General features: G+C 29.3%; 1 protein-coding gene across 1 annotated transcript; it reads left to right on the top strand.

Moving 5' to 3' along the window:
* Positions 1 to 4,389: 4,389 nt before the first annotated feature.
* Positions 4,390 to 114,385, top strand: LOC123290867 (protein still life, isoforms C/SIF type 2-like). The gene is made up of 3 exons (XM_044871215.1): positions 4,390 to 4,829; positions 4,890 to 5,433; positions 114,233 to 114,385. Exons 1-3 carry the CDS (start codon positions 4,390 to 4,392, stop codon positions 114,383 to 114,385), a joined length of 1,137 nt encoding a protein of 378 aa, XP_044727150.1.
* The last annotated feature ends 29,794 nt before the right edge of the window (positions 114,386 to 144,179 follow it).

The raw sequence follows: 144,179 nt of genomic DNA on the forward strand, positions 1-144,179 counted from the left end.
TTTTCGTATCAAAATTATTTTTTCGTGTTATTGTTTCTGCAAAATTTCGGCACTCTTCGAAAAAAGTTTTCCAATAAGTCTAATAAAAGAGATTTGCTTTTTTATATTAAGACCATTTTTGTTCAAATTGAATGAACAAACGCACAAAAAGCTGGATTTTTGTTATTAATTAATGTAAACTATTCGGTTTACAAAAAAAAAAATGTTCCATATTTATAAACAACAACTTTCTAATTTAAAGTGTTCATCTAATGTTTGTCAGTTATGAATCAGAGTGAGGTAATAATTGAACCTGAAAACTTTGACCAGATTCAATGCCGGTATAAGATAACCAACAATTTGAAACAAACATTTTTTGTTGGAAGTTCTCCTCGATTAAATCTTTTTCTTCTCGATTAAATCTATTTATCGAGTTTTAAGGATATGCTGACTTAAAAAGGACACCCTGTATATGGTTTTTTAACTCTACTGATAATTTTCTTCTTCAAGTAATTGTAATTACAATTTTTTGATAAGATTATCTCGGTGAAATTTATATTACGTTTTAATTAATAAATAATTGTGTTTTTATATCATCTATGTTTATTGCTCGCAGATATAATATTTCATTGAACTTAAAAAACGCGTATCGTGTATTTTATGAAATATACCACAAATATATTAAATACACAGCTTTATTTCCGCGATTAGCAGTAATTAATTAGTAAAAGCTTACGCGACCAAAATCTAGCTTATATTTTACAGCTAATAAAAGCGAAAGAAAACTTTATTTAAAATTTCCATATCAATAACAATTTTTTAATTTGTATAATGGTTTTCATTTAAAGAAAATAATATATTTTCGTTTAATTTTGATTTCATTAATTTTATATATACCGAATGTATGCAAACAAACAGCAATTTGTGTGGCTTTTTTTTTTGTAAAGTTTACCCATTTCTTCCTGTTTATTAAAATACAAGCTTTTGTTGAAAACCGTATCGTCAAATAGGACTTTTCATTTACAAAATGATTATTTTTGGTTGCGGACAGATTTCAATCAAAAAATATCACATATCTTCTATCCTATCCAAAAAGCGTTGTTTGATAAAGATAAAATATATAAGATTTTCTTAGATTGAAAAGTTTTTGGACAACTGTCCGAAACAAAAGCAAATCGATGCAAAGGCCTATTAAAAATTTTGATGGAAATCGAATATAAAACTCGTTCGATTTCTACGGAAACTACTGAAAGCTAGTAGTTTTTCACACGCTTTTATTAGCTTGGCATGTATTTATGTAACGGAAATTTTGATTGGTTTTTTTTGCCCGCTTAAAAATGTTGAGCTGAACATTTTTAACAAGACCCGATGCCAATACAATAATTTAATAATTTTGTCCGATTATACTAATCATGATCTTCAGAATAAACGATTAACTAAAAAAATTTTCATGGTGGAAGCGCAGATAATCTTATTAATAAATAATAATTTAAAAAAATAAAAACAACGTTTTTGTAGCTTTCGAACATTTAAAGCCCATTCAAGATTTATAAAAACGGGAATAGACTTCGAGTAATAGACAAACCAGTAAAATCTAAAACAACTCAAATTTTAAAAATTTTCGATATAAAAATTTTATAAAAGATCTTAGAAAATTTTATAAAGAATTATAGAAGTAGAATATAACTATTTGTAAAACATCTAGGTTTGCAGTAATAGATCAATATATTGGCTTATGTCACAAATGTGACTTTTGGTCTGGATACCAATTCAGGAAGCTTTAGAGCCAATAACGAAAATAAGGACACACAAATTAACAAAATGTAATTATTCCTCAATAACACGTAAATAGTACGTGAATTACGTATTAAATTTCTTTAAAAGCTGTTATTTTTACCACAAAGACCGTTTGTTGTGACGATTATCATAAAAATAATTAGCTTTTGCCACTTATCCGTGTAGGCACTGTGTAAACAAATTAACAGGATGACCCAAGACGTTGTCAGAAAAGAATATTTTGTGTTTTCATTGAAAAAATATTATTACTAGATCAGAATTATTGTTATCTGAAGAATGGCTTTATTTTTTAAAAAGACGCCTAATTGAATATCCATCTGTTCTGTAACCTTATTATAGAAAACTTGGTAGACGCATTCGGTTTTGGCTTATAAAAAAATATTTTGAATAAAATATATTTCTTTTTATGACTTTTGCATGAATCGATAACAAAAATGTGAATTTAATTGGAAATTTTGAAGTTGATCTTCATAGGACTCTACAAAATTTATTCCAAAATCATACTAAATAGATTTTTGTAATGAATGAAACTTATTTTTGAAAAAATGTCTTTCTGAAAAAATTTTGGACCGTGTCGTAACTTTTTTACACCCGATATTTGTGTATGTGTATATATGTGTAAATGTAATCAAATATTGCTCATCCCTAGAGGCGCATTTATACCACATCAAATAAAGTTTTTTTTTTTCACAATTCTAGTAAAATATTATTATGAAAGCACTATAATTTTACAGCACGAGATATCCAATAAACTTAACATCATTATTGTATACAAAATGCAAAATATTTTTTTAAAAACAATTTCCGTGTAATAAATACACATGACTTGGTAGTTTGTTGTTGAAGCTTTTCCATTTAATACTATTCACATGAATATTAATTAAAAACTAATTTCAAGTGATAATCATTTATGGCATTTATGGTATAGCCCGTTTTTATAAGTTTCATGTGCCAACACTAACAATAATACATTATTATTATTGCTAACAACAACACAAGAAAATTATTTGTGAAGTATAAAACTAGGAATCCGATCTTTATGGCAATCAATAGTGCTTTACTTAGATTGTTTACTGTTCGATAGATCTGAAACTAAAGTCGACAACCAATAACATACAGATAAAAATTTATGGAAATATGGGCACAAGAGTTAAGCCATTTGATACATTATATAGTGACATGTTTCAGTATAGCGACCTGTTTCGGTAGTACAAACGCCCAGGCAATTTTAGATTTAGAGTGAAAATTATTTGTACCTTATTTTAAACATTGATGACGAATTTTGTTATAACTTTATGAAAGTAAACGAAAAATAAGAATAAAATTTTTCGATATCTGCCTTGGTTTTCGAAATACCGAAAGCTAAATAATTTAACAAAGTTTCCAATTTTCGATATTTTGAAAATTACATCAGATATCGAGAAATTTTATTCTTACTTTTTGTCTTATATTGTCAAGTTATAAAATAATTCTCCATCAAAATTGAAAATATTTATTTTTTTGTGTTACATATTTTTTTAAGGATGATGTGCTCATACATTCTTAAATGGTTTTTTTTTTCTTTTGAATAATTTATTAAGGCTTTAACTTTATTTAAATAGTTTATTTTTTTTAATTCCTACTGACTATCCATCTACCGTTTTCCCATAAGAGTAGTGTTAAATATGCCTAATTTTGAAGTCAGTTATTTATTTAAATAGTCGGACAAACCCCCCCCCCCCTAAAGTCTTTAGAATTTAGACGTAGCCTAGCTTCATACAAAAAAAATGAAGCTTTTTATCCAAAATTGTCCTAGCGCTCGTACATCCTTAATAGGTTAAATTACGTGATTATTGAAAGTAAACTGATTGTCACAGCGATGATTTGCTATAGGCAAAGATATTTTTAATTATTCGCTTTCATTACAATCAACAAAATTATCATCTTATACTTGGTGTTAAATATTCGATATATTTTCGTGAATGACAGAGCGAAAACGATAAGATTTTCATTTTCGTCACTCCAATTTCGCAGATCTCCAAGTCTAAAAATATATTTATAGGTACGAAATATATTCTGCTGAAAGTTTCAGAAAGTAAACTTTTATCATAAGATGATTTTAGTGTTTATTTTGATTTTATTAAAATTGCCATTTAAATTCTATTATTTAGGAAATTACACTAGCTTACGAATAACAATTATATTTCTAAAATATTTTAAAACATATTTGCAGTTAATTTTAAAGAATAATTTTTTAAGAACGATTATAAAAATTATAGTGAGTCAAAAATACTGTGATATTGTGTTGCTTATATCGAAAAAATAAAAATAATAATTGAAAAAAAATTAAAAGAATTTAAAAAATTGAAGAATAAAATTGTGCCTTTTAAAATCATTCAAAAATCATTTAATTTTCAAAAGAAATTTTTTTACAAAACAATTGGTGTAAATATAAAACAAAAATATTTTAAGGAAATCATGTTATTTGCTTCTTTGTAAATACGTTAAACAAAAAAAATTTTGCTTCAAAAATTAAAAAAAAAATATATATATATTTTAAATAAATTTTATTAAAATTAAAAAAAAAATCGAATAATCTAAATGCTGTACCATCAATGTTCAAATATTAAAAAAATGGTGGAATCAAATACAAATTCAGCATCGACATTATCAAAATGTTCACAAAGCGAGCAAAAAGGACAATCACATACAACATTTCCTTCCGTATCTGATAATGTAGCTATAACAGAACAACCCCATTGTAGTAAAAAACAATTAAAATATGTATATCCATTAACATCCTCCTTAAAAGCACCATCTACATCGACTGCTGGAAGTAGTAATTCGTGTACAAAAAGTATAATCGCTTCAACATCTGCTACATCTACATGCCCATGTCCATTTCGTGATATGTTAAACACATCGTTAAAATCAAGTGAACCACCCTTACCGAGTGGGGGAGGTGGTGCAATAAGTAAAGAAGTGATCAAAACATTACCGAAAACACCATCGTCATGTTCAATAAATCGTCGACGACGTCATAAAACTGTACATTTTGGTGATAATATTTTAATGCAAATATGTGCGAATGCAAATTTAAATTATAATCGTAATAATAATGGTAACGCGCAAAGTTCATCGTCACATCGACCCACAAAGAATATGCTCGATACACGTACAATACCGCAAACACGTAGTCGACATCATGATTCGTTAGGTGTACATCATGGTACTCACCATCATCGAAGTTATGGTAAATCATCCACTGCATCATCAAGCGTAACGCATCCACGTAGTAATAGTAAATCACGGATAAATACAAGTGATAATAATACATATACAACAGTGATACCAACAAAAGATCAACAAAATAATAATAAATATGAACCAAATGTTCAACAACTATTTAGTTTTATTGAACAAGTGCTAAGTGCATGGGTTGCTGAAGAAGGTTTAACATCACAAGGTGAATTAAGTGAAGTGGATGAGAAAACATTAGCAAAAAAACGTTTTCAATCAAAATGTCGTAAAGCTAAACGACATTTTAGTATTAAACAACTTGTTGCTGAAGTGAGTGTATTAAATGGTACAAGAGCTATGGGCTCGTTACGTTATCGACATTTTCATTGGCAGGATAATATTACATTTGATGAGTGTAATGAATACTTTTTACGTAAGGTAAATATCTATATATTATCTTTATACCTGCAACTTACATCACATACGGTAAGAGTAAAATACATTACCACATACTCAATAAATCAATTAAATTTTTATACCCTGAGTATATTAAATTAAAAATTAACAAGCTGTGGATAGAGTCTGGTGCCACCTTTGTGGTCCGAACGTAGAACTTCCCAGTATAATTAAATGTTACAAAAATTTTAAAAATTAAAACTCGGCCGACTCCAAGGGACTCGATCGAATGATATGCAATTTTTTTTCGGATCTTATTGCCTTTAATACGCATCGATCGACATCTCAACGAAGTCGACATCATTTTTTGTTCGCACGATATCAATCAGGATAAACTATAAGAAAAACCTCACCCTACCCGAAACAGCTCGATCGAATGTTATGAAATTCCCTTCGGATCGTATAGTCTTCAATGCCCATCGATCGACACCTCAACGAAGTCTATATCATTTTTTGTTCGCGCACCATCGACGAAGAGAAACATGTTTACGCATGTACGTACGTACATAGGTACACACACACTAACACACACACACACACACACACACACACATACTTCTTCTCCAAATTAGTGTTAATGCCTTATCCTAACCATGAAACGTTAAAGTATGTTGAAAATTTCGATTTCGAAAATCGGACCCATTACAATAATTTCCTAAAGTAAAAAAGCTAAGAAACCCTACTTTTTTAAACTGTGGACAGAAAATGATCTAAAAAAAATTTACTTCTCAATCCATACTTACAGTACACGAGACGGTGTGAGGTCGAGCTTTACCCAGCGGATATCCAGATAATCAGATAACCAGATAACCAGATGAGACCTTATACCATAGCCAATAAATTATAGTATAGATGGGAAGGTTGAACAGTTGTTACCATGTGAGCTCCAGAAACTTCTCACTCGATTCAAGAGATGTCACTAAAGTAGATTCAAGCTCTTAAGAATTGGGAAATTTTAACCCAGATACAGTCTCATATTTTTTATTATGTCAATGAAAAATTAAAATAGCGCGAATGCAGAACGGTGACGGATGCAATATGATGGACGCAATTTTCATTTTGCGTTTTCGATTAATAAAGTAATTTTATATATTTATTTATTTATGTTTTTTTGTTCACACTAGTTAGCTAACAATTTTAAAAGTCTAGCCTCTAGGTTATATAATTATGTTTATTTATGATACAATGGCGTAAACTTATAAAGACAAGGAAAAAAATACACTCTCTGTCTGGAAGCTCGTAGAGCCAAATTGGTAAGGTAATTGACATGCATCCAAGAGATCTGAGTTCGAGTCCTGGTGCGAGTGTATTTTCTTCAAATCTCTCACTAATTAATTTCTCACCATAGGTTAAGTTATTGTAATGGGTCTGACTTTAGAAATTGCAATTTTCAGCATATCTTTACGTTTCATGGTTAGGATAAGGCATTAACACTAATTTGGAGAAGAAGTATGTGTGTGTGTGTGTCTGGTACGTACATACGTACGGCCGTAGACACTTTTTTGTAGTCGATACCACGCGAACAAAGAATCATATTGATTTCGTTAAGGTGTCGATAAATGCGTTTTAAAGGCAATATGATCCGAAAAGAATTTGATAACATTCGATCGAGACGTTTCGAGTTGGTCGAGTTTTTATTTTTTTTAATTTTTATAACTTTTTATTATACTGGGAAGTTTTTTGGGTGGACCTCAAGGGTCGCACCAGACTCTTTCCACGGCTTGCTTTATATATTTTGGGCTCTTATGCTGCATTCTCAATAATAAATTCTTAATTGTATTTTCATAATAATAAAGTTGAAGCAATTTTTGCTGAAGGAATTTCGGTGGTGATGATTTCTACAGGTTGTTTTTTTAAACAATATTATTGATCATTCTGTAATTATTTTATCGGATAAATATATTAATATGCATACTTAATTTATCTGCATAGTATTTTCATAGAAATAAATCCAATTAAAAGCATACATACGAAAATTGTTTTAATAAATTTTGATTGACCTAATTATATTACAGTAATCAACAGTGATTGTAAGAACAACGCCATATCGGACGTTTTCAAATAGTATGCATGTAGTGATTGATATTATTATTATTTTAAAACAATTTTCGAGTGAAGTACGAATATATGTACAAAAATTATGTTTGTTACGATATAAATATGATCAATATTTCTGTTTTTTGAGATTAAATCTATTACGTTATAACTACAGACGCATACTCTAAGGAAATCCGATCCTTTTTCTGATTGTTTTTTTTTTAAACAAAGACTAATAGACCGGAATTGCCATTAAACGAAAATACTGGACAATCAACTTGCTATTCGTCGCACAGAAAATTTATAGAAAAATTTTGTGCAAATTAAATTCTCTACAACTTAGGCTGCGACTCAAGATTTGGTTGAGTTTCTGGTTTTGAATTCATGAGGAAGAATTGAGAATGAAGGCCGTCATTCTTGGTAGTTTATCCTCAAAGTAATTTCTGGGGAGACGTTGTTGAAGGTCCACCCAGAAAAAATTGTCAACAATATTGCAATATCGATCATTAAAATTTTGCTTATGGAAAGAGGAAAGAAAACTATATGTAACCATTCATAATATATGTAACCATTCATTCATAGTTTGCTTATGAGTCCCAGAGAATAGTATTAGTTTCGCAGCCCACACTAAAACCCTAATTAGATTAGATTAGAAAAACAGTTATAACGACCAAAAAAACTTCGGATTGAATTAAAAATTCGCGCACTAATCTATGGGGGTGTCGGTTATAAAACAATGATTTTGAATTTGCACTTTTATTAATTAATTTTAAGTTTGGTTTGAACCAATAAAATTACGGAAAAAATATCTGTACCAAATTTAGATTTCATGAATATTCCCTATTATCGAAGTTTAAAATCCGCTCTCTAATATAGCTCTCTCCATGAAATTAATATCTATCTAATAAATATGATCGTAGTGCCCCTATAACCTTAATGTACGATTAAACACAAGCAAGTATATAGATACACAGTATTTACATATACGATGCATGAACCTAGAAGCTTTCATAGGATAATTGTTGTGAGTATGTAATGTTAGGAATTTAATAATACTTCACAGTCATTAAAACTGGTGGAACAGAACACAGATATAGAAGAATCGCTTTGAAGGATAAAGTGTATAATTTAATAATTTTATGGCTACATAGTTTAAATTGTTAACAAAATTTAATGTCATTACGGGACGACTTAAACCTATTTTTTAAATTGTTTTAAAATAAATAACTCCACTGTTTTCATTTAAAACCAGTTTACAGAATAAACATTTATAAAAATCGGATTTCTAGTGCTGATAATTTGTCAAAACCACATTATAAAAATTAAGAATTCGATAGCCGACAGTTAAAACTTTAAAAATGAGAACGTGGTGACGCATTAACGATAGAATTCTTTGTTATTTCGAATGACGTTTTCTTTCTGAATGAATTGTTTGGTCTCATACATGCTCCCAAGAATTTTGGAATATTAAGTACTTCAACCAAATTTATGCTGTTATGCTGGGATTTCCAAGATTTTTTTAGCTAAATATTTGCATTATTCAGAAAATTTCAAATGTCTGGGCATTATATTAATGGACTGTGAAACAGCACGATTTTTTTAATGATGAATATTTACTTGAAACTTCATGAGTGACTTCCTTTTGAAGAGTTTACCAAACTTTTCTTTACGATTTTTTTCGAAAAGGCTGCGTTTTAAAATGAGCATGATGACCTCTTATTTGAGCTATCGTTTTGAAAAAACGGAGCAGGGAATTTGTCGGACACTATGGCCATTTGATAACATTAACTATTATTAAACAATTCAGCAAAAATGAACCATGTACGTAAAAAACACAAATATTAAAGTTTGCTATGTTCGAGGTGGTACACAAGCTAATCGGTGAAGTATTTTTGTCGGACAATAAAATCCGACAAATTCCCTGCTGTGTTGTTTCAAAAAGATAGCTCAAATATGACTTCATCATGCTCAATTGAAAACAATCTTTTCGAAACAAAAAATCGTAGAGGAAAGTTTGGTAGACTCGTTAAAAGAAAACCACTCACAAAGTATCAAGTTTGTATTTATCATTTAAAAAAACCTGTCCCACGGTCTATAAATATTGTAAAAATTTATTTTCTGGACGTTAAACGGGTTAGCAATAAAAAATTAGTACAAAAGGATTCTTAACGGAGAAAGCTTCTTTGACATATTCCCAATTATTACAATCCTCTAATTTCTTTTCCAAATCCATTTTTATAGAAAATATTAAAACCTGCAAATTGTTTTTCTTCGAAAGACATTCGATAATATTTTTTTAAAACAATTTAAAAAATAAAATAAATCTTTTTGATGGATGATATTCCGACTCTATTTGTAGAATTTAATTTTGCTATCTTTGTGACAATGTCAAGATTTCACATCGAACCAATCATCTTTCACTCACTATAGATAGATAGGTATATAATACGATACGATATCAAATGTTAAGATGTCAAGGTTACTTCAAATAATAATGAACTAAAGGGGTGTAATTTTACCAAAGAGAATTTCATCATTGAATTAGATAATAATAATGTATACTAGCTAACAGTAGAATATATACTACTAACTGTTTGATAGATAAATATTGTTTTTATCCCGAAAATCGAAATAAAATATTTCATAATTTCTAGTTTTTAATATATAAAGTACTCGAGTGGTACCCAACCGCTTCGCTGGGTTTAAAAGTAAAGATTGATAAAGAATGCTCTCGCTCATTCCCTTTCTATAACACTCGAAATAATGGTAAGGATTGCTTTACACAGGTAAAATATATTTATGGTTTTCTATTTTTTTAAATGTATAATAGTAATTATTCAGAAAGATGGCCTTGAAATATTTTATATTGAGTATTTTTACAGAAATCTGTAATTTATGGTAATGTCAAATGACTACTTTTACAGAAATCTGTAAAATATGGTAATGTCAAATGTCAAATTAAATTAATTTTTTTTATGTTTTTAAATTTACTGAATGAGAAATTTATTGGCTATGATTTCTGAAGCCCATATCCACCACTTATTGTATCTATATACTTTGATACCTATTTCTTACATATCCTCCACGTACATATAGGGTTGTGGATAATAATACATAGGGTAGGAATGTAAGACCTTATTATGGTAGGTATCTTAGTAACTTGAACGTAAGTTATATCGTTAGTGTAACGTTAATTCTATGAAATATAGTGAAACTTCAACATTATTAATTGTATGAAATATAGTAAAACATCATTTCAAATTATTAATTAATATTATTTGAGTAAAATCCACTTTATTTTAAGATTTTGTTAATCAAAATATTTTGTTTATGTACATCGACTTGTTAGTCATCTTCACAACAATAAAATTATAAACAAACAACTTACCTATATTTATAATAAAATTAAAATTATATAATTATCAGGTGATAAAGAAACCTGTAGAATTGTTAACAATATAAATAAAAACAATTTTATGATCCAAGATCGTTAAAATTATTTATTAAAAGAGATGAAAGCAGTTTTCAATTAATAAAAATTAGTTAAAATTACACAAAGTAGTTAAAAAATAGATAAAAATTTAAATTAAAAAAAATTAATTAATAAACATTATGATATGTGAATCATTTGTCAAAATATAATTAAATATAAATAAATGAAACTAACGGCAATTTGAAATAAAGTTGAAACAGAAAGAACCATTTGATCGTTTAAAACTAAGAAAACATCCCTGCCATGTTTATGGATTTCCAGAGCCTCTTGTAGATTCATTCTTGAACCCTTTTGTGCAAAATGAAAAATTTCCATTGTGTCTTTAGGTTTATGCTCAGAATCCACTAGGTGTTTTGCAAAGGTAAAATCATCAGTGTTGTTTCGATAATATTTTAAATGTTAATTTTTTTTAAATTCAAAATTTCTAATCTTCGCAGATTAACTTGTAAATATCTGATTTTTTCACTTTTGATTTGTTGTTTAACAAGAAATTAGACAACTTCACAGGCAGTTTAAAAGCTTTATTAGCTCCATGTAATTTTAAAATTTTACCAATTTTATAAGATATGTTGCCATAAGAGAAGATGGTTTTATAGCTTTGTTGAATTTTTATACCTGAATTATACAAAGTGCTTTTTGAAAAGTTTTTTAACTTCTTCTCGATGAGAGAATCTATAACATAATCGTCAAATCCATTTCTTGCAGCGATGTTTTTTATTGTAGTAAATTATTTTCCAAATTTTTATCACTTAATGCAATATTTAGAGCTCTATGGATTGATCATTGAATTAAATGAAGCTATTTTTTGGGCACGATGGTAGAGAGACTCATTGGAACGGTGGTATCTATGCACGTTGGTTTTCTATAAATAACTTAATAACTTAAATTTACATCATTTCAAAGTTTGTAAAATCTTATATTTGTATAAAACACGTGTCACGATGTTTGTTCACGATGAACTTCGAAACTTCTAAATCGATCTTAATGAAATTTTGCACACTTTATCACGGTAGTATTTGTTTTTAAAGTTAAATTTTCTCAACGAAGCAGTCAGGTAATCTAGGTTATGTTAGAGTGGTTGTCCTCGGGTGGGACACACTTAGATTATTGTCTATTGTGATACCAAAAGAGGTTTTGTACATCCCCGTCCACTACTCCATGAACCATTTGGTGCTGTTTAGGACTATCAGGAGTGCTTTGATGTCAATGAAATTCAGGTCGAAAAGGTCGTCAAAGAAAGGCTTAAATGAGTTCATCTCTTCATCGCAAGAGTTGTGACAGCTTCTACAATAATCATGATGCACACATACGTAGCGTGCCTGCTGCCTAGCCAGTGTCATATAATAGCCGCAACAATCTTGCTGATATAGGCCCTTCGAAAGGTAGAAGAACGCCTACTCAGACCGTATCTAAAACGTTCTGTCTTCTGTGACAGCAAGTGCCACATAAACCAGTTAGTAAAATTATAATTATTTGAATCACACTGTTCACTGGGAAAAGAAAATTACATTTACCAGAATTAGAATAATGAATACATAGTATTCATTATTAATTAATAGTATTTATTACACAAGGGAACACATTAGAAAGTTTTTTATACAGCTGCCAAAATGCTTGTTTTGGATTACAATTACCTGACATAACTAGAAACTGATACAGTGAGTCATAAAAAAATTGAAGAACAGAAAATTTATCTTTCTTCGCGTATCCGGAGGCACTGAGCAAAAAAGCAATCATACACATGATTGGAAGGCTGTCGCCACAACATAAGCACTGCAAAAGGCATTTTCTTTTGTTTACCTTTATACTAGAAATACAACACATTTTAGGTGTCCACGACTTTTCAAAATCTCCAATCTTAAACCCAAAATAAAAGCAGTAAGCTGCTTTTATCTCTTCCGTCATTTTTTTTTTATTTGTCACTACATAACAACCGCACACGTAAAAAAATTTATTTGGTGGATATCTACAACATCTTCTTTAATGACTAGTCATATTTTTATGTATAAAACGTCTTTATAACTTAACTTGATATAATATCACAATAGAAACTTGTGGATGTAATATTTTGAATAATCTTTTTTGAGAACTTATGTACAGTCGGACAATTCTAATGAAATGTGAAAGGTGAGGGTAGTGCAACAAAAATATTTGATTACTGTTTTGGTTGTCAAATTCTTGTTCCCATGGGGTATTAATTTTAAGAGTATATCGAACTTTATCAGTAAAATATAAACTCTAAATAAGTCGACTTATCTAAACGTATTTCATTATAAAGTTCGTTAAGGCAATAGAGGACTGGATGCAGCCTAAGAGCGGTAGAGTTTTGTAAAGACCTTTCAGAGTTGTTGAATCCTGTGTAAAGTGACATTCGATTATGCTAAGACTAAAGAAAAAAAATGGATAAACACAACAAATAAAAAACAAATAAAAATTTTATTACTTTAGCTCTAAAGCGAAATGTTCATAAAAGTCTATGACTTGAACATGTTTTCTATCGGTACAACTGATCCAAAATATGATGTCTTCAATAATATTGAAATTTTTTTTTATTAATCAAGTAAATGAAACCGAAAATAAGTTCTTTCCTAAAAATTTTCTTACTGATCCTAAATTTTATGAAACCCGTCACAAAATGTTCTTATGAGTGTATACAAACTCCAATTAGATTGGAAAATACATCAATATTTTGGTATATTTTAAACATTTTTTGACTCTTGATATATTTTACCTGAACTCGAAGTAAGATACTAACTATTTAGATACTAACTATGAATTCGATATGAAAAATGAAAACTATTTGTTTCTACCTTTTTACTTTTTTAGGCCCTTTTTGGTTCTTTATGTTTTTTTCCAAATATCTCGGTTTACAAGAATGTTCATGTGTTCACATACATTCAATACTTATACGTATATTATAATTAGAGGTTTTTCTTACGAAATATGACGTAAAGGCTTTGTTTATATTCAATTTTTACTTTTTTTAACACTTTTTCTTTGAGGAAAAAGCTCCTTGTTTTTATCTACAGTTTATAAAATATTTTAAGACAAACGTTAAAGACTTTTAATTATTACATTTCTTTAAACCACCTTCAAACTACCGCACCGGATGGGGTTTGTATGTTATTACAAAATTTTCACCTTGCCGAAATCTGCATACCTTCTTTAAAACGCAAAACCAAAATTTGAGGGATAGCATTTTTAATTTTGAATAAGAAGTTAAATCAACTTCTTGCGGTAAAAAATATTATTTGTTCATTTGCACACTATAACTCAAATTTAATGAGTTTTTAAATTTATTTAATAATTATTGATTTCATTATATTGATATTATTGATGTGAATGGTCTCCGTTATGATTATGGCATAGATGTATGATAATATTATTACAATTTAATGCAGAGCAGCAAAAAAAAAAATTATTATTAAAACTATTTAAAAATAAGTTTTAAATACATTTTAGGCATGTTTTCTATTAAATTTTGGGTAATAATTGCAATAAAAACCATAGAAATTAAGCCGCGGGATGAGTCTGGTGAGATCCTTGAGATCAACACGAATATCTTTCTCGTATAATAATAGTCAGTAGAATAAAGAGTTCTAAAAAAAAGTAAAAACTCGACCGCATCGAAACGACTCGAACGAATGTTATAAAATTCTTTTCGCTTCATATTTTCAATAATACGCCTTGATCAACACCTCAAGGAAATTGCTATCGTTTTTAGTTCGCGCGATATCCATCAGGAAAAAAAACTTCACCTTGATATTATTTTTTGTTGATATTAGTTTTTATTCGCGGGCGATCAAGGCTACACATATATTACACTTATACAGCCCGTAACTCGAAAAGTACTCGTTATTTTTCGGCCGTGAGAGCTTTTGATCAGAATGATCCAAAGAACATTGAAATGTAGGCTAGAACAAGTTTCACAGAAAGCCCTATTCCTATCTAATATTGTAACGTACTTTGGATTTCGAAAATCGGACCCATTACGATAGCTTCCTATACTGGGAAGATAAAAATCAAACGTATTCCAATTATCTAGCATATAATATGTTGTTTATGGATCCGTAATCACTAATTAAATGTGTTTATAGAGGTTCCACTATGTTTTAAAACAACGCTTCGTTATAGTTATAGTTATAGTTAAAGTTAAAACAAGGTCATGTAAAGGTTAATGGATATTGAAATGCAATTATAATGTTATAATTACTAAATTACCGGTGTTTAATGACCTAATAATGTATTATATGTAAATCCTAAAGGTATATGGTATTATACATATATACGTTTATCACGGATTTAGTAATATAAAACAGTTGATCTGCTTGCCTGTCTATCTGTCTGTCTACTTGTATGTGAAGTAAGCACAGCATATATGTAAATTTTATTGACAATAGTAAAGAGTGATGAGGTTTTACACAGAGCAAACAATTTTGTTATTATTTAATTTTGGTTTCATTTGTTTTAATTTATGATTAATGGGAATTGTACAGGAAACAATGTAGTTATTACAAAAGTGATGGAATAGAAAATTATTGGAATGATAATATTTTGACGTATAAAATCAAAACTTCCATATAAATATATCGTCACAATACAAAGTTACAAATAATTTATGAGTAATATAGAGTGTATATGCTATACAAAGTACAGACAAAATACAGGATTTTTTAGTTAAAAAGCCAAATTAAAAATATGCATTAAAGACTTAAAAAAAGCAGCAATTTCCTCTCGAAATTAGTTCCACAACGCATTGTTTAAAATATGTTAAAAAACAACAGTAGCTTTTTTTGAGGCCTTAAATAAGTGCCTAAGCTCTTCGTTCAAGAGACATCGATTTGCTAAACTATAGAATCGAGGAGAAAATAATAGCGAAATAATTTATATTTATTTTTTTTATTGCTTTGCTTTAGAATTAATTATTAACATTAATAATGAAAGTGAACACAAACAATTGACTGAGTTAATTGTTGAAATACATACTCCGCTATTAGAATTTTTTTGGATTTCTCGAAAATGTTTTACAAAAACGTTTTACAAAAACACTAGTCGAAGCTACCTGCAAACTGTCAACTTCTTGTCTTTTATAGTTTTGGAGAAAATAGACACCAAAATTTTGTGCTAATGTGCTCCCTCACGGGTAAACAGGAATTTTTACGAACAAATTTTTCAATAAAAGTTGTTAATTTTTTTAAAATGAAAATTTTTAATATGTAAACTTTTGGTCTATCTCTTACGGGCTGCAAGAAGGGTCCCACAGCCCAAGATCCAATTGACCTTTGTTGCTCATTTACTAACTTTTTACGTCCTGAGTACACTATAAAAATTTCAGCTTGATATCTCTTTTCATTTTGGAGTTAGTGTGCCTACAGACGGACAAACAGACAGACAACCGGAAAAAGATTTTTAGGTAATTTTATGAACATCAATATTAAAATTTTGTTCGAAGCATCAATAATTTTAAGCGTTACAAACTTGAGACTAAACTTAGTATACCTTGATATATATTACATATATACAGGGTATACAAATATTTAATAATTATTTTGGTTACTGTAAACTAAAAATCAATAAACTAGATAAGCCTACGTTAATTCATAATTATTTTCTGCAACAGAGTTATAACATAAAAAATCTTATTTTTTTAAAAGTTTGCGTTTTCTAGAAAACTTCCTGAAGATATTGCTACTAGTTTTGAGGTCTAGATAGATATTTGCAGTTGGGCAGTTTAACCCGTAAACAACCGATACTGTAATTGGTTTTACTTTACAAATCATAAAGCAGATTTGCGCATTTAATCGGTAAACATATTATTATTTCATAAAAATTTTAGATAACGATTACATGCTAGGCTCTCTTTTTATAAGTCATTATTAGCAGACTGAAATTTTGTATAAGACTTTGTTATGGCAAGCTTGAAAAATTGTTATTGTTGGAAATTTTGAAAAATTTTAATTGCACGACAAGATCAAATTTGATAAATATTCGATTTCTTATTTTTATAAAAATAATAGTTGCATGCAAAGTGAAAAAAGAAAGTCTGAAAATTCCGATTGATGTATTGGGAGGACACAAAAAAGTGCCTACTATATAGCATGGAATATGGTGGAAAAACTCATGAACATGAATTCTAAACTTTTCTATCATGCTATTAAGAAATTAAAAAAAAAGTATGAAACGTATAAGCTTAAAATATACAAAATACTTGTGTACACACTATATAATGGTCTAACCTTATTTGCGCCCTCATGGGTAAACAATGATCATTACGAAAAAACTGTTTCAAAAACTGTATATTTTTTATAAGGAATATTTTTCACATTTAAACTTTTGTTTTAACGGTTTTCCTAAAGGTTTACATTTAATAACATTTTTTACATTGAAAATGTTCTAATGATCCCTAACGGTTTACAATATAGGTCCTGACGGTCCAAGACCAAATGATCTATATTTATTTACGAAACCGACCTCACTTTTTGCCTAAATTCCAGCTTGCTACCTCTTTTCGTTTTTGAGTTATCGTTTTCACAGTCGGATACACAGATAGACAGACAACCTGAAATGGACTAATAGTCATGATTTTATGAACACCTATACCAAAATTTTGTTCGTTGCATCAATATTTTTGAGCTTTACAAACTCAGTATACCTTGATATATATATATTTTATATATACATGGTATAAAAAGATTATAGTTTTTTATACAGTCTTATAGTGGGACTTATGTAAGCGATTTATATGAATGAACTAGAAGAAGTCAGGATAATTAACACTTCTTGCTATTTTTAATTTTATTCGAAGAGTTTTTTATATCTCTGAAAATCAATATCTGTCCGTTTTTTAAATGATAATGCTAATTTACATTTAAAAGTTGAACAGTATGTTTTATTAATCACTATTTTATTAAAAATTACTAGAAAGTGACTATTACTACTTGTAGAGATAGAAAATGTTTTTAAGGATAACTACACTTACAATTTCAAGGTAGGGACATTTCTTAAATAAAGTTTGTATGTACTGAAGCTATACTTAACATACGGCCCAGTTTGATATTTTACTCTAACTTAAGGGTTTCGAGTAACTGGCGCCGATTAATACAGTATTCAACATCAAATAAAATACGGAGAAAATACATACATCACAGAAAATTCCGTCATTATTGAAAATCCAGCTAAGTTTATGCAAACCGGTATTTATGATTTTATTTTTTTATTTTATTTATTTTATGATGTTCTAATTCTAAGCTTCACAAAACGCTTGAAATTGTAGAAATTTCAGCATAAAAGGTATATAAATCCATCGAATATTATTTAATTTAAAAAAACTGGCTTATAATTATATCAAATATTTTCGATGTTATTTACATAAAATAACTTTTCACTTTGTTTATACTATATGTATGTCAATGTAGTATTAAATTATAATTGAGAAAAATTATTATACCATGTATATGAAATATACCAAGGTATACTAAGTTTAGTCCCAAGTTTGTAACGCTTAAAAATATTGACGCTATGAACAAAATTTTGGTATAGGTGTTCATAAAATCATTTAATTAGTCCATTTCCAGTTGTCTGTCTGTCGGTCTGTCGTCACGATTACTCAAGACGAAATCAAGCTCGAGATATCAAGCTAAAATTTATATAGCGTGCTTAGAACGTGAAAAGTGAAAAGTGAGGTCGAGTTTGTAAAAGAGCAACATAAGTCAATTGAGTCTTGGGCCCGTAGAACCCTTCCCCGTAGAATCTTGTAAGCCGTTAGAGATAGAACAAAAGTTTAAATGTAAAAAATGTTTCTTATAAAAAAAAAACAACTTCTGTTTGAAACATTTTTTCGATAACATTACTGTTTACCCGTGAGAGCGCCTATTATGCACAAATTGTAGTATTATATGGGTATATCAGTTATATGTGTGTGACATGTATGTATGTGTAATGTGACAGAGTAATAAAGACTGTCTATACATGGTATTTCAACAATTAACTCAGTCAACTGTTTGTTTTCACTAGTTGTCTTCATAAATTTAGTAAACAAATGGTGGAAACGCAAGAAACTTATATATTGTATCAATACGTATGATGTACTAGGTATTTATATGCACTTCCACCATATTTTAAACTGGATTGTTTGAGACATAAACTGTTGATATTTATTTATTAACCGACTTCAAATAGAAAAGGAGGGGGTTATCAATTCGACTGTATTTTTTTTTATGTGTGTTACCTCAGAACTTTCGACTGGGTGAACCGATTTTGATTATTATTTATCTATTTAAAAGCTGGTGCTTCCCGTGTGGTCCCATTTTACAGTTTTGACAATGGCATCCATGGAAAAACCAAAAAAGTCTTAAATTTGCATTAAGTATGCACGACAAGAGGACGAATAACTCAATATCAAGCCAACTGATGTTTCTTTTTTTAGTGACAAATTAGTACTTGAGATTCACTAAAAAGCACAAAATAAAAAAAAAACCGACTTCAAAAAGAAAAACTTTTCCAAAACAAATGCACTAAGAAGTAAAAAAATAACGATAATATAATGTAGTTAAAATTATTGTTATTTTTGGAGTCGGTGTCAGCCAAGCTAATGTAGCAAACTGTTCTGTCACAATTGTTTCCTTGGTTGACACCGACTCCAAAAATAAAAAATAATTTTAACTAAATTATATTATCGTTATTTTTTTACTTTTTAAAGTATTTTAAGCTGTTTTATTGTAAAATTTTCCGACTTTCTTGAGTGAAACAAAATTTTAATTTAGCTATAGCTTTGTCACTGATTGTGAAGACAAAAGTTAGTTAAATCGATTTAACTTACGGGTTAAATTAATGATGTTTTCTTGAAATCGTTATTTAAGAATTAATGTTTAACCGCTAGTTTAATATTAAGTTTCAATTTCAACTTAAGCTTTTAAGAAACTTCCCTTAGTAGGCAAAGAAATATTTATTACGATTAAGTGATTGTAAGTAGAGTCATGTTGAAGCCAACATTATTAATTTCCGTCGGAAAATTTGAGCTCCACAACTAATGAGCGTATTTTTCTCTAAAATGCATAGTTTTTGAGTATATTACATACAAATGTTGAAAAATGTGGATAATGGTTTTCTGAAATTACTCTTTTTGGCATATGTGGCAGTGCTGTTTTTCAGATTTCTTTGAGTTTCACCTAATTTGACTGGATTATTAAGTAATTTACTTACAAATCGCTAGACCTTTTTTCAGTTTAAAGGCATTCTCAATTTTTTAACAATATGCGATGGGTTACATAACACTGCAAACTTAGCTACAAATTTAAGATTAATTAACCATATGTCATCGGAAATTGATATTATATCATTTAAATGCATGAGCACAGATTATATGTGTGTTGTATATAATGGCTTGAGGTTCATTTATTAACTAATAATCATGTTTATGCTCTCCATTGATTTTAAAACACAGTCCTACGATATGGTGAACTAACACAATCCTAAAACACAATCTTACGATATGGAAAAATGTTTATGTGAAATTCCCGGTAAGTGACAGTAGGATAAATAATAGCAAACAGACATATAAGAAGTAAGCAAAGAAATTTATTAGAACGAAGAAATAAAATCTTGTGTGTTTTCATTAGATCTTGTGTGTTATCTTAAGAATGCATTAAATTTCGATAATTCTTTGTGATGAGAAAAAACTTAAAACGCTTAGACCAATAAAACAAGTTAAAGCCTCTTGCTCTCTTCGCTAGTGAATGCTCAATTTATAATCAAAATGGAAATAATCATAAATATAAAACTGCGCTAAGAACTACAATACAATACACAAAATTGAGAAAAGTTTAAAAAACAAACTCATTTATGTAGGTTTTTATACCATGCATATCTGAAATATACATAGTATATTAAATTTAGTCTCAAGTTTGTAACGCTTAAAAATATTGATGCTACGAAAAAAATTTTGGTATGGGTGCTGATAGAATCATCTAAGCAGTCCATTTTCGGTTGTCCGTCCGTCCGTCTGTGAACACGATAATTCAAAAACGAAGATATCAAGCTGAAATTTTTTCAGCGCACTCAGGATGAAACAAGTGAGGTCGATTTCGTAAATTAGCAACATAAGTCAATTGGGTCTTTTAAACCGTTAGAAATAGAACAAAAGTTTAAGTGTAGGAAATGTTCCTTATAAAAAAATAAACAACTTTTGCTTGAAACATTTTTTTGTAAACATCATTGTTTACTCACGACGGCACACATTAGAAGCAAATTTTTTAGTATATATTAATATGGCATTATCAGCTATGTATGTGTGACATGTATATGTGTAATGTGATAGACTAATCAACTCTTTCTATACATGGTATTTCAACAACTAACTCAGTCAGTTGTTTGTTTTCACTTGTTTATTCGCTATTTGATTGACTTTTCAAAAATTGTCAAACTTTTTTTTACAAGACTCCCTAATTGAAGCTACCTACAGAATTTAAACGCTATCTTTTATATTTTTGGAGAAAATAGACATCAAATTTTAGCTCTAATTTCCGCCCTAACGGGAAGACATTATTATTTACAAAAGAATATTTTGAAAATTGGTTTGTTCTTTATAAGGAATTTTAACAATTAATCTTTGGTTCTGTATCCTATTATTTACGAGATGAAGTCTATGACTCAATCGACCTAAGTTGCTCATTCATAAACACAAAGTCACTTTTTACGTTCTGAATACGCTACAACAATTTCAGCTCGATATTTATTTTCGTTTTTTAGTTATAATGTTGACAGACACCTATATCAAATTTTTTTGTACTATTAATATTTATCGAGTTTGATAGTTGTCCTTTTTCATCAAGATTAAAATCACCACAAAAAATGATTTTATTATATTCTGGTTTTATAATTTCAAGCAGCTGTATCATAAGATCCGTAAATACCAAAAAATTTCCTGCTAATGACCGGTAAATAGCAACAATGTTATATAGTCGAATATGTAAGCCGGGATGCATGGGAAAAGTGGAGAAAAAGCACCAATTTTAATGAACTTTTTGTAACGTGTTTATAGGACCTCAAGGAAGATTCAACCATCATGACCTACTCAGAGTAGTTCAAGTTTATTTGTAATGCTTATTTTGGCTTAAAAATGTAAGAATTTATCGTCTAAACTTTTATCTTGGAGGTTTTTTTGGTTGCTGATAACGAATCTGATGTCAATATGAACGAGTTTTGTCACGCGTTCCAAAAGTCGTGCTATTTTTTGCCAAAAATTTCACTTTTTTGATATAAAAACGTCAAACTAAGTATTTGTCGTCCAATTTTTACTCTACGAGATATTTTTGGGCGATGTTTACGAATTCGATGTTTGATTACACAGATTCTATGACGCTTGACTAGATTAAGTTGGCTGAATGTTCCATGGGATCCTATAAACACGTTAAAAAAAATTTCTTAAAATCAATGCTGTTTGCTCACTTTTCCACTTTTTCTCGGCTTTTTAATTGGACTAATACTTGATTTGAGATTATAATTTATCGAAATGTATAAAAAGTCATACAATTAAGTAAACGTACTCAAAAGATATTGCACGGCATCTTAAAAGTAATATGGCCGTTTTAATGTCTCTTGATAAAAGTATTAAATTAAATTTCAAGACTTTGGATACTCATCCTAGTTTTTATTACCTATTTATTATAAAATATAAACGAAATATACAGCTTACCAAATAGGTTATTGGTGCAAACTTGATTTATAGGCTTGTAGAAAATGTGACAGGTTTCTTACTTATATAAGACAACAACGCACTTACAACTAATCGAGGGTTTTTCCACATTTGTATACAGGTTGATATTTGTTTTTTTTTTAAACATCCAAAATAATGATTAATTCGGTCAATCAGCGTCGGTCAATTTTTCCTTCCATATCTTTAGAACCGATAACACGATTTTGGTCGATACAATTTGGTGTAGTGACGGTTTTTTGCCATTAAAAACAACTCATATCAACCATATAAGTTAAATCAATTCGTGGGCGCGAAGAGTGGGGTAGCGGAAAGATTGAGACAAAAATTAAGTATCGAAACTTTATTTATATATGATTCAATTATTTTTTTAGATAAAAATGAGACTTAAATAAACAACACTAATTACTCATATCGGCGCTTTCTTTAAGATTAAAAAAAACTTATTCAATGGATTTGAATCAGTAGAAAGTTGCTGCCAATTTACGGGGGCATTGCCACAAAAATTATTTAAAAAAAAGCGTTGATATGAATAATCAGTGTTGTTTAGATTTTATTTTTATCTAAAACATCATTACATAGTATAAAACCAAGTCGCTTTCTCTGTCCCTATGTCCATTTGTATGCTTAAATCTTTGAAACTACGCAACGGATTTTGATGCAGTTTTTTTTAATAGATAGAGTGATTCAAGAGGAAGGTCTATATGTATACATCTAAAATAATAACATAATAATATCCATTAAATAGTGGAGAAGTACTGCTATTTTTGAGGTTTCTAAAGTGATGTCGTAAATAATTACATTTTTTCCGCATACATTGCAAACGCAGGCTGAACCCTACGAGTTTTATCAAAATAATGTACTAAGTATTGTACACATTGAAAAGGTCTACAGAAAAGTTGCACCCGTGCGAAGCCGGGGCGGGTCGCTAGTATCTGAAATAAATGTAAACAATTTTTCGAAATTTTTGTCTCATTTTTCATCTTCATTCCATTGCGAATATAGGAGCTAGAATTCCAAAGAGAATAATGGACCTGTTTAAATAAGAGAAATAAACAAAGAGTATTCAAAATATTTTTCTATCTTGTGCTTCAAACGACTTCATACTGTGTAAAGCTTTTTTCGAACTATTCTGTTTATATTGTCAATATTACAAGTATTTATAATATTTAGTAATATATCATCATAATGACGTCAACAAGATTATCACATTTTTCTTTAAGCCGAAAATTCGTTATATCGTGCTATTTTGTGTGCTGTATTGAAAGCATAAAAAACGAATGTTATTTATAGTACCTATATATAAATATACTAGAGTGATACTCACCCGCTTCGCTGGGCTTAAAAGTAAAGATAAGTAAAGATGGTTCTCGCTTATCCCCTTTCTATAACACCCGGAATAATGGCAGGATTGCTTTACACAGGTAAAATATATGTATGGTTTTCTATTTTTTTAAATGTATAATAGTTGTAATTATTCTTTGAGTATATCAGAGAAGATGGCCGTGAAATATTTTATATTGACTAGTTTTACAGAAATCTGTAATTTATGGTAATGTGAAATGACTACTCTTACAGAAATCTGTAATTTATGGTAATGCCAAATTAAATTAATTTTTCTTTTTTTTTTTTATTAATATTTTTTTATACATTATAGTTCATGTGTTATTCTGATATATGTATAAGTTATATTGCTGTACAGTCTCATTAAAAACCATTCGCTAGTTTAAGCGTGAAAGCGAAACAAATACGCAAACATGCTTACTTTCGCATTTATAATATATAGAGATACGTATATGTTTATAAAATACAAATAGATTTAATAATAGCAGTGATGGCTTCAGTGAAGTCTTTTTTTAATTTAATATACAAAAAAATAAAGAAATTTGATTGTGAGTGTATTTTACGAACAAATTTGAATATTGATCCCGTACATTTTTCATTTTTATACAAAAGGTAAAACTCTTCTTTAAAATTTATTAATGACATTTTAAGTTTATATGAATTTATAGGGAATTGAGTTGTTCATAAATTTCGATATACATGTTTAAAAAATGTTTAGAAATTTAATTTATTGGATACAGATAAATTTGTATTTTAATACCGAAGAATTAGAAAACCTACGACTATGGTTATTTGCTGGATGCTTTACAGGATGCTTCGTTCACCAGATCACTTTTTAATTACGCGAAAAAAAGTACCGTTGACTCGTTTATTCTAAAAATGTTATCGTATTTCTTCGTTAATGGAGATGTTGTTTTTTGAACATAGAAATTCAAAACAAATTTTTACAAAGAACAGGTGTGCATATCAGATAAATACCTGATTGCTTCAGAGAAATTCTTAGATTTTACAAAAGTAAAGATATAAATTTCGCCTAACGGGGTTAAAAAGGGGTATAAAATTATTTTGAGGTTATTTGTATCGTCATTTTTGAAATAAATACTTAACCGATTTTAAAAATTATTTCACATGTAGAAAGTAACATTATCGACGAATATCATGGGCTAAATAATAATAAAAAACAAAATTCAGGTTCCGTTCCAAAAAATTTTTAAACAAAAGGGAGGATAAGTGACGCCAATCTACTAGTCACCATAGATAGGTGATTCACAAAAACAATCTGTGTGATGTCATAAAATTTTTGATTTGAAACAGTATTCGGTTGCATCGTTAATGAAACCTACTGTCTGCCAAACTGAAAATGCTTGTTACAGCTTCGGCTGGTGATGTATATCTGAGAACAACTTTCAAAGACACGGCCGCGTAAATCAATCCCAATGTCATTAGTGACATGGTCTATTTTTGAACAAATGTCGTTAAATCACACGATTTATATAAAAAGTTATCGTTATTGAAATGTTAGATAACAATGCCCTTGAATTTTGGTACTTTTCCTAATCTTGGGAACTGTTCTTGAGATCCATCGACTTGTGCATGTTACTTCTACTTTTATTTGAGGTAAATAATTTAGTAGGATAGAGAAATTCATTTGCACGCTTTGCTAAGGACTGTCGAATTATGAATCAATGTATATTTTCAAATGTATGTTAACTTCAATTTTTTAAGCTTCTTTCATGAAAACGATATTGGCAAATTTTAGCAAAGTTTCGATCATTGTTAGAGATCATAGTTTGATAGATATAAATGGGCTTAAAATAAAATATTTACCAAATAAAAAATAACTGATCTGAGAGGCTTTTTTGATTTTATAAAAACGCTGTCAAATAATTTAACATTACCATTGTGGAAATCTTTTCTGTGTGTTTTTTACTAACTAGTTTCGATATGTTGTATTCGAATAGCAAGTTTTGAATATATATTGATGTATTTTTATGCCATCAGTGGCATTTGACATACGGCTAAATAACAATTGAGGTTATTAAGCTAACATAGATACGATACGAAAACTCCTGATTGTGCAATTTTATAGGAAATATAAACTAGATAATTTAAGAGAAAATTGCAAAATTGTGTTCACATTTATTTCTAAATATAATTAAACTCATTTATTTAATATAATTATTTGTATTTGAAAAAATAAATTGTGTATAATTCATTTTGTTGACCTAAATTTACTTTGTATTTATTTATATTGTACATAAAGGTTCACATTTATATATACAGGTATATAAGGTAATCAAATTTATTTATGTGTTATAGTTGATGATTTATATCGAATCTTCTATCGATTCGTAAAGTATCTGAATATAGTTCTTTTCTTCAATATATAGTTCTTTTGATTTTAAAGATGATTGAACGCAAAGTAAGTTAATAATGTTCCATCTCTTATTGTTTTCAATTATAAATTCATTAATATTTAACCACCTAAAAAGAAACAAGTCCAGTAGATTACATAGCGACTTTAACAGTCTGAGCCCATTATTAGAAAGATTTGAATATATTTTTAATGGGCCCCTACTGTTAAAGTTGCTGTGTAAATATTGGACTTGATTTTTTATTTCGTTTCAGATTTTATTTAACGCAATCGGGTTTTCATACTAAAAATATTTCATTGCGTCATAGAATTTTTATCGAGAATTTCAATTTTGCAAATTGCATTCACTTTAAAATAATTACAAGCATATAAAATTTCAATTTCAATTGAATTACTCAAAAAAAATATTTAAATGACATTCAACACTACATGCGTTCATTGAATAAATACGGGAAAAAAATTAGAATTATTCTAATTTAAATCGTTATAATAGTATGTATATACGAAATATATCAAGGCATAGCTTCTTCTCTCGTCAATAATACTTTTGTTGGATCTTTTTTGATGCTTGTCTTCGATTTCCCAACATTCCAAATACATATCAACTGCATGGCAAATTGCGTCACAATTTTTAAATTTCGAAGAATCATTCATCTTATTTCACATAATTCATCCACTTGCTTACCCTCTAAAAACCAATTCCACTTCCCCGGTTAAATGTGCGGGGTCGTTTTATGTAATACCAGGTAAATTCGATACTGTCAAATAGTATAATGTGTCTGTTTTTAGGTATATTATTTACTCATAACGTCAAAATAATTTATTATCAGTTTTTAACTTCATACAAAAAACTTTTGCTTTGAATTTATTTTATATGAATATTATTAAACCATCTTCAACAGAATACAGGATGTTGCATTATTATTGATCTAACATCTGTGGTGCACTAAAATAATTAACTTTAAATAAACCTCTATCAACATTAAATTATACTTCACATTGAAAATGTCTAAGTTTAGACGAAACATGTATGTAATAATAATTTAAATTATTAATTTATAAATAAAACAGTGGACTAAGCAAAGAAAATTTGGAAGTTATTTCTTCAAAACCTATTATGGAGTTCCACAAAGTAAAGCTCTCTACAATCAATTCTCTATGTTTCATATTATTGGCAAAACAATCATGAATTGAGGAATATTTTGTTTTTGCAAGCTTATTTTTTTTGATAAGAACACTTTTTTTTTTAAAATTAATTCCTCTATTGATAAAAACAATAGCACAAGTACCCACCCAAAAATATGTTAAATCGTTCCCTTTTAAAATGCTTATTAACAGTACGTTTTTTAAAATTAATATTTGAATTTTTGTAATTATATTTCTACTTAATTTTTTTTCGTTTTGGGAAATGCATCTACCATTAGCCTACCTTCATTTATTTGAAAACTAACTGACCATGTCTCATAAAATTGCGATCCAAACCATAAGGGATGAATTATTTCCTACAGTTTTGTAATATTAAAATTTTCAGTTTTTTATTTTTAAAAGTAAAATAACTAGTTTTAATTTTTATGCCATAAACAATAAAATAAACTTTTTTTTCACTCTATCCCATTCAAATACGGATTCCTATTTGTTATGATTTATAACAATTCAATGATTTTTGTTTTGTTTTAGGTAAGCGTGTCAATTTTTTAGCTGCGTCGTATTTGTAAGTAATTCGATAATTTTTCATACCATAAAAGAATTAAGTAGTTGTTTGCACCTATAAAAAACTATACACCTATTCACGAAATTTTCAATTAACTCTACCAAATGCGTTAACCCATGTAACTTAATTTTGAAAAAACAACAGCATATAAATTTATGTAATTTCTCAACTAAATAAAAAATATTTTAAAAATTTACATAGACTTATACTTTGGTGTTAGGTTTAAAATGTATCAAACTCAACGAAAAACGCGTGAGGTGCTTTAAAGGTATTTTATCGATACTTTATAAATAAAATAATTAACTTTTACCAATATCTGCCAATAAAATATTAAAATACTTGAAATATTCTTCCCCACGCTTTTTTACAATAGAATGATTTTTAACTTCCCAGTAGGAAGTTATTGTAATGGGTCCGATTTTGCAAATTGAAAATTTTGACAAACAATTCCTTTTTGTTTTGTTTTAGTAAGGTCAATCTTTTAGTACTTATATCGCTTTGAAAAATCTCATCTTGTAGCAGATTCACTGATACTCTATGAAATATACTCTATTACTAAATGTAAGTTAAAGGACAGACAACATCATTTAGATCCATCATACAATATTAACAAACTATTATTAAATACAAAACTTACTCGCTCCTGCTTGTTAACATAAAGTTTAAAACGTCTTATGAACTTTTGTATTACTTATAATAATAGTTATTAATAACATCGAAGTTTTTTTTATATCAGCTGGTGTACCTAAAGAAATATATTTTTTAAGAGACAAGTTAAATCAGAAGCCATATTATTAGTGATTGAAAAAACCATTATCGGTCTGAAATCTTGAAAACTTTCACGCTTTTTTTTATTTCGACCGCACTAATTTTAAGGAGTGTCACAAATTGAAATTGAAAAGTAGGGGTTCAAAAATAAATACATAGATAACTAAATTAACAAGTGAAAACAAACAATAAACTGAAATAATTATTGAAATACCATGTATAGGCAGTGTTAATTACTCCACACTACACATATATGTCACACATACATAACTGATAATCTCATATTAATACATACTATGAAATTTGCATCTAATGTGTGCTTTCCCGGGTAAACAGTGATGCTTACAAAAAATGTTCCAAACAAAAGTTGTTTATTTTTTTTAGTATAACATTTTTTACATTTAAACTTTTGTTCTATCTCTAACGGTTTACATGATGGGTCCTACGGACCCAAGACCCAATTGACTTATGTTGCTCATTTACAAACTCGACCTCAATTTGTACGTCTCGAGTGCGCTGTAAAAATTTCAGCTTGATATCTCTTTTCGTTTTTGAGTTATCGTGTTCACAATGGAATGAATGCCTGTTGCTCGACATATTGTGAAAATATTGTAATTTGTTCTAAATATTTTTTCAGCTCGCCCTTGTTATTTCTCTGTCTGTTTAGCCTAACGGATATTTATCAATTTTAAGCTTGTGATGCAGTCATAATTTTTGCGTTCAAAGAAAGATGGTGTGACAATTTTTCAATTAAGAAATGTTTCAGAATCGTCAATGTAACGTCTCCCTTCCACCTAGAGTTAAGTTTTAATCCGCGAGCCCATAAAGCAATTTCCATAATTATTTTTATTTCGGAGCATGATCAAATGTAAATTAGAATACCATGAAAATTAAGGTTTTTAATGAGGCTCGAATTTTTATGGAAATAGGGTTTTCGAAGATTTTAATGTATTATTTATCATATAAGAAAATCTGTTACAATAAAAGATGTTAAAAAACATTTTTCGCTTAAACTGCCGGCAAAATAAATTGAAAAATACGGAAATAGGAAAATAATATTTCCATTAACGCTATACTAGAATAACGGATAAAACATACCGTAAGAAGTTCTTTAAAAGAGAAGTGAAAAGAATGACAATTTCCGCTTTATTATGCACTCACAGTCTATAAAACCATGAACATTCGATTAAAATTTTAGCAAACATTATTTTGTGCCATTATAATCCCCCAGAAAGCGTTTCTGAGGTTGTTTATCGATTTTTTGTAATCTCTATGTTTGTCCTTAATTTTTGTAGAATTGTATGTGACACACGAGAAAGCGGTAGATACTTTATTCTAACTATGTTTACAATAGTTGTTTTTCCGTGTTTTTAAAATATTTTTAAATATAATTCTCAATAAAGCTGCAAAGTCCCTCGGGTTATTTTGTGTTATAGTTAAACTATTTCAAGCTTTTATTATCTCGTTTTATAGCTTCTAATACTCTTATACTATCTTAATAGATATTTTTATGAATAATAAAGTTATTTATTAGTACTTTTATTAACGATACTCCCAAGTACCGTATTTTAACCCTTCTCCCCAGTGCGCGTAGTTCACATTCTCAAAAAGTTATACGCAGAAGTATATCTGCGTTATTTTACAGGAGTGCAAAATTTGTATGGAAATATCTGGCAGAATACATCTTTGGATGGACTATTCAAATAAAACATTACTTTTTTTAGTTTTTTGTAAGTCAATAACACGTCACAATGATTTATCAATTCATTTATTGTCTATTTCACACAGAATAATTTAAATAAATTCTACCTACATCCAACAATAAATCAATGATACTATCGATAAATCAATGTTAGAGTATGTTGAATTTTAAGAAAAATGATACAAAAAATTTTTGTATATGAATTCTGAATATTTATTAAGAAAAAAAAAACAGCAATAGGAAATGAGAAATAAATTCATTCTTGTAGAAAATTTTATCAAAATAGGAAGCTTGTATAAAGTATATATCATTGGTTATTCAACTTTTGACTCAAAATCAATCTAAAAATTATAATTCACGAAAAAAATTTCGGGTTAAATTCAAAGTATAGGTTACAGCTTTGCTCTCATGTGTGCTTGCTAATATCATAATATGTATACAAAATAACAAGTGAATAAAACAGAGTTAATTGTTTATTTTCTATAACTGCAGAACGGAGCTCGTGTCTGAGATCGTTAGTCCAGCGACTTACCATATGACTTTCAAAAGTACTATATTCAAAACATATTGTTATACAGCGTGTTGAAAAAGTGCGAGACCCTCTGAATTTTAGATAAAAACTAAATTATAAAATCAAGACAAAAGTTGTTAGGCTATAATCGTACAATCTAACGGTGACCTTGGATTCAGCATTTTCATTGACCGTATGGATCAATGTCAGATCAAGTAAACTTTTAAAATGGAAATCTTAAATTATTTTAAGATTAATAACAATCAGACGTTTTCTCGTCACTATTCACATTAATTTCATGCTAAATTCTGTGAGAACTCCAGGCAATCAAGAAGTTGATATACCATATCTCATTTAAAACAAGTGAAAACAAACGATTGGATGAATTAATGGTTGAAATATGTACAGACAGTGTTGATTACTCTATGACAATACACATATACCTATACATGTCACACATACAAAACTGAGGATCCCATATTAATACATACTATAAAATTTGCATCTAATGTGTGCCCTCGGAAGTAATCAGTGATGTTTAAAAAAAAATGTTTCAAACAAAAGTTGTTTATTTTTTTGATAAGGAACATTTTTTACATTCAAACTATTGTTCTATCTTTAACGGTTTACAAGATGGATCCTACGAACCCAAGACACAATTGCCCTATGTTGCTCATTTACCAACTCGACCTCACTTTTTACGTCTTGTGTGCGCTGTAAAAATTTCACCTTGATATCTTTTTTCGTTTCTGAGTTATCGTGTTGACAGGCGAACGGACGGACGGACGGAGACAACCGAAAATGGACTATTTAGGTGATTTTATATACACCTATACTAAAAATTTTTTCGTAGAATCAATATTTTTAAGCGTTACAAACTTGGGACAAAAGTTTTATATTTCATATATACATGGTATAAAAATCGACTTGACTTGCAAAACACTACAATTTTTGTCATAGTCTTTCTTCAGTCATTATTTTCTAAAATTCAGTTTGTGGGAGAGGAGTACTCAATCTTTGAGTACCCTGTTAAAAAACTATAACCGATAATCTGAGATAACTACAGTAAGGTTTTTCTGGGTCTTTTGGGTTCTTATCCAACAAATTATTTGAATATGCTGTATATAAACGTTTTAGCTGTGTATAATGTATCGCAAATAAATAACCGATGAGGAAAATCACAAATACAATAAAATAAACTATGCCAAAATAACCGAAGATAAAACTTACCAGGACATGATTAGCAATGTTAAAATTAATCGGTCACAAAAAAGACATTGGTGTCTAAATTTCCAATTATAATGATGTCCAAAATAAATATCAAATTATTGTTTTGCAAGTGAGTTGAGTAGGTACCCGAGATGTAATTGACCCAATACGTATACTGGAATTCAAGTGGTCGTGGATGTGCCATGATCGATAAGTTGCTACCTACCGGAATCTGTTTTAGAACATGGGACTGCTCAATGCAAATTAGTTGTTCCGACGCCAATTTTCCTAAATGAGATCTAGGTGGGAACTTATTGCGCTAAACAAAAGAAATATATATGATATAATATTAGGTTTTCCACTCTGGGATCGGGAATTTGTTAGGATGACCCATTACAAAATTTAATTAGCTCTACCAGTTTCTTTCAACTGGGATTTGATTGGGAACATTGTGGGATATTCCTGAATAAAGCGAACACAAACTCAAATATATATAATGCTATTTGAGATAACAAAACTGTTTAATTATTTAAGGGAGAACCTAGTCAGATCAACGAAGCATTACTGACATAGACTGCACCTTCGAACTGAGATTTCTGGTTCCATTAAAATCTAACTTAGATTCAAAACTGATTTAAAGTTGTTTAAAATGGTAACTTTTTTGTATTGGAAACATTTTTTTCGGAACTCAAAGGAATAAGACCGAAAACATCGAATATACCGTTGTGGAGATGTTGCTAAAACGATGCGTTTATAGTTAGGAAAATCATTTTCAATTGTAAAATAACATGAAAAAACAATTAAAAAATTTTTTTTTCCTTCTTTTTCTTCGAAATTTTTAGTAAACTTTAAAAAAAAATAAATAAATCTAAAAAATTTGCAACGTCTATATTAAAAAATATTACAAAAATTTCAGAAGATTTTAAACAAAATGACGCAATGTAGTAAATTCACCCTTTTTAACACGCTTTTATAAGCTTGGCATGTATATTTATGTAACGGAATTTTTGAACGTGATTTTCACCAATTTCAAAAAGTCGGAATGAATTGAAACTAAGCATACTTATAAAAGACCGATGACAATACAATAATTTTATAAATTTGTCCTATTATTCTGATCAGGATATTCAGGATTAATATAATATACTAAAAAATCTTTCATGGTGGAAGCGCAGACAACATTCCATAATATTAATAAATTATAGTTTAAAAAATATTAAAACACGAATCTACCTGAATTAAAAAGTAGAATTTAAATAATAGAGTTTAAAAAAACTAAAAAAATAAGCGTTTGTAACAAGCGAAATTACAAAGCGGAAAATATTTTTTATAAACTCAAAAAAAAAAAAAAAAATTGGCTGATTAAAAACAAACCGTTTTATCGTAAAAAAGCGTGTAGTTATTTCCAAGATATTTGATAATGACCTTACTTTTACTAATATTTGTCAATAAAATATTTACAATAATTGAAATACAGCACCCCATTCTTTTTTACGATAAAATGATTTTTGAACTTAAATTAATTTTTTCTTTTTGGTTTTTAGTTCAACTGGTTATAAAAGCGTCGTTTTTTAGTTTGTTAGTTTGTTTGAATTTTTTTAGCTATTATTTTAACTAACCATGTAGTCTTATGTAAGCGACTCCAAAGAAAACCTTGCATCGTATGAAAAAAGCGAAAAGTTCTCGATTTAATTAAAAAATTTCTTTGAAATATTTAAATTAAAGATATTGCCATTTTTATTGTAAATATTGGATGACGTCAAATAGAAAATAGCTTATAAACAATCTTAGTTCATTTGAACTCATTATTCATATATATATTCCCACAAATTTATCTGTCTCTGCTTTAGACAGAACAAACAAAGAATGAGTGGATGTATATTATTTATATAGTAAGAAAAAAAATTATTTAAACAAAATAAGAAAAGACAACAAAAATTATAATTTTCACGATGAAAAAAAATATAACAAAGAATTGGTTCTATTGTTTCGATGTGAGTTTTTGTATTCAAATATTTATTTTTGTTCGTATATTAGGGAAAAGTGTTTCGCCATGGAGATAATAGCCTTTGATCAACCTTCAGTTTCAAGAACGTTATTTCTATAGAGACAACAACTATATGATGCCAAAGCATATTTTATACAAGCTAATCAATTGAAGAAATCAAGAAATGTTGTAATAAAGTAATATAGAACTAACATTTTTTGGTGCAAAACGTAAAAATAATTAATTAACTCATTAACTCATTGTGATGTACCTTCGATCACTATCTGTGTCATCACTATTCAATTTTTCCGCGGGTTAGCACCTTTATTCAAATGGGCATGATATATTTAAGCTAACGGTCTGAAAAAACGTAGCAAGGAATTTGTCGAACACTATGACCACTTGATAACAATAATAATTATTTAACTTCATCAATCAAACATAAAAAATCTTTCATGTAAAAATTGAAGAGAGGGGACCCAAAAGTTTGTTACACTAAATTTTGTTACGTATTCATTCAATAGGGGCCAGTTTAGAGAACTTAAATCCGATTTTGTGTATTCGCGAAATTAATCCTTTTACCAACGTCTTGGAAAATGACATTTAATGCGTTTTGGTCCATATCTTGCGTTCTATTCAATAAAATTTGATGATTTTGGTGTCGTTGGACTTATCTGGGTTGTATATTTAAACTGATTTATGTCATAGGAGACGCTACGATTGATAGACAAAAGTTATTCGTATTCAAAGTCAAAAGTTTTCTTTCTTTTGTAGTAAAAATTTCTTTGTGTAGCGGTTTTTTGCAAATAGTTTTTTAAAGATGCAAAGAGACATATCAAGCAGAAAATTGAAGTTTAATTCGTAAATGAGCAAAATAGGTCATTTGGGTCTTGGGTATTATCTTGGAGGGGGAACAAAATTTCAATGTGAAAAATTTTTACTCGCGAGGGTGTAGATTATGTTAGAAACACAAACCGTTACAAAAGAAACTCACGATAAATTTTTTGACTTTGAACACAATAAACTTTTTTTATCAAGCGTTACGTTACTTTCACATGAATGGATTTGAAGATAAAAAGCAGACAAGTCCAACGATACCAAAATCATCAAATTTCGGTAACTAGAACAAAAATTATTATTTTTTAAAGGTTAATTTCGCGAATACACAAATTCGGATTTAAGGTCTCCAAACAACCCTCTATCGAATGAATGAATAAAAAATCTAGTTTCACAAACTTTTGGGTCAGTCCGTAACTGCATTGGATTACTATTAAAACACATAAATGTAAATTGTGATCTAAGGTACGTGACTCACCCCTATATATTTACGTGTATGGTATGTGTTGTGTACATGCTACCGAACGAACATAAAATGTCATCGTTTTATTTTTCACTTTTGTTGTTTTATCAGATTTCAGTTGTGTTTGTTTCATATTATTTATTGTGAGATTGGTATTATATATATATATATATATATATATATATATATATATATAACAAATAAAATATAAACAAACACAAATAAATAAATTCATATAAAAAATACAGGATTGAGTTTCAATTTGGGGGAAATTTTTTAACAATGTTACGTTACGTAAAATGATTCGATATTGAAAGCGATGAACCAATCGGTCACTTTGGTTTAAATTTGGCAAACCAACCTTTATGAAATTCAAAAATTTTAGAAAACTTAGGGGACTGACTGTATATCCTCCCTCTAAACGAAAATGACGAAAATTTTATGCTAAAAATGCAGCTTTGAAAATGTGCCAACATGCTTTTTTAAATTTTTTTACTAATAAGAATAATAGTAATAATGGGGTTGAACCTCCGTTCCTCAGACATACAAGTCTACAGAGGCTATCCACATTATTATTTTAAATTTTTATTTACTTAAAATTTATCCGAATACATACAATTAATTACTTTGTGCTTAGCCAAGCGCCGACCCCGCGATCCATTTACCGTTCCATTAATTATAACTTATCAGACTGCCGCTGCCAGGATTCGAGCCCGCAACCTCTCAGTTTAAGTAGTCAAACGGTAAAAGGGGATTGCGCCCTTAGTCGCTCGCTCACTTAGTCGATTCAAGTATAATATGATGTACACAGTACGGTTATATTATTTAAAGATAACCGCTCGGCCATTTATTCGGTTCTATTATTATTATTTCACTAATTGTCGGTTTTATTACGGAATTGTATTACTATTTTCACGGTGATGCGGCATTTTCTTCCATAAATTTTGGAAGTAATATGAAAAATGCGATTTTAAGCTCTCTTCTTTGATATTAATATTCATTTTATGATATTTTACCATTTTTCACTAAGGCTAAAAGATTTTGGGATGAAACTTTGAACATATGCGAATTAAACAAAATTTTCCGTTATAACCACATGCTTCTATCTTAACTATAAAAAAAAACTCGCATTCGTAATTATTTTCCATGCCATTTTATTCGTTACAAGCCACTAATTTATTTTTAAAGTACAAGCTATTTTAATGAACTAAAATGTGAAAATAGTATTTTTCACTACGTATTTTTGTTGTAAATTTTCCAGGAATTTAAAGTATAATGTTGTGTTGTGTTGTAACTTTCATATTCTCGGCGCTTCAAACTTTTACGTTCAATCATCAATCGACAGCGCAGGGTAAACATTTATTTTAATAAAATAAAATAAATATTAATATGACTACTAAAAGGTTGTAACATCAAGTTAGTTTTCGTACACATCTTCACTGAATCGTATCTATTGACCTAATCTTTACATGGCTCTATGATTTTAATCACGTTTTTTATTTATGTTATTTTTATTTCCTTTACCAGAAAATGCCTAAATATTTAAGCAAGAGATTGGAACCAGAAAGACAAAAAGGAAGGCATATGGACCAATTGAAATAACAAACTTCAAGGGTAAACGCCGTTCATGGTACCTGCTTTTACTGTACAAAACAGTAATAAAACCCTAATATTTTATATTTTTAAAAATATCGCCCTTTTCATAAAGGCTGAAGGCGCTCATGTTGAAAATGCTTAAATCAAAATTTCATTGTTCAAACAAATAATTTGCATTAAACTTTCATAGAGGTGAATCTGGTAAAAAATTGCATGCTAGTTTTGAATAAAACCAGCATGTATATTAAAATTTAATTTTTATCTAAATTTTTAATTCATACTAAACAGAAAGTTAGTTTTTCATTACTTCCACCATATATTTATTATGCTATGATAAAATGACATTTGCAAATTTAAATCGATTGCTTGAAACTTACTTTATTTATACCTTTGTTCCAAATTTGGACATGTATTTTTTGTTCTCATCTAGCATCTACTTCATAAGACCTATTTCTAGGCTTTTATCAAACCCTGTACTTGTACAAATATATTTATTTGTATTTGTTATATTTATTTATATAAAAAGGCTTTGTATAAATAAAAATTTATTGTATGGACAATTTTTTGTTCCCAATGTTTTGTTAGTATACGTTTTAATGCGATTAGACGTAAAAAAATAATAATATACTGTGGTTTTTTTTTACCATCAGTAAGCGGACTTCATATGGTTTATGTTTAAAGTCAGTGAGTTTAAATTCTATGTCTGATATTTATGGGTTGTCTCTTGATTAATTGTTGACGTTATGCTGAATTTAAATAAAATAAATTTTTACATTTTATTCGATTTATATTTTTTTATTATAGCATGGGATACAGCTACAATCGCTTGTATCCCACATTTCGTTATTCTCGAAGCAACATTAAGAACTTTGCTTCTAACATTTAGAAACTTTATTCCACGTCCATAGGAGTATAGCAGACAAAATAAATGTTGTTGTCAATTAACTAACCAGCAGTCTTTTAGGAATTTTAGTTACAAAATTGTTTTGCTCTATATATATACTGTTAGGCCCTGGACGGCGTTAACCGTAAAAACGTGGTTTCTAGCACACTAAGTCAATCAAAAATTAGTATTATTAAGTAATTATATTTCACTGAGTCGTTTCACGATAACAAATCGTGTGGCACTGTTAGAGAGAAAGAACTATGGAAATAGTCATATTTTTTAGCATGATGGTATTGTTTTTAAGATTGATCTTTTCTCAGAGCCTTAATTATAGTCGTCTATCTATTTGATTACCTGTTTATTATAAACTTAATTAAAAACCAATGACAAAAGTTCCATTAAAATTATTCATGTATATATTATCGTTTGAAAAAAGTTTACAAATAGTCATTCTAGTTGTTCCGATTGTTGTAATACAATTTTCTTGTTTTATTTTCTTTTTCGTGATAGATTATTTTATAAGGATAACCTTGTGGTGTGCTCAGACAATCGAGACAAATTATATAAAATATGCATTAAAACACAAATGACTTATATATTGGTTAGTTTATTTAAAACATTAGTTTTGTATTCCGTTACCAACGCGCTAGTTAACCCGTAACATGTGATTCTAAGAAGATAAGTTTAGAATCGTATAGTTTATTTCTTTTCTAACTATACGTATGTTATATAATCGTGGTGGTAAGATTTATTTAGTTAACTATGAGGCTGTCTATACAAAGAGAAAAAGGTTGTCTTATTTTATTTCAAACATCACCAATGATATCATTATGATGTTATCCTGGGCTTTCAGGATCATTGAAAGAAAACTTTTTATGTTTTAAAGTTTTGGAGTAAATGGACACTAAAGTTTTTTCATAATTTTGACACTCAAGGGTAAACCATGATGTATACGAAAAAATGTTTCAAACAAAAGTTTTTTTTTTTACATGAAAAATTTTTACATTTAAATTTTTGTCCTCTTCAATTGTTTACTACAACACCCAATTGACCTTGTGTCCTTTACGAACTCAAGATTACTTTTTACGCACGCTTACTTATTGCGCAAAATTTCAGCTTGATATCTCTTTTGTATTTTTAGCTGAGGGCAAACTACTGAGGTGATTTTAGGAACCCTATAGGAAATTTTACTCGTCAATATTTTTAGTTACAAACTTGGGACTAAAACTAGTATTCGTTGATATATATTTCATATATGCATGGTATAAAAAAACTTGTGGTCATATTGGCCACAAAAAAGAAAATAACAGGTAGGTATAACCGTTTATGTAAAGGATATACAAGCAGGGAAGAATAGGAGTTGGCAATTTCTTTATAATTCTTTATTAATAATGTTCAAAAATGAGGAAATTAGACAAAAAACAAGGTTAAAATTTTCAATGAAATGATATTCGACCGGTTCAAAGTTTTTAAATGAATAGTTTTTGAGATATTTGGAGTCAAAATTAGAATGCAGGCTGTAGTACACACCTACGACACGGTGGTATTATATTCTCCTCACGAATCAAATCACTGGAAGACATATTTGCTGTTTTTAGTGACCCAATTATGTGGTTTCATTAGATCTTTCACTCACCTACCTTGTGGAGTATTTTCCCGTAGGCGTGTAATTAAAACCTGTGCCTGTTGAACCTTTGAGACCATTGACTATTTTGATCAGTATATTAAGAGGGAATTTTGATCAAATTTTCATAAATAAATTTTTATTTAATTTGTACGGAGTTTTGCATAGAAATAATTTTTAAAATATATTTGTATAAAAAAGGAAAAATTTAATTCATTTTTAGCCAATACCACACTTCAAGCCTTGTTACCATAATCTACCTTCTTTGTCAACACGATAAAGTTACACATATCTTTTATTTTAGACACGGATTTGTAACGTAATATAATGTCGTAATCTGTTATATACTCCCTACATTTCTAACACTTATGCCTCTAGTAGATTGTCTATAGGTAGGATTTATAAGAACACCTTTTATTAGAATATATACTACCGATTTGTTAAGAAAATAGTTTATCAGCAAATAATAAATTTTAATACAAAGTACTTTTATTTATAAGTAAGAGAAAAAATTATTTGTTTATAAAAATAAATTAATATTTTAGTCCTCAACTAATAAATTGGCCGACGAATACATGAATTTTGGAATCTACATGCTCTGAGAAGATTTACATAAAAACTAAAAAAACATTTTTGCGTTCATCATACCCACGGTCGGTCCACAATTATTTTTTATCAAATTTCAATTTTCGTTCAAAAACTGCCTAAAGTAAAATAGATTAATACTATTTTCCAAGCGTCTTATGTTTTCTTTCGTTTTTAATATAAAATGATCTAGTCGTATCAATGAGTACGTAACAGAAGAAAATCTAGAAATTTTTTCTCTAGAAAACAATATTTTCAGTCCTGGAAATCCTTGAAATATCTTAAAATTTTATTGTCCGAATTCATTAGCACCTTGTGAAAGTCCTTCCCTAAAGATTATAATTATGCTGGCGGATTTTCGATGTTTTTTTTTTTTTTGTACCTGCGTTAGACACAGTACAAAAGTTAAACAGGGTGGATGCAGTTTACGATATTTGATTCAGAAAGCCAAGAAATTTGTACTTTCAGCAAATCTGAATATAAATTGTTACACAAGTTTTTATCAGGAAACTCGTTTTTTTCGTAGTACTTCTACGGAGATAGAAAATACGGCAAAATTTAGGCAAAGTCCCGACAGAAAGTTTGGTATGTAAAAAGTCGTTTCATTACATGCATATTTCAAAACAAATAGATTCATAAGTTTTGACCGAATAGTGTAAAATTTTTTCTCTGGAGAGAAAAATGTTATTTTGAAATTTATAGATTTTCGATATAAAATAAATAAAACATTAAAGTTATATTAGTAACATTAGTATTAGATATCAAGAATTGTTTTTGTTGGTCAGCGTTTTATACCTTCATTATCGATCGAGTTAATATGTAATAGGGATCAGTTAAACCACACAATAAGGTACTATCTACATTCTGCTTTTGATAGTCTTAGAAAAAATCTCTAGAAACATATAATTGAAAATAACACCCAACATTTCTTGGATTCCTTAATTCATCTTTCTTTCAAACACAAAACCGCAGACTTTAGATGGGAATGGAATAAAATTTTTATTTTTTAATTATTAGTACTCTATTTTTTGTTTTTGCAAACTATGAGAATGATGCATTGAAATTTGTTGAAGTTTTACTAATATTTTACATTAAAAGACTGGATAGAGCGGGCGCTGGTTGGGGTTGAGTGTGCAAAATATGAGTACCGCATTTTGTCAATTCATTCTTGAAAAGCTTATAGATTAATATTCTGAATCTTGTCAGAAACCCGATTGGTCCAATTTTTGCATACCCTCCCCTTACACAGAAACAGTGAAATGACATTTTTTTGAATCAAGTAAAAGTTACTTTAAGTTCTATGGGTCATTTAACGGTACGCTCTTTGTGATTTTGTCGTAAACTTCTTCCTTTTCGAGATATTACCTGTTTAATGTTTGGAAAAACTCCAAAAAAGCCATTTAAAAGCTGAAAAACGGGGCTCACAATTACATTTTTGAGCTTATCAAAATTTTAAAATAATGTTTGAACATCCTTTAATAAGTTCTGCACTAAGATACTAATTGGAAAATGTAAGTTGAGTTGGAGTTCATCATTGTGGCTATTGTTTTTTTTCCTTATAAGTCAGTTTTTTTTTTTTTTTTTTTCAGTTCATATTCATAATTAAAAGTTTCAATAAGTATTTTTAATAACTACATATTTATAATAATTTGTATATAGTTTATTGAAATGAAGCTAATATTTAAAACTGATATTACTAAATTAAATATTGCAAAATTTAAAAACTATTTTAATTAAAAAACAAAATTTTTGTACTATGAATTGAAGAAAGTTTTAAAGAGTCATCAAGGTTTGTTTTCAAGAATATTATATAATAATAAGCTGTTTTTTAAATACAGTAAGTAAAGAGTAAAAAACATTCATAGTAGATAAACGTTAATAATTCTGAATAACATCGTCATACCGAAAAGTTATAAAAAAATGCGGTTTTAAAGAACATTTTTTGTACCCTTTCCCCTAGAAACAAATATTTTGTAAAACATTTCATAAAAAACAAACAGGTAAATTCACTTGACGTCCATATTCACTCGTTTTTTTAAACATGTTAAAAAATCTGATTCCGATTTTTCTTAGTATACAGTGCCGCAAGAACTGATTTTTATATAAAGTAAAAATTATAAGATTACATAATATTCAATTGAAAAATACCGTAAACTCGTTTGTACTGCTAATTCTATAATTTCTAATGTGTTAATTCATTTGATTCTTAATTCGAGTCCTCCTCAAAACTTGTATATTTGTTACCAGTACTTTTACATTACTGCAGTAAATAAAGACCCGAAAATAAGTTTTACTTAAAAAAATACTTAATGGCTAAAATTTGGAGGGGATGTTTGGGGGCATACTCTGAGTCTACAACCGTTTTCGTTTTCGTGCTGGTGAGGCAAGATACAACAACATGTCAATACAGAAGTGAGTTGGTATAGAGGTTGTTTTCGTTTACTGATAAATACGGAATAACTGATATGTTTTTACGTTCATTTAGACTTCAAACCTATTGATAAGTTTGAAATATATTACAGACACTAAAACGTAGATCAATAAGGTCGATGATAATGGCCAGTCAAAGGTCAAATGATAGAGATAGTTTTGTTTATTGAAAAATACTGAATAACTGAGATAATCAAATAGCAACAAAGATGACTAATAAAAACTAACTCACCCCTGTATGGATTAATTAAAACAAAGTCACCCCTGTATTGACACGGAGTTGTATCTTCCCTCACCCCCAAAAATATGAAAACTTTGTTTTAGTCCAAGGGCATGCCCCCAATCACCCCCGAAAAATTTTGGCTGTTAAGTATTATTTAAGTAAAATATCTTCTTAGAAGCGATAAAACCTAACTATTGCGAAGGTTTTGTTAAGGATCCTAGGGCTGAATAATTTGAATGATGTAGCTTTTCAGCTAATTGAGATTAAGATTCACTCACGGTATTCGTTCAAATAATGAGAAGCAATAGAAGCAATGGATTAGGTAAAAATGGAAATATTTTGCTGTACATTGATTTAAATCATTAACTCAAGTTTTTGGTCTGTTTACTGCAATGTTATTAGTGGGTATGGAGGAAATTATTTATTGGAGTTAAAAAAACTTTTCAAATTATAAAAAACAATATTTTTTCTTACATAATTTCACATAAGTTTAAAGTATTATAAAATGGATAAAATATATTTTATTCTTTTGAACTATTTTCAAATAACATTGTCATATACAAAACAATTTTTAAACTTTTATGACATATTAAATATGTATTTATAAACTCCACAGTAGTCTGTATTATCGTCTATTCGCTTGTTTTTTTTTTACAATACCTCACAAACTCTTTGAAAACAAAATTTATTAATAAATATCGTTTGAATGTGATATAATGTCCGGTAAATTACGCTAGTAAAATCTTTCAAAATAAAACAACTAAAATCGTAAAATGGACTCCTTGAGGAGTGAGAAACTACGTTTTGCAAGCAAAAAAAGTTGCTACCTGCGTAATCCGTTCAAAACTGCAAAATTTTCGGACTTCTTTAAGTTTTTAAACGACTTCAAACCAAAAAAGTTTTTTTCACTCACCCTCGTGAGTTTTTTTTTTTTTTGTTTTTTTTTGAAAAATCAGTATTTCAACAAAACTTGAGAGTATATTATTACTCAAGTTGAGAGTATTAAATTATGCATAATTACGTTAACTACAATCTGCTAGTAGCAATTTTGTAAGATAATTTATGAGGAAATTTAGAATAGAAATATGATTATATATTTTTACATTGCTTTTATTTCTACCGTTCAACTTTTCTTTATATTTATTGATATTGGCCCCAATCTTTGAAGTTATCTAGTTGACAATATACGTGTTGATTCAAATTCCTTGAAATACAAGCAGTAAATTACTTTTGTAAAAAAATATCATCGTTTGCTTCAATAAGAAAAATTATTTCAACAGGTTCTTTTTATCTCTTGACAATTCTATATATTTTTTTTTCTTGATAAGGTAAGTACTTGATAAAAACTGTCAACCCTTGTCAAAGATTATAAGAAAAATTTATTTTTGTCTTAAATATTGATATACAAGACAATGAGGAATAAATATTTATATATAGAATGAATGAGCGTATATAGAGAGAAAATTATTATATATTTTGTAGTCAATAATTTGTTGATAGAAAATTACTTCGATTACGTCTTGTTTTATAAATTTTAATATATTTTCCAAAACATATAAAGAAGCTTTTATGGCTTACAAATTACATAAAATAATAGAAGGGACTAAATAATTATATACCTACTGCTTTGTTTGTTTGTATTTTAAAACGAAAAGTTAATTTAATTTAAAATTAGTTACTATATTTTTTTAAATCAATTCCAATATAATTCCACTTACGTATATACTCTGAATTCGTGAAATATATCAGGAGTATATTGGTTTTCAATAACTTAACTAATCCGTTTCCTTTTGTTCATCAGGTCTAATCAAAAAGGAAAAAAGATAGGTTTCTGCAATTTTTTTAGTGTGCTTTACACAAAGCGTGGTTTCTAAAAAGTAGTTTTGAGTTCGTGTATCAGCAAAATCGGAAACTTGGGGCATGGATACAAAAGAACTTTTGAAATGTAAAAGAAAAGCTTAAATATACAAAATTTTAATTAAAGTTTTTTTTTTAATCAAACATCTTTTGTTGGAAACGTTGTTTCATAAAATCAAAATATAAAGTTTGATAATTTGATGGCGACGTTGTAGGGGCTTAAACTTAGCCCTTGTATTGTATTTTAATTTTATTTAATAAACTAGTTTCTCAAAACCAATGATTGAAAAACTAGTTTGGAGGATATTTAGGTTACTTTATTCCTTACTAATTGACACACCTGCAAATTCATAAATATTTTCCCTTTCATCTCCTGTTTCAAGCTATACTCTGTTCTTCTACTTCCTTGTCCTAATAGAATATAAACTCTTATATAACTATCCTTCCTTGTCCTTCCGATTTGAAAAAAAGTCAGGCACTAATTACCCCGACTATACGTGTATGTTCATCTGTTCCCTCGTATCTTCTAAACTGCTTATCATAATTTGACAAATGAGGTATCATTAAAAGCGTCTTGATTGTCCGCTGGTTAAAGGCTAAGTGACGTCCCATTATATCAAATGAAAGAGTGTAATTACCACTTTTCAAATATATACATACTTATATTGTAATACTTCACTAAACTAAAACCCCAAAATAGTTTAAATAAAATAAAGTTCAAAGACTGAAACCCCGATGCTTACAAAATCGTGCTCTTAAAAGTAGGAAAACTAGAAAATTTTTCATATAAAATTTGTATGTACTTTTCCGTACTGTGGAAAACTGTTTAATCTTAGAGTTTCCCCGACTGTAATGACGGTGTTACTGATCATAACAATTTCAGATAAAAATAATTGCTTGTTTTCATACTTTTAAGATCACGATTTTGTAAGAGCGTCGGAGTTTTAGTGTTTGAACTTTTGTTTTCAATCCCCCATGAAATTAAAGTTTTGCACTAACTAAGGTTGTCTATTAATTTATAAACATAATTTCCGGACTGAAAATTTTTGTAAATGATGGGAACTAATTATATATAATAAAAGTTAAAAAAATACGAAAAATACAAAATAAAAATGAACCTTGTTGATAGTCCTTATATGAACCAAGTAGCTATTGTATTTTAGTGGTGAAATAGTAATGTTCAACTTGATTATGAAACTACATGCCATGCCATTAATTTATGACTCGAACGAGGCCGAGGGTTTACTATCTATTTGCTCATATAATTAACTTCATATAAACAAAATATTTCTTATGTCAACAAAATAAATTTAATATAAGCGAAACGAGCTGAAATAATTAGTAAAAAGATATAAGCAACCAACACCACCAAACACTAATAGCATCACAGTACAAAGTACCAGCGTAATGTGCTATTAAAAATATGCAGGACATTATTATCATACATAAAATGAAAATACTAAGCGCAGAAAATACAGAAAATATAATTTATAATAATAGACTAGGTAATGTTGACACTGTCATGAAGAACATTTTTTTTTCGTTATCATTTATTCAATAGATAAATCGGATTATGCAAATTCATTTTACTAGGCCACTTCCGTAGAATAGGTTAGAGGCTCATAATGCTTTGCTTTGTGTGCACTACTTTTCTGGATGATTATGTCAGCTCCTCAACTATTTTGTAAGGCTGAGTACATCTCCTTCATGTTTACTATTGGACACTACAGCAGCCCATGATACCTCCAATACCTCCTTAGAAATACCTTCATTGGTAGTTGGTAGGTTTTTTTTTTTTGGTGCAATTGAGCTACTAAAGTTAGGTATAGAAAGAATAATAGTTGGGGCAATAGTAGTTCAAACCTGGGAGAAGATGATTTAGAGCAATTTAGCGCATTGGAGTAAATTTGAACAACAAGGAAAACATTGCCTAGAATAAACTCCGCAATGATCAATTTTTCTATACAATCGGACGAGTCAATTTTCCCCGATAACGAGCTATTATTATTAGCATAAGTTTATTTTGTAATGGACCAAGAAATCCACAAATATTTGCTTTTGCAAGTCTACTTAACAACACGGCCACATTACCAATAGACATTACAGGCGAATAACCATTTAATATTTTGGATAGTTATTTCATGAGTAAAGTAACAAGTTTATTAGAATTAAGTGGAAACAAGTAAAAAAAAACCGTTGAGTTAATTGTTGAAACACCTTGTACAGAAAGTGTTAAAAATCAGTGCTGGTATTATTTTTTCATAAATAAGAAGAATTAAAAAAGCTAACACAATGAAGGCGGTCTTTCGGCCGCCATTTATTTGATTCAGTCGCCAAAATTTTTTCGGCCGCGTAAATAATCCAAAATATTTTGTAGAGTTATGTTTTGTTTAGCGAGAATATTTCTCAAAACCACTAGTTGCAGCTACCTGCAAATTTTCAACTGTCTATAATTTATAGCTTTAGAGAAAATGGACACCAAAATTTTGTCCTTATTTGTGTCCTCACGGATAAACAGTGATATTTACGAAAAAATGTTTCAAACAAAAGTTGTTTACTTTTGTATAGGGAATATTTTTTACCCCTAAACTTTTGTTCTATCTCTAACGATTTACAAGATGGGGGTAATACGGACTCAAGCACGCTATAAATATTTCAGCTTGATATTTTATTTTGTTTTCGAGTTATCATGTACACAAACAGACGGACAGATGGACGGACAACCGGAATAGGACTAATGAGGTGATTTTATGAACACCTGTACCAAATTTTTTTTCGTAGCTTCAACATTTTTAGTTGCTACTAACTTGGGACTAGACTTAGTATACCTTTATATATACAAAGTAGAAAAATTTGCGAAAAATTTGAGATACAACAAAATTTTTGGACTATTTTCGTATAGTCTTTTAGTAACTGTATGCGGTCAGTTTTTGTTAACTAAGTGACTCCATGTGCAAGGATTTTTGTTACCACAATTCTTTTCAGATTTCTATTCCGTGTGGAACTACAGATGTAGTTGAATTTATTACATACTTCCTGCTGTAAATTTTCTCTGAATTGCAAGCATTCTTAAGTAAATGACACAAAACGAATGTTAAAGTGTGTATATCTTAACAAATCGAAGGGTCCACAATTTTAAAGGGAGAGCCAATTCATATAAAAACGCTAGTTGTAGGTACAACATGCCAAAAACATTGTGTTAACCACGACTATTAAAAATTTCAATCGAAGCAAAAAAATTATTATTTCTCCAGAAATGGTGTATTTTTGTTACGATGGACTGACGTTATAAACGTTGAAGTCAATTTTGTACCAAAAACATTTACTTACTAATTCGTAAACCTTAAAAAATAAATAAAATTAGTCCTGCTATATCCACTAGTCTAAAAAAATGATAGAAATGATAGAAGAAGCAGTTTATAGGTTACACAAACATATGTAGTATAATAATAAATATTTAATGTAATTTTACTTAAAAACATGTTTTATCATACGCTGAAAAGTAAATTAAGTAATTAGTGAAGGATTAATTTTGAACATAGATATACAAGTTAGTCAACATTTTATTATTGTCAACGTTATCAACAGTCAAATGTTTTCATCATCAACGTTATCATCTTTATCTTTTATCTTTGTTTATTGGATTTATGTATTTATTATCCTTGTCTTTTCGCATTCTATTGTTCATTTTTAATGGAAAATGTCATGTTATTATATCTTCGCTTAATACGTAAAGTTAATTTTTTTAACCATTTCATAGCATTCAAGTAGTAAACGTTAGTAAATTCAGTATTAAAAGTATTACTTAAGGTATAACAAAAATTAAATAAAAAGTAAATTTTTTAGAGGGTAAATAAAAAGTCACATAAACAGAACACTAAAGTTCGAAAAATTTGTAAAGTAAGTCAGATTTTAATGCCGATTCGTTAGAGCACCAGAAAATTTTGTGAATTAAATTGGTTTATAAGCAATTAAAAATATGCAATTAGCATAAATTATATGCATTTTATAATTGCAATTTAAATAAACAATAAATATACTAAATTTACAATTCGGTTAATAATGTTTAAAATGATTCATTCCAAACTTGTAACTCGCGGATTTTTGAGGTCGATGTAACGAATATCGCATCAGAATTGGTCTAAAAAGTACCTTGTGCGAAGGATTTTCGAAAATTCGTCATATATAATCGATCCAAACTTGTTAACGGAAGTGGGGTCGTTAAACACAAATTTTGCGATAGAATCGGGTGTCAGGTACTTGGTACTAAGGTACCTCGGAGATAAACTCTTTCTGAAGTAAGGAGCTTGGACCGATTATATTATAACGAATTCCAGGAGACAACAGGGATGCTGTTTAAAGTGGCTATCAAGTTCCTTTGATACCAATTCTGGCGGCATATTCGTATTAAGCGATCCCTAAAACCTCCGAGTAAAAAATTTGGAATCATTTTTTCATCACTATTAATCGAATTATGAACTTAGTAACATTTTTTTAAATTTCTTATAAATGCAATGGGATCACAAGATTTCCTGACACTCAAACGAATCGAATGCCAAAAACCGCATTCAAATCCAACTTACTGTCCAAATTTTTCGAACTTCATTACTTCGTTTCTGCGACTAAAATTTGAGGTCGTAATATTACTGAAAGTTAATGTTCAAGCATACAAAGTTTAAACTGAATTGAATTTCCGAATTATTTTGAACGAACGAATAATTCCGATTTATTTCCAATTCATTTCGTAATTAACTTACAGATATAGAGACCTAATTTTGCAGTGAGCGAAATCATACCTTCTAGAGAATACGGTAAATTAGATGCAAGTAATGAATGATAATGTGGTGTTCATGCACACAGACGAATATGTTTTATTCAGTAACAAGTTTGGGGTCAGTAACAAGTTAGGACTCAGGAAGAAACATTATTTCATTGAAGGGCGCTGTATATTATACTCATACTTTCTATTGGATACCTTTTTCTGGAGGAATTTCCTTTATTTTTTTGTTAATATTTACTGGTTTATATATTTAACCATTTAAGATATTCTTAATTTGTATATACAAATCTGTAGATTTTTCTAATTCTACCTAATACTCTGATTTTGCTTAATCTGCTAATTTTTATTCACTATAATTCTATTAATTGTCTAACATGTTAAATTCCAGACACTTAAGATATAGAAAATTTCCATATAAACAAGGGAAAACAATCAATTTCTGAATTAATGGTTAAAATACCATGTTTAGGAAAGGTTGATTACGTAATCATTTGTTTTTTTTTTTACGTCATGTAAGTAAATAAAGGTAGTCACTCTTAGAGAGCCACATATACAGACATGTCTTACATACATAGCTGATATTCCCATATAATGCAGTCTATATAATGTATATAATGTTTGCTAATGTAAGCAAACTATTAAAACCTTTGCGTCAATTGAAATAGTTTAATATTGCTTATATTGTCACTGTGTCTCTTGAACTTTGTACTCTTATAAAATAATTTCTTCATTCGTGAATTGCTTTTATAATAACTTGACTGTACAAATTCTTAAAAGAAACAATTAGTTAACGTTGTATGAGCGATTTTAGACTTAGAGTTGAAATTATTTGTACTTTGAATTATGAATTTTGAACTTCATGAATGTAGACGAAAAATAAGAAGAAAATTTTACGATATCTGCCTTGGTTTTCGAAATATCGAAAGCTAAATAATTAAACAAAATTTTCAATTTTGTGTATTTTGAAAATTACTCTAGATATCGAAAAATTTTACTCATACTTTCCATATTATATTGTCAAGTTATTACATAATTCATTATCAAAATTGGAAAAATATATTTTTTATAAATTTGTGTTTCCACTACCGTGATCATTTATAAAACTTTTAACTATTATTAGAATAGTTTTATTTTTTAATTTTCATTGACTAGTTTTGGAGAAATTTATGAAAACATATCATTCATCTACCGCTTCACAAGACCAATATTTAATAAGCCCATTTTTGAAGTCATTTATTTATTTAAATAATCGGGCACCCCCCTCCCTCTAAAATATTCAGAATTGATTTAGACTTAGTCCAAATTCATTAACAAAAGTAAACCCTTTTATCCAAAATAGCCTTGGCACTCATACATCCTCAATTATATACTTTTTTCAATATACTTTGTTAAAGGCTCCCTCATGATGACATATATTCTGACCTTTCGATCGGTAATAACCATGTTAAGTATATTTTCATTTGTTGTGTAAGTATTGTTGATAAACAAAAGTGCTATTTCCCATATGTAGAAATGGACTTGATATAATCTAAACCTTTCATGAATGTTACAAAATAATATTAGCCTTTATTCTTGAAGTCATGTAATCATCATATTATACTACAAATATAACAATAATAATAATAATATTAATTACAAGACACATAGATAGACGAACGGACAGACAGATAGACAGACATACACACACAGTTATAATAGATAGATAGATTTAAAGCAAGCTTGTAATAATCTACACATATCGTAAATGTGATGTAGTTTTCATACTCTCCATATGTCATGTTTGTTACATACATACATGAATGTTGAATATAACATACAAAGTTCATGTTATCGTATTATATTACGACTATCTGCATTATGGATGTGGTATATAAATATACAATATGTACCAGGACATCAATGTCAAACAATATGTTATGTTGTTATGCGATATACATGTTGGTTACCTTGGTTAAACAGCTGTCTAACTCATACAACTAATAAGTTTGCATGAGTAGGTCCGACACACATTAAACATTGCAGCAAGATAATACGTCCTTAAGGTTTGTATGAGCACGGTTTTGGAAGCACAAATTTAAAAAAATTAAATTTTCAATTTTGATGATAAATTATAACTTGACTTTGGCTTTCGATATTTCGAAAACTAAGGCACATATCGAACAATTATATTCTTATTTTTCGTCTACATTCATGAAGTTATAACAAAATTCACTATCAAAGTTGAAAATAAGATAAAAATTATTTCAACCCTAAAAGCATCCTGCTCTTACATCCCTTATATGGACGGAGACACTTGGCTTTTTTTTCTATACAATTATATGTTTACCTTCTATTAAGAAGTTTTTTTTAAATTTGTTTTCATTCATTCCAAGTGAAAATTATCAAAAACTTTCGAAATATGTCGTTTTTGAGATTCTTCCATAAGAGCCAATGTATTTACATTAATTTTCAATGAATTTTTTCTTAAAAATTTGCATGCATACCTATGCTGAAATTTTAACCAAATATTTTTTGAGTAAAAGTCTGCGGATCAAAAACTTTGAGCTTTTAAATCAAACATTGCTCTCATGCTCATACATCCTTAACCCAACATGTCCGAAAAATGTAATGCTTTTTAACACACATACTAAATTTGAAAGATTTTTCCAATCTAGTAAAAAAGATATTCGCTATCAAAGTTAAAGCTTTTTGACTTAAATATACCAGTTGATTAAAAGTTGCACATTTTACTTCATAACCTTAAAATTCCTCTAATTTTTTTTTTTTTTAAATAATTTATTAACATGTGATAGTGTGCATATTTTGTATAGTGTGCATATTTTGAGTGGGTCATTTTAATCTAAATTGGCTAATAGCCCGTTCTTTAGTTAACATATCAAATCTTATAAATACCTATTCACAATACCTGGATAATAATAATAAATAATACCAAAATACTATTCAAATACCTGTTCACGAATCTATATTAATATGGTGGAAGCGCAAATAAATACATAGTAAATAGTAAAATGTAATATAGTGCCTCATTTAAATGCGTTTCCACCATTTATTTTATGGGTTTTAATTTTTTGGTGTAGAAACCTCAAAAACATTTTGTAGTGGACCTAATTGTGAATCTACGCCATTCTCAGACCCACATTAACACAAAAACACAAAATTTCATAAATTTCATATTGTTTACGAAAAATTTATAGTCAACTTTTCTTAATCAAAAATGGATTTTATCAATGATGTAGATTGAATGATTTCGTTATGGTACATGCAACTTAATCGATTTATAATTATTCATCAGTTTTAAAGCTGGTGAAATGAACTAAATCATTGCTATAAAAAGTGATAAAAGGTCTTTTATTTTCAATCGGTAAAAGGGAAATAATATCTATTAAATTGAAAAACTTTTTATTTTTTAATTCGCTTCTGTTTCATATTGTAATCTAATAATAAAATTTGATATTATACAAGAATTATAATTTCATATAATGTTTCTATTTTCAAACTATTTAGGAATATATGCAAAGATAAAAGAAGAGACATGGTTTCCTAGTAATAGTTGTACGATACACACAACAATGTTATGGAATTAATTGTTTTAACTTAATTAAAATTTTTCTTTGTTCAATATAAGTTTGAATATGAATTTTTGCGTTTTTTTAGAAACTAAAGTCTGTGTTTTCTGTAAAATTATGAGATAAATCCACAAAACTGAATATTTACCAATAATATACTTCGAGAGAAAAAGAATTAAGTTATTTATTACTTTTCCCTCAATGAATTACTTTATTTTAATCACATAAATCAATAATTTTAATTTGTAATATATATTTACCACTATATTTAATAAAATTTTCTTTTTGTTTTAGGTAAGTCTTCAATTTTTAATGTTGAATTGTGAAGCCAGCTACAAGCTACGTATTTGTAAGTAATACTTTATTTTTAAGACTACAAACCAGTTAAATGAAATATTTCCTTACTCCAACGAGGACTGTCTGTTAGGCAATATTAAATGACAGGCAACATTCAAAGGTTCCCCCCCCCCTCAATAAATTTTCAATTTTTACATACGGAATATGGCAATAAGATATTGTACTAAGGTTACAATGTATGTTAGTTCATTCCCTTATTTCTCGGCGCATATAGTTTTCTAAAAGCAATTACGCGAAAAAGTGTAAAAAAGGTGCTTTTGTTTTCAAGCAATGTGGAAATAAAATTTTTTAGTGTTTCAAAGTATAAAATATTGCTTTTACTATTCATTTATTAATGACTATTATATGTTTTAATCACATTCTACCTAAATCACTACCACATTAGTGATTTAGGTATCCGTTGGGATGAAAGTTTGAAAAGACCCTATTTTTTACTACACACAACCTATATTAAAAAAAAATTGTTAACACAAAATGTCCACCAACTATATCTTTGCGAAAAATCAATGAAACCACATTAGGTCGTTTGAAAACTTGTACTGTCTAGTTTTGGAATCTATTGCTCTAAAATTGCCGCTTCTCACGGAGGATTGAAGGAGTGAGAAATATTATCCCTAATTTTTATATGAAGTTTAGAACCGAGCTTTTTGGACCAAGATATTCACTTTCCCAGCAAAATTCACACTTCTGGATTTATAATCCTGTATCTTTTGAAATAAACATCGCACTATTGTTATTTTTTAAGTCGGTGTCAGTTCAGTTAATGTAGCTAAACTATTCTGTCACAGTTGTTTGTCCTTGGCTGACACCGACTCCAAAAATAACAATAATTGTAACTACATTTATTTTTTATTTTTTAGTGCATATTAATTTATTTTGGAATAGTTTTTTTTTTGAAGTTGGTATTTTTTAAATATGGCGTTATCATACTTGTTTTAAAGCGCAACACTTTCGAAAAAACGTCGTTGAGAAAAAGTTTGCTAGACTCTGTTTTGTATCATGTTCTAATTTCAAAGTTTTGTAAACCGTCCATTTTGAAAGTTATTGAAATTTCGTTTTGTTTGTTCATTTCATAACTTTTAGGGATCGATTAAGTTTACAAAAAATGAAATCTTCCCAATTATTCATCTGACATTGCACGGGAAATCGTACAGAAAGAAAGAAATAATCTGCATTCGTAAAAAAATAGTATGTGCAACTGTTTCCAAAAACCTACAAACAAACACACATTGATATTTATTATATTAGTATAAATAAGTATAGATAGTCTTCAACTTTTACTGGACATGAAATTACTCAATTTTCGAATGTACGAATACAATGTTCTTAGTTAGTATATCATTATAAAATAATGCTAGGAACCACATCAATCAAATTTAGTTGTTAAATTTGTCTGTATAATATAATTTTGGTGAATAACAAAAGGTTATTATTTATTTAAATAAATTCATCCATAAAGAAAATTAACTTTCCAGAGGAACAACAAAGATGGATATATATATTTTAAAATGATGATGGTGATGTCAGTATATGATCTGAACGAATGTATAAATAACAAAAGTGATTTCATGTTAAATTAGGGATGGTATATGAATATGAGATATTCTCAATTTAACAATCATCACTTTGTTAGAATTCAAACTACTTATTTGTCAGTTAAAGTCCTTGAGTTATGTTCAATTTTTCTTAAAGACGGCTTTTTTTCCCAATCAGTATATTTCTCATTAGCTTTTACCCGCGGCTCTTCCCGCGTTCTTGTCCGTAAATAACTGGCAAGATCTTTAAAAAGTAAATAAAATAATAGGGAATTTTTTTTATTGCCTTAAAGGTGATATAAAAATGGCCATAAATTGTATCTTTCCTGTTGTGTGAAATGTCAAATAATTTATAAGTTTTTTAAATGTAAAAATATGCCTGATGACCTTGATTGGCAGATGTCCATAAGTTGTCTCCTTTACCCTGATTTATGAAATGTCAAAAATATTAAATTTATTTTTTATATTTAAAAAAAATATCTGTATAAATTAAAACTCATGTTATTCTGATGTATGAGCTATATTACTGTACACTTTCATTCAAATCAATTCGCTAGTTTTGCGTGAAAGCGTGAACAAGCAAACAAACAAACAAACATCCTTACTGTCAAATTAGGCAGTTCTGATTTTTTGTATACTTGTTTATAAAATTTGTCTAATGAATAATACAAGTTCGTGTCCTTGAGTGCCAAACGCAACTTTATTAAAAATAGAAAAAAAAAAACCGAGAAAATTTCGAAATTTCTTTTGTTCAGATTTTGGGGATTATAACTATAAGGGTTAGTTTTTGATTATACCTTTTTACACGAATACGATGTTAAAAAAAATCCTCGAAGTACTTGGGGACCTGGGCATTCTAATTTCAAAAGCGGAACATTTTTAGAAAAAATTCAAATTCTTTTTATTTCAAAAGCTTCTAATCGTCTTGAAACGTAAAGATATTGAAAATTGAAAAGTAAGTGGTATTTTTACAAAAAAATTCAAAACTGTTTTTATTTCATAAAAAGCTTGTAATGATCATGAAACGTGAAGATATTAAAAAAATTGGAAAAAAATCATGTTCTTATTATTATTTACCAAGTTCAAAATATGTATAAAAAATGCATTTTTTAATGCACAAACATGTTCACAAAGTTCATAAATATCTTCTAGAACCTAATGCAAAAAACCGCAATTTGATCCATTTTACTTAAGAAATTTGCGCGGTAAAATGTCCCAGTGTAATTCTATTTTTTGCATGTTTGTTTCTCTCTTATTTATTAATAATAATATTTTAGTTAATAAAGTTTGTCTTAAAACCGAAAAACAAAGTACATTCATGGAGGTTTATAAAACGCAAACACTTGGAAAACGTTTAGAAAGTCGTAACAGTAATTTATTTATTAAATAAAATAAGAAAGAATCGATACATCACATATTATGTTGTTTGCATGTTTAATTTTCACTTATTTATATTCATAATATATTTTAGTTGATAAAGTTTGTCTTAGAACTTAAAAACAAAAGTATGACTTTATAAATATGTCAACATGTTCAATTACACTCATTACCTACTCTAGAACTAGTAGGTAAGTAGTTTAGATTCTCTAACAAGTTTGTCATGAATATATGAATATTTCTTGCTATTTATTACCTATACTTACTTGATGTATATGTTTTTGTTAATGTTAACAAATATGTGTAAATATGCAGTTAGATATTTTAATTAAATATTATAGATGTTATTACGTAAATATAAAAGATTATTATTACATTTTAATTAATATTTCAACAATGTCAATATTTATACAATTAAATAGCAACATATATAACATATTTTCACATATTATCTTAATAATAATAATTGTATAATCTTTAATTATATTCTAAAAAATATACCGTGATGAATCTAGTTAAAAGAAAGTAAGTAAGAATTGTTTTCGCTGATGGCAGATAACTATAGCTCCATACTGTCATACTGATCGGATCAAAAAAATTTAAAAAAGTTGAATAAAGATAATACTTTTAGCTGTCTAATGTACTCATTAGTAAAATTATTATATTGATTAGTTTTGTGAACAATTGACTCAAGCATGGAGCAACAACTTTTGAATTCTAATTTATAAATGAGAATAAATGTTGATCCTACAAAAAAATTTGTAAGGGTATATTTTGTAAGATATTTTACCAGCATTTCTTAAGCTGACACTAAAAATCAAAAAAAGCTAGTATTTTTTGCAAGACACATTTTTCATGTTTTTAAAACTTTGAATTTTTTTTTTTCTTTTTTTGTTTCCTACATGTGACTCAGGACTCAGAAATTCTTAGTGCAGTTAAATATTGTATTTTAAAAAGTTCTTATATCTAAGAGAGGTCGAACACACTTACATGTTATTTTAGATACTCGTCGAATTTTTAAAAACTATATGCTAGGATAGATTTGACCTTCCGAAACAAAATCCAATATGTTGCAGATTTCTGAGCTCTTTTACCAAATGCCATGAAAATCACAGTCGAATTTTACATTTATTACGTGCAAAAACAAAATAGCTCAATTGTTACATCGACTGTAAAAAGTTAACGACCAATGAAAAGGCTTAAATGATATAATTCTTTTCATAACAATCAATGACAGGTTTTGAAGAGTATATAATACAAATTATTTCAATTAAAAAAAAAAAAAGCGCAAGCATTGTAGCTTGTCACACTTACCTATACCTCGTGTGATTTGCAGTCTTAAATTTTTCAACGTAGGAGATGTGAACGTTGGTAGAAAATTTTACTTTAAAAGATGTCTCGTATATACGCAACCGATAATTACATCACTTTTCAAGCTTTAAGTATTCGCATTCATTTACAGAAAACTGTTAATACTTGTTTACGCCACTCATGTTCTACTCTAAAATCGCAAAACGCGATGTAAAGCTTCCTTTTTGGTATGATATTTGGACCCCTTAGATGATGGTGATTAATCTTCTTTTTTTTTTCTTTTTTTTTAAACAAAAATTTTTCATAATGCCTACTAGTTGAACCTACCTACACTAATTTTAATTTCTCTAACTTTTATATTTTTTAAATTTTAACTTTTGTTCTATATCGAACGGTTTAACATAAAATCTCAAAACACTAACATTTTTGAAAACCATGTAAATTTCTCAAGCAGCATATTTAAAAACGATAAGACGTGCGGAGCCTCGGGTTGGATAAAATTGCTTCAAATTTAATACACTCTCAACTAATGTAAAAGCTAAAAGTTTGTAAATAGAACTGCAAAAACTAAATATCCGTCCGATAATTGCAGTGTTTAATGAATTACGCAAGTAGAAACATTTTTTTGCTTGCAAAACGTAGTTTCAAACTCCTCTACGGGAATCTCCTCAATAACAAAAAAAAAAAAAAAAACATACCAAAAAAGCAGTTTAAGTTTTGTTTTGTTGCGATTTTAGTTTGTGTTTTTGTAAGATTTGACTGGCGATATACAAAATCACAGAATATAATATAGAATAAGATTATAAAAACTTGCATAGTTAATATAGTTAATCATTTCAATAACCGTTATATATTGAACACCTTTAAATAAATGCAAATATTTTCATTCAAAAGTACCTCTTTTTATAGTTGCGGTACTCATGAAAATATAGGAATACAGACAAGCCAAGTTTTCGAGATAAGTTTCAAAAGAATTTTTATTATCGATTTTTTGTGAATTGTTAGTTTAGATTTTTGTAAAAACCTCACATAAAATTTTTTGCAGTGTAGAAATATCTTAGATGTTAAGCGACGCCTTATTATGTAGACATATAAAAACTTTGTACCAAATTAGTAATACCTTAAAAAGTTCAATCTTAAAGACAAATGTATTACACAATAAATTACTTTTTACATTTTTCATAATAAACTTTACTTTTTTATGACGGTATTTATTAGTTTTATTTTACAAAATTTATATTTTCAATTTATTTTTTAATAAATTTTAAAATGTATATATATTTTTTTTTATTAATAATGAAGCTAATAAATTTTATACTTGTAAAACAATCATTAAAATAATTGCTGAACATATTTTTTTATCATAAAAACAAAGAAAAGCATGAATATGACTATCACATCGAAAGTTTTGGGTTATGTACAAAACACCATCGCTTTTCAATGTAAATTAGGAAATTTAGAAAATTAGAAATATTATTTTATTTTTTGATGAAACCTAAATGGTTAAATTTAAGACCTTAATTAAACGTTAAAGCATTTAAAGAGTTTTCATTATGAGTAATAGAATTTTCAACTCACATTAAACAACTTGTGAATAGGATATCACAAAAATAATTTTATTTGAAAGAGTATTTTATTAAAGAGTATTTTATTTCAAAGAGTATTTTATTTATCTTATGTCTGTATACTAGATGAGCTGGTTAAATTTATTTCACCTACAATTTTATTTGACTATAACTTTTGGTCAGCGATTAGTAACCTTAATTAACTTCAGCTACAATTCATTAATAGCAATCTGTGCTAAACACAAGCTTTACTCCTATCTCTCGGACGATTAGACCTATCTCTTGGACTTGGAGCTGGAGGAAACACAAAATACAACTATACTCAACTATACTATACTTAGCCTCGCTACACACAAAATTTAATTTCATTCCTTGGTCCATTTTGAGTCTTTGGCTACGAAACTCGCTGCGCTCGAAATTTAGTTTTTTCAGTCCCTAAACCTTCATAGCGTTAGCAAATTATGAATCTAACTCAAATGGCATAAATGTTTGAATTATCTCGAAAACATTTTTCAAAATTTCTCGAACCTATTTAGCCCCATTACGGGATTGTATTATATTTTTAGTCTCCAAGCCTTGAATCTATATAATTGCCTGCATAGTCTTAAATTAAAATTAAATTAACTTACTTCAAGATTATTTACTCCAAAACCATTCAACTTACAGAATTGGTTATGATATAAAAATGTAGCAAAAATGTTATTAAAAAATTTCAGTTTAATTGTTCGCTAGGCCGAACAATAAATGGAAACTAAAATAATTAATTAAATCAAAAACCCGACTGCGTTAAATATAATCTAAAAAGAGAGAAACCAGTAGTTTATATAGCGAGTTTAACAGTCGGGGTTCATTCTGGGGGATATTCTATTTGAGTAGGTCTTAATTTTAGCAGGCCTTGTTTCTTTCTTTTCAGATTTTTAGTAACGCAGTCGGGTTTTTGATTATTTTAATTATTTGTTTTATATTCGACTTTTTAGTTTCAGGCCAAAAACTCTCTTATTATACTATATTAAAACATTTAAAACTAATTTAATATTCCGTTTCAAATTTAAACATAGAACTTTTTGTAATCCCCTTTTAATTTCCTTTAGATTGATACCCTACTCGACTTGTTCGGTTAATTTGGTTTTATTAACGTATTAGTATTTAAACCACTAACTAGGGGCATTTGGGTTTTTAAGACTAATATAACGACACAATATACATACATATAAGATACGAGTGCAAAACGTAACCACTCCTTAACAGTCGGGTAAAAAGTGTTAGGATAATTGCAGTTAGAATAGATCTCTTGGAGTAGAAAATTAATATCTAGGTTTTTAAAGGTCGAGCCTAAATATTTACTGTAAAATTTTTTAAAATCATACGGAACCCTAACACTCAATGGAATTAAATATAACGCAATGTTATATATACCGTTCTCTTGAAACGATGTTCAATGCGTAATGCTTTTTGTAATGTTCCAATTACTATTGCAAAATGTATTACTGGTTTCTATTCGTCAATGTATGTATATTTATCCTTATATCAATTAAATAAATTAAATACAGAGTGATCCTTTATTTTTATACTTTTACACACCATATTACTAGTACTTTTTTACCCGACTGCGACTGTCAAGAAGTGGTTATAAGAAGTGGTGATAGGATCTTTGAAATAAATATAAACAAAATGGCGGATTGTTGAATTAACCAAACCTATCAAGTAGAATATAATAATAATTACATTAATAATAGGTGCTTATCATCCGTTTTTCAAATATATATCTATAACAGAGACCACCCACATCATTATTTTTTTAGTCCTTATTTAGAATATAAAAATAAAGGAAATTAACAAAAATGTATTTAAGTTAAATTTAATATTAATATATGTTTAAATTTAATTTAGCATAATAAATCGATTTAAAAAGTTTTATTTTAGTGCTGGGATACGCAAAAGTAACAAATAAAATAAATTAACAAAAAAATTAAAAACCAAACTGCATTAAATAAAATCAAAACAGACAGAAACAAATCCAGTCTAGACCGGCTCATATCTTCTCAATTAGGGGCCTCGACTGTTAAAGACGCTATTTATATATTACTGGACTTGTTTCTGCCTTTTCGAATTTTAGTTAACGCAGTCGTTTTTTTTAATTTTTTAAATGATTTATTTTATTACAACTTTGGTTCGTTTTCAAGATAAATGCGAGATGTGTCTCTTTAAGTTCTGTAAAAACTATAAAAGTGAATTTTATTGTAATCCGAGGTTAAGAAAAACTGGGTAAAATCTAGTAAAAATAAAAATTTTACATGTAAAAATAATTTAATAACCTGAAAATCCAAATAAGAAAATTTAGTTTTACACAAAAACATTTGGCATATAATTTATATCTCTGCATCTTATAAATTACAAATATTTAACACAAAACTAAAATAAAGTTTAATAAAATAAAACAGAAATATATAATCGTACATATCCAAAGCTCTGAGCATAATAAATGAATTTATAGATGGCAAATATACACCTCAGTTGTAATTAAATTACACAATATGGTTTCCAAAAGCTGAAGTGTATTTTCAACAACCTTATTTTACTACTATAGACCAAAGATACACTATAATATTATTCATTCAATGTTTTACTAAAGGCTGTACACTTCCGTATCGATTAATTTAGCTAATCGGATTACAAAAACAAACTGTAAGGCTCTTTATTTTTGATAGATATTAAAACTAGCATTAAAACATCGTATTCATTCGACTTTCAAGATGTTAATCTTTTATAGTGGGCTTAAAAACAAGTTTAGTCAAAAGAATATATTTAGGTATTTGTTATTTAGTTTACACTGTATATTATACTTTCAAATTAATAATAATATTATTTTTAAACATATTTATTTGCAAGTGGTTTTCCTATAGCACAAGCACTAGCCAAGCAGAAATAACTTTGTGCTCAAAAAGCTTAAAAACTTTTCCAAAATTTAAAAATTCTTCACAAATTTTTCTGGTACGTACCCTAAATTCGCACTTGAAACTTATATAAGAACACTAACCATTAAAAATTACCTTTTTCTTTAAACATTTTGAAGATCGTCGCCAATTTTTTTTGTTTTTTCGGGTACAGAAACCTAAATTTGAACTTGAAACATAGCTAAAAATACTCTCCGTTAAATTACCTTACAAACGAAACCAAAAAAGTTAAAATCGGTCTATTCGTTAGGCGCTACGATGCCACAGATAGACAGACGCACAGACAGACACACACATAAATCGGTCAAACTTATAACAACCCATTTTTTAAGTTCGGGGGTTAATTAAATGGTTATAGGTAATTAAAAGCATTTTTAGTCAAAGTAAGTGTTACTTAAGGCTTTTGAAAAGTGAAAATTAACAATATGAAGACTATGATTAATTTACAAAAAGTTAAATATAAAAGTTGCAGCTGGCAAAATTTCCCATATTTCATTTTTTATCGAATTTCTAGTACAAAATTTTGTGATATACATTCATTTGAACAGAGCGTTTCAGGCGTTTTCATGGTAACAATATTCTTTATTATTATAATTGTCTGGATGGACGAATAAGTTTGTGGTTTGTATATCCGGTTTACAATGAAAATTTAATACTTTTTTCTAAAAAAATTTAAGTTAATTAACATTTAAATTAAATAATTTATGCAATTTCGTCTCTTTTTATCTCAATTTCTAATGCAACATAGTTAATTGCTATTTTTCAATAATTTTAATTTAACATTTACTATTATTTACATGAAAACGAACGAAAATTACTCATAACAGCCTCCATTATCAACTGCAAGCGCTGGCGTCGATCTGATTTTTCCTATCATGGGACTTGGGACTAAACTCACTATACCTTGATATATTTCATATATACAAGGTACAAAAAGTATTTATACAAATAAATTAGTTCTTTTGTTTAGTATCTGCAATAAAAATTCTTTTTTACAAAACTGACTCCGATAATATTTGTTTTTACGTTTATTCGAGTAATTTGCATTTGACAAGTTCAATTTCTCAGAATATGTTGTACATTTTTTGAATAAAATTGTACATGAAGGAAAGACGAACGATGAACATATTGAATAAGAGATACAACTTTATTATTATTACACAATCATTTGAACGCATCGCAGCCGTGTAAATTTCATTTTCAGTTCAGTGATTAAATGATTTAAACTTTAAGAGGTATGTATTCATCCTTAATTATGTCTACATCCTTATGTCGTTTTATTAGAAATATAATAATTATTAAAGAAGTCATCCTCATCTTCAACATATTTGTATAATGGTTCTTCTGGTGGTAATAAATAGCTGCTTCTAGTTTTATATACGTTATCTTATCACAGATTATTCAAATGAACTTTATACTTGTACTTGCATAATATCTTTATTGTACATCAGATTGCATTCAGTTTATTTATTATCCTTTGTATTAATAATAGTGAAAGGATATTAATACTTCTGAAGGACCAACTTAATAGATCCACTTTCAAAAGTATTCACCCTCAGGGCCGGATTTAAATTTCTGCCGCCCTGGGGCACTTTAGAAAATGCCGCCCTATGACTGAAATTTTATTTTAATAGTTTTGATATCTTATTTAAAAAAAATTAGAATAACTAATTAATTGCAGAAAATTTATTTTGTATTACATATTATTACATATTACTGTTCTTTTAAATTAAAATTAATTAGTATTATTCGATAATTCTCCAATTTTAGGAAAATTCATTGATCAATTAAAGTTTCTGTTATCAAAAAGACATACATAATTTGAAAATATTTTTAATTCTTCAAAAAAACTATATTAATTTATCAATTCCAGAAAATAAAAATATCAAATTTTATTTTTGCAAACCTTTATGGAAATAAATTAATTAAACTATTTTAATAGTTTTCACTTAAATTTCCTATATTATAATAAACAAAATTTTGATTTGATACATAATGCATAAATTATATTTCTTGAAAAATAAAATGTTTATTTAAAAGAATTAGTTAATTATATATTGTATAGAAAATATTTTCTCACTTTCCAAATTTTGCCGCCCTAGAAAATTTGCCGCCCTGGGCACTAGCCCCGACTGCCCCTAGTGTAAATCCACCACTGTTCACCCTTAATAGCTCTTGGCATGGTGTGATTGTGGTTTTGAGTGAAAACATGTTGATTTAGATATTGACGGGATAGTTCAAAATTGGTCTCTAAAAAATTCTAAATTTCATACACCAGCCCCACCCACCCCAACTTTGAAATTTCAAATTGCACAACCTACTTTGTGATACCTCATTTGAAAGGGCATATAATTGTCTCTTCAACCTTAAAAAAAATTAAATCGATCAATTGGTACTGAAGATAGACTACCCAGAAGATGGATTTGTTACTTTCTATCTTCTGTGGAGTTTATCTCAAGAACCAAGCGATAGATTTTTTATTATGTTTAAACAGAGAATTGTATGGCCTTTTAAATGATGTATAACAAGACAGGGAGTGCCACTTGAAATTTCAAAGTCGGGGTAGGTGGATGTGAAAGGATGAAACCTAAAATTCTGTAGGTACCATTTTTTAACTTCTCTGTCGATATCTAAATCGACATGTTTCACTCGAAACAATAATCACATCAGGTCCAGAATCTCCAGAAGCTCTCCATATTTATTATCCAAAATCAACTTCAAATTATAATATAACCTTAATAAATATTAAAAATTTAGAATTTTATGACACTTTGCTCATAGCGAGACAACAGCCTTAATCATCTCTTTTTTCAAAATTTATCAAACTGCGTAAAATACAGAAGCATAAAAAATACGATGGTAGTAAATACAATCAATTAATGTTAGCATTTTTTTTCACTGGTAGTTACTGCTGCTTTTACATCGAGTAGCAATTATAAATAATTTTCACTTCATAAAAACAATTTTTACAACGTTTGAGAGAAATATCATTATGATTAAAAATCATACATGCAAACAAGAAAAATAAAAACCTATGTATTAAACTTTTATAATTAGGTTTATTATTATTTACATTGAATTTTTTATGATAATTACTAGCAAATACAAAAACGGCATACATTGAAACAACGTTTTAGCGCAGAATTTTATTGATTATATAAATGGGCATAAAATATCACTATGTATTGAATGGAATAAAATAATGGTCATAAAATTAATTAGTATAAAAAAAAAAGTAAATGATAAATTTGATCTAGGTTGCGTGGACGTTGTTATTTCAACGTGAATTCATATATAAGCATTTTAGGTAATCGCAAGTAAATAAAACTTTAGGATGTTGTTCAGGGATGTTTAATTAACATTTTCTCAAGTTTTCGACATCGAGGACTCTGTGCTAAAAGAGGAGGGGGTGGGAGAAAACTGCAAAATTTTTACCTTCTTCAAGTTTTTCCTCAACAATTTGTTTACTTAGGTCCTACGGTAAAAGCAACCTTTTTCTTTTTTGTAGAGCGTTAAATTTAAATATTTAAACATATGTGTATGTTGATTTGTTACCGAGAAATAGCACTTTGAAAAAAGTCCTCTTTTTAAAAATCGCTATAAAATGCCAAAGTAGTTCAGAAATCCACCTTATTGCTTCTTTTTTACCGAAATTATGATGAAATGTTATTGTAATTATGGTTTCTGGTTGCAATCATTCTGATTAAAATTGTTGGAAATTTAACGATCTACAAAAAAGGATAAGGAATGCTTTTGCCCTAGGACGTTAGGAAAAAGTTATTGAGGAAAAACCGGTGGAAAGTCCAAAATTTTGCAGTTTGTCCTCCCCTCCTCTTTTAGCACAGGGTCTTTGAGGTCAAAAACTTGAGAAAATGTTAATGCAACCTTAACATTTTTTTTATCTTCGATAATTTTCAATGAATCTCTTAACAACATATCCGAAAGTTTCATTTACTTTCGAATTATTTCCACCTGAAACTACCTATCGACTGGCCTATGAATTAAATCCACTGTTTCCATTTTAAAATTCTAGTTAAAAAATTGTATTTTAAAGCTATTTAAAATTAAAATTTTTTATAGCAAACCAGAAAAAAAAGTTTTTCTTCGAATTTTGTTTGAAAATTTTGTCCGATTCAAGACAAGAATAGTGTTGAATAAATTTCTTAAATTTAATGAAAAATCGTTTTGTGTGTTTCGTTTCTGATGAGACAATTATACCAAAAGTAAAAATCATTAATGTGCTCAACGTGTGACACCTGGAAATTTTCAATTTAGTGATAAGAATAATCATAAGACAAAAATTTCGTACATTCATTCCCACACTACTGACTCATAAAATAATGAACACCTCTAAATGTAATAATATGTTTTTGCCATTTTTAAACAAATTACCACGGAAAATGACTGGTATTGACTGGCTTGCTGCCTAAATTGCAATCGTGTGGCGAGAGATTTTCTTCTATTGGAAAATTAAAAATTTTTTTGAAATGTTTCTTTTTTTTTTTAAGAAGATATTCTCTCAATGCTTTATTGATCAAAATAATATCATCCATGTTTTGCAAATTTTCATGCAATATTAATATTTGGCAACTTGAACAGCGATAGTCAGTAATTGCTAAAAAACTGTTTTTCGCACCTTTTTGATGTTTTTTAAGCAACTTCCTATACACCGATATTTTCCCAAAGTATATTTTCTTAAACACGGCTATTTTTACCCTAATTACCCCGTTGAAAAACCGGACAGGATAAATATTTTAAAATTAATTTCCTTGCACTAAATAGGATATGAAGTAGAATTTTAAGGGTAATATTGACGCAAGGAAAAAGATGCACCCACACATCGCGGAGGGTATAAATATATCGGTAAAACATAAATAGACATGACTGTACCACGATAATTGTATCAGAGCTCGAGAACTACGGCACTTAATCAATACAGCTGAAGCAGCCCAGTCATTTAAACAGGAAGTATATTCTTTGAAAAACAAATATTAGTAAATAAACAAGGAACTGTTTCGTCACCATCTGGAAAACAAACGCCCTATCATATCGAAATATAGTAATTCTAAAGAGTGTGAAACAAACAACAGATATAAACGTCAAAATGATTATGAACTTTACACAAAGCTGTAGTTACTTTAATCCAAAGAGTTACAAACGTAAATTATTGGTTTCATGTTAATATGGACTATAGAAGTATCTACGACTTCAAATGGAACTTTAATGTATTCACCCTTAAAATATAGCGTAACCTAATTTCTTTTCCGAACGACCATAGCACCTAGTCTAATCTGCCATTCGTCCATAAATTACACATTCAAAAAAAGATAATAAAATTATTTTTATGGTAAGTACATGTCTGTCAGTCTGTATACACTTTTTTTTTGTATATGATAAAGAATATCATTCTTTTGTCGTATTAGTTCTATTTTAAATGTATAAAAAATAAATAAATAAAAAATATATATTTTTCAATTCATAAATTTTCTAATTTAGCGCTCTTACCGTCGCGTCGTTACTAAAAACCGTATAATAAATAATAATTGCACATAAACTTTTTTATATTTCATTGCTCATTTAGGGTAGTAAAGTAAAATTATACATAAAAATTCAGAAACTTTTGAACTCTGTTAAACAAATCATGAAAGTTGCTGGTTCTTATACAATAAATTTTTTTTTATCTCAATAAAACCTTCTAACAAATTTTTATATTCTTTACTCTCTTTAAAAAATACTGATTTTTTTGCAAGGAGTGTACTACGTTTTGAATAGTTCATTAATCTTATATATTGTGATCATTTCAAAAGTATCGAAACTTAATAACTCTTGATCTGATGTGATCATTGTTTTGAGTAAAACCAAGTCGAAAGGGAAGTTCAAAAATGGTACCTAGAGAATTTTTAGTTTCGTCCCTTCGTCCCTAGCCACTCCAACTTGGACTTTTTAATTAGCTCCACCTACTTTGTCATATATCATTTGAAATAGCATAATAATCTCTATTCGCTATGGTTAAAAAAAAATTAAATCGATCGATTGGTTCTCAAGATAGACTACACAGAGGATGGAAGGCCACCCTTAATAACTATTGATCTGATGTAATTATTTTTTTGAGTGAAAACATGTCGATAAATGTATCGTCAGAATAGTTAAAAAATTTTGGCTTTCATTCCATCACCCCCACCCACCCCAAATTTGATATTTCAAACAGCACTTCCTACTTTGTTATACATTATTTGAAAGGGCATAAAATTCTCTTTTTATGCACGATAATGAAATAAAGTTCAAAAACTAAAACCCCGACGCTCTTACAAAAATCGCACTCTTAAAAGTATGAAAACAAGAAAACATTTTCATAAGAAATTGTTAAGATAAGTTAAATCGTTATTACAATGGGGGGACCTCGAAGAGTAACCAGTTTTCCACAGAAACGAAAAGAGGTCCCCCGACTGTAATAACAATTTCACTTATCATAACAATTTCATATGAAAATGTTTTCATACTTTTAAGAGTTTGATTTTGTAAGAACGTCGGGGTTTTAGTTTTTGAACTTTATTTTATTTAAACTATTTTGGGGTTATAGTTTCGTGATAAAGTTTTACAATACATATATTTTTGAAAAGTGCTAACTACGCCCTATAATTTGATACCAAACACGCTTTCATTAAATCGATATTTGTTTTTCGATAATAATTTTATGTCGTCTAGAAAGCGCCAGATTCAATTAAATGTGACGGCACATAGCCTATAACCAGCGGGCGATCAAGACGCTTCTAACGTTATCTCATTTGTCAAATTATGATAAGCAGTTTAGAAGCTAGGTGGGAACAGACGAACATACATACATATGGACCAAGCATAGCCGTTGTATAATCGGGGTAAAAAAATGAAATCGATCGATTGGTTCATAAAATAGACTACCCAGAAGGTTGAATTCATACCATCCATCTTATGTGTAGTCTATCTTAAGAATTAATCGATTGATTTCAATTTTTTATAATCACAGCTAAAGAGAGAATTTTATGCCCTTTCTAATGAGTTATCACAAAGTAGGAAGTGCCCTTTAAAATTTCAAAGTTTGGTGGGTGGGATGAAGAAATAAAATCTAAAATTTTCTAGGTACGACTTTTGAACTTCCCCCACGATATATAAATCGACGTGTTTTCACTCAAATCAATAATCAAATCAGGTCAGGAGTTATTAAGGGTGAATACTTTTGAAAAGAACACACTGTATATTATTTATCTAGTCTGGCTTTCTGTCACATCTCACACCTTTATCAATTTCCTTGATTTAATCCTCACTTTAAAGCATATCGTGCCGGCTAATGACGAAAAATATACTCACGGTCTAAAAACCTACCGATTGGGAAAAAGCAGGCCAGAGAAATAATACTAAGATTGAATTTGGTTCGATGTTTAATTTGTACATCATATCTGTAATAAAATAGCCTATAGAGTAAATTACTGTTGATATTTATCACTTATATAGTATTTCTCTAGCTTATTTTTTTGCCACGGTTATCATATTGCAGAATTCCGCAGAAGCCGAGCTACTTTACACTTATCAATGCATTTCTTATACAAAATTTTAATTGTAGAAAACAATGTTCCCTAAGGTTTATATCCACACTGAAAAAACAATTCTTAATATCAATCTACATGAGGTTGTCTCAACATCATAGCGACATCAAATAGGGCGAATGGGGTCACGAATGTGATACAACTACCGTACGGGTTTGAGTGGTGAAGTTGACACAAACGCATGAGTTGTTTGTATGAAAGCAATATATTGTTTAATATAAATTTCAAATAGTGTTGTTTTGAAATATAACATATTTCAAATAGTTTTAAACGATTTTTTTTTTTGGTTCTACCACTTATATCAAATATTATAACAAAATACTGGTGTGATTATCACAACTACATGGGCAGGTAAAAAAAAAAATAAAAGGTTTATACCTGCTAATAGGATTCTTTACAAAAAATTAGATTTCTTCGAGCAGGAGCAACTATCGACCTGTTGTTTACTATTGATTTTAGTGTCTTAAGTCTACTGCTGTACAGTGTAAAAAGTGAGTTAGAATTCAAAAATGAGCCAATTATAGCTCAATTGAATCTTGTGAACGTATGCCCCATTTTGTAATCCGTTAGGGATAGAACAAAAGTTTAAATATAAAAAATTTTCCTTATAAAAACATTAACAACTTTGGTTGAAACACTTCGTCATAAACATCATTGTTTACCCGTGAGGGTGCAAATAAGGACAAAACTTTCGTGTACATTTAATTCAAAACTATAAAAGACAAATATTTGAAAATTTGCAGGTACCTCCAACTAGTGATCTTATGAAAAATGGGAAAAAATTCTAGAAAATTTTCGAAAAACAAAATCAATTGTGATTTTAAACCAGTTTAATAAATTTTCACCTTTCTTTACAGGGTATTCCAACAATTTACTCAGTCTATTATTTGCTTTCATTGGTTCTGTACTCTTTTCATTTTAAAAAGCATAAAATTTTTATAAAATATTTGAATTAATGGTTTTAATAGTTACGATAACAGTTTTCTTGCGTTTTAAAATTGTGCTGGCCCGCATCACAACTACGTTGACATCATCGTTGATAATATACAATACGGAAAACCGCACTGGGTAGCATGCTAACATGTATTTTGCAACAAAGTTATTATGTACTTCAACTTCAACTAATATTGTTGTGTGAAATGAGACTATTCCAATTATTTAAATATACGATAAAGTTTCTCCTTTTGTCCTCTCATACTATTAATAACGACAGGTGATGATAGGTTTGTTTCTCTCCATAAATACTTGTATTAGTCATTTGTTTAAAAGCATTACGCGCTTTTGTTTTGTAGAATATTATTACAATAGTAAATATTTTACTTCACTTGAATGTCAATAAAATAATACATTGTATACAATGGAGAAGAGAATCAATGTCATTAAAATGGAAATAGAACATTATTAATAGTCAGACTAGGCTGAGAAGTTATGACACGAAACACGCAATTATATTGTTATACCATGTATATATGAAATATACATAGTATATTAAGTTTAGTCCCAAGTTTGTAACGCTTAAAAATAATGATGCTAGGAAAAAAAATTTGTCATAGGTGTGCATAAAATCACCTAATTAGTCCATTTCTGGTTGTCCGTCCGCCCGTCCGTCCGTCTGTGGACATGATAACTCAAAAACGAAAAAAGATATCGAGCTGAAATTCTTACAGCGTACTCAGGACGTAAAAAGTGAGGTCAAGTTCGTAAATGAGCATCATAGGTCAATTGGGTCTTGGGTCCGTAGGACCCATCTTGTAAACCGTTAGAGATAGAACAAAAGTTCCTTATCAAAAATTAAACAACTTTTGTTTGAAACATTTTTTCGTAAACATCACTGTTTACACGTGAGGGCGCCAATTAGGCTCTAATTCCTGGAAACTTTTAGATAAAATATCTTGACAAAAAGAGTGAGAAGTGTCGTCAAATACATAGTAGGAACTATGTACCTTTCGCTATAAATTATGTAATTAAAGATTAACCAACACAATTAAGAATGGTATAAAAATATTTTTAAAAAAAATCAGTTGTGTATGGGTTGCAACCAGACGACCTTCTGTATGAGGAGCGACAACCTAACCACAAGAGCTCTTCCTTGTTGAGAATACTCAATACAATTTAATATAAAAAGTATAGATCTCAAATTCATACTTTTAGATATACCTTCCCACCCGCAAGTAAAATTTATAATGAATTCAAACCGCTAATACCGTTGTTTTTGAAATTAGCGCTCAAAAAGAAAAAATTTAGTTTAACGTTCTTTATAGCCACTTTTTGTGGATGGAAAAATATTGAAACCTTTTTCTCCAAATTGACACTTTTAAATGAAATATTTTTATCTTCGAGTCTTTAACAATGTATGACTTGATATGTAGTTTTGTACGGTGAAATGCACTTTTTTCAGTTTGACTCAATTTTTCCACTTTACCAGTTATCATTTCGAGCATATTTCCCAAACGTAAGGACCCTATTACATTCGTAAATTGCATCTTGAACAGAACATGAAAAACTCTTTCAATGATAAATTTTCAAGGTTGGGATCAGCAAATTTGATTTTTAAATTATTATAGTCTTTTTCATTTGTACTTCCTTTTCAAAAATTGACTAATCTACCGATTTACCGTCTACCGTCGTTATCAAGCACTCTAGCCTTATTTCTAATGGAGTTTAAATAAGTATGCTTCGAGACGCCTTACCTAGATATTTTTGAAATTTTAAGCTTAGCTAATTAAATTGTTTAATTAAAACAAACAATAATTTTACAAATAATGTCTCATAAATATCGGACCGACGGATTTTTTCAAAACATAGACCAGGAATTAAAAAAATTACCTCAACAAAAGTTTTTAGATTTGAAAATAAAACTTTATGATCAGCTTGAAAAAAAACTGATTTTTTTGTACTCCGACGGATTGCGAGATCGTGATATCTAATAATATGAGAATATTCAATAATTAAAGCAAATGTGGATTGTAAACAAAGACATTGAAATATAGTTGAAATACGAAAAACTGAGGTAATGTTGGCATGGGACATAGGTACCTGAACATAAAACTTTGCGCTTTTATCAAAGCCGTGGTAAAAAACTCATCAACAAAGTTTTACTCAAAATCTAATAACCTTTATGTACTTAAGTACATAAAGAGTGCAGATACTTGATGGCATCTGTAACTGAATTAAATTTGTCTTAATCAGAAAACTATCAATTTTGCCCCTAAAGCTTAAGTTTTAGTGCTATCTAGATAGTCGTTGAAATTCAAATATAATTAACGGAGAATTCCATGTAATTCGCTCCTGGTCTACTTTGAATAAATCCACAATACAAACTTATATAGGTATAATATATAATCAAATGAGATGAGTATAAATGCTTGGATAATTATATTTTAGGAAATTATTAGATATTGCGTATTTGTCTTCTTGTGGATTATTTAGAAAGTCAATTAGAACGTTTCTGTAATGAATCTCTCGGGGATATTTTGTTCTCAGAATGCAGATTATTGAAGTAAGTTGGCAGAACTATAGAGTGCGAATTGGTCTTAGAAACTTCTAATAATGATCGATAAAAAGACTTATCTTTGTCATTATAAAAAATGTACTTCAATTACATATGCAATGCTTCACACAGTAAGATCTAAATCATTTTTATCGCCTGTTGATGTTGAATTAGTTGTGTAACTTCATCGAAAATATTGTTCTAGAAAAATACATCTCTGAAATGAGTTGATTTTCCAGACTTTTTTTTGGAAAAACGCATGCATTTACTGGACTAGTCGAATTAAATCAGTCGTTCTTCACAGGCGCGGATCCAAACCTCCAAAATGTGATGAGCACGGTATGAACTCGCTTATGATCGATATTAATCATAATATGCTATAATATGATATAATGCATTCTTACACAGGAGACAGTTTACAAAATATGTGACACCCTAACAAAGTTTTGTACAGTGTATTTGCCCACGTCCTCAAAGCCGTGGCGCAAACACTATTAAATTAATAAATCTGCAAAATGTTAATTTGTTAGCTCATAAAAATTACAAAAGTAAATGCGTGTTTGTTTGCACATCACTGTAACGCATTATATTCTAAACTACAGAACGAATTTTAATGGAATTTTTTCAACTTCAAATGAAATTAAACGCTAGTATACATTTTATATTAAATAACTTTTTTGCTTACGTGCTTTCTTAAATTACAAATTTAAGCTTTCGTTTTTTTCACGAAAGCGTTGGTAATATCATCGATATCCAAATGGTTAGGAGAGCTAGCCAGAATAATATTTTTTGTCCCATTGATACATTCCACCAAGATTTTACCCCGGGAAGGGTAGAGTACGGTCTCTCTGCGGTAGCTACACTGGCTGGAAGAGTTGTCAGTATTTGTAAAAACATTTGTACAAATTTCAGGTCGCTTGCTTCAATGAGATGAGCTACCGACTCTGGTATGGCGGAATTGTTTTCACAATCTGTTTTTCGGTTTGCATCCAGAGTCGGTATTCATTTGTAATAGTTGGTTCTTTATCATCAATGAATCGCTGCTATATCTGAACCACTTTTTTCACTGCCTGGATATCGATCTTCAAGTCCTTGACACTCACATTGTGATTAGGTAGTAAAATTCTCAATTGAAATTGATCGAGTACCTTCGGAGACAATTTTTGCCCCAAAATCATTGATAAGGGAATCTAATAGGGGTATGCAAATTAATTTCCAAAAGTAATCTTCTATTTAATTTGCTAGGATTTTGTTCGATTTTTGTACATGCTTTGAAACGAATTTTTAAACAAAAAATATGTACCCCTCAAAAATTCTTAGAGTTTAGTATGAAATTAGGAACAATAAACTAACTATTTGAAACGATTCATCATTTCTTTTTAAATTTTATTAAATCATAAGTATAGTTAGGGCATTCCCATGATGCCCATATGGGTGGATCCGCCACTGATTCTTCAATCAAATTCAAATTTGAAGTGTACCAATGTAACATATGATTATTTACATGCATGATAAGCAATATGCATGCAAATGTGACTGGATACGTGTGGGTAGAGCTAGAGAAATTGTACTACATGAATAACTTTTATTATCTGACAAGAAATGTAGACAACAAAAATGCTATCCGTTTACTAATTACTTTTTTAGTTTATTCCTATGCGTTTGATCCTTTTTGAAAAAATAAATAAATAAATAAGTTTGTAGTCATTCCAATTGTTTGGAATGTTTTTTACTTAAAACATGTCGAAATTAATTACGTTAGTTCAAAAATTATTTTTGAAGAATAATATATTTTACGTTGAATATTTATGAGAACGTTATTATGTTATGACCCAACACAGGACAGCATGTTTTTTACTCTTATAGGTTTTGGTTTTTTCCCCTTTCTGCCTTAATATGCTTGAAGAAATTTAATTCATAAAAAGTAATTAAATCATGAAATTTTTTCTTCAAAATTCCATACTAGTTTTAATTCATTTTGGTCATAATAATTTTTATAACTTACTTAATGAACCAGGTCATGGACGGAGAGCCCGAGCAAAAAGGTAATGAAATACGACCTAATTCTTTGATAGTTGAGTGCAGTATGAAGGTACATTAACATAGTCTGGCAAGTAAATATATATCGTTAGGCCATGTGTCATTAGTGTGCTGGAAAACATGTCACATTCCTTGACTTTTAATTACTAATGCAGAAATGTGTACCCTGGTTTCTCTTCAGGGGGAATAAAAAGCACAAATGAGCTCTAAAACAAATTTTTTTAATGGTCAATCTATGACCTTAAAGCCTATGCTCAAATTCGGCTGCGTTGTATGGTGGACAAAAATGTCTCTGGCCGTATCCAGGACAATTTTGGACTACTCACTTAGAGTTGCTGTATACCTGTCACAAACTGAGTATTCCGTCAATTCCTTTGATGTGTGAAGTGGAGACAATGACTTCTGTCGACTTAGGAGTTATATAGGTAGCAAAAGGGAAAGACAAACTCAGGTCATATAAGTATAATGGAAACGTTGTAGATTGTGACCCCCACAAATGACACAAGATTCTACTATTCTGACCATTTCGATCTCAAATTTAGGATAATCGTTCATTCCCCTGAGGATGGGGATTGAAGTGTACCTAGCTTTTCGGACTGTATTTTTACAAGACTACGTCAAGGGCAGGAGATTTATCTGGTGAGGGGCTGTATGGATCAAGATTAAAGGAACCTATTGTTTTTACCTATTGAAATACGCGACGGTTTTTTACGCATTTTTACATTTTGCTCTAATGAGAGAAATCCATACCTGTAACACGAAAGGTTTCATTAGGGCCCTCGAAGCCTCAAGATTCCAATTATGGATAGCCCATAGATGCTTCGAGTTATTGAACTACCAGGCACTGAATAACACAGTCGGACTGATCTACGTATCGGGCTACTCGGGCGTTATAGGAAACGAAGAAATTGATTCGTTGCCACGAAAGAGACCGTGTAAAACGCCTCTTTCACATTAGCCTATATTTCCGATAATAAGATGATACGAAATTAACCGAATCAAGGATTTGCTACGACAATCCTATCTTGATTACTTGGATTTTGCGCAGTGTATGTAACAAGCCAAGATGTATGCAACAAGCCATATCATTTTACTACGTTAGCTTGAAACTCACTAGCATACGGTTGAGAATAGAGATGCGATATTTGACAGGGCACTGCCGATTGAACTACCACCTGCATATTTTGAAGATCTTGAACGATGAAACCTCTATTAATGTTGTTTGCACGTGCAGAAACGTGCTAACAATTCTATGCCTAACAAAAAGTAAGGTATAGAATTCTAAGGTGAAAACTTGGACGCATCAAGCCTGGAAAGGATCATCTTTCTAATTGAATCTGTACCTTTAATTCTTATCAGTTGTGAAAATTCTTTGTATTCAAAATATGTTTATTTCAAGTACAATTATTCGGGTAAGTACAATTCCGAGTTGGGTTTCATCATAAGTTTTTGTAATGAGAAAAATATATTTTTCACATAAATGTTCTATTTTTAAGGTGTGTTTGAAAATTGTCTTCCATATTTTTATATTTATATGCACATATAAAGAAAGTTATAGAAAATATCGAAACGTCAACTGCTTTAGCATTTCGTAAACTCATTTCACTTCCCAAAACACAATAAAAAACGTTTTCATATTAAAGTATTTTTTTCTACGAATAATGATGGAATGACAGAGAATAATGGAACTTTTAAATCATTTTTACCAAATTATTTTTCACACAAACACATTTTATTACTCTTGACAATAAACCGCCATGTTGACTTGTTTAGAATGTTACCAGGTTTGAAAAACAATATTTAAACAATAAAAACTTTTTATATTTGAAATGAACAGCTTTTCTTTCTATCCTTGGTTTGGGACAAGATGAGTAAATGAGTAATAAATTGACTGAATTTAAATAAAAATTAAACATTGATTATAAATGCATTTAACTCGCTTCAAAGTCAAGGTACAGAAATTTGGTGCCACATTATTCAAGTTAATTTTTTTTTCTGTGTATATACCTATATTGCGTAATTCAAAAATCATTAACCAGGAATTGTAAAATTTAGTATTTGGGACTGTTGTAATATCTAGTTCACTTCCATTTTTTGTACCTTTTCAGATTTAAATAGGTATATCAATTTTGTTTGCCTTTCTCCTCAATACATTTTGACGAAATTATGAACTCAGAAGGAGGTCGTATGGTGTAGATTTCATATTTTTCAGATTGATATTAACGGGGACATTCACGATTTATATGTTCCCACGTAAAACTTGAAATCAAATTAATCATTTTATATTAATGTTTTAAAACATAAATAGAATGTTTCGGTTATAATAAGCTTAATAGAAATATTTATTAAAGAAACGTTCTTTAAAAGTTATCAACCTGGTTCTGTACAAAAATTAACCTTTTCGTCGCCATCTTGGAAAATAACTTTTTGCGTTTTGGTCTGTATCTTGCGTTCTATTTATTAAAACTTAATGAGATTGAGCTGAAATTTTTATAGCTTGATTAGGACCTAAAAAGTAAGGTGGAGTTCGTAAATAAGCAGTATTGGTCAATTGGGTCTTGTGTCCGTAAGACTCATCTTTTAAACCGTTAGAAAAATAACAAAAGTCTAAATATAAAAAATGTTTCGTATAAAAAAAAAACTTTTTTTGAAACAATTTTTTGTAAACACCACTGCTTACCCGTGAGGGTAAAAATAAGGTTACAAGAAAAACAAAAACCGTTACAAAAAAAAAACTCACATTCTGAAAAAGTTTTTGACTTTGAACACGAATCACTTTTTTTCTATCAATCGTAGCGTGTACTACAAAAACAAAGTACAAGTCCAACGACGCCAAAAAACTTTTACAAAAACATCATTTTTTCTTAATGAAAATCGTAAAAAACCCTTTTTTTGATACTTTAACGCCACCTACATTTTGTAATTTAACTCGTATGACGTTGCTCCAATGATATAAAATGTAGCTGACAATGTCTTCTAAATTTTTTATTTGAAAAACTTTTCCCTTAAATCAATAGATTCCGAGAAAAACGCATTCCAAATTTTTTTCCCCCATTTTTTTGGATTTTCTCAAAAACAGCGGAACGAAAAATTCTCTTAATTTTTTTTAAAGTTATTTACATGCCCCCCTAACGATCTATAACCTCAGAGTCACTATTGTAATTTTTTCCAGGTCCGGCCTTTTTTTCGTCTATATTGACTGAATCATTACTCAATTTAATTATTCATCACATTTATTGACCTTGAGGCCAAATCAACCTTATTTTTTTACATTCCAACGCTATACCTGGGCATCAAACGAAGAAACATATTTATTTCTATATTGATTGGGATATCTTGTTACTGACATACATACTCATGTTTATATATACATACATATACAATGATGACAATTTTGTTTCAATTTAAATTATTTCATGAATATGTTGTCATGTTTTGTTGTAGATACATATATATTGTATATTGTTATATTATTGCATTGTATATTATTGTCATGTTAAACCCAAATCTATCCTCACGCTCATGTAAAGAGTTAGTTACAACAAGCACGTTTACAGCATTAAGAAAGATTTATTTTAGAAAATTTACATTCACCAAGCGCGCGCCATATACCTACCTACACATACCTACTATACGTTACGCTACGTTCGCTATACCTATATAGTATTATAACTGACTTACATGTATACATATACAATAGAATACATACACTAAACTGAATTAAAATTCAATGTTCTTTTGTTTTTGTTATTTTGATTATTGTGTGATGATTATTATGATTATGGAAATGGAAAAACCTGTTGAAAAATCATTATGTACGACCATTTTGCACTGTCGCTGTTTCGGCGTACAAATGAAAAGCCATGATGTCTTTTCTTAATCTATATAAAAACAAGTGAAAACAAACAATTGACTTAGTTTATTGTAAAAATACCATGATTGTTGATTACTCTGACACATTACACAAACATACATGTCACACATAAATAGCTGATATACACATATAATACATACTATACAATTTTCACCCTCGGGTAAGCAGTGATGTTTATGAAAAAATATCTCAAACAAAAGATGTTTATTTTTTATAAGGGTCATTTTTATATTTAAAATTTTGTTCTTTCTCTAACGGTTTACAAGATGAGTCCTACGGACCCAAGACCCATTTGATACATGTTGCTCATTTACGAACTCGACATCACTTTTAACGTCCTGAGTACGCTGTAAATTTAAGCTTGATATCTCTTTTCGTTTTTGAGTTTTCGTGTTGACAGATAGACGAACAGACAGCCGGAAATGGACTAATTAGGTGATTTTATGAACACCTATACCAAAATTTTTTTTCATAGCATCAATATTTTTAAAAGTTACAAACTTTGAGTTTACAAAATAAAAAGGAGGCAGATTAAAAATCTTTGTAATCACAAATGGCTTATTATATAGCCCAAAATTTGAAACCTTGATATCAAGGAACTTAACCCCCTTAAGAAATGGTTCTATAACTCTAGTTACTGGCTGATTCTGTAACCTGGTATGGAAGCAAAAATCACTTCAAAATTATTCCAATTATTACGAATGGAAAATTGTGTCCTCAGTGTATTCTCAGAAAACTTTTTCTTAAACCTTTCTTCAACAGGAAGATTATAAGACTCAAATTACTATGAATTATTACACAATTGCGGTTCTACGTCATTTTTCGAATTAGACTAAATTATGAGGCGACGACAAAATGTTTCTTGAAAGTTTCTAGATATTATCAATTTTTAATGGTGTTTTAATGGTTTGGCTGTGAAATGATTAACTGAATTTTTTATCGTGAAAATGATTTTGTTTTTAGAACATGAAGCTCATTTTAAACAAAAAAAAAGAACCTTTTTGATACCTTTCCTTTCGTTGCTTGAAGCCACTTTAAAATCGTTTTTAAGGTCAGTTTGACTTTTCATTTACAAAATCATTATCGTTTTCACAATTGAAAAACGACATTCTAAATTATTAAACGTGTAATAAACCCATTATTTGACACATTAATCTACAGTCAAAAAGACCAAATAACCAGAAAAAATAGACTCACAAGTCCGAGCTAAAACAGTTAAAAATAGAAACAAAATTTAAAAATTTCTGAAAGTAGGTATTTGGGGTTTTTTGGACCACTGATACAATATATAATGTCAGTCATAAGTTTTCCTATAATCAATCCCTAAAAATCATATTTAAATCCAATAACTAAAACTGACTTTATATTTGAATTCAGTGAACCAAAAATCTTTATATTTTCTTCGAAGTTATATCTCCAACCAATAAAAATACCACAAATCTAAAAGGTGGAATCTGGTTCAAATGCCATATGGTTCTCTTTTTAAAAAATTATAAAAATCGGAGTTTTCATTTTTCTATCGTTATCGGAAAAGTTTAGCCTTATATATTCACTGGATATCGTTAAGTTTTAGGATGTACGAGCACTTAAGCACTTTTAATAAAAAGCTGGGGGAGAATTTTCGATTATTTAAATAAATAAATGACTTCAAAATTAAGCATATTTAACATTGATTTTATGGTAAAACGGTAGATGGATGATGTTTTCATAGATTTCTCCAAAACTAGTCGGTGGAAATAAAAAAATAAAAAACTATTTAAATTAAAGTTAATTATTGAAAACAAAAAAAACCCGTTGTGCCCGACTAATTAAGGATGTATGAGCAGGGTAGTGAGATTTTTTTACGATATACACCAATAGATGTCAGGAAGAGTCATATTTTGAAGTTTTGTTTCAGTTTTTCATGAAAAGACGGATAAATCAACGTTTTTCAAGAATGAAACCTAGCTAGATCGATTTTTCGCCCCAAAAAAAACCCTGCATACTAATTTACATGAAAATCGTTGGAGCCATAATCAATTTTTCAATAATAATTGTGCAAGTGTTTGATTAAGACTTGAAATAAACGGATCTTCAACATAATTATATAAATATGATGCTGATTATTATTATTATTGTTGTTGTTGTTGTATTTTGTTGTTTTGTTATGTTGTTATTATAATACAAAACAGCATACTTAACAATAATTATGTGTTATTCTATTGTGTTTTTTAAGGCTACACGAAAATATACCCCTTTAGAAGCAAAAGTACGTTTTGAGCAATAACAACAACAAAAAGTAGATAGTTTTTCATTATATTATATCAGCATTATCAAGGGAATATTTCATGCGTTAAAATATAGCTATACGCACCGTGTGTGAGTTTCATTGGAGACGTTTCCATGGTAACGATACACTACTTTAATTATAGAATTGTATGGATGCATATATAATTGTATGGATTGCATTTATGACTTACATTGAAAATTTAATATGACAATTATGACAATTTACATTTGAAAAACAATATTTGTGCAATTTGATTTCTTATTTTCACAATTTTTTATGCATTAAGTTTAATTAATTAGTGTTTTTCAATAATTTTAATTTGGCATTTTCTATAACATTGACAAGAATAAGTAAAGAATTGCAAATTAGTTATAACAGCCTCCTTTATCGCCAAAATTTTTCACTGGAAGCGCTGGAATCCATTTTATTGTCCCTACCATAACTACGTACACAACGAATATGTTAACTTGTGTTGTAAATAGAATTTGAAACAGAATTACTAATATCGTAAAGATAGTGTGCCAATGCTAGAATGCTAGAAACAAGTCATGGTTTACTTTCAAGAATTAATCAACAGATGTCGCATTTTTAATGCAAGAGGCTAAAAACTTCAGTATTCAACAAACTCAACCCAATAAACTCGTAATTACAAAACTACTTCGGATACAAAAACTTTCGGTCAATTTAATCGGTCTTTTTTTCCGGATATTTTTTTTCAAATCACCGCAGGAACCCTATATAGGATCACTCTTTGTTTGCCTGTCCCAATGCATAAGCGATTTGATTCGACTCTACTGGAGAATTTGTACTTATGTAGAGTTTTGTGACCCAACCACGATGTACAATCGAGTACTGAATTTGGGGATTATTTTCGGAGGATTTATTTAGTAATGTAATTTTTTTTCCCCAAAGTATATCATGCGACATTTCAAATTAAAACGCTCGTTATAAGGACTGCAAATATAAGTGTCTATATGTAATTTCTCAAAATGAATCGTTTAGAAAATTTTAAAAAAAATTGGGCTAAAATTTTCCTTTACCCTCTTTCTTCATCTCGGAATCTATTAAAACTAAAATTTTGAAAACTAACCCGAAAGTTATATTTGAATTTGGAAGGGTAATTTATCATTATTTTGAGATCCCTCGTAAAACACTCGTAATTTTTTTTTTTTAATAGAACAGGATATTAATCCTTTTTTATGTCCTGTATTGTTAAGAGTGCAAGGTAACATCTTTCTACCAAAAATATGTTATATTTTTTAATACTTTTAAAAAAGAGAAATATACAAAAAAGAGTTTTTTAACAATAAATAAAATAACACGAAACAATGTATTACACGAATTAAAAAAATAAATTTTAAATGATGTAGAAAAATTTCTAATTTCAATCTAATAATATTTACTCGTGACCAGAACATTATCGCAAATTAAAAATTGATTTTAAACTACTATTTTCCACGTTATTCCACATTCCATATTTTGGATAAATTTGTATGTATAAACTTTTTCTTATCTTTCATATTTTCTGAATCTTCAACACTGTACATTTTTTCCGTCGTTTTGTTTAACTTTTTATTACAAAAATATTTGTAATCTTATATATTTAAACGATTTAAACGAGCAATTCTTGTATATATATATATATATATTATATATATATATATATATATATATATATATATATATATATATATATATATATATATATATATATATATATATATATATATCAACGATCTTGGAAATGGCTCCAACGATTTTCATGAAAATGAGTATGTAGGGGTTTTTTGGGGCGATAAGTCGATCTAGCTAGGTTTCATTTATCAGAAATGTCCTTTTATCCGTCTTTTCATGAAAAATTCATCAGACATCTATTGGTGTATAACGTAGTTAATGAAATACAATGCAAATTATAACATAACAAAAAGGAGGCGTTTGAGTAGTCTAAAGTGAAAAATATGACTCTTGCTGACATCTATTGGCGAAGCTCGGTCATCCAGATATTAAAAGTTGATAAGCATAAAATTTCTCACCGATCCGTATATTTTGATTGTTCCCCATCTTTAGGATTTTCGATATTATAATCGAAACTATCGGTGGCAATTTAATGGCGGTTGAAGGGGGTATAAACATGTTTCTCATGGTATAAATAAAAAATAAATAGATAAATTTAATTGCATATACAATAAAATGTTATAAATAAATCTATGGACTGTTGGTAATCGCTTAACGCTCGTTGCTGGAAATAGAAACAAAATATATGGTCGGAACCCTTTCTTAGCAATTAAAATGATTGCTTTTGTAAAATAAGTAAATCAACATAAACAACCAAAAATTATGTGGTAAAATGATTGGCTGTAATATAAATCACTTGCGTTTATATGACTGAACGCTCATATAAAATAATTGTTATTTGTTATTTAATAGCGTGTGAAGTTGTGAGATATGAACATTGATTATCCATAAAACTTATGTAATAATTATTTTACTATCGACAAGAAACACGATACATTTCATCCAATTAATTATTGTTGACCATAGGAAAACACAACTGATAAATGGCTAATTGAAAATATCATATTAATTAATTAACAAGTGAAAACAAACAATTGACTGATTGTTGAAATACCATGCATAGCCAGTGTTGATTTCTTTATCACATTACACATACAAACATGTGACACATACATAACTGATAATCAAGTATAGTACATATTATAAAATTTCCGCCTAATTGGCGCCCTCACGGGTAAACAGTGATGATTACGAAAAAATGTTTCAAACAAAAGTTGTTTAATTTTTGATAAGGAACATTTTTTACATTTAAACTTTTGTTCTATCTCTAACGGTTTACAAGATGCGTCTTACGGACCCAAGACCCAAGACCTATGATGCTCATTTACGAACTTGACGTCACTTTTTACGTCCTGAGTACGCTGTAAATTTCAGCTCGATATCTTTTTTCGTTTTTGAGTTATCGTGTCCACAGACGGACGGACGGACAACCGGAAATGGACTAATTAGGTGATTTTATGAACACCTATGACAAAATTTTTTTCCTAGCATCATTATTTTTAAGCGTTACAAACTTGGGACTAAACTTAATATACTATGTATATTTCATATATACATGGTATAATAAATACATTATGGAAACGATAATGTAGGGCATAGTTGGTTCGTTTAAAAAAAGGGGTAAAAAATGATTGTATTGAAAAATCAGGCTACTCATATTTAAAACTAATATAATTCAAAAGCTTACCTGTACGTTTTCGCTAATCTACCGTTATTAAAGTATATTTAAAATTTTTTTTAAATTTTTGGAGAATAAGGTATAAATCTAACAAAAATACTTTATTAAAATGATTGGTGCGGTTTGATTAATTGATCTATATTACAACGATGATAAGCTTCACACACAATTTCCAATCTGACTGTCTTATATTGTTATCAACGATGGTTTCGAGCATTGCCAACCTTCTTTTACTATATCTTATTTTTATGAAGGACGATACTCTACAATGTATACACTCTATAGCTTATAAAGGGAGCTCTGAGGCCGAAAACCGTTGAGAAATGAACTGGAATAGTGGAATAAAAAGGATGGATTGATGGACGGCTTGAAAACTCAGAGACGGAATCGTGACATTATTTGTAAAGAGAGATATAAATAACCAGCAGAATCTATTATAAATAATGTTTTGATATTCGTTGTGTGCGTAGTCATGGTAGGGACAATAAAATCGATGCCAGCGCTTCCAGTGAAAAATTTTGGCGTTAAAGGGGGCTGTTGTTACTAATTTGCAGTTCTTTACATGTTAATGTTATAGAAATGTCAAATTAAAATTATTGTAAAACACGAATTAATTAAACTTAATGCATTAAAAATTGTGAAAATAAGAAATCAAATTGCACAAATATTATTTTTCAAATGTAAATTATCATAATTATTTATTTAAATTTGTGAGACAATAATATAAAATTTTCAATGTAAGTCTTAAATGCAATCCATACAATTATATATGCATCCATACAATTCTATAATTAAAGTAGTGTATCGTTACCATGGAAACGAAACTCACACACGGAGCGAATAGAAAACATTTTGATCTACCATAATCAAAAACTTTGACCACTGACCACGATTCTCTAATTCTATATACAGCGTGTCTACTTAAGTTGGCTCCATATGGAAAACTTTTTTATTATTAAAGTTTACGAAAAAAATTATTCATCCAAAAAAAAAATTCTACTTTTGAAAATATTAACATTCAGCTATTTACTACATTAACGTAGTTCCAGCATGGTATTTGCAGTTTCTATGTTAAAGCAATGGTACAATTTTTTTTTCGACAGAATTTAACGAAAAATTAAATTTAAGAATTTAATAATGCTTACTATTAATTCCCAAAGTTTCAGAAATTTTGACCGTTTAAAATGGGAAATAATTATGCCAACGTCCCAATTTCGATCAATTTATGTCAAAATTAATATCTCGAAAGTGAAAATTAATTTCTAAATTTTTTTTTTAGAATTGTATTGTATAAACATTTTTTTCTACTTTTTCTTCAATATATAATAATATCATAAAAAATAGTTGGAGAGACCGGACATTTTACATGCTTTAAATGGGACATGACCCTCAAAATCGTGAACTTTGTCTTTAAATATCTCGCGATCTAAACGGTCAAAAATTATGAAATTTTAGGAATTCATAAATAAAGCTATTATAAACCCGAGAAAAAAAATTCGGCCAAATCTGTCGAAAAGTGATTTCATGCTGGTACTACCTTAAACGTGTAGGGTGGCCACAAAGTGGAGAAATTCGAAAAAATTCGCGACGGCGGATACGTTGTCGCATTCCATACATGTAATTGTTCTTTTACAAATTTATTTCAATACACTCCTACAGATTTCGGAAGTGATTCCTTGAACATTTCACCTTATTATATGTTCTAAATGGATTACATTTTTAGACGACCATTACCATTCCTATTGAACTTTTTCAATTTGTGGCAACCTTACACGATCAATGTCCAAAGTGAATAGCTGAAAATTAATATTTTCAAAAGTAGAGAACTATTTTTTTTTCATAAACCTTATAATAAAAAAGTTTTCCACATGGAGCCTTCTTAAATAGATACGCTGTATATAGAATTAGAGAATCGTGGTCAGTGGTCAAAGTTTTTGTTTATTACAGAGTTTTATATATCAAAACATAATTAATAATATCAATTAATCTCACGATTCAGTCTCTGGGTTTTTTGAATTATCAACAACTGAATAGACATTCACGTCTCTTCTACAATTACTGGATTATTTTTTCACTCCTTTCTTGAAGACATACGTACATTCACCCTGTTTTCAAAATTATCTTAGATAATCGAAATTGTTGGTACATTTGAAATGCAAATCTTTTTCCCTCTAACCTTTAGTCTTGTGCAGGCAACTAACATTTTTGCATATTAATTATAATATTCAAGATATTATAATTTCTATATTATATATTATATAATGACATTACGTGAAAGTATATTATTGTCACTATCGTATGCAATTCTTAGTATTTGACATCTTTATGAAACAGTTTGAAGATAATGTTCTATTCAATCATCTCTTAGAAGCCATTGTGACGGTAGTTTGTTCATAATCAAGCAACAGCTCAAAAGTTTATTATCTATTTAAATGCTCGTATATAATTAAAATTACTTAAACATCTAATCAAATTATGTAATTAAAAATATTAATTTAAAATCTAAATACACTCTTAAGATAACTCAAATCGTTTTTTTTTTTTTTCAAACGATACTTGGTGAAACTTGTAACGGATAGGCTTAAATTTAATTAAAAAGTACTTTAAGACAGGTTTATTATAATAAAAATAAAAAAATTTAAATAATCAAAAACACGACTGAGTTAAAAGTAAACCAAACTTCATAAAAATTAACTGAAAAGAAAAAAACCAGTCCAGCTGTTTACATAGCGACTTTAACAGTCGGGACCCATTATTAGGAAGATTTGAGCCGGTATAGACTTTAGTGGGTACGGCCTGTTAAAGTCGCTATGTAACCTGCTGGACTTGTTTTTTTCTTTTCAGTTCATTCTTTATGAAGTTTGGTTTACTTTTTACTCAGTCGGGTTTTTTGATTTTTTAAATTTTTTTATTTTACCCTTTTTAGTTATGATTAAGGCGGTAAATTTCGCAATCTTGTCATTTCATTGAGGGACTTAATATCATTGGGTTTATTAAGTAGGTTACGGTGATCTAAATTACTGATTATTAGTCCATCTAGATATCTAACCCGGCTCAACGCTACATAGGCTTAACTATTCTCAAAAATACGTGAACTTAAGTCAACCACACCTTGATCTAAAGTAGTTCCTTGTAATTAATGTACAGTAGAACACCAACACAATATCAATGGCAGCATTTTTTGCTCTATTTTGCCCTGGCCACGTTGTTGGTCGTCATATTGCATTTTAATTAGGACTGCCATACCTTCAGTAGCACTCGCAAAGCTAAAACAAATTGAGTGACATACAAAAATTTGATTTTTCATGACTGGCATATTTTCAGTAGCACTCCCAAGGTTAAGGCAATTCGATTGACGTCTGAATCATTAAAATCGGCCCACGCGTTTGGTGTCTAGTGAAACAGATAGAAACACACATGCTCTCTTTTTCACAATATGGCGTCTGGTGGTCGCCATATTGAATTTTCATTACTGTCGTATCTTCAGTAGCACTCACAAAGTTAAAACAAATCGATTGACGTCAAAATCATCAAAATTGAAACACGCGTTTAGTCTCTAGTGGGCCACATGGGAACACACATTTCATAATATGGCGTCTGGTGGTCGCCACATTGAATTTTCATGAATGCCATATCTTCAGTAGCACTCCCAAGGTTAAGACAAATCGTTTGATTCCTGAATCATCAAAATCGGCACACGCGCTTAGTCTCTAGTGATACAGATAGGAACACACATATATAGCTGATAAACACATTACCACTCCTTTGCGTTGCTCAGTCGGGTATTAAATAATTTAGGAATGTAATGTATGGTTCTACCACCTACATTTTTAGTAATTCTACAAGAATCTTCGACCTAGAAATGAAGAAAACATTCCTTTAGTGTTTCCCGGAAATGTATAGTACGTATATTCGTACAATTTACTTCGTTAACCAGTTTTTATAAGTAAGTCGGAAGTATAATGCTTCATCTGTGAGAAAGAGTATACAAATATAAAAAAATTATTTCAAGAAATTCAAAACATTAAAAAATTATATTTTATCATAAAAAATGTAGTGTAAACGCCACACAACATCTATAATCTCCATTGAAAAAAAAATCTTAATACCAACCGATATGAGGTTGGCTCAACCTCATCGCGAGATCATGGCGAATGATGCTACGAATGTGATACAAGTACCGTACCGGATTGAGTAGTGAATTGATACAAACGCATGAGTTATTTGTATGAAATATTCTGTCTAACAAATTACAATATTGTTGTTTTGAAATGCACCATAGTTAGGATGTATGAGCATGGTCGTGGGGGCACAAATTTAAAAATAGATATTTTCAATTTTGATGATAAATTTATATTATTACTTGACGATATAAGACGAAAAGTAAGAATAAAATTTTTCGATATCTGGCTTAATTTTCAAAATATCGAAAATTGAAAATTTTGTTTAATTATTTAGCTTTCGATATTTCGAAAACCAAGACACATATCGAAAAATTTTATTCTTATTTTTCGTCTACATTCATGAAGTTATAACAAAATTCATCATCAAAGTTGAAAATAAGATAAAAATAATTTCAACCCTTAATCTACCCTGCTCTTACATCCCTTATATGGACGGAGACACTTAGTTTTTTTCTTTTCTAATTCATTGCTAATATGTTTACTTTCTATTAAAAAGTTTTTTTTTAATTTGTTTTCATTCATTCCAAATGAAAATTATCAAAAACTTCCAAAATATGTCGTTTTTGGAGATTCCTCCATAAGAGCCAATGTATTTTATATCGATTTTTAATGACTTTTTTCTTAAAAATTTGCACGGATACCTAAGCTGAAATTTTAACCACATATTCTTTGAGTAAAAGACTACCTACAAACAAATTTTGAGCCTATAAATCAAACATTGTTGTCATGCTCATACATCCTTAAGCAATCTTTTTATACCATGCATATATGTAATATGCAAGGTATATTAAGTTTAGTCCCATGTTTGTAATGCTTAAAAGTATTGATGCTAGACACAAAATTTTGCGGCTGTCCGTCCGTCCGTCTGTGAACATGACAACTCAAAAACGAAAAAATATCTCAAGCTGATATATTTTACAGCGTACTCAGGACGTAAAAAGTGAGGTCGAGTTCGTAAATCAGCAACATTGGTCAATTGGGTCATAAGTCCGTAGGACCCATATTGTAAACCGTTAGAGATTGCACAAAAGTGTTAATGTAAAAAATATTCCCTATAAAAAACCAACTTTTGTTTGAAATATTTTTTCGTAAACATCACTGTTTAGCCATGAGGCCGCAAATTAGGCGTTTTTTAATGTATTATATGTGAATATTAGTTATGTGTGTGTGACATGTATGTATGTGTAATGTGATAGAGTAATCAACACTGTGTATGCATGATATTTCAACAATTCACGCGCTATCGATGCTTGTTACATATATACTAAAAAATATGGGAAATTTTATAAAAATGACCAACATGTTTGTTTCAAACTTTAGTAAGTTAGTAACAATAATATTCATGTAGTTGGCTCAGTCACATATGGACTAGACATGATAGATATGCAGTCATAATAACCAAATACTCTATTTAATGCAAATGCAGAGAAATTTTCTTTTAATTCATCGATTTAATAGTATGCCTCCAGTCTGTAGGGATGACCTGATCTATAAGGAGCCTTAAAAGGGTCCAATAATTCACGCGATGTGGTAGAAACCGCTAACGCCAACAAGAAACTTTAGAAATCACCGCCTCTATGTATTTATGTGTATAGATGTAAAAATGTAGCGTACATTCATAATTCATTTCATGTTAAATAAAAATATTCTGAATGATTTGAATATTTTCCACTTTCTTTGATTCGATTTAAAAGAATTGCGATGCTTATATAATTGTCATGTATTTAACTCATATACACAAGTATGTATGAACGTACCTTTATTTTTTACCAAGAAAAACTTATATTTTTAATAAGTATTTAAAATTTTCCATTTCATTCATTCAGTTTTATATACACACTAGCCTGATACCCGCCCGTTTCACTAGGTTTGAAAATAAAAACCACCGCTTTATAGCCTCTAACCTCTCTTGATATACACAGTTTGCTGTTCTTCAAGTAATCAATTTTGTTTAATGTAAGATAGTAATAATTCATTGAGTATATCAGAAAAGTTGGCCATGATTTGTTTGACGTTTACTATTTTGAATTTTTACAGAATTCATCATGTTGAACCTTAAATTAAAGATTTCTGTAAAAATTTAAAAAATGGTAAATGTCAAATTAAGTTAAATTATTATATTTTTTAAAATAAATCTATATAAATTATAGCTCATGTGCTATTCTGATATATCAGCTATTATCAGCTATATTCCTGTACAGTTTCATTAAAAACCATTCGCTAGTTTTAGCGTGAAAGCGTAACAAACAAACAGACAAACAAACATGCTTACTTTCACATTTATAATATATAGGGATACATACTTACAAAACATATTTATAAATAAATTGAATTAAATAATTTAGAATGTTACGACTTTTCCTTTTTTTACCTCATTTTCTTTTCACCATCATATTTGCAACCATTTCGGTATTACATGGAAACAATATTTTGTAACCACTTAAAAAATCTATTGTATATCATGCTGGGGTAATATGTACCTACTTATATCTTCATTTTGTGTGTGGTATAATTTTCTTTTAATTTAATCTGTTTTATTTATTCATTCGTGAACAAGGGTTCGTATAATTTTATTTATTAAGTTCTTTCAAATATGAAAATTTAAATTGATTATTTTTATTCGTTAGATTGGTATAATAGAAATTAATTGAAGACAGAATTTTTGAATCCAAAACTACAAAACCCTGATTAATTTTTTCTTTTGAAACAATTTATTATCAAATAATAATAAAAACGCTGCAAGAATTCCACGAAAATTTATTCATGCACATCATGTTCCCACATCAGATTGAACTAGTTCTACGGGGTGCTTTGATAGTCAATTTAGCCCCAAAAAGGAAAGAGATATTATAACACTTTAAATTAGACAGTTGATCCTCATAAACAAAATTTTATTTAAAAAATTTTTTTAAATTTGTTAGCTTTTGGAAAAAATTGTTGTTATTGCGTTTAAACGAAAGAAAATATGCTAAATAAATTTTTTAGTCAATAGTTATCAATAACAATAAAAGTCATTCATTTGTGCTACAATAAAAGCCACTCATTTGAACCTCGCTGAATTTTCAAGAGAATTTTAAGGTCAAAGCCAAATGACTAGAATAGGTCAAAATCATGGATGCAGGCGAATATCCTCGATTACTCGTGAAAACTTTCGGCTAAAGCTTTTTTTCTGTAGCAAGCGTGTTTTCTCTCGATTTAAAGCAAATTCTTTCCAAAAACTAACAATTTGCGAAAAAAAGGTTTTTCTATGAGGATCACCCTTTAAAGTGTTATTCAATCTCTTACCTTTTCGGATTTTAATTGACAATCAAAGCACCCCGTAGAACCACATTAAATATGAGGTCAGAACATGATGTGTCCCATCAAGCTCTGCAACTTTTTTTTAAAGTTGTTTTTGATGGATTTATTACCAAAAAAAGCAAAATTAGTATGGTCCTCCCTGTAAAGTATTATCATTCATTTAAGACACAAGTCGAATCACTTTTAATAAATATAGACAAATCACAAATAATAATTCTCATGGTATGCAAATAAAAGATGTATGAATGTAATAATCAATTCTATAAAAGTTAAATAAAATAAATTATTAAAAAAATACAAAACCCGACTGCGTTAAATAAAACTTGGAAGAAAGCAACAAGTCCAGTAGTTTACATAGCGTTTAAAAGTCGCTTTATAAGAGCTCTATGTTAAATTCTGTTTTGCTAGATAGAGATACCAACAAATCTTTGATGGCTTATATCTTGGTTGCTTTTACAGTCATTAGAAAAATAATTTATCTCTGCTGTTTGTTACATGAACCAGCTTTAAAAAAATTCATGAATATTCTTTATTATACCTACATAAATGGTACTAAGGCGGTTATGTATATATTAAGTTAAGAAAGTAATGTTCCTCGAAATAAGTAGCATTTAAAAACTCCTTTAATGCGAAATATTTTCCACCCGGCGATAAAGCATAACCAAAACGCCATAGTTTTTGTCAGACACGTCATTTTAAGTAAAAAGTGTGAAAAAGTTAAAAATTATCCCAGGCGGAACATCGTGTATTTTCGACACCCGGTTAATTGGCTAAATATGTGGTATACAAACCATAATATCACCTATCTTCAATATTTAATGAGTTCACAAACATCCTGTACATTAGGGTAAGTTTTTTTGGTATTTGGAAGATGTGGATGCAGTGAGACGTGAAAGAAGTGAATCAGACTATGTCTACAAACAATAACAAATATTTGGTAATTCGCCGATTCCTTTAAATGATACTTACAATAAAACCTTCGTCTTCGGTTTAACATGCAAAATTCAAGATTTCGTCCTTTCTTGAAATTTCTTGGCTTAGCACAAAATGTATAAAAATATATGTTGTATATAAAAATCCCTATATATTATAAATGTGAAAGTAAGGATGTTTGTTTGTTTGTTTGTTACGTTTTCACGCAAAAACTAGCGAATGGTTTTTAATGTAACTGTACAGCAATATAGCTCATACATCAGAATAACATATGAGCTATAAATTAAATAGATATAGATAAAAAATAAAAAATTTTAAAATAAATTTTATTTGACATTTACTATTTAAAATTTTTACAGAAGTCTTTAATTTATGGTTTAAAATGATGATCACAGATGGAGCAGAGTTATGATCATCATTTTGAACCATAAATTAAATTAGATTTCTGTAAAAATTTAAAATAGTAATTGTCAAAATTCATGGCTACCTTTTCTGATACACTTAATGAATTATGACTTATGGCGGGTATCAAGCTAGTATATAGCAATCCGCACCGCACCAGGGCGTCTTTAAACTGAACGTCCACCACAGCGTTGGAGGTTTTATATACAAATTATTTTAAAATTGTATATAAAAAATGTTTCGCCATATAATTATACTCAATATACATTCAATAAAAACCTGAAACCTTACTTCAGTTTCGAGTATACCACTTGGATATAAATAGAGCTTTTATATTTTAAAACACTCTTTTTTGTTACTTTGACGAAATAAAATTTTTATTTAAGTACAAAAAATATTTTTATTCAAAATTATCTTTTTTAAAATATAATATAAAAAAGTATTAAATAAAATCAAATATTTCATACATAAAAGAGATTTAAAAAATATACAAAAAAAAAATTGTCATTGGTTTTTTTTTTTTTTTTTTTTTTTTTTGAAAATTTGTGGTTAGAATTTTTATCCACCATAACAAAATAACCTACTTTTTTATATAACAATTATTTACATCCATATAAATACTGCAGAATATGTGCCAGATGTTATGCTAAAGGTCATTTTGAGAATCTAAAATGTAAGATGCATGTAAGAAATGCGGCGCTTGATGTTGGGATAGCATTGGTTTGTTAAGCTTTGGTTGACCAGACCTTTCCCAAGCTTAAACAATCAAGCCTTGATTTGGAAAACGGTCAATCCTCGGTCAAGCCTAATCAAAATTATTCTTGCTTTGGTCAATGCTAATGACTATTTTTTCCGATTACCATTTTGATTCTAGCGATAACCTGTTAAATTATGAATACCTCTTACCTAATATGTGCAAACTTCAAATTAATTAGTACACAGAATAGAAGATTATCAGAGGGGTCGTTCCAGATAAAACTAAATACCGAGCATAAAAACGAAAATAAATTTTTCTTGCACTTGCTTACTAGATTAGGACGGCCCGGTAATCAGGTCGGTTCAAATATCTGGCACCCAAGGTTGAATCGATGTTATCATTCGATACAAATACATAAACAGAGCATTCTTGAGTTCCAAGCTGAAAATTGGACCCGTTGTTATTTCCTCTTTGGTTTATTGTGATTTCATGTCTTCCTTCACGTTGAAATTATGATACTAAAAATATAAACTGTAAGATAGAGGCGGTTTAAAGGAACCCTTTTTTCTTGCTTTTGCATTGTAGGTTACTGAAATATATTTCAGAAAAAAATCTCTATATTGTATCGACCAAAATGATAGGAAAGTTGCGAGTAAACTGGATGAATAACATTTCGAAAAACCTTGTCAATATTTTGGTGGCTCTCGTGGTATGGATTTTTTACTTTTGCTGGCTGAACATTTCAATAAAAATGGTCCTCTTTACTTCTATTAGCCACATGAAATATTACAAGAACTATAATTCATTCAATAATCCTGATAGAACTAACCAAATCGTAACTGTTTCGAAATCTATAGCTAAAGTAAATTTTTTTATCAGTGTATCAATAAATGACTCTGAAGTTAATCAACCAGATTTTATCTTCCAGTAAATTCGACTTTTTTTTCTTAAAATTTAACGTTATTTATTTATATATAGGGTGTATTTTTAACTTTGATATATGCTTGAAACTCGAAAAGTAAGTTTAACCGAGGAATATGCATCGAAAGAAAAAAGTTATTTTCAAAAGCGTACATCTTATACAGATATTGAATTCAATGTAAGTTTTTCGATTTAATGAAAACCTGCCTTTAATTCGTAGCTGATAAACCTTACACGAACACATGAAATTAGAAAGTTGTTTTTAAAATGCAAATATTTTTTTTTTTGAAACATTTTTTTGTAAACCGAATAGATTAGACACTAATTGGTAGCAAAAATGCCAAAAAAGACCCCATAAGAAACTATATATCATAGCTTTTTGCGCGTTTCTTCATTAGACCTCGCAGAAGGCATACGAGAAAACAATTTTTAGATAAAATTTTTCAGTACCTACATTTTTGACTTAACCATACGGTTTGCGGAACAATGTTTCGATCAAAAAATGTTAACCTTTTAATCGACATCAACTTTCTAATTTAAAGTGCTCATGTATCTATTACACGGTATAGAATAGAGCGAGCTCTTTTCATTTAACCTGAAAGCCGCAGTCTTGTTTAATGTCTGCGTAAGATGTGTGACTATAGACACAACGTTTTTGCTTGAAGCTATTTTATCGATAATACTTAAAAAGGACACCTTGTATGTTATTTTTACCAACCTTGGTTATATGTGTCACGTAAAACATCATGTTTTTGAAAGCAGACTGCTTTGCATTCAAATGTATGTATTTATGAATGAAAAATAGAAAATAGCAAACGCATTTCAAAACAAATTTATCATTTTTACAAAATTTAGGATATTACATAGAGGTGATGTAAGAATCTAGAACACTTTTTCTCTTCTTGAAGTATTTTGTTCATGATACCTACATATACCTACCAGTTATTGACTTATTTACAGCAATTCAAAAATTTGTGTGAAGTTAGTCTTTAAATAGTCATGTGCTTAGATTATAAGCAAGGGTGGTATTGTCTGCTTAAAATTGACGAAAATTTATCTTCTTTTATACTCGAATTAGAAGTTCATTTACTCTACGACTCGCGTCTGTGTCTTACAGTTAAAATGGTAGATTATCCGCAGTCCGGCATTTTGAAAATTACAGAGTATGGATCTGCGGATACGTCGCTTTATATAGTACTCGCTGGGAACTACCCGCTTTGCTGGGCAACATCCCCACTTGCACCCCTCCCTCCACATTTCCTTGCGTTGGATAACAGTTTTGTAATGTACACGTCATGCTCTTTTATTTGATACCCCACTTAGGTATATTTGTAAATATTCGATATTTCCTTCCCACTTTCTCGCTACACCTTTCTACCCTCCGAAGGTTAAAAAAATTTCTAAATATAATTTAAAACATTCTGACCAAGTTTTGAACTATTAAAAGCCATAATTGAAAAATATGAATTTTTTATTCATGAACACCCCCGCAACCCCCCTTGTGGGTGGAATTTCGTAAAATCCGTTCTTAGCTGACCTCTACTTGGCAAAAGAAATATTCCTGCCAAATTTCAAGTCTCTAGGTCTTATAGTTCCAGAGATATCGTGATGAGTGACTATCTATATCAATAGAAAGTCTCCTATATATTTTTAGAGATATCGGACAAAGGTCGATAGTGTCGGAAAGTCGCTTATCTTATTATTATAATCTCAAAAAGTATGTTGGGCAATTTTAAGCTGTTAGTGCAATTAAAAATTTGCGTAGTACTTTTAAAGCACTGCTTATCAATGTCGCTTCAACTTTAGTGTTATATCCACAAAAATGTTTACGAGTTGCCAATAAGTTCAAAATATGTACGGTAGGTTTATATATATACTATTTGTATATTATTTTATTTTGTATGTTGTTGCAATAAAACAAACGTCATTGACATAGGTGATAGGTGTGACATTTAATAAGAAGTACTACAATAAACCAAATGTTGAGCTTTGTGCTAAAATACGCTAATGGAACTTCTAAATACAAATTCAGTTTCTTAATTTAGATTTGGTCTTGTAGCTGATAAAGATAGAAACCAAACAAACTTTTTAATGAACATTTCTTTTTGTTACATTATAACGATGAAATGTACTAAAAATTCAAAAATCTTAATTCCACATCAGCAGACTATACCCGCAACACGCTTAAGTATTTAATAGGGTATTCCACTATTTTTGAAAAAGTACTTCAAAATATTGATTTTGCTTATAAAAAGCCACCAAAAATTTATTTCGGAAAAATACACACGCTTTCTTGCCAAAAACTTAAAATAAATTTTAAACTTTTTTTAAACTGTCAAAAACGCGGGCATCCAATTTGATGACGTAATATGGGTATCACTATACGAAATAACACAAACAAGTTTAATAGATATATTCATAGACATCTGATTATAATAAATATAAATACTTATTATCTATGGATATATTATACACAGCCTGTCTTTACTGAGCTAACTGATGGTCTATGACTCATACCGCTATGACATCAAAGCAGGGCTTACTCGCGTTTTAGGTGATATACAGTTTAAAAATTACGATTTTTAATTTTAAAATTTTAAAAGAAAAATGTCTTTTTATGACTCGAAATCAGAATATTTAAGTATATTTTTACATAAATTTTAACTTTTTTCAAATTTCATGATTTTTTTTTTGACTAACGATAATAAATAACCTATCACTAGGGAAATAATAGTTAACTGTTATAACGAAAGCTGAAAATTATACTTTTTAGAAAATCGTTTATGAATTTTTTGGTGGAAACAAAATTGTTTAGGAACACTAATGCAGATATAAAACAAAGGGCTTAAAATATTTATAAATAAATTAATTAAGCTCTCAATCTTATAGTCCAAAATAAATAATATTTTTTATTTCGTAATGTAAGTACATGCAGGTATTTATAAAAGCTAAAAGAAGTCGGTAATTTCATTAGAAACAAGAGATTAGATAAGATTTGAGAAATTAATTATTTATGAACTTATTCGAAAGAAATGCCCCTCTGATAGAATAATCAGAAGCGCGAACTTCCGTACGTACGTACGCGCACACACACATACATAGTTTTTCTCTAATTTGTTGTTAATGCCTTGTCCTGACCATGAAACGTAAAGATATGTTGAAAAATACGAAAATGGGACCCATTACAATGACTTGGGAAATTAAAAAGCTATGTAAAGGGGCTAAATATATTAGCAAATTAAAGCGGCTTCAAACAAACTCATGGCTTCTGTGTTATTGACGTGTAAGGTACGGGAAACGATTTCTTAAAACTACATGCAAATAGACACTTTGAAAAGCTAAACTTGAAATACAAAGTAATAAAAAATAACTACAATATAATAAAAAAATACAATGGTTCTGTGCGCTCATTATGAATTAAAATTTATGTATTTGTTCCATAAATGTATCTATATGTAAGGGAAAGTGTAGAACCAGCAACTTAAATTTACATTTTTTTAGATATTATTTTTTTAAATAAATCAATTGAAAAAGTTTATTTTTATAGGCACTACTATCGTAAAACTGTTTTTTAAGTTTTTATTTTAATTTAAAATGAAACATATTTTTATAAAAATGGGCCATAGTCTAAGATGTGAGTTGTAGAACTCTGAAGGTTCTGCCTTGAACATGTAATCTCTTCAGTTTACTCTGGGAAACAGCATCATATAGCGTATGTGATTTATACCTCTACAACTTTTGCTTCCAGGCATCCTTTTTAAACTTAGTGTCCAGTAACAGCTTCAACTAATATTTTTAATGATTCTGAGTGAATGAGACTAGAGAGCAAAAATTTCTTAAACATTTGTATCAGTGATATGTTTGTTTATTCAAAGGATACGAGCGTCTTTCCAAACTCTACCTCCGCAATAAATTATATTTTAAAAATATGCCATAACAACATAGGGCCAATAAGCAATAATTTAGATAGACTATTATATGATTTAAGACACAAAGTTCAATAAAGTAGAATTTTTACTCTGCAACACTTAACAGTTTTATTTTTATTTTACTTGAAAACAAATGCAATTTGATTACTTACCTGCCAGATTCCACTTTGCCTTCTAGTATGTTAACCATGTCAATCTCATAGGCTAGGTTAGTATTGCCTGGAAACTATATCGTACTTCAAGGGAAAATGTATCCGAGGTACTAAACCTCACACTATATTGTATTGAAAACATTGTTATAAGTGTGCAATTAAAATTTTGCTTAAAAATGATTTTTGATAAAAAAAATTTGTTTTTTCATTGTGGTTAAATTTGGCAAAATGCCGCAGAAAATTTTCATAATTTTTCTATACATTTTTTTAGGACATACATAAAGATGTACTTAATGTGTGAATCCACTTGTGTATCTTTTAGGTTAACTACTGTAAATTCAATTTTTTCTTTTAAATATTCGGATACTATTTAATTAAAAACAACAAGAATGTAGGCCAAGTCTAGTGTAAAAGGAAATAAAAACGAAAAACTTAGTTATTATACATTTAAGTCAATGGCTTCGAGGATAGATTTATAGAAAATTTTTGCTAAGACAGCTCTATAAACAGATTTAATTTTCTGAGTTCAACGAATTGAAGCGAAGAAAATGTTTCAATAATAAAAACATGGGAAGCTGAAATAAAGTCAAGGGGAGCAGAATTTGTTGCATAAAATTATTCATAGTATTTGTCGATTTTTATTATTCGACGATGCATTATTGACATTCCGACATTTTTGGCAACGTCTTACAATAAAGCCTCCGATATGACAAATTAGTATTGCCCACTTTTGGCCAATTAACATCTTCGTTTCGTTATTCATACCCAATCCCAGATTAAACATTTTTTTATTTATATATCATACTATATCACGGCTTTTCCAAATTAAAAATGAACTGACAACATTCCTTTGCATTAAAATTCAACAAAGTTAAATGGGTCACCCTGTAGTAATAATCACATTGGAAAAGAAAAATCATATACTCCCTTGACCATATAGAAAAAAAATATAAAAAATTATTCATTTATCGAACGAATTTTTATAGTGACGACACATTTGGGTATACTTTTTTTTATCGATATGAAGTATGGAATTTTCGAGATAGAATATTGTAATCAGGATGTTTATATTCATGAATAATATTTTTAAAGTATTTCTCATATTATGTATGTTTTTATATATAAATATAATCAATTTTTTTTTTGCTGGTTAAAAATAAAAGCCGAAAATAGTTATGTATTTTTTTTTCATACTTGACATAGATATTATTAAGTACCCGCATTTTATTAAAAGTTTTTTTTTTCGATAACTTTGGATAAGATTGACACACCCCTAATAAATCGTGTTTGAAAAATGGAATATATTTATGTAATGTTTGGTTTTTTTTATATTAAAATTCATCTTCAAGCTTGGCGTAGGCTGTTCCAAGTGCGAATTTAAAGTTCCGTACCGGAAAAATTTGCCGGCGGTTTATAAATTTTGTAAATTCCACTTGTAAGTGTACCAATTGTAAGCAATTCCTCGTAAATTTTTTATATCCGATATTGAAGATAGAGGCTTACATTTTATATCTGATAAACAAATATCCAATTTCAACGAATATTTTATAATACCGTGAATTGTGATGTAATATGAAGAAGTATTTATTACCAAAATTTGCCGTACGAAGGAAATGTAAGTTTTAATTATAATCTTTCTGATAGAAAGTAATATGTATTACATGACCTCATCGTTCTCTTTGTGTCTAAAAAGAAGTTAATGTAACTGGCAAAATCAGTATGTACACAACTGATTTTGCCCAATATATGGATTATTATGAACTGATAAGTTTAACTGCAAATCATACAGGCTTTCATCTTGGTACCCATTGTTAAAGAAACATAAATATTGAAGTGGTTCGCTCGATTTTTACGATCCAAGGATGTTGTATACTGACCAACTAAGTCATATAGGATATCTTTATGAATCATAATTTAGCTACCGAGAAATAGTGATCAACGTGAGCAAGGCGAAGAAAAAAACCAAGACTACATTTTACTATCTTTGTTTAACGAATGTAGTATTATGGGCTTACCAACATGTCTTACCCAGTGGTCTTAGTCTTGTAAGTCTTTTTATAGTCGCAGAAACGAAACTAAAAGTATGCAAATTAAAAATATGCAATTTGAATTATCCGTAAATATACTAAATTCACAAATCGGTTAATAATAATGAAAAGGATTTCAAACTTGTTACTTTTATTTCCTAGAGTTTTCAGGAAATTCGTTATAAAATCGGTCCAAATTCGTTACTGGGGGGGGGGTGAGGTCGCTGAACAGGAATACCGTAATAGAATTGGGCACCAGTTACCTCAGAGATCAATTTTGTCACAATATTCGTGCTCAGCGACACCGAAAACCTATATAATAACGAGTTTGGACTGATTATATAACGATTTTTGCAAAATCTCAACGAGACGACGTGGATACCATTCACCTTGGGCACCAGGTTATTCGGAGACCTGGTACCCAAGAATTTTGACACTATATTAATGTTTAGAAACCCCAAAAACCCCCGGGCAACAAGTTGGAAATCATTTCCATCGCTATTACCCGAATTGTGATTTTAGTATAGTTACGGTTAGTTTAAAATGCAATTATAAAAAGGATAATGCCGATAACCGCATTCAAATTCGACTTCCGGTTCAAATTTTTCGAACATCATTGCTTCAATTCTGTGACTATTATTACATATGTGTAAGAGGAAGATCAAAGTAGAACAGCGAGTATATTAGACAGAAGTAGTTAATTACAAAATGACCAAGATCAATGTGTAAGACACAGATCAAAGTTCAAACCTAAGTGTGTTATCTAATAACCTAATAGTGCTCATCACCACCGAGAACCCAATGTACATACAAAAACGTTAATCGGAATACACCTATTACTTCAAAGAAAATTTATCGTGCTTTAAATAACTGAACATTATAAAAAATTTTCGAGAATTGCTTCTATAAATACGAATAACGGTATAAAAAGTTAATGAATTCTGCTTTTTACCGATCTCTGGCTTAATTTCAAATATGGTAAAACAGATGTTTTATTAGCATTCAACATACGTATTTTTGCGTGGATTATATTTTTCATATTTTCAATATTATAAAAAATAAATATTCACCGGCAAGAGTAATATATAAAACTGCCCGCAAGGTATTCACCCGATCAATTGATATCAGTAAGAGAAAGTGATTTCCCTTACACTATGTCTGTCTGCATCATCAGTAAAAAACGTACCTTTAATCTCATTTTGTGAAAATAACTTTTTCGATTTACCTATACGAATATTTTTTATTGATTACTTACTACGGTAGAATCAATCACAAACCGTTTACGTCTATATATAGTTTAAAACTTAGTAGGCTATATAGAAAGATGTTTTTCGATATCAAAAATCGTATTTCATGGTTTGTTTAAATTGTTTCTTGATACCAAAAATACAATGTCTTCATATCAATAACTAATACTCGGTATGGCGCCCTTTTTGTATCTTACTGACAGCCTGAAATTTCATTCTGGTGAGCCTGAAACTTTTCTTATTTCTTCGAACTTTTGAAAATGAGATGATTTCTATTTTTCTTGCGTCACAATATTTAATATTAATTGATTAATAACCGTTTTTTAAGAGACAAAAATAAGGCGGTTAAAAATTAGAATGTGTGTGTGTGTGCATACCCACCTTTTGGGTGGTCCTATACGCATTTCAGTAAAAATTATCGCTCTAAGGAGAAAAGGGAGGAATTCAAACATAACGGACAAAATTTTTTTTCAAATTTACCATTTTTCAGGGACCTTAGTGCTTCTAGGGTAGATTTGTTAAAATTTAAGCAAAAATTGCATTCCTGTGGGATGTAGAGCTGATGTAAAAATAAATTAACAATTTTTTGTTGTTGAAACATTCAAATTGTAGCTGACTATGGTTATTGAGATGCCTTACCTAAAAATTGATTTATTGGTGTCGAAATTGCTTACAAGGACATCATTGGTAGGATTATTTACTTAAAAACGACACATTATTGTAAATTTTTGGTTCTATTTTTTGTAAAAATTGTTTATTGTAATTCTAATTAGATGGCAATTAATTTACAAATAGAATAGCGATGTGGCCCGATCGTTTGCAACACGGTGTCAATTCTCAAGTTTTTTAAGTCAATTTGTATTTGTAAAATTTTCTAATAACCTCTAAGCTCTTTCAGCTATCTTTAAATCACTGTTTCTACGTCTCGCTTATCAACATCCAAAGACGAACAAGAAATGCATAAAGTGACAGCGGGATATGAAATTTGGCATTCGATTCCGGGAGTAAATTAAAAATGTTCATACCTATTCGCATTCTATATATTCTACGCACTAGTTTTTTGCATCGTATTTCGTTAATTATTTTCCAATTTATCAATTACTTTATAATAGAGCTGCTATACGATGCACTAATGAAAATGCATCCCGGCGTGGCCTTCCGGCAGAAAAAAAGGGCGTGGATTGTATATTATGCAAATATCTTACCAAATTTTATAATTAACTTCCTGAATCGAATGCCCAAACCGCATTTTCCGCTGTCTTCTCCGAAATGCTCCACCGTCTTCCCATATTCAGGAGATTTGGATCTCATTCAGTCAAGATTGAATACCCAATCTATAGCAATCTTTGATGTAAACTTATAAGAGCATTACCAGAATTGTAGTGAACATAGAGGTAGCATGACGTAAACCAAATAAATTGTATCTATCTGCATATAAGTGATTTTACCGTAAATAACAGTAAGTTTGGTAGAATCCAAACATATAGATACCTACAAGTTATTTTATTTGCCGATAGCAATTTTATGACGTCAGCAATATGGTTTATTGAATATATATTCATATATGTATCAATAACAGGCTTTACAGGGTGTATTAAACGTTGCAGAAAGGAATAAAAAAGTCCGTAAAAATAAATAAATGTACCTAACGCAATCGCTGAAAGTTTTTTAATTAAATAAAATCTAAAATTTAAAAATATACTCTATTCGTTGCCTGTAAAACCCAATTTAGCGCCAAAATATTTATAATTTCTATATCTTTTGATTATATTCTTACTATTTAGTTTAGTAGAATGACTTTTGACTCGTTTATTTTTGTAACTCATGCGGATGCGGACTTAACATCTACAACTGTACGAAATTTCGCATATTGCATTCAAAACCAACTTAATTTTTCGTAGGTATTCTAAAAGGAAAATCTCATTACACTTTCTGCCATCCCATCATTTCTAACCGACATACAAAAAAAAAAATAAAATAAACAGAAGATTATTGATTCGACTTAATTTTTTTTATGTTTGTTACCTCAGAACTTTTGAGTGGGTGAACCGATTTTGATAATTCTTTTTTTTATTTGAAGCTGGTGATTTCCATGTGATCTCTTTTCAATTTGGCCCAGTTCTGGCAATGGCATCCATGAGAAAATCTTATGTCTTAAATTTGCATTAAATATGTTCGCGACAACTTGACGAATAACTTAATATCACGAAAATCGATTTCAATGATTCTTTTTTTAGTGGCAATTAGTTAGTCTACTTCAGATTCACTAAAAATCACAACAACAAGAAAACCGACTTCAAAAAAAAATATTCCAAAACAAATTAATATGCACTAAAATGTAAAAAAAATAACGATAATATAATGTAGTTACAATTATTGTTATTTTTGGAGTCGGTGTCAGCCAAGTTAATGTAGCAAACTGTTCTGTCACACTTGTTTTCTTGGCGGACACCGACTACAAAAATTACAATAATTGTAACTACATTATAATATCGTTTTTTTTTACTTTTTTGTGCATATTAATTTGTTTTTGAATAGTTTTTTTTTTTTTTTTTATTGAAGTCCGTTTTTTTAGTTTTTTGTTAAATTGTTTAATCTAATTTATATGAGTATCTTCAACATTTCTACATACATTTAAATATTTCAGACTTTATATTTTAGCTATGTAATGATACAAACCTTAAATTAATTCACCAATTTATTTGGGAGTATAGTAATACAAAATGACTAATTTATTTGAGGCTATTAATTACTAGTATTATTAGGAAAGTTTAATTCTTTATACATATACTGGGTGTTCCAAACCACCCGTCCAGGCTGATTATTCTGGATAGTTTTCAAAAAAAATTGAAACGAAAAAACACGTATCAAATATTTTTTGAAACTCTATCTAACCATACCAAAAACACCCTCCACCCTCAACCCCTGTTAGGGGTAGGGGGTGTAACTTGAAAAAATCAAATGGTAACCCCTATTTTTTTCTGCAGATTTGAATTCTTCAGAAGAAAAGACAAACATTTTGTCTAAGAAATTTTTCCCGATTTTCGGTAGATCACGCTACAATCGACAAAAATCGTTCTTTTAGATTTGGCATTAGAATTGCAGTTCAAGTGAAGGCGAGAAAAGTTTTTTGAGTCGAGAATAGTTATTTTCAATTTTGTTTTTGTTTTTTTGAAGAAAAGACTATTCTGTTTTGTTTTTCATATTTTATTATGATTTAGAAAAAATATTTTTGTAAAAATGTTTTTTTTTTTTATTTTGGAAAGTCTGAAAAAAAAATTAAATCTAAAATGATTCATATCTAATTCTTTCTAAGAGCTTTATTTAGTATCCTCCCAATTGTCTAGTGGTTTACCTCAATTACCGCAATTCGACATTTTCGCTTCTCTTTTATTTTCGTTGAATTTCTAACTTTTGTGTTGCTTTTGTTTTGTTTTTGTTTTGGCTCTGTGTGTTTGTGTTTTTATTTTTTTTTACTTTTTCGTTTTGATTTTTGTCATTGAACGGCGCAATTCTTATGCCAAATCTAAAAGAACGATTTTTGTCGATTGTAGCGCGATCTACCGAAAATCGGGAAAAATTTCTTAGACAAAATGTTTGTCTTTTCTTCTGAAGAATCCAAATCTGCAGAAAAAAATAGGGGTTTCCATTTGATTTTTTCAAGTTACACCCCCTACCCCTAACAGGGGTTGAGGGTGGAGGGTGTTTTTGGTATGGTTAGATAGAGTTTCAAAAAATATTTGATACGTGTTTTTTCGTTTCAATTTTTTTTTAAAACTATTCAGAATAATCAGCCTGGACGGGTGGTTTGGAACACCCAGTATATGTATTTGACTATTGAACTTTGTGAATACTTACCTATATATTATCATAATAAGATTATATAGGTCTATTTTCTCTAAGGCGATAATTATTTTAAAGCCTTATTATTATTGGATATAATTTGATAATTACTACCATTAATTTATAATTACTTCTAATTAATGATTTTCCGTTAAAAATTTCTAGTTAAAAGTTAACTAAATTATTGCCAACAATCTGTATCCTGATTTTCGTTCGTTGAGTTCGGTCTTCAAATAACAACTGTGCATTACAAAAACCAAATGTGGTAAATATCTAAAACCTTTGTAACTTTGATGTTTATTTGATGATATATACCTTTGTTGCGAAAAAGTATATCGTTGAATTTTGCTTTTTCAAGAAGAATAAAGTGTTTCAAATATTTTTTCTGTAATGTATATAGCACCTGATATGAAGCTCAAGAGGATGAAAAAAAAATTGATGTTGAAAAAGTGTCGATAGTAGTGCTCAATAAAGGTTTTCGACAAAAAATCGTTTTGAACATACGTTAATACGCGTACAATACTTTAATTAGAATTTTCTTTAATTAGACAAGTAGAGGGGTGAAAGTAAGAATGTTTGTTTGTTACGCTTTCACGCAAAAATTAGCGAATGAATTTGAATAAAACTGTACAGCAATATAGCTTAGCTCATACATCAGAATAACACATGAGTTATAATTTATAAAGATATATTTAAAAAAAAAATTAAAAAATTTAAATTTACTATGACATTTTACTGCTTCATCTATGATAATCATTTTAAACCATAAATTAAAGATTTCTGTAAAAATTTATAGTAGTAAATGTCAAACAATTCATGGTCTTCTTTTCTGATATACTCTATAAATTATGTCTATTTTACACTAAAAAAAAGAAAATTGTGCAAATATTTTAGATGCGTAAAGCAATTCGTTCGAGTATTCTGGAAGGGAAATAAGTGAGATCAAGAGAGGTGGAGGCTATAAAGTCATAAAGCCGTGGTTTTTACCTTTAAGGCCAGTGAATCGGGTGGGTATCAAGCTAGTCTTAAAATATATGAAAAATAAAGAATTTCAACTAATAAACTTATGAAATAGAGCAGTGAAAGATTTAAAATAGACTATATTTGTTCTATGTTTTCTTTTTTTTTTCATGTAAATAGACATTTTTGTCCTCTACCACCACTACAGTGTCATATGCAGTTTCTTGTAGTCGCGAATACTGATACTACAATTTATTTGTCAGTTCCCTGTCTATAATATTCAAGTAGTAACTCCTTTCTGTAATTTATTTTTGTTGTGCTGGAGTTGTTCATCTCTTCAAGTGAGATCAAAATAAAAACATGAAAAATAATAAAGGTAATAATAAAGCACAGCACAATGATGATGCTCATTACAACAATTTGTGTTTTTTTGTAACTCCAATTTCTATTATTTGTGATATACAAGGCGTTTCACCAAATACTACCACATAAAGCTGTGGTTAATAACATAATAAAAAATTATCCTTAATTTTTACGGAAAATCTGTTTGGACAATTTTGGACAGAAATTGCAACAAGTTACTTATTAGAAATTATAACAGAAATGGGACTAAAAATTTACAATTAGGTTCTATATTTTCAGAAAACGGTATAGTAAACAAGTTATTTGTCCCAAATATATAAGAATATGGTAACGACTTTACCGAAACATCATATCAATGCCCCTTTTTTAAATTTATGAAAAATGAAATAATTGTATTATCAGTTTAATAAAAGACACAGATATACGAAGATTTTACTGGTTCGTTCTATCCTTCCTTCTGTGCGAATAAATTATGGCATTCCATAATTGGTAGAAAATTTATTATTTCAATACCTATGATGCTGATCAATTTTACCATTGTTGTAATCAAATGGAAAATTCAATACCTTGTGTCCTTTCTTCTAAACGTCTTTGGGAAAACAGGCTCCAATGTGTTTCAAATATTCATGCAAAAATCCATATAAACAAGCTATTTCTTGCCATAAAGTTATAAAAGTTTATACCGAGGCAAATATCTTGAGTTTAAATATGCTCAAAAAAAAAATACTCCGGTTAAATTATATTACAACTAATAAAGAAGAAACTGTTTTAAGATGTTAAATTTTTTTTTTTTTGAAGGATTTTTATAAAATAGTTTTGTGTATTTTTATAACTTGTTTATGTCTAAGTTAAACATTTTCTTGAATTCAGTATTGAGAATGTTGATTTATGAAATGTTTTCTTGTTATAAGAACATCAACTGCCAAGGAAACGCATTTGCAATAGATATTTTCATTAGTTCTAGTAGATTAAGACTGTAGGTTTAGTGTGTGAATCACAACAAGTTAATAAAAATGCTGAAAAAAAATGGTAATAGATTCAAGGGACATTACGTTAATTATCAATATGTACTGGAAACAAACTGCAGTAATAAAGATAGGAAATAACTCATCCAAGGAAATACCTATTAAAAAAGGTGTAAGACAGGGATGCATACTGTCACCTTTGCTTTTTAACATGTATATAGAAAATATATTTAGTGAACCAAATAACCTTGAAGGGATTAAAATTGGCGGAAAAACATTAATAATTTGAGATATGCTGATGAAACAATTTTAATAGCCGATAATGAACATAAACTTCAAGTATTAATAAACAAGGTAAATGAACCAATGCATTAGATATAAAAAAAATCTAAAAAAACCGTAGGAATGGTTATATCCAAAGCAAAGGTAACAACACAACCTTGTACTATTACGATTGATAATACCCCCGTTAAATTTGTCGACATACATATCTACTTAGGTGCCCTGATATCGAACGACGGTAGATTCACTAACGAAATAAAAAGGCGAATTTCAATGGCCAAAGTTAATTTCAACAAGCTCAAGAAAATTCTTTGGAATAAAAATATTAAAATTCGAACAAAACAGTTTGTGCTAAGAATATGTGTGTGGTCAACCTTTACATACGGTTGTAAAAGCTGGACTATAAACAAAAACTTAAAAAAATCTATTGAATCTTTTTATGTTTGGTGTTGGAGGTTAATTTTTTAAGTGAAATGGAATGATTATGTGACAAATGAAAAAGTGTTAAAAATCGAAAGTTAAAAAGAAACTTTTAAACAATGTTCTTCGCAGTCGATTATCATTCGTAGGTCACATAATCAGAAAAAATGGTTTCAAGATGATATGTTTGACGGAAAAGCTTGAAGGGAAAAAAGCAAAGAGAAGAAAACGTTTACGCTATCTTGATAGGTTAGAATTAAAAAACTTAAACTATAGTAAAATTTTGCACATGGCTAGAGACAGAAAAAATAAGAGAAACATGCTGATCAACGTCTGTGAAAAGCAGACATGATACCTTCATCATCATCATCAGAATTAGACTTTAGTTTGATTATATGTAATAAATTAATATTGTTATTATCAAAAAACTAATTTAACACTTATCTTGATTGAACCATTTGAACCTTTTTTACTAAAATCCCATTTTTAATGAAGTCGATAGTGAAATAATGAATATATATATTCATAAACTAAAAATCATGCAACGAATCGAATTTATATTTTGTTACATATAATGTCGATGAAAATTCATTGGACTGTTAACATAGTTCGAAAGAAAACTTTTAGCGGAGTTGACAGAAAAATAACATACCCATATTAGGCAAATATAAATATATAAGTTCTCACTTGTACTGTTTCAGCTTTCAAATCTATTTATCTATTTATTAAAATCTTTATGGTAGAAATGTGATGATTTTGGTTAAAATTATTTGATTAAAGAATTTAATAAGTTTACAAATTGTATTTCGATATTTGTTTAGTGACCATAAAAGTATGGATGGTTGAAAACATGACATTTGAATGTTTGAAAAATTACTACGTAGGTATAAACGAAACCTAGAACTATTTATTTTCATACATCTGATTAATATAGAGTTTTTTGAATATAGATAAAAATTCGTCTCACGTTAGCTGCGTTAACAAAGACGTTTGAAAAAAAGAATCCAGACAGACGTTGTCCTGTGAAAACATTCCAATTTGTTAATACATAAGTATGCTTATCCTGCCAGCTAAACCTATCCCACTTAACCTAACCCGCTAAGCCCATATCACGAAATCCATCCCGCTAAACTTATCCCACTAAACCCAAATTTTAGTCATATCTATTGGACAGGCCACGGCCTGTCTTTGGCTTTTGACTGGCCTTCGGCCTGGTTAAAGCCTTTGGAAGTGGAGCTCACTGCGCTCGCATATATCTCTAATATATACTTATTCACAATACCTGAATAATAAGAAATAATACCTCAATACTATTAAAAATACATAGTGATCATTGTAATTTAACGTAATATATTATTTAAATGCGCTCCCAACATTTAATTAAATTTAATTTTTTGATACGGAACCCTCAAAAACATATTGTAGTAGACCGAATGGTAAATCTAAACCATCATCGGATCCAATTGAACACAAACACAAAATTTCATCAGAATCGATCCGTTCGTTTTGGAGAAGTGTAGTCACTAACATCTACACACTCGAAATATATATAATTGACTATTTAACAAATTTATAAAAACAAAAAAAAACACAGTTATTCTAAAGTTTTAAGTTTTCACTTCCGTCGACAGTTTCCATGACTGAGTACCTTTTTTCTCTTGTTCCGAGCCCTTGACTCAATATTTATGGCATATTCTGCTAATTGGCTTTGGTATCTTTAAACTATGAGTATTTAAATTGATATATGCTCAAAGGATATTAAATTTACTATCAAGGCCGCCAGCTATGTTCTGTGTCCAACGAATATGAAACAATAAATTTTCATTTTTTTACTTGAGAAACCCTCTTGGGAATCACTAAAATTAAGATAATACATTGAGTTTTGTACATCAATAATAACCGAACCCTACAATAAATACAATACACAGATAAGAAAAAGGAATTATTGGGAATAAGTTAGAAACAACATTGAACAATCAAATTAACACAATTTAAAGAGTAAGAACATGAAACAAGAGTATAGTTTTAGATATTATTGTTATTATTTGATATTTTATCTCTAGAGACACATCATAGAAATAAACTATTTATGGAAAATAATTACTGTTTATTAATAATCATATAAAGCTAGCACCCTCAAACAAGTTGTAAAGTTTTATAGAAGGAAGGACACAAGAATGTATCGTATTTGTTTCATTTTTCCTTCAGTTGGTGTACTGAGAGTTCAGATAATGCCGCCATTTTTAGCTTAACAAAAGGTCCTCCAACTTGCATCTTGTTTTGTTTTTAACATTCAAAAGGCGGACTTAGCTTGATCCCGCAAGTTACATCCCTGCAACGAAACCAGCTATAAAATAAAAATTCCAGCACTGCAACTAAACCAGCTATAAAATAAATATGTTTCCGAAAAATATACAAACTAAATTCATCCACGACGCTGTAGAAAGCTATCACAGCTTGCGGAGTAGTTGAGCACAAATTATCTACAGTGCATGTATGAGGATATGAGTCTATTTTATTAGAAAAATCCGTAGCCATAGAGAATGTACTAAGCAATGTCCTCAACAAATTTACCATCGCGTGCCCAATACCTGCCTCCTGTCTCTAAATATGCCGCAATATAGATTGTTTTATCATTATCACATATTTATGTCCGTATTTACTTTATCGGAGTATAGGGAACTCTCTTTCCATTATCTATGCCTAGTGATAAATCTAAGCTATTAATCTAATATGTAAAATGTCGCTTGTTCAAATTCTGGTTCAGAGAATGTTTATTAATGTAGATATTGTTTAGAATTCGCGACTACAAGAAACTGAAGATGGCACTGTAATGGCGGTTACATAAAAAATGTGTTTAATATCATTTCAAATTACCTTCTTATGTTAATTAATTATATGCTCTAAGATAGTGTTTACATCCTCATCTCCATTTCATAGTTAAATTAATAGTGGTTAGCTCAGCATTTGGGAAATAACCAACTCGAAATTATTGCTTTAAATATGGATACTTAATTTTGGTTTATTGCTTTTTTCAATTTAGTTGATGGGGAAGTATGACTTGACGGACCTCCAAACAGGTTTGGTATCTCTGGTAAAATATTTTTATTAATAGCTCCAGTCAATCATAGACTTCTAATTTGTTATACCAATTGCCAATCATAAATAAACTGTATTGTCGTAATTCTCATTAAAGAAACGCTAGGATAGCCTGATACCTAGTCTCAATTGGAACTACTGAAAACGAGTCCACTTTCTGTTTTAATGAATACGAATTATTATTGGCACTTGGCGGGGACAGACCCTAAAAACAGACCCACTTCCTTCTTTAATCAGTACGAATTATTATCGCCAGATGCAGGATTTCAACTACTAGTTATCAATAAGAAATGAGCAAAATACAATCTTTATTTTAACTAACACAATACTATCACAGTTTGTAAATTTTCGTAAACCCAATGTGCATATTATTTAAAATATGAAATTTGATTTTGATAATATTCAAAACATCGCTATCCCTATACCCCTATATATATTATAAATGTGAAAGTAAAATGTTTGTTTGGTTCTTTGAATGTTTGTTTATGTGTTTGTTACGCTTTCATTCAAAAACTAATGAATGTATTGAAATGAAACTACACAGTAATATAACTCATACATCAGACTAACACATGAGTTATAATTTATATTGATATATTTAAATAAAAATGAATTTAGTGTATGACGTTTCACTACGCCATCTATGAGCATGAATCATAAAATAAAGATTTCTGTAACAATGTTGAACGAGATATAATTCATGGGCACCTGTTCTGATACACCCAATGACTCGAGACTATATAACATTATAGGGGGATAAGTGAGAGAAAGATAGAGTCAATAACACGGTGGTCTTTACTTTTAAGCCCATCAAAGCGGGCGGGTATCAAGCTTATTGTAGATAAACGAGCTGGATCAAATGAATCCCTGTTAGTGCGGCCTGAAAATCTCTACTAGTTCCTCCGATGGTGTTGTCCTTGTGAAGTCATTCATGAGATATTTTATAGTTTTAATAAAATAGAACTCCCATAATTTGGACTAACAAACCAAACTCAAACTTTCGAATAGGTTGTATTTTGAAGTGCTAACTACTACTACCTTTTCTAAATACCACAAACACAACTATACATTTTGTAAAATTAAATTAGCTGTTCATCTAAAATTTTGTCATACAAGTTTAACAAACTTTTATAACTAATATATGAAATTATTAATACAGTTTTTAGACAACGGGGAAATTGATGTAATAAACTAAATAAATACTTGGTGAAACAAATTATTACTGTTTAACAATAGTTCATCATCGTTTTATTCGCAATTAAAAGCTTTGATCTTAGGTACTGAAAATTTAAATATATTATAAAGTGCCACCAACTCTTTATATACAGAAACAAAATAGCTCCTTTAAATATAAAAAATTTTCTTCAATGGAAAATCAGTTAAAAAATAGGCAATCTGTAAAACTAACTTCTAAAATGTTAGACAAACAATTGACTGAGTTAGTTGTTAAAATACCACAACATCGGTTCATCCGTTTATAGGCTACGATGCCACAGACAGACAGGTAGACAGACAGGCAGACATACACACATACTAGCGGTCAAACTTATATCACCACTTTCTTTTGGTTCGGATTAAAAAAAAAAAAAAATTTTAATGTCTTTTCAATTATTATTGTAAAAAACATAGCTTTTTCAAAATCGTCGATAATGGTCGTTTGGAAAAAATTTCTTTTTCAATTACAAAGAATATATACTTGGTAATTTGACTATTTTGGACTTTTTTTTTTAATTGAACACGTATTTGCTTTTTGTTACAGATTTCTGACGATGATCGTATGTCATTAACAACGGCCGTGTCAGATGACGATGACGGTGAAAGTGTGATGAACTCACCATATAAAGCTGGAAAAACTACAGGCACTGCGGCTGCATCATTTAATTGTACTGGAGCTGTGCGGAAAGCTGGGTAAGTGAATTATGATTAAAAATCTAGATATTATGATATAAAATTTTGAAATGATAATGGAAGGGACTCGGTGCTAAAGTTTTCTACAAAATTTAATGAAATATTGCAGTTGTTTGAGAGCAGCTTTATTTTTTCAATTTTATTTTTTGGGAAAGTGAAGTAAATATTTTTTATATACCAAGAGCTAAGCATGTTAATTTTTCAATAAATCGATCGAAACATTTTCGTCATTAGAATTCGCTTAATAGACTGTCTCATACAACCAAAATTTGTTCGTTGGAGACCTATTTGAGTAAAATATCAATATTTAATAACTTGAGAATGATACCAGAGGTAACACATATCAGGAAAAATGCCTGGAATTTGAAATTTTTTCATGTAATTCTTAACAAGTTCAAAATCATTTCTCACAAAATTGATATACGAATCACTTTCATGACACAGGACATGGAACACAGAACTATTAAAGCCACCACCTAAATCTTCTTGAAACAGTTTTAGCAATTTCAGTTGATTAGCATACAATATATACATAAACTATTTACCCAGGTTTCAACCAATGCAATGTAGCCATACAAAATTATTAGCTATTTTAAAGACATTCTTGAAACAATATAATATTGGCTATACGAAAGAAAGCATAACTCTGAAAGCCCCCACTTGTGAATATTATAAATTGAGAGAAAGAAAGTGTTCTTAGTCGCCCTATTAGCTCGTCCTAGTTGGTTACGGCGTTACCAATTCCGTCCGCGGCATCCTTCGGGTAGCGGGTTCGATTCCCGCCGTCGCAACAAAATTAATTAAATTTATAGTTATGATGGACTGGTGTAGTGCATGGTAGATGCATGAAGAAGGTGCACTCAGCCTCTGAAATTGAGGAGCTGATGAATGAAATTATCAGTGGAAAGGTGGTAAAACACATAGATGGTATCACAATGGGCTCTATAGCCTAAGTGTGTCCTTCGTGGACAGCTAATATAACCTAACCTATTCTAACCTAACCTAAGTGTTTCTTAACCACTCTATAAATATGTACTTATACCAGAACTTTAGATAAAAATTTCACAGTTGGTTCTGGGTATAATAGGATACTAGCTTATTCGATTATAGAAAACTGAAAGGAGAATAAACCCATATTCGGACGTACATACTGGAAAACTGACTTTTATGGAGTTTTTCTTCTAAATTAATAAAATATGTAAAGCTTCATCAATACTCCAATTTATTAATTTATTACTAACCCTTAACGGTTTTTCTTTAAAAATAATTTGAACTATTAAGTTTGCTTTCCGTTGCAACTGAAGTCACCCTTGATTTAGTTGGCTTAGCATGTGTTTATATGTAGCTATGTAGGCTCAAAAATTTCTGTTGGGCAACTTCTTGGTCCAAAAACTGAGTACGCATATACTCATAACCTATCTAAAAATAGTTGCTTGAGGATCTTTGATTATCCATCCCTGATTTATTGGTAAAATTTGTTTTCCATAAGCCTTAATTTTAAATATTTGCATCGAGTTCATAAACAATCTGTATGTTAAATTATAACAAACACTAGCTTGATACCCGCCCGCTTTACTGGGTTTAAAAGTAAAAATCATCACTTTATAGCCTCCACCTCTCTTGATCTCACTTTTCCCCTTCCATAAAACTCGGAAGAATTGCTTTACACAGCAAAATATTTGCACAATTTTCAATTTTTTTAAGTGTAAAATACCTATAGTTCATTGAGTATATCAGAAAAGAAAGCCGTGAATTCTTTGACATTTACTATTAAAATTTTTTACAGAAATCTTTAATTTATGGTTTAAATTGATTACCATAGATGGAGCAGTAAATTGTCGGAATAAATTTAATTTTTTTTAAAATATATCTTTATAAATTATAGCTCATGTGTTATTCTGATGTATGAGCTATATTTTTGTACAGTTTCATTCAAATCCATTCGTCAAATTTTGCGTGAAAGCGTAACAAACAAACAAACAAACATCCTTACTTTCACATTTATAATATTTAGGGATTTAATTAATGAATAACAATCCATTTATTTACGTAATTTATTTATTTATACCCATATTTATACTTTGTATTAATATAACATAAAGTAAATCTTTTAATTAATTTTAAATATTGAGTAAACTGAAAATATATTTATATCCATATTATTTTCATCGTCATTGTATCGTACGTCTTCCTTCTTATTGTTAGTCAGAGATTATGTAAATTTTAATGATGGGGTAATTTAATATAAAATAAATAATAAATAATGAATTTAATAATGTGTCTTTCTTATAATTATTTTTTATCTACAAACAGTTAAATTCAATGTATCAAACCACATTATTCGAGTGGAATGTGTATTACTGATTTGTTATTAAAACTTCGGGAACGAAGTTCCTAATCGCAAGTTACACATTTGGCAAATGAGGGATAAACTGAAAAAAATGTTTAAAAAATTTATAGTCCAGCTAGATCAGGTAAGGTATGATCTGTGTCTGTTTAATACTGATGCTCTCTTTTTATTTGTTTTTCATGACTTTTTAAATAAAAAAATTTTTTTTATGGTGCTTATTTAAAGTCGCTCTGACAATCCAGGTCTTTGACGACTACACTTAAATACAATATTTAAATAAACTTATAGGTATAAACTTAGCAGATTAATTTCATCGATTTTAACAATTTGATCGTTTGGAGGCAATGGCGTTCTTCGTTGAGTCTAGTTGAAACGTCAGCTGGAATTCCGTGTTGATTTCTGAGTTAGGTAAGTCCTGTGAGTCTTAATCATGTGGCTTACGGAGGCTGGTTCGTTGCATGCTGGGTATGTTTTGGGGGTGGTCTTACTCAGGAGATGTCCATGAGGGAATGTGGAAATAAAAATTATTTATTATATTTTTATTACCATTCCATCATTTATTTTGGAATCAATATTGTTTGTTTAATTACTCTCAAACGTTTTTAATTTATTACACAATACCTGTTATTTAATACATAATGATATCGAAAGTTATTTTGTTTCTACCAGGTGTCCTGCGACACTTCATGCACTAGACCTTTTTCACATTTTTTTTCTTTTCTTTAAATGAAAGTAAATGTCTTGATAAATGGGCAAATTTTTTTCCCCGATTTTTTAAACCCATATGACCGAGAAAACAGACAATGAAAATCATTAAAATTCAAATTGGCGAAAACGATTCGGAAACACACGATGTTACACGAAGGTTGGTTTGACGTCATTAACAGTTGGTCATTTAAATATTGAACAATATGGGATAAATTTTAAAAATAATTCTCTGATTTTTGAATTTAAAGTTACCAATCAAAATGTGTAATCTACCAAAACTTTAAATTCCTTTCTTAGTTAGCTAATAGAAATTCGCTAAATATAATATTCAAGTAGAATTTCTTAGTATTCATACAGCTAAGAGAAAACTCAGATAATTTGTTTATTTATAGACAAAGATTCGGTGAAAACCTGGCCACTTATTTCTATTTAAATTTTTTGTAGGTGTAATTTTTCTCTACGAGAGACTAGTAATAAAATACGTCGGCATTTTTAAAACCTCTTGTCTTAGATAAGTCGAGATATTAGAAATTGTAGCATTGGTATACTTTTATGAGCAAAAAAATCATAAATTTCTTGAATTAAAAAAATAACCACACACAATTTTACGAACATTTTCTTAATACGCTTATGTTCTTTATCTGTAAACGAGAGGTTGTATTTTGATACGTGATAGAAATATATTAGTATGCGTTATATTTATTTTGATATGCTACTATTGCGTGCTAGAATAACATTTCGTCCTAAATAGTAAATACATTTTCTAACCGTAACTTAAAAAAAATTAACAAAGTAGCAGCCTTTTTTATACCTATACCTTCTATGAGATATTACTACCAATAAAAGAGTGTACAAAATTTGAAGCTGAAAACATCATTTACAGAGTGGGCCATTTTAATCTATAATGGCCAATACCTCGTTTTGTACTTAATCAATCAAAAAATAACTGAAACAAAATTTGCAGAGTTTGATGGGGTACATCTCTGACATCTGATTGAACCTAGGAACCTAGTTCTTCGCGTTTCTTTAATAGCCAATTTTGATCCTAAACGGTAAGAGATTTGATCACAATTTAAAATAAAAAGTTGATCCTAATCCAAAAAACTAGCATTTTCCATCTAAACCATTTTTCAAAAATCGTCAGCTTTCGGAGGAATGCGAAAATATGTCATTATTGTACTTAATCGGAAAAAAATAAGCAATTACGGAAGCAAGCAACTACGGAACAATACTTTATAGCCAAAAGTTGTCAAGGGCAATTCGCTTGTGCCCATGACTTTGACCTACAATTATCGATAAATTTTGAGCGTATTTTATTTCGATCAAATGCATTTTTAAGGCGCATTTCCTCCGAAAGCATACGATTTTCGAAAAAATGTTTCAAACAAAAATTGTTAGTTTCTTATGAGGATCAATTTTCTAACTTAAAGTTTTATGCTATCTCTTACGGTCTAGAATCTAATTTGGCAAACACGAAGAAGAAGATCCAATCTGATATCAGAATGCCCTCCATCCAAAAGTACAATTTTTGTTCATGTTATTTTTCGATGGGTTAATTACAAAACAAGCTATTAGCAATTATAATTTAAAACGCCCCACCCTGTATATAAATAAAATTGCCAGTTGAGCAATAATAAATACCTGATTTCCATATATTGTAACAACTAATTTGTATTCAATTTTTCTGTATTCAGGCAGAATAAATAATTTTCTGTATGCAGAATAAATAATTTCTTTTTTGTATTGATTGGGTCGGTACTTGACGAAAATTCATTAAAAATGTAAAATAAAAACAATAATTGAAATTTTCGTAGAAAGTGTTTCAAAAATCACAGTCTCTTCTTCGTGATAAAATTATAATTAATGAATATTAATATTTGAATTTGAAACTTATACTCAAATTTTTGTTGAGCTCTAAGGATTTTAAATCCGGAATAATTGTCGCAAATAAATCGTCGAATCTAATAATAAACGATGGTCATTGCACTAGGGAACAATTTTCGTCATTGAACAGGAGAATGTAATTTTAACTACATTATATTATCGTTATTTTTTAACTTTTTAGTGCATATTAATTTGTTTTGGAAACGTTTTTCTTTTGAAGTCGGTTTTCTTTTTTTTTTTTGTTAAAAGTGATTTTTTCTTTTGTGCTAAAAACTTCTAGTCCTAATTAACTTAATTTTTACGAATTCGAAATAAATATATCACACGATATAAATATCTTTAAATAAAGGCAATTAAATAAATACTATTCTTTGGACATAAATTGAACAACTGGATTTTCTCGATATGTTTCAATATTTTGCAAATAATTCTCAGGTAAAAGTATGCATTTAAACAAATGTTGCTGTACCTAGAGAACGTGCGTTCTTTTTAGCAGGTAAATTTCTATGAGTTTTTATGTCAATTGGAGGCACTGAAGCTAAAAATGTTTGCATTTAAAAGTGTTTGTGATAATTTGTAAGCCTGAGTTATCAATCGAATATAACGTTACAAGTAAATTTTAAGTTCACATCAGGTGAAATAGTTCGGTATCGATTAAAAAAGTTGTTTGGAATCATATTCGATAACCAAATTCTCTCGTGCACAGAATAAAGTATATCCTTTTAAATGATAAAGATTTCTTTGAAATAGAGAAAGTTATTGATCCAATTTAAACCGGTTCAAATGTTGTTGTAAAAAAATTTCGTCTTAATTTTTTCGACTATATATTTGAATTGGTTATTTAATATAACTGATCATATATTATCCTGAAGCCTTTTATAGATTTCTGTTTTATTATATGTTTTCAGTAAGCATAAACACTGTTATGGTACAAAATAAAAAGAAAAAAAGAAACTGTCTGCCCTTCATTCAAATCCCATACTATATATACCATGTAAGTAACATAGTAGTGGTCGTTAAATATTACGATAATGGTAATATTGATTTGTGTTGGAAAGATAACATAAAAAAAGAAACCATTATTCTATTATACAAAAAAAAAAAAAAAAAAAAAAAAAAAATCATTTTCAATGAATCACAAAAAAAGAAATATGTATATATAATGCCTTTGTTGTGCTCATGAAAACTGGTGCTGCCTGTTAACGGTATTTATTATACATGTTGACAATTTTCAAATAATATAAATATTTCAAGTAGCAATTTCTCTGTGCTCGTGCATTTTCTTTTATATTTCCACAACACAGAGATAAATATTATTTAAAATTATTGATATAAAAAAAAATTTGTGTGTGTTTACGTTGTGTTTGGTTATAAATTTAAGGTTTAACAGAAAAAAAAAAATATAAAGGGTGCAAAATATTATAGGCTGATCAATTAAGAGTTATATGTTTTTAAATGAAATGAAAACGGTGAAAGTAATCAATATGACTATTTTAAATTTAAGAAAATAATGGCTAATCGAATAATAAACTAGAGAAATTGTTCATAAATATATCAAGAAGTCGCAAATTAATTTTGAAAACGATAGTCAGAAAATTATGCATGTTTTTCAGAAAATAAATTACCGTAAATTGACATTAGTTCGTATGGGAAAGCCTTATTCTTATAATATCCTATATATAAACCAATTGTTTTCTTTTTATTTCAAATTAAAACAAGTAAAAACAAACAATTGAGTTAATTGTTGAAATCTCATGTATAGACTGTGTTGATTACGGAATCGTTTGCTTTTTCACGTCATATTAGTAAAGAGAGGTAGTCAGCCATGCATACAAGTCATACACACATGACTAGTATGTATTATACATACTATACAATGTTCGAACCTTATTTTCGCTCTCACGGGTAAACAGTGATGTTTTCGATAAAATGTTTCAAACAAAAGTTTTTATTTTTTATAAGTTACATTTCTTACTTTTAAACTTTTGTTCTATCTCAAACGATTTACAAGATTGGTCCTACGGACCCAAGACCTGATTGACCTATGTTGCTCATTTACGAACTTGACCTCACTTCACGTCCTATGCTTTTGAGCTATCGTGTTGTCAGACGGACAGACAGACAGACAGACAACCGGAAATGGACTAATTACGTATTAGTTATTAATATATTTTCATATATTCTTATTATTTGGTTATCAGGCAAGGTACCAGTTCCTCCTAACAAAAGGGAAGAGCTGAACCAATTAGTGAAAAACCTCGCCATGACATGCAATGAAGCAACTTTGAGCTTTTCCGCTAGTGAATATTTGCAGTTTTGAATCCAACAAATTTGAAGCACTAAAATTGAAGGACATGTCTTTTAAGGCTTTTAAAATTTTTCCCCCTGACAACTTGCATATAAGAAACCGATTACGTTTTCACATCTTTGTATTTCCCTCTATAACTTCGGTGTGAGTTTAGTAGTAATTTAGGTAAAAAAATACGGCTGTTGCGCATAACATACGCATTCTTAGTATTTCAATGCTTTTATTCCTTTTCTACTTTGACGTACGAAGTAAATTAATCTAAATTTACAAAAATCTCTAAATATAAAATCGAATTTTCGGTTGGAAACCATTTGTACTATATCACGTATATAAGTTAACAAATATTGGTGTATGTGGACTGTATTATAGAACGAATGCTATACGTCTTTCATAGAACAAAGCAAAAGTCCCAATAATACTTTTTTTTAATTTATTACGAATTAGTTGAAGATTATAATTACCTACATTTTGCAATAAATAATTTAACTGCCTAGCCTATAAGAAAACGACGGGTAAAAAGATTGAAGGGGGTTTAGTGTAACATTCTAGGCCTCGTTTGGTGTAGCACTCCGGGAGCCGTAATTCGAGATCCCCTGGCAGGGGATAAAAGAGGAATATTATCTAACCGGATTCAAACATATTTTAATATTTTTTATCAAAAACAACCACCGGTGAGGTAGGAACCGCGTGAAGAAAATTGAAAATTCTTTATTCAGGGTGTAATTATAGTTCATTTGATGATGATGAGGTATTTCAAATTTCCTGCGCCAGTATTACAAAATATCATAAAAGTGTTTGTAAAAATTGCCGTATTATTATTAGTATTTCACAAGTTGGTACGAAATGTGAATAATAAATATACACTAAAAAAAAATTGAAATCATGACAACCTCATCCCGCAGTTGGCCGTTTCATATTGAAATAAAGTAAAAAACTTTCAAACAATTGCCTAACGATTGGAACAAGTACAGCTTAATATTAATTTGTATTTACAATGGGATTGAATTTAAAATATGAATTCATTGATACAAAATCACTGAAGTTAAATAAACCAAATTATTACTTCTATGAAAGAGATTGATCTTAGTTATAAAGTCATGCATTTTATTGATGGAAAACAAAATTGTACTCAGTTGGAATATATTACTGTGTAAATAAGGCGATCAGATGAATTAGAAGAAAATTTCTTAGCGTTTGCTTTAAATAGAGTATTTGGTTATGATGATTGCATGTATATATATACTGTCTAGCCCATATTCGATAGAGCCAACTTCATGAAGATTGTTGTTACTAACTAACAGAAAGTTTGAAACAAAAGTTTGAAAGCGGTAGAACCACCCAAAAAAAGATTGTTTAAAACTAAAAAACTAAGTTACATTTCAAAACAACCATATTTGAAATTTTTTAGACAGTATATTACTTTCAAGAGTCTAAATGGCCGAGCGGTCTAAAGCGCTAGTTTTAGAACGTAGGATTATTTAGACTTAGGTTGCGGGTTCGAAACCAGGCAGCGGCAGTGTGAACAATTTATAATTAAATGGGAGTGCAGATTTGATCACATTGTCGTCGCTTGGATAAGAACGAAGTAACCGACTCCACCCACATCAAAAATGTAATTGTATATGTTTGTAATTGATTAAATAAAGATTAACAAATAATGATGTGGGTGGCCTCTGTGATTAGGCATGCGTCACAAAAACGGAGGTTAAACCCCCATTATTTATATTACTTTCATACAAACAACTCATGACAGAAATAAAACCCAATTATTCGACGGTTAGCTATTAATTACCGTCAGTGTAAACAATAGCCTTTCATGTAATCCTATTTCAATTTTTTTCGTTCAATCCTATTTCAAAACATATAATTCTTCACTGTTCTGAACACAATTTTGTTGATCGTTACAATATATTATTTTTTGAGATAAAATAATCATTCATTTTATTTTCCAAACTAGTGAATAGTAAAATTTGATAGCGGCTCAAGGGAATTTGAGCATGGTCGACTACATAATATACAAAAGCGTTTTGATTTAAATACAACTTAGTTACAATAATCATTGCTTATTTGAACAAAACACATGAAACATTTTAAGGTTGGGTCTCTGATGAATCCAAATTTAACTATCAGTTTGAAATGAAAAATATCTTATATATAAAGATGGACGATAATTACAGAAAGAAGAATTCAAATGAAATAAATCTTTAAATTATATATATATATATATATATATATATATATATATATATATATATATATATATATATATATATATATATATATATATATATATATATGTATATATACGCAATGAAGTTACCAGTTTATTTTTCAAGTTTATACGAACTATTCAACTGACGCTTAATAATTTAAAGATTTATTTCATTTGAATTCTTCTTTCTGTAATTATCGTCCATCTTTACATATAAGATATTTTTCATTTCAAACTGATAGTTAAAATTGGATTCATGATACTCATAGGAGAGGTATTATCTAACGTATGTTACTATTATTTTTTTTTTTAAAGAAGATATTTAAGGATTTAATAATACTAGGGATTTCCATAAAACTTTATAAATACATTTTTTGATTAACGAAGTTTCCAAAAATCACAAAAATTTCTAGGTCACCGGGCTTTTTATTATTATTTTATCGTTCAAAGTTGGCTGAGTAAATGATGAATCATATAGGTTACCTTTTCAATTGGATATTTCTATATCAAAAAAGTGTGATAAAAAACTATCTAAAATATTTAGACAATCTTTTAGTTTATAATAATATCATAAAAATAGAAGGTTGTCGATGAAATAAAAACAAAATTTTAACTTAATTATGAGTTCATCGAAGATCCATCATTTGACGAACAGAGACGACAAAAGTTATAGTAATGATGATTGAGGAGCGATATCTATATTATCAAATTTAGAAGCATCACTTGCACACAATACATTATATATTTTTGTAGTTGCGTGGTATTAAGAAGATAAAAATAACTCATGACTTGACTGCCAAGCATGTATTTAGTTTTTATGTATGAACCGTGCAATAAACCAAAACTTCTTTACAATACTGTAGGTTTACAATCACCTTAAATTAGTTTTTTTATACCATTTATGTTTAAATATGATTTCCATTTGTGTTTAAATACGCTAGTCAACACATATTTTGTCCCCGAAAAATTGCACTTCATTTTCCAACTCTTCTCATAAACTCGATTTCCATAAATTTGAAACTCGAGCTATGGTTAAAACTGACTGTATATGACACTTTCAAAAATATAATTTTTGTAAATTTACATTTCCTACAGACTGTCAATAAGTAACTGTGAAAAGTCACCCTTACAAACAATGCATTTGATGATGTGAATTCTAAGATACATAGTAAATTTTTCTATTTTAGGTTTTAATCTATTAGGAAAATTCTTTTGCTGCGCGACAACCGGTTGATACAATTGTATATTTCGTTTTTTTAGTCAATTTTTTTCCTGAAAATATAGACTCCTGTAATGTATCGATGTTTAATTGGCTAGTGTATTATATATAAATTCATGTTTCATGATCCCCAGAACACAATTTATGTAGTTTCATATTTAAAAGGTTCAGTGGTGGAGCGGTCTAAGGCGTTTGTTTTTGACCGTTTTTCTACTGACTGGGAGGTTACGGGTTCGAATCCAGGCAGCGGTAGTATGAACAAATTATAATTAATGGAGGCGGTAGAATTGATCACATTGTCGTCGCTTGGGTAAGAACGAAGTAACTGATTACACCCACATCATAAAATGTAATTGTATGTATACGGATGTAGTTAAATAAATAAAAATTTACAAATAATGGTGTGGTTGGCCTCTGTTATAGGCATATGTCAGAGAAACGGAGGTTACAACCCCATTATTATTATTATATATAAAAATTCATGTTTCATGATTCTGAGAACACAATTTATGTGGTTTTGAGAATGTCTGGTATTTATAAATGTTCTATATTTAAAAGGCTTATAGCATAGGACAAAACAAGCGCTTTTCAGATTTGTTTTCGGAGACAGACCTAAATATTTGAGAATTATTTTGGTATTGTACCCAGCTTTTACCTTTTCGAAAAATATTTCTAACAAAAGTTATTGGTACGTATACTCTGTGGCACAAAAAACGCAAGGATTTACATATATACTCTACTAAATCCGTGCGATTTTTGTAACACAGAGTGTATGTTGATGGTTACTGATATGGTCTAATGAGCGACTCAAAATACAATATAAAAGTTTTACCAAAATTATATCAATAAGAGAAAAACTTGATACTGTTTCAAATTCATTTAAAATTTACGAAATTATCAAAAGAAACAACAAAAGAGAAATAGAATAATAAAAATAATAATCATATTATTAACATCTATAATGATAATGATAGCAATAACAATATTAAAAAACAAAATCATTTGTTGACATGTTTCACAGCATCAGTATATTTGTCTATTTTGTTTGTAAAGTTATTGGTATTTTTAATGGAAACATTTTTGTAATTTCAGCTCATCTTTAACTGTATCTTAAAAATAGAACATTTTGCTGTGAATCAAACATTTGTTATTACAAATTATTCAAAAACTGTTAGTGATAAAGTAAATAATTTAAAATGTTTCTAATCTTAATACCCACAGTATTCTAAAAGTCCTGAGGCCTGCAATTAGGAAGGGGATCATTTCTGGACATGACTACTTATACCAAAGAGCTTGTTTTAGCATACTCTAATATCCCTAAGCCAGCTTACTAGCTTAATTAAACGTTCAATAAAATGCGTCCTTCTATGCTTAAAATACCCTCGTATGGTGTATAGGACTGTGTAATCGAAGCAGGTCCATGGTATAAAAGCGTGGCACATTTCAGCAATTAGAGGTGAGGAATTCCTAGTGGAAAACTCGTTTTTTTACATTTTTATGTTTATACACATCTGCGCAACGTCTCCGAACTGACCTAGAGAATTGAAAATCGATATGTAGTTTTGATATGTATCAAGCATTTGTCTTTTAGGGACGTCAATTTCCGAGGTACCTTACACTTTACTATACCAAAAATACTATTTCAAAATTTTTTTTTTTAAATTCTTACACGATCCCATTAAATTAGACAAGAGGAGTGAAAATTGGTACAAAAGTTGTGTTAGTGTAGTTTTTTTGTGTTGGTGATTTTTAAGCTCCTCTTCATTTCTTTAAGACAAGAAAATCCTGTTTTGAACCGGTTCTTAGACTTTGTACAGGCTATTCAATTCAGTAAGAAGATTGACAATTTCCAATGAAAAGTTGTGCAAAGACATTTCATGTTTTCAAAAACATGAAGACAAAAATCCGCTTTCAAAGATAAAAATTCCATTTCAAAGGAAAGCGTCTAACAAAATGAAGCATCTAATGAGGGGTAAATATGACCTTAGTGATGTAGTTCTGCAACTAACAAGTTTTTCTTTATACAATGTATAATGAAATTCACACAGTATATAAATAGGATCAAACAATTTGTATGCATTAGATAACTAGTTGTTAGGTAAAGTATATGAAATACCTACTTAGTTTTACAAGATGATTATTTAAAGTTCATACAACGCGTTTCTCGAAAAACTAGATACTCATGGTCGAATTAGCCAAGGTATGTTCTTGTCCAGGTTGGTGAGGTGAGGGTGAGTTCTCTCACTCTTGGCAATCTCTCTCACACGGTACCCGATCACCCCCATATTGATTATTTGTATACCATTTGATTGTTAGTTTCATCGAATAATCTCGATAATATTTAAAAAAATAGTCTTATTAGAGTTTGCTTTTACATGTTTTATGCACACAAAAAAATCATTGTAAGGAACGTTTCTTCATTACTAAATTCAAGGATTGTTCATACAAATCTATTTTTCACGTCTTTTACAACATTTGAATCACTTAGCGGGAACAAGCTAAGATGGCGTCGACTAAGAAGATGCGCGAGATGAACCAAAACTCGTCTTCCATCGAAGATACCTTGTCTAATTCTGCCATGGAGTTGCGTACATAAATTCAAAATGGCAATTCCAATTTCATTAATATTTTAAACAAGAGTCTCAATCTTCTCTATATACTTCAGAAGTAGGTGAATTTGAGCAAAATTTTTTTTTCCCGTGAATAAAAGCATGTAGGTACTTTTGAATATTCTAAATTGGAACTTATTTAAATTCAACGTGGAAAGATGTCAATATTATGATGCAGCACCTCAAATTTTATTAGAACCTAGTACTCCTAGCATCATATTCAGTTTTTTTCGTATTTTATACCGAAACGAAAAGTGTTCTTTTTATCAAATGTCAAGTGAGAATATTTCACAGTTTTTCTTTACAATTATTATCGTATTAAATTATTCAAAACGTGTTAATCAACAACTGTCTCAAATTTTATCATATTAGCGAATTGCCGAAGGAAATGGAGCTGTTGCTTTTGTACTGATGATGAAATTTTTGAAAAAATTTATCAAATGTTCATCCATTGTACCTAATAGATGTTGTATCTATACGTTTATGTGTCTGTAAACTCTCTAGCGGACGTAATTTAACTCCGATTTGAATAAAATTTGGTATAAAGAAGGGTTTTAGTATTTAAAAGGTCATTTTCGTTAATGAGAAAAGTCAACAGATAAAGGGATGCTGGGGAGTACAAAATTTTGAATTTGAAAAAAAAGCAAAATTCGATTTTAAGGGAAATGTGTTATTTTTTTCAATCTCGGAGGAAATTTGCTTTCCTAACGCAGCTCCTACGAATTTTTTTTTAATGGTGGTATTGAAAAATCAGATAAATAGACAAAAATTTTACGCAAATCTCGCTCAAAATTCATGTAATTAAAAGAGTTATTACTTAATTACAGACTCTCAGGCGAACAGTCATTGTGGACATTTACAACAGAATCGAACAAACAATCGGGTGGATTTATCCATCAACTTTTTGGCATTTGGCAAGGAAACTAAAAAGTAGTATACACGAAGTTAGAAAATGTAAAATTAAAGCATAATTCGGATTTGTTTACTTTAATAAACCGTTGCTCATGTAATACGACTAATGAAAATTTTAAGAACAACGTATTCCCTAGTAATGACAACAATTGAAAAATCAACCAAATTTGGCAAAAACCACAGAAGATATTTCCCTGATTGGTGACTTTTATTATGGTTCTTTTTTGTATTTATTTCTGTGTTTTTTCTTGGAGATTAGAATCACTATGTATCATCAGCAGCAGAGAATATGAATATAGAATTTCGTTATTAAGAGTGTATTAAAAAAAATTCCATTTTGTATGCTTCGAATAATACGATTAAGTGAAAAATATATACATATTGGTATCGTTATATTAAACAGAAATGTAATAGACGCTTGTGTTTGAATAGAAAATAGACGTCACATTCACTGTATTTACAATACAATACGACACGACACGTAGGTATATGGTAAATATTTACAAAGTGATCAAGTCAAAACCAAATTATATCTTATCCAGTATTCAGTACGCACAGTTTAGAAACCTGAAAACTTTTTTCACGTTTTTTATTCGTTTTTTTTTTTCTCAAACGTTTCTCTCGAACTTTTAGCTCCGATTTATGCGAATTTTTAATTTTTTATGAGAATTCCGATGCCATTTATTGCGATCAATTTTAAGAAAAAATTGATGAGATATTTCCAGTTGTGTAAGAACGCAAAATTGATTTTACCGGTCAAGTGAGAGTTAAAATTATTCATTTTAAAGTTTTTTATTTAGTTATCAAAATATAGAGTACATCGTTTTGTACAATTTAATTGTTATGAACATCGACTGTTAAAAAATTTTATGTTGTAACTTATTTCATAGCAAACAATTTGAGTTTAATTTGAATACTATACGATTTCTAGAAGTGGATATCTAAGCGAAAATAGAAATAAAAGTTTTTACGTTTTTAAAAATTGTTAAAAAAATGAAGCTGATGACTGATCGTGGCAGAACTATTTTTCCCGACTTCCTGAAGAAATTCTACTGCATAAAACAAATTTTTCCAACTTTGTCGTACAAAGTTTGCTAGATAACCCGGGCTAATTTGATACCTTAATCATTTTTACTGTTAGAAAATACACAATATGAACAAAGAAATACAATCAACCCTTGTAGTTGGTTGAAGCGTAACCAATTCCGTACTCCATATACCTTTGGTAGCGGATTGATGTAGTGCATGGTACATGCACGAAAGAGGTGTACTCGGCCCCTCTAACTAATAGAGGAACTAATAAACAAGGGAAAACAAATAATTGACTGAGTTAATTGTTGAAATGTATTGATAGTGTTGATGACGCAATCGTTTGTTCACTTTCAAATAGCCACACACACATAACTAATATTCCCATATTAATACACACTATAAAACTTGCACCTAATTAGCGCCCTCGTGGGTAAACCGTGATGTTTACAAAAAAATGTTTCGCACAAAAGTTGTTTATTTTTTTATAAGAAACTTTTACATTTTAACTTTTGTTCTATCTCTAACGGTTTACAAGATGGGTCCTACGGACCCAAGACCCAATCGGTCTATATTGCTCATTTACGAACTCGACCTCACTTTTTATGTCCCAAGTACGCTATAAAAACTTCAGCTTGATATCTCTATTCTTTTTTGAGTTATCGTGACGGACAGACAACCCGAAATGGACTAAATAGGTGATTCTATGAACACCTATACCAAAATTTTGTTGGTAGCATCAATATTTTTAAGAGTGGCAAAATGTTTTAAAATGTAAAAACTAAAACCAAATCGAAAACAAGTGAAAACAAACAATTGACTGAGTTAATTGATGAAATACCATGTATAGACAGTGTTGATTACTCTGTCACATTACACATACATACATGTCAAACATATATAACTGATATTCCCATATAATACATACTATACATTTTGCGCATAATTTGCGCTCTTGCGGGTAAACAGTGATGTTTACGAAAAAATGTTTCAAACAAAAGTTGTTTATTTTTATAAGGAACATTTTTTTATACTTAAACTTTTGTTCTATCTCTAACGGTTTACAAAATGGACCTATGTTGCTTATTTACGAACTCAACTTCATTTTTACGTCCTAAGCACGCTATAAAAATTTCAGGTTGATATCTCTTTTCTATTTTGAGTAATCGTGATGACAGACGGACAGATAGACGTCAGACAGATAGACAAAAACCCGGAAATGGACTAATTAGGTGATTTTATGAACACGTAGACCAAAATTTTGTTCATAGTATCAATATTTTTAAGCGTTTCAAACATGGGACTAAACTTAGTATACCTTGGTATATTTCATATACATGGTATAATAAATTTTACAATCGGTTTGAATTAACATTTTAAATACGAAATACGCATGATATTTTGAGAAATTAGTATTTTCTATCTACCTTAATGGAAAAAAAAAAGTACTATTAAGATGTTAATCGTAAATAATAATATATTGTTTATATATGTTATCGAACATTTAATATCACGATTATAACGATTACCATTCCAACATTGAATAACGAATAATAAATGTAATATGTATAGATGGATATAGCAGCTTTTCCATCAACATTCAAATGTAGCATACAATCGTCGCATTGGTTGGTTAGCTCGTTCGTTGCTTATTGAAGTAATCGCAATTTTAAATAAACCAAACAAAGTATATGAATCATAGTAGTATTATCAGATTATAGTAAAGCAATATATTATTATACATACTCTGTAGTAGTCATATACAGGGTCCGTCACCATATGTGGTACATTGAGTATTTTAAGGCGGTATCAATTTAATTTAATTTAGTATTTCATTGGATATATATATATATATATATATATAGATAGATATGGACACACACACAATATTTTTTATTTTTAAGTAGTGGGAGATTTTGGTACATAACAAAAAATAATAGTTTTTATTTTTTGTTATGTACCAAAATCTCCCACTACTTAAAAATAAAAAATATTGTGTGTGTGTCCATATCTATCTATATATATATATATATATCCAATGAAATACTAGTTTTTATTTTTTGTTATGTACCAAAATCTCCCACTACTTAAAAATAAAAAATATTGTGTGTGTGTCCATATCTATCTATATATATATATATATCCAATGAAATACTAAATTAAATTAAATTGATACCGCCTTAAAATACTCAATGTACCACATATGGTGACGGACCCTGTATGTAGGTATTTTATACATTACATTGTTCCCAACATGTATATTACATTATACAAATCTACAGTCAGTTTGAACAGTATTAAAAAATAAAAATTTAATGTACAATACTCATGATTCCTCTATATGCAATACCTATCGAAGGCACTGTAGTTTCGTATAGTGCATTTCATTTTTTTTTTCGTCTTAAAAACGATCTTTTAGGCAATAATACAAGCTACAGAGAATTTTTTTCTGCATTATTTGTGGTAGACACGTAAATTTCCTATCATTTTTGTTCAATAATGTTTTTTGTCTCTCTTAACTACTTATAAGACTATTACGATTTAATTATAGATTTTTGACCGATATATTTTCTAATAATTGTTTAAAAAGTGAAAAAAGGTAATATTTTTGAAGTTTTTTTAATATTGCATTACAATTAGATAATTGAGAATTTTAAGACATTCATTTTGATAACAACTGTCTGGGCCAATATCTCCGTAACCGTGTTCTTTAGGCAAAAATGGTAATAACTTTTACTGTAGATAATTAAATTTTCTATCTTTTTGTCATTTTTTTGTTATTGTAAAAAAAATTTCAACGCAGGTTGCTGTTGTTGCAACGCCTTGGCATAATAATTGTCATTTAATAAATATTATTTAATAACTAGCTATTACCCGCCCGCTTTGCTGGGCAACATCCCCACTTGCACCCCTCCCTCCACATTTCCTTGCGTTGGATAACAGTTTTGTAATGTACACGTCATGCTCTTTTATTTGATACCCCACTTAGGTATATTTGTAAATATTCGATATTTCCTTCCCACTTTCTCGCTACACCTTTCTACCCTCCGAAGGGTAAAAAAATTTCTAAATGTAATTTAAAACATTCTGACCAAGTTTTGAACTATTAAAAGCCATAATTGAAAAATATGAATTTTTTATTCATGAACACCCCCGCAACCCCCCCTTGTGGGTGGAATTTCGTAAAATCCGTTCTTAGCTGACCTCTACTTGGCAAAAGGAATATTCCTCCTAAATTTCAAGTCTCTAGGTCTTATAGTTCCAGAGATATCGTGATGAGTGACTATCTATCTATCTATCTATCTATATCTATAGAAAGCCTCCTATATATTTATAGATTAAACTATACCTGCGATGCATGCCTACTTGTAAAATAAAACAATATTTTTTGCAAAATTATTTTTTAGAACTTTTACACAGATATATTTAATCAACAATTATTAAAAAATTAATTGTTGCAGAATAAATTTTTTTCGTTTTTTGCATTTTCGAACGTGTTCTTAACTCGTTGGTATATGGCATCTTCATTATTTATGAATAAAGATGTAAAAAAAAGAGCCATTAGTGAATCCGGTACGATGATTTTCATAAGCACATTTTTCATTAGAAGAAAACCGGATTTTTAACGAAAAACTTGAATATCTTAAAACCTACTCGATAGTTTTACTAACGATAAAAAATTGTGGTTATTAAAAGGCTAGCTTCATATTTTGGTTACAAAATTACAAAAAACTTTTTATGGTTGAAGCGTAGGACAAAATTTGTTTGCCAAATTAAAACGAATAATTAGAATCTCTATTCAATTACTGAGTACTTGCTGGTTAAAAATTTTCACCTGTAATTACTCCTAACAGGTGCTGAAAATTGAGGCATAGGAAAAAACTAAAAATGCTTTTTACCACATAGAATTAAAAAAAACCGAGTTAACCTCTTTTTTACCTGGAAGACACTCGAGGATAAAAAACCAAATGCAGATTCAGCGTTTTCTGATTTTCCATTCGGTTATTGAAGTATTAGGGTGGAAACCTTGCTAAAAATTACTTGTGTTTAGATGCAGGATCTTAGAAAATGTTTTTCTAATTTTTTTATTTATAATTGTTAACATCAAAATATTACAAAAAATGCCTTTAGGCATGGCGCCGAAATATGGGAACCATTTCCATTTCAAGTATCGAATCGAATGTGTTTCCACGAAAATTTTATTTGAACAGAATTTTTTATAAGTGTTTCTACATAAAATTTTATATACGTCTTATATTTTTGATATCTCTAAGTCTTTCACATTTTTAATTTTTTAAAACTTGATTTTGAAACATAATATAGTCTCAAATTCTACTTTCACTACTAGAAATTTTTTTCTGCAATAATCTTCTTTTATAAAGGGTTTTTGGTAGTTCGATGGCCACCTTGCAGAGGCTAATAATAAAGCTCAAGTCCCATAAAATTCCCCCAAAAGCTACAGGTTGAAAATGAACGACTCTCGCAAATTTCATCTTAAGTAATTTGCGTGTTCTTGGTCTCGAATTTTTGTTCGTTAGAAAATTTTTTTATATTTCCATAAGAATATCAATTAGACTATGGCACAGGAAAACGTCGTCGAGTGTAGTTGGTTGTATATAGAGGTAAATAAAATAATGTTATTCATGGTACTAGTAGTATTATTAAGTATAGTTCGTACAAAACGAAGTGGCACCGAGCAAGAGAGAGTGTAGATACGAGTGCACATACATATACATCATACACTCTCTCTTGCTCGGTGCCACTTCGTTTTGTACGAACTCTATAAATACGTATATGTCACTGATATAAATATACATTGTGCTTAGTAAGTCATTTGACGAAATATATACTCAATGTCAAAAAAAATGCTCGTTTTAAAACATTCTAAGTGTTACTATTATAACATAACATATGATGAGTACGCTTAGAATGTTTTAACTGTGGCATTTTTTTTGACAGTGAGTGTACCTACTTTATATTATACAACGATTTTACAGCAACACAATAAAAAATGTACCGCAGATAGAATAGTTCGGGTAGTCAGACCAGCATTTTTTTTTTTGTTAAGTAAATAATACGCTTTTGTCCAAAATATGAAAAATTGGTTTATACATTACATGAGTATCTGATTTACATGCAAAAAAAAAAATATTAAAAAAAAAAAACACTATTTGCTTTATGAATTTTACGTTTTTTAAACTAATTCAAATTTATTTCGAAAATAATATTTGTTGTGTGCGAAGTCATGGTAGGGACAATAACAACGATGTCAGCGCTTCCATTTTGGCGATAAGGGAGGCTGTTATGACTAATTTGCAATTCTTTACAAGTTAATGTTATAGAAAATGTCAAATTAAAATTATTGCAAAACACTAATTAATTAAACTTAATGCATTAAAAATTGTGAAAATAAGAAATCAAATTGAACAAATATTATTTTTCAAATATAAATTATCATAATTATTTATTTAAATTTGTGAGAAAATAATATTAAATTTTCAATGTTAGTCATAAATGCAATCCATACAATTATATAGGCATCCATACAATTCTATAATTAAAGTATCGTTACTATGAAAACGCCTCTAATAAAACTCACGCACGGTGCGAATAGAGTGCCATGGCGTCTTAAAAGACATCACGTATTGTCAAATAATCATTTTGTGTATGCTAGTTTAAGCAGTTGTAATCAAGTAAGCTGCTTCGTTCTTTAAAAATGGGATGTTGTTTACACAGCGTTTGTCATGGCGTGACGTAACACTTTCCATACTTTCTGAATTGGTGTAAGCCACATATCCGGGAAACTTCGAGAAGGCCACACCCTAGGGAAAACATTTCAAAATACAGGAAAATGGGATTTTCTAGGGAGAGGCTGAGGGGACAGCAGTGAAACTTCATATCAGGATTTATATCGACAAGGTCCTAGGTTTGATATAACTACCCTCTGTGACCCCTCCCCCTGGAGCCGTGGAACTGGAGGGAATGAAATCGTCAAATGTGGTCAAATCAACTCTACCCAAAATTGATAAAATATTATTTAAAATGTCTTTTTAAGTAACTTTTGTAACTTGGTAATCTTTGTTTAACCTCACCCTTACCGAACTACATCCTTCTAAATATTATATTTAATCCAATAAATACCTAAGCCTGTTCCTCATTACCTGTTTTTAAATGATTCTTACAATTGGCTGCTTTCAATAAAAATATTACAAGAATAATGTATCAATTTTATAATATAATAAAGTCTTGTCCGATGTTTCGGACCGTTTATTTTTAAATTTTAGAGATGGACAAAAACTTTAAATAAAAAAAATGGTTTTCATAAAAATACGAACAAATAAATTTACTTGAACTTTGCATTCAGTTCCTGCCTGACATTTGATATTGTACATGTAATCGAAGAAATAAAGCCGAAAAAACAGTCTAACCGGCGAATGGTCTCCTCGTCAGTAGAACTTTATGGGAGCTAGTGGAAAATGTTGGTTTGAGTGTCTTCAGCAAGATCTTAACCATGCGTAGTGATTTTGTTAAGTCGATCTACGCCCATGGTTGGAACAGAAGCACTAACTTCCGGACAACACATTCTATATTCTCTTTATTTTAATATTTAAAAAGAAACAATTGGATTTTATATTTTGGACAATCATTAGTCCATCGTTTATGAGACATAAGCATTTAAACCTCATCGTTTATGAGACATAAGCATTTAAAAAAAATAAATATTTGTCAAAATTAATGGTTAGGTATAGAATGAACAAAATCTTAGAAAAGCAGAAAATTTAAGAATTTTATTGATTTAATATCAAAATTCATAATTAAAACCAAAATATATGCTCAAAAAATATACTTTTTTATGTATAGCTGAAATTGAGGTTTAAATACACGCTTATATTTCGGAAACGATGAGATTAGAATAAAAAGTGTTAAAAATGACCCAATATATAAAATTATATTGTTTTCAAATCAAATTTTTGACCGAAACCACAAAATAATCTTTATTTTCGTCAATAACAAGTTTTTGGTAAAATTTCCTCTTTTATTTCAAATGCTTGTATCAGGTAAATAGGCCGCTCAAAATACCTGATAAAGCCATTTCATGAAGGGGGTTGCAGAATGAGAATGAAGAATAGTTTTTGATTCTTCATTCTCATTCATGATATATGATATATATTTGGCCGTTTTCCCGTTTTTCGGGAAAATGGCTGAAGATATCAAAATTTTCGATTCCATGTATACGTTATAGCGTGAATTATCGCAACCCCAGCACTTCCGAGACTGCGAATTAGTAGAGTCTTAAACTAAATTTTTTTTGCCTTTGAATAAATACACGCAAAAAAATTATTTTGAGCGGACCAAAACGGTGAATGGTAAGGTAAAAAATGTGGAGAATTAAAATATACTTAAAATCGTGGAAAATATAAAGTCCGGAAGTATCCTATAAGTAAGTACGCATGAATATGAAGTCAGACAAACATTTGTCACCAGCTCTCCTAAAAATCTACCGACAACAACAACTCGAAAGCCTTATTTCCACAACTAATGTGGCATTTTTGGGATGAATCAAAAGCTTTAAGTCATAAAAAATGAACGTTTGATTCTGTGGTCGACTGTTTGGCTTTCAATATATTATTCGAACATATAATTTATCAATACTACTATTACTATAATTTTTTCCATCTCTATATATTATTAATGCGAAAGTAAGCATGTTTGTTTGTTTGTTTGTTTGTTTGTTTGTTACACTTGCTCGCTTAAACTAGCGGATGGTTGTTAATGAAACTGTCCAGCAATATAGGTTATATATCAGAATAACACATGAACTATAATTTATAAAGATATATTTAAAAAAAAAAAAATTTTTTTAAATTTATTTTAATTTGACATTTGAAATTACCATAAATTACAGATTTCTGTAAAAATAGTCAATATAAAATATTTCAAGGCCATCTTCTCTGATATACTAAATGAATAATTACTATTATAAATTTTAAAAAAATATATATTTTACCTGAGTAAAACAATCCCTACCATTATTTCGAGTGTTATAAAAAGGGGATAAGCGGGAGCAATCTTTATCAATCTTTACTTTAAACCCAGCGAAGCGGGTGGGTATCACTCTAGTATTCTATATTTTTAAAAGACAAGTATGTATTAACAATTGTTTTAAAAATATGCAAGTATTGTAAAAAAAAAATACTGTCAGTGCATTATGCATTCTTGAATAGCCTAACGTAAGTACTAAGTATAAAACCATAGCAATATTATTTATTATTCTTGCACCAGTAAACTGGTCATTGAATGTTAAAAATTTGTATTCCATGTATAACCGTTGGTTAATTAATTGAATATTAAATATTCATATGTGAAAAAGTTTTTATATAAATCTACATATGCATATGTGTTTTTTTATTTGAATTATCTTCTAGTTGGCTGCAGTAATTAGTAGAAAACACACATGTAAAAGTAAACTTTCAACAAAATTCTACAGTATAGCTAATTGTTAAGGATTGTTTTTTATTTTGTATTATATTTGTGCTAATTACTAATATAGTATGAAATAGTTGCTGTAGATACATATGGGCTGATTACAATATATTTACAGGTAAGAACCGCTAGTTATAATTCGGCACACTATTCATCGATAGTGACCTTGTAAAATTCACCTCTTAATAAGTAAATAAATAAAATCGATACCGTCTCAAATCATTCCAATAGTGGGACCCGGTTGTTAAAGTCGCAATGTAAACTACTGGACTTGATTGTTTCTTTTCTGACTTTATTCAACGCTGTCGGGTCCCGGCACTGAACAAACCCTCTTATTATAGTATATAAAAACTCTGTCTTGGGTGATAAGCGTAAAAGAGATTATATAGTCGAAAAAGACCCCCTTTTGACTGCAATTGTTCGACAGAAATCAAATATGGCGTATATTCATGAAAACTCTATGGCGATTGTACGAATAATTAGTTGAACCAGAAAATATCAGAACAAAAAAAAATGAATAGCCATAAATCATTTCATTAACGATAAAAGAAGATAAAGACCCTGAGATAAAATAATTGTTTGCCACTTTTAGCACAATTATCTAATTAATTTGGGTACACATAATTTCGCGTTTTTTATGTGCCTATCTCGTCGAGAAGTATCTAAACTTCAAATACAAGACTTGACCTCAATAGATAAACAACAAGAAAAGTTAAAAAGCAGCTTGTAAAAAGGATACTCCAAAATTACGAAGTAATTTTCGAACTCCTGTAGATACGTATTATTCCTCTTTAAGTGAATACAAGTTCACTGCTTATACATATATAGCTTATAAATAAACTCTATCTTTTTCTCTCTGTCTGTCCTTCTTTCTCTCAAAATAATAGTCGAATTGTTGAATAGAAAACTCTATTTCTACATGTTTCTACAAACAACAATGTTTTTCATCACTGTTAGAATGTAAGTCGTGCATACAGATGAATAGGAAAGTTGACTTTTGTTAACTCCTGATAAACTATGATTTCTAAACTTTATGTCTCCTTTTTGCTCACTCACATTTTTTTGTGTTTGTCGAACATCGTGTGTAATAAGAATAGCATATATGGTGAATTTATAAAACATGAAATAACTATTTATATTATGTTGTTGAAAACGGTTGGTAATCTGACATTTTCAACAATGACTAGTCAATTGTAAGATGAATTTTGGCATATTGATAAGCCCAAGTGAAATGGAATAAAAATTGATGTATATTTTTTTTCTTCTTTGTCGAAAGTTATGGAAATAAATATTTTATTGGCAATAAATATCGATGATTAGTTTCGAAGAAAAATATCAATTTTGTGTAACTCAAGACTCATAACCGCAGAATTTTGGAATTTTTAATTTATGAAGTTGTAACATCTAATAGTCCACCTTCCACCTTCTTATGTTACGATATCCAATTTTCCGCTTTCATACTTCAATAGAAATATCATTTGAGTGTCCCTAAATCCATTTTGAGTAGTAGGTATAGTCATGAAGTGTCTACTTTAGATCTTTTCTTAAAACGATTACTTACCCAGGTAGATTCTAACAAAAGCCGATACATTTCACTTCTCAGCTTCTTAAAACATTTACTTAGGCAAGCCACGCCCAGGTAGATTCTCACAAGAGCCGATACATTTCGTTTCTCAGTAAGTTAACCAATTTTATTTACGCCTGTGATATAAGAACTAATTGTTCATTACCGTACTGATTTTCAACGACTCAAATTAGCTTAAAAAGGAGTTATATCATTTTCAACCTATCAGATTAGCGAAACAAACAAATCTCACGATAAGGTATAAAATAAGGTGGGGGGGTGTAAATCATGGAATTTAATAAAATAATAAGAAAGATCACAAGGGCGGGCAGAAAACTAGCCAAAGAAATAATATAAGATAACAAGTTACAAAAGTAATTTTTTCTATAGTGTTCTGGTTTTCGTAATAACTCATGACAAATTTTAAATAAGATTTACCGTGTATTTTCACATTTTAGTGTCGTAAATAAATTTTTGAACGACAAACCTTTGATAACGCATTATTAACGTACCTCTGCGATTGCCCGACTCATGCTACGCACTCCTTGTGCATATTATGTCACGTTTATCTTAAATAACTATTAAAATATCCTGAAATATTAAAATATACTTATCTTAGGTAGAAAATGGCAAGCTTGATAGAATCGATAATAGTCCAACATTGCTTTGACAACCCTTTCCAAAATTTTGAAGAAGACTAATAAATCATAAAAAATCACGTCTAATTGTCTTGGTTTTTGCTGTTATTATAGCTTAGAGAATGGACATTCGAGAAAAAAGTTCAATTAGCGCAAGCAAATATATTGGATCCAACCTCGGTTTTTCGCAGTTCCAATATTTAAGTAAATTACGTATTATGTATTCATCAAATAGCTGATTAATGCACGTAAAATCATCGGACATAGGTTACTTATTCATCATACCAAAGGTGTGGATCGTTGATTTGAAAAAAACTTTGGCAGAAATTTGACGCATTTGAAATTACAATTTATAAATCCGATGTATTCCAAATACATTTTCTAAAATTGTTTAATAAATTCTCCAAATTTGCTTTTCCAGCAATCCGAAGGAATTTTTTAACTTCACAGTATAGAAAGCTATTATAATGGATCCGTTTTCGAAATCGAAATTTTCAACATATCTTTACATTTCATGGTTAAGTCAAAGCATTAACACCATTTTGGAGAGGGAGTATGTGTGTCAGTGTGAGTGGTCATGGTAATTTTTGTCGTCATCGATATCGCGCGAACAAAAAGTTATATCGACTTCGTTGACGTGTCGATCAAAGCGTATCAACAGAAATATAATCCGAAAGAAATTTTATAACATTCGGTCTTGTCGTTTCGAGTGGGGGGATTCTTTTTTTTTATTCTATCCTGATTGATATCGCGCGAACAAACAATGATATCGACTTTGTTGAGGTTTCGATTGAAGTATTTAACGGCAATATAATCCGAAAAGAATTTCATAACATTCGGTCGATTCGGTCAAGTTTTTTTTTTTTGACTAATTATTATGAAGGGAAATTGTTCGTATGAACACCGGACCCTACCCATTGTTTAATTTTTATTGAATTTAACTGTTTGAATTCTGCAATTACTATATATTCATAATTCTTTCAGCTTCTGTTTTAAATATGGCAAGGCAAAATGATCTCACTATATTGGAAATATAAACTCTAGAACAAATGTATAAACTAAAAAAATTTATTAACTAAAAAAAATTGAAAAAAGTTTGTAAGAGAATGGCATATTTCCTTTTATTCCACCAACCACGATATACTAAATTGTAATAACTATTATTCTCCTGCCTGTTTCAAGATATTTATTTACGTTTGAAGTTGATATGTGTTGTTCTTGTTTTTTTTCCTCTATGTATTTTATTTGAGTGTACTTCTAGAAATTAGAACCTACATATTTCGAGATTCCAATTCTATATACAGTTGAGTGGAATGTAATGTGTTTTTGTATTCTGTTTTTAATGTAAAAAGGTTTTTACAAATGTAAATATAAATTACTTTACAGGATCGATGTTGCATTTATTAGGTATTCAATTGCCTTCATACCAATAACTTTTTGTGATTAATATTGGCTTTTATGTGTATACTCCGCAATCAATGTATTTGTCTGGTTTTTTTGTGTAGTTTAAATATATTACATTAGATTCCACATTACTACACAATAATATATTCAATTACAAATGCATTATTCTTCCTAGTGACTCTCTTGAACCAATAAAATTATCTTTTAGTTTTATATTGAAATAGGTTCTATTCTATAATTTTGAAAAGTTTTATCTCGGAAACTATCGGGTACTATCAAAAACTAATCCTTTAGGTTATTTATCTCCAAAATCTGAAAAAACACGGGGTCACAAACTTTGATTATTCATTGGGCCAACATCATAAACAAATCTTCAAAAAATCCGATTAATAAATATAGGATGGAATTGTTGTTAATGTCCGCTACCGTTTGGATTTTCTCCATAGCTTTAACCAATGCCAAATTTGGTTAATCCAAGAAAATCGTCGTAACGTCTTCAAGAACGATACCTCTACTGAAATCGCAAACTTTTGTTACTTTGCGGATTTTTTCTGACAAAACACCTAAAAATATCGCCTTGGCAATATTCCGCTAAAGAACAGCGTAACTTTTAATACATTTTCGCCCCGCGTTATGACTCCAAAAAGTAATATTTTTAAAGGAAGTTGGTAGAGAAAAAATATAATTCTCAAAGAAAACTATCATCATTATTACCGAAAAAGACGCTACGAAGATGACTTATTCTACCAGATGAATAGTTCTATCAGACAATCCAGAAGTAAATCTCAAGAGCCTCTTATTAAAAAAAGTAAATTTGTTTATTTTCTCATTAGTCCACAAACTTTGTACACCAGAGTTTGCGTCAAATCTGGTATCTGATTTTATGCATACTTGTTTATGATGATGGCCAAGTGAATAATCTAAGTTTGTTACCTCGAGCGCCGAATACAAATTTGCCAAAAGTCGAAAAAGCCGTGAAGATTTAGTTTTTTTTTCAAATTTTGGCGATTATAACCCTAAAAGGCTAGTTTTTTATATTAACTTTTCAAGACGTTTGGGGAACTGAAGTCGTGTAAGTGCGACTTTCCCAGAGGGGAAAAAACATTAAAAAAAATTTAACCTTCATAGATTATTCTTCGAACATGTACTGCAGCTTATGCTGGAACGATCATTATTTCCATAGATAAACGATGTGCTTATCCACTTTTAAGATTCTGTTTATTCAGTGTTTTCCAGTTTTTTTATTACCGTTAAAAAACGGCTCAACTAATTCTTTTGAAAACTCTTTCAGTTCTTAAAAACGCAATTATGCGTCGAATAAGTCACGTGTTAATGTCATAACTGGTTCGCGAGATAATCGAGGTGAAAGAATCCGACCGAACATAACCACATGCGTACACACACACACATACATAGACATCATATTGAAAAGGTATGGTTCGGATTTCGCGGCCTTGAAACCGCGGCAATATGTAAAACTGGAGATTTTCAAAATCGGCCCACTACATTAACTTCCTCTGGGAAGTTATAAATGAGGTTTACCTTCCGTTTTTCACATGTCTATTTATAACAGAGACAAACAAAACATTATTCTTTTAATCTTTCTTTATTTTACTTTAATATACATCTAATATACAATTAAATTTTATGATGTGGGTGAAGTCGGTTACTTCGTGCATATCCAAGCGACAACAGTTTGATCAATTTTACCGGCCCGTTAATTATAATTGCTCACACTCCTGCCACCTGGATTCGAATCGACAACCTCCCAGTGAGTATCCGAACGTTTTAAAGATGATTTAACTCGCACGACCACTTAAAGTAGACTTACAGTTTTTAAAGTAGAATTACAAAACGTTGACTATTATATGAGACTAAAATTGTGTCTGTAGACCCAATAGTTTCCGCAAAACAAATTTTCAAAGTTCAACCGTTAAAAGGATGGATGAAGAAGGAAAGCCCTGGTTTCAATGAGGATTTTGAAAATTCGATGCTGGAAAACAAAAAATCTGATGCTCTGCCTCTTCCACATTTGTTGCTAAAACTTTCAGGGCGATTTGAGATCGCACAGTTATATGTAGTGATGCTGAGCCTATCAGCATCTTCCCCTGCTGGGATTATTTGATTGCTGTGGTTTCCCATTAAAGTTGTGGCCAGGTTTATGAACCGACTCTTGTTTTTGTCATTTGACAAGAATTTCTGTTGTCGAACCTGTGCAATGGTTTTCTATTCAAAGACGACTATCTCTGGCAACGAGTGTGACTTGGTCTTCAAAGACGCAGCTCTTTGTGTTGTCCTGAAAAATTGCGAAAAAAATAACGAATTTTGAAAAGTTTTATCTCGGAAATATTCGGTACTATAAAAAACTATCCCTTTAGGTATTTCATTTCCAAAATCTGAAAAAAGTTCGGGTACCCGAGATCGCAAGCTTTGATTAATCATTGGGGGCCAACATCATAAATAAGTCTGCAAGAAAT

The sequence above is a fragment of the Chrysoperla carnea genome, chromosome 1 (genome assembly GCF_905475395.1).
Source record: "Chrysoperla carnea chromosome 1, inChrCarn1.1, whole genome shotgun sequence".
Classification (NCBI taxonomy): Eukaryota; Metazoa; Arthropoda; class Insecta; order Neuroptera; family Chrysopidae; genus Chrysoperla; species Chrysoperla carnea.

What these genes read in the sequence shown, in the direction of transcription:
- LOC123290867 (XM_044871215.1), top strand. Translation starts at nt 4,390, where the DNA reads ATGGTGGAATCAAATACAAATTCAGCATCGACATTATCAAAATGTTCA. An exon ending in TTTGGTGATAATATTTTAAT is followed by an intron (nt 4,830 to 4,889) that starts GCAAATATGTGC and finishes TAACGCGCAAAG; the next exon opens with TTCATCGTCACATCGACCCA. An exon ending in ATGAATACTTTTTACGTAAG is followed by an intron (nt 5,434 to 114,232) that starts GTAAATATCTAT and finishes TTTTTGTTACAG; the next exon opens with ATTTCTGACGATGATCGTAT.